The sequence below is a fragment of the Sebastes umbrosus genome, chromosome 5, assembly GCF_015220745.1.
Source record: "Sebastes umbrosus isolate fSebUmb1 chromosome 5, fSebUmb1.pri, whole genome shotgun sequence".
Taxonomy (NCBI): domain Eukaryota; kingdom Metazoa; phylum Chordata; class Actinopteri; order Perciformes; family Sebastidae; genus Sebastes; species Sebastes umbrosus.
The window spans coordinates 22413304-22532223 of record NC_051273.1 but is presented as its reverse complement, the minus strand read 5'-3'; the positions used below and the strand labels follow the sequence as shown (position 1 = coordinate 22532223).

General features: G+C 38.8%; 6 protein-coding genes across 12 annotated transcripts; 2 read left to right on the top strand and 4 right to left on the bottom strand.

The window, feature by feature from the left end:
* The first annotated feature begins 521 nt into the window (after positions 1–521).
* Positions 522–4781, top strand: LOC119488204 (ras-related protein Rab-11B). The gene is made up of 5 exons (XM_037769636.1): positions 522–677; positions 3069–3264; positions 3374–3567; positions 3656–3736; positions 4027–4781. The coding sequence occupies exons 1-5, from the start codon at positions 638–640 to the stop codon at positions 4170–4172; spliced, it is 657 nt and encodes a 218-aa protein (XP_037625564.1). The 5' UTR covers positions 522–637; the 3' UTR covers positions 4173–4781.
* Positions 4782–10277: 5496 nt separating this feature from the next.
* march2 (membrane-associated ring finger (C3HC4) 2) lies at positions 10278–44045 on the bottom strand. Of its 6 annotated transcripts, XM_037769300.1 has the most exons (7): positions 44036–44045; positions 35398–35418; positions 18863–19048; positions 12510–12811; positions 11690–11894; positions 11065–11274; positions 10278–10791 (listed from the first exon to the last, which is right to left on the bottom strand). In XM_037769300.1, the coding sequence occupies exons 4-7, from the start codon at positions 12689–12691 to the stop codon at positions 10633–10635; spliced, it is 756 nt and encodes a 251-aa protein (XP_037625228.1). In that variant the 5' UTR covers positions 12692–12811; positions 18863–19048; positions 35398–35418; positions 44036–44045; the 3' UTR covers positions 10278–10632. The 6 variants fall into 6 exon arrangements, with proteins under 6 accessions (XP_037625228.1, XP_037625230.1, XP_037625231.1 ...); XM_037769302.1 differs by lacking the exon at positions 44036–44045 and having other exon boundaries at positions 35400–35418; XM_037769303.1 differs by lacking the exon at positions 44036–44045 and having other exon boundaries at positions 35404–35418.
* On the bottom strand, positions 23401–31610 carry LOC119488081 (ras-related protein Rab-11B-like). The gene is made up of 5 exons (XM_037769305.1): positions 31464–31610; positions 25819–26014; positions 24339–24532; positions 24094–24174; positions 23401–23675 (listed from the first exon to the last, which is right to left on the bottom strand). Exons 1-5 carry the CDS (start codon positions 31501–31503, stop codon positions 23530–23532), a joined length of 657 nt encoding a protein of 218 aa, XP_037625233.1. The 5' UTR covers positions 31504–31610; the 3' UTR covers positions 23401–23529.
* mpnd (MPN domain containing) lies at positions 35923–43889 on the top strand. Its single transcript, XM_037769298.1, has 13 exons — positions 35923–36485; positions 37571–37773; positions 39415–39636; positions 39838–39937; positions 40700–40778; positions 40861–40957; positions 41039–41111; positions 41208–41284; positions 41532–41700; positions 41963–42033; positions 42143–42232; positions 42347–42439; positions 43199–43889. Exons 1-13 carry the CDS (start codon positions 36338–36340, stop codon positions 43283–43285), a joined length of 1509 nt encoding a protein of 502 aa, XP_037625226.1. The 5' UTR covers positions 35923–36337; the 3' UTR covers positions 43286–43889.
* A 6557-nt stretch (positions 44046–50602) lies between the features above and the next one.
* On the bottom strand, positions 50603–68672 carry sh3gl1b (SH3-domain GRB2-like 1b). 2 transcript variants are annotated; one of them, XM_037770595.1, is made up of 10 exons: positions 68299–68672; positions 60589–60657; positions 59106–59178; positions 58876–59019; positions 58381–58514; positions 58124–58282; positions 56597–56700; positions 56105–56238; positions 54407–54454; positions 50603–51278 (listed from the first exon to the last, which is right to left on the bottom strand). In XM_037770595.1, the coding sequence occupies exons 1-10, from the start codon at positions 68341–68343 to the stop codon at positions 51085–51087; spliced, it is 1104 nt and encodes a 367-aa protein (XP_037626523.1). In that variant the 5' UTR covers positions 68344–68672; the 3' UTR covers positions 50603–51084. The 2 variants fall into 2 exon arrangements, with proteins under 2 accessions (XP_037626523.1, XP_037626524.1); XM_037770596.1 differs by lacking the exon at positions 54407–54454 and having other exon boundaries at positions 51085–51278; positions 68299–68669.
* A 3789-nt stretch (positions 68673–72461) lies between these two features.
* Positions 72462–88723, bottom strand: rorca (RAR-related orphan receptor C a). The gene is made up of 10 exons (XM_037770264.1): positions 88421–88723; positions 81116–81201; positions 80861–81002; positions 80282–80722; positions 80062–80183; positions 79448–79580; positions 77880–77987; positions 77635–77745; positions 76086–76198; positions 72462–75879 (listed from the first exon to the last, which is right to left on the bottom strand). The coding sequence occupies exons 1-10, from the start codon at positions 88425–88427 to the stop codon at positions 75718–75720; spliced, it is 1425 nt and encodes a 474-aa protein (XP_037626192.1). The 5' UTR covers positions 88428–88723; the 3' UTR covers positions 72462–75717.
* Positions 88724–118920: the final 30197 nt, after the last annotated feature.

Genomic DNA, 118920 nt, shown 5'->3' with positions numbered 1-118920 from the left:
CATTTCGGTTCCTTCTCTTATTTTCGTGAAATAAGAGAAGAAAGTTTCCAAACGAGCCTCGATAATGTTTCCGGTTTGAAAGCTGGGAGCAGCAGCCAACGGCGGGAAAGCATTCGTCCAATCAGGTGGGGACAGCCTTGTGTCTAGGACGGCACACCAAGCGTCCAATGTTGGGAAGTGTTGCGTACCCTCGCGATAAAAAACGCTCCTGTGGACACGTACCAGGAGAGGAGGAGAGAAAGAGTGTGGTGTGCGAATGCAGACAAAATGAATGGCAGTCAGAAACAAAGCAACATGTAAAATTACAATATTTTGGAAATTATAAGGTTCAGTATAATTATATTGAACAATTTAAGTGATATATGTGCACACATACTAATCAAAGGTCAAAACTGCGCTACATTTGGCTGAATTATAAAAGGCAGAAGTGGTAAAAATGAAGAGCCGTTTGGGAGCCGGCTCTTCTTGGTGAGCTGAGCCAAATGATCCGGCTCACTAAAAAGAGCCGGACTTCCCATCACGACTCTCTCCATCTCGGCTCAGCAGCAGCAGCCTGGTTGTTTAGCTAGTTAGCTTTAGAGGAGGAATACTATCTGTCATCACCGCCTCAATCTCTGCGAGGTGATCTCATCCAACCATGGGGAACAGAGACGACGAGTACGACTTCTTGTTCAAAGGCAAGCTGAGCTGAAACTACTCCTATATATATAACATTATGTGATGTTGTTTAGTGAAGGAAACAGCTAAAGGTTAGCATCATGCTAACTGTGTCACTTTAACATCAGCTGCTGCTGGCAGCTAGCTGCTAACTGTAGCTTAGCATGTTTTCACATTTATAATTAACCTCGTGTTTTACTTCTACCTAAGATGTTTTACTGCTTCTATCTGTTGTAAATGATTTGTTTTGCTTCATGGATTTGACAGAGTGAGGTTATCCCTGCTAGCTGGTCCAAAGGGTGGAGCTATTTACTATAACAATAACTAAACTTCATGTCATGGAAGAGAAGTTGTCTTTAGGTATATAAACACTCACATCCCCTATGTTCTTAAGACTGTCTCATGTAATTAGATGCGTTCAAGTGAAAGGTAAACAGGAGCTCCCTTTGTGGTGTGAACTTGTCGCCTGAGGGAGGACTCTTTGATGTCACTGTTAAATACCTGCTTCAGGTGTGCACATTCTTTCCCATCCACCACCTTGGGAGTGATGGCTAACCTCCATACCAAGCAATTATAGATTTGACCTGACTGAGTCACTAGTAACATGGTTCTTTTACACATTGGAGTTTAGTTTCAACATGTTGCTCTCTGACCTCATTTTTTTTTGTTGTAAACAAATGTAGCTATGAAATCAATAAACATATGATGTTATGCATACATGTAATACTCTCCCTGGTTAGACGAGAACCTGAGAACTGTCCTGTGGAAGACAGAACCTGCCAAAAATATATCAAAAATAAATGCAAAAATAAATAAATAAATAAACAAAAAAATAAATGCAACAAATAAATGAATAAAAATAATATGTAAGAGCTCTCCCTGATTAGACGAGAACCTGAGAACTGTTCTATTGAAGACAGAACCTACCAAAATAAAAAATAAATGCATAAATAAAAAAATGTAAAGAGTAAAAATAAATGAAAAACATCCAATAAATAAATAAAAAAATAAAAATAAATGCAAATAACAAATACAAAAATAATTAAATAAATTAAAAATAAATGCAGAAATAAATACACACATTTAAGAATTAATAAAAATAAATAAATGAAAGGGAAAATTAAACAGAAGAGTAAATAAATAAGGGAATTGATACAAAGATAAAGAAGCAAATTTAAACAAAAATATCAATTTATGTCACATGGCTACGTTTAGGGCTGACCCGAATGCTTCAAAGCTTTGACCGTTGCCATGGTAATCGACCTCCAAATCGATATTCGAATGCTTCATTCTTTTTTGTTAAATATAAGTATGTAATAATAAAGTATAAATCTCAAAATAGCCCATGAAATCAGGTATAATCCCACAACATTATTCATAATAAACATTGATTATTAGTTATTCTCAGACGGATATCGCTGTTTGTTGTGTGTAGAGGTGCGTGTGTATGTACAGTAGTGCGTCCGTGGCACTGAAACGGGGGAGATGGAGACGGAAGAACATTGCGCTGTACCACACCGCAATGAAGCTTTGAATACCTTCAAATATTTCTCATCAAAGCTTCGAAGCCAAAACAAAAATGGTATTCGGGACAGCCCTTAGCTACATTCATTTTTAATATTATTTTTTGCTACATTTAATGACATTTATGTAGTTATGATTTTTATTCATTTTGATTTTGACAGGTTCTGTCCTCCATACTGTCCCTTTCAGCTTGCAGAGGTCACTAACTATCAGATAGACCAGTTAATATGAAGGGACAAGGAACCTGCTTTAAGATGAAGATTCACAAGCAAGCTTTAGTGACATAGTGCTGTAGTTAACAGGAGAGAGTGGTTTACAAGATTTAGATACTTAAGGAGTTTACTGAAGAGGAAACAGAAACTCATAGACTTTATCACATCTATCTAGTGAGTAAAGTATTAAAGTACAGTTAAAAAAAGAGGCCCAGGCCGGTGTGGCAGCTGTAAACTGATTTGATATAGTGATGACTCGTTGCAAAATACACAGGAACAGAGGCCTTGAGAAACTGTTGAGTCAGTTTTCCCATAGAGCAGGTTTTTTGTCAGCTTCTTCCTGCATGACTCCCAGCAGGTCAAAGTCTGTTTTCTCAGTACAAAAAGGAAAAGCAGCAAAACTAAGTCAGCACTTTCGCTTTGCCTGAAAATGGCCATAATTGAATGATAACCTGACGCTAGTGCAACCTTTTAATGATAGTTGTTTTGTACAGTTTGTACCTATTAGCATTCATGTTTATAATTCTTTAGTTGGAAATGATGGTGTGGCACATTTCTCAGTTAATGTGCATTGTCATTTATAAATTAAGACTACTGCAGTAGCAGTAGGTGTGGCAGTTTGACGTTAAGCTGGGTACAGTGAAATGTTGTCACGCCCAATTGTTTTGTTTACAGTCGTACTAATCGGAGACTCTGGCGTGGGGAAGAGTAACCTGCTCTCCCGTTTCACAAGAAATGAGTTCAACCTGGAGAGCAAGAGCACCATTGGGGTGGAGTTCGCCACCCGCAGCATCCAGGTGGACGGCAAGACGATAAAGGCTCAAATTTGGGATACAGCAGGACAGGAACGCTACAGAGCAATCACCTCAGCGTGAGTGTTTTTCTCTTTGTGTAAACTAATCATGTATATTGATGTAAATATTGCACTGGATATAAAGATGGTATAGTTGTTGTATTCATCTAGTTTATGCTGTCACCAGGTATTACCGGGGTGCAGTTGGAGCTCTCCTGGTTTACGACATCGCCAAGCACCTGACATACGAGAACATTGAACGCTGGCTGAAGGAGCTGAGGGACCACGCTGACAACAACATCGTCATCATGCAGGTTGGAAACAAGAGCGACCTCCGCCACCTCAGGGCGGTGCCCACTGATGAGGCTCGAGCCTTCGCAGGTAAATCACCAAGCGCTGTGGCAATAAAGCAACAGTCTTATAATCTAGATCTAATCTAATCTGTATCTTTCTTCTCCTCCCACATTAGAAAAGAACACTCTCTCATTTATTGAGACATCAGCATTGGACTCCACAAATGTAGAAGAAGCATTCAAGAACATTTTAACAGGTAGGAAGAGCAAGACTCAGTGCTGTATCTCATGTGTCAAGGATTCATTTGACATTTAATTAATTGGTGAAAACATCTGTCACTCTCTGAAAATTAGATATTTTAAGCTGCACAGTTAACTTAATGTTTTACCCTTTTGATATGGGACTGCACAGTTTTATTTTCCTACAAATGGGGATATACAAACACCAGTGCCATCGCTCATATACAGATAAATTAAACCATTTGTGAAGAGTTTAAAGAAATCCAGAGCATCATTGTGTTTTTCTTTCTGGAATGTCCCTCTGCAGAAATCTACCGCATCGTGTCACAGAAGCAGATAGCGGACAGATCTGCACATGATGAGTCTCCGGGCAACAATGTAGTGGACATAAGTGTCCCCCCAACCACTGACGGGCAGAAGGGCAACAAACTCCAGTGCTGCCAGAGCCTGTGACACTAAACCCCATAACACTCCGCCTCCACCTCTCCACATCCACCTCGACATCACATCGCCTGTGCACTTTTTGTTCCCGTTGCTCTGCTCACGGCCAACTCCCTCGTCACTCTATCCTTTTTATCTTTCTTTCTACCTATCATTCTGTTTTTATATAGGACTTTTGAATTCACTAGTGCTCTTCTCTTCTGCCATGAAAGAAATCTTCAAGAAGCCTTTATGTCACTTGGTCAGTCGAGTTGTTCATGGAGCCAATGTGAAGGTTCCTGCAATGCAGGAACAGGGCAGTCGTTGCTGTCTTAATGAACCCTGTGAATTTGTTAAGTTGTTTGAACTGAAACTGTCGTGTACAGGTAGGATGTGAAATACATTTCAATGGTTACCACTAGATGGTGCTGTGTAAATAAACTACAGGCAGTTACTCCAACCTGGTGAAGCAGTATTATGCGTTTGACAGCGTGGTTCCTCTAACTTCTTACATCAGATAAGTTATCATGCCAAAATCCTCATTATGTATTTATCGAAGAACATTTGGCTTCAGTTGTCATTGTTTTACTTTAAATTTAAAAAACTGTATGAATTTAGAATAAAATTCTTGACAAAAGGAAAGTGTTGAACGGATGTGTTTTTACTGAAAATTGTGTTTTCTCTGATTTTTAAAAAGAGAACAGTCTTGTTTCATCAAGTTGCTGCAAAGTATCCAAATACATTTACTCAAGTACTGTACCTGAGTTCAACTAGTATTTTACTGAAGGGCACCTATTGTATAGCAGTTTATATTTCTACTAAAACATTTCAGAGAGAAATATTGTACTTGTCACTCCACTACATTTATCTGACAGCTATAGTTACTAGTAACTTTTCAGAACAAGATTTTACCTGATATCAGTTCAATTGTTTCGGACTAAACTACGCAATATTATTTAATGTGTCTAACTACAACCTGGAGCTGCAAATATGTGAAGCTTGCATTGTGCTGCACTCAGCCCTGATAAAAAAAGACATAGTATAGTATGTCATAAAGTAATATAGTATGACAATAAGTCATAAAAAAGTCAGTGTAATATGTCGAAAGATTTCATGAAAAACATCATAGTAAAGTCTTTTCAAAGATTTTGTGAAAGTCATATAATATGTTGAATAATTTCATGGCAAAAAAGTCATAGTATAGTATGTCGAAAAATTTAACGAAAAAATAGTCATAGTTTAGTATGTCTAAAAATTAATTTAAAAAGTCATAGTATAGTATGTCGAAAATTTAATGAAGAAAACTCATAGTATAGTATGTCGAAAAATTTCACAAAAAAATCACAGTATAGTATGTTGAAACCTTTTATGAAAAAAAGTCATAGTATAGTTTATCGAAATATTTCACGAAAAAAGTCATAGTATAATATGTCGAACATTTTCATGGAAAAAAAGTCATAGTATTGTTTGTCTAAATTTCATGGAAAAAAAAGTCATAGTATAGTATGTCGAAAACTTTCATTTAAAAAGTCATAGTATAGTATGTCGAAAATTTAGTGAAAAAAAGTCATATTGTTTGTCTAAATATTTCATGGGAAAAAAAAGTCATAGTATAGTATGTAGAAAAATTTAGTGAAAAAAAAGTCATGGTATAGTATGTCGAAAATTTCATGGATAAAAAAAAGTCATTGTATAGTATGTTGAAAATTTAGTGAAAAAAAGTCATTGTATTGTTTGTCTAAATATTTCGTGGAAAAAAAAGTCATAGTAGTATGTCGAAAGTTTTCATTTAAAAAGTCATAGTATAGTATGTTGGAAAATACCATTAAAAAAATTCATAATAGTATGTCGAAAGATTATGTTAAAAAAGTCATAGTAGTATGTCGGAAAAAAAAGGTCATAGTATAATGTTAAAAAAAAGAAGTCATATAGTATGTCAAAAAAGTCAGAGTATGTAAAAGTTTTAAAAAAAGGTTGTAGTATAGTATGCTGGAAAAAGTAAAAAAAAAAGGCATAGTATATTGAAAAATGCCATGAAAGAAGAATGTTTATCTGGAACACGACTAATTCCAGTGGCAATATCAGGGTACCAATAAATAACAAATTTTGCTCACTAATTTTCACTTACATTCAAACATTTTTAGTATTTTATTTTTATCAGAGACGGACTGTTTGTTCACCAGCATATGGAATATTTTGAACTAGTGTTTTTTTTATAACTAAGCTGCTTATATATTTTCCAAATGCAGTAGCGAGTTTCCAGGGAAGCAAAACTTGACATCAGCAGTTGTTTTTCATCAGGATTAATGGCTACATTTATACAGCTGGGGTCAAAAACAGACTTATAGTAATGACATCTCATCCTTTCTAGACTAAGAGGATTATCTGTAAACAGCCATATCATAGCCTCTATACTGACATGTTGAACTAGAACATATACATGTCTTCTTCACATGAGCAGAGAACAGACAGTGAATATCATCAACACAACCATCATTTATCATCATGTTTTATTTGCTTTGCAAATAATTCTTGGCTGATTGCAGGTACCAGTATTTTGGTGAAGACAACTTTCTTTTTTTTTCACAGCACACCATAAACATTGTAGTATTTAAAAATGTGAATACTTAAGAATTGCAACATAAATTACAAATGATACATATCAACATACCCACGCTTTCGAAAAAAAATAAAGTTTACAAAAATGTTAAGACAACATAACACAACGGAAGAAACATTAACATTTACAAAGAAAACAATGATTTAAAATTCCTTTCTGGATTTGAATTGTGAAGCTATATAAAGTAAAGTATTACCTTATAATTAACTGCAATACACTCAAAAACTCTTTGGAGATATGAGGATCTGCGGGGAGTCAAAGACGGAGCAGTGTTGCATACTTTGTACTACAAACTTCCAATAACAAATACAGTTGTTTGTTGACTGCACCTCCGCTTTTTACATTTCTTCAAATCAGTTTCCCAACAGATCCCAATACTTAGAGTAAAGCCTCGTTCATGACAAACAGTAAACACATGGATGATCAAATGACTCATAAGCTTATAAGGTCCCCCCGGGTGCATCGCAGGATTTAATCCTTTGTTCGGAGATTAGTTAAAAACACAAACAAATGAACCGGGGCAGTATGTGGGACAACCCACCAGGAGCTAAAAGTGCATTATGTCGTACAGTATGTCGAAAAAAGTCAGTCATAGTATAGTATGTCCAAAAAAAAAGGTCATGGTATAGTATGTGGAAAAATATGAAAAAGTCATTATAGTATGTCGGAAAAATTAAAAAAAATAAAGTCAAAGTTTAGTATGTCGAAAAAAGGGGAAGAAAAATTTAAAAAAGTCATAGTATAGTATGTCAGAAAATATCTTTAAAAAAGTTATAGCATAGTATGTCGAAAAATAAAAAAAAAAAATCACAGCACAGTTTGTCGAAAAAAGTAAAAAAAAAAAGTTATAGTATGTCTAAGAAAACAAACAAAACAAAGTCATCGTATAGTATGTCGAATCAAACAAACGATTACCTGGGGCAGTATGTGGGACTTCCCACCAGGAACTAAAAGTGTAATGTTGGTGTAAACAAAAGGCCAGAGCAAGGAAATAATGTTTATGCTCATTGCTCACTGGTTCCTGGTAATGCCACACTGTCAGCAGTCATACAGATATAAAGTTGGTTGCTCAACACGACACTATGGTGTCAGTTTCCCACCAAACGGCACTACGGAGATGCACCCTGTTCTCCTACGACTACTGTTTTACAACAACCCCAGGGAGCCACTGAACTTGTAGAGTCATTTCAGATCACAAGGTTTCTGTAGCATGAAAATGTAACATATTGTTTGGTCAAGCCTGATTGTTACAAAGTAAATATATATGTATTTTTAATTAAAAAGCATTAATAAAACAATTGTGCATAATATCCAGACTTTTGGCCTCTGCACACCGTAGGTGATGTACTGCATGTGTTTACAATGTGTCAATACTGAATGCAAAATTGACTTTAACAACTAGGGAAAAGTTAACGAAAAGCACATAGGAAGAACAAATCATGATCAGTATGTTAATCAGCATTAATAAGTACAATAATCAAAAATTATGATCACTCCTTAATAAAAATTAGGACTCAAAGTTAACGCGATTATAACGCAAATTAGTTTTAATGCCACTAATTTCTTTAACGCAAATCGACCTTTCAGCGGTTGTAGCGGTGTCTCAGTTTTAAAGCTAGAGTTAAGATACTGCTTGTCGGGAAGGAGGTTAAATAACGCTCCAAACTTGCGCTCAATTTTTGGTGAGGAAAAACTGGCATGGCCATTTTCAAAAGGTTCCCTTGACCTCTGACCTCAAGATATCTGAATAAAATGGCTTCTGTGTGTACCCACGAGTCTCCCCTTTACAGACACCCACTTTATGATAATCCCATGAAGTTTTGGGTAAGTCAGTCAAGTTTGAACTGATAAAAAATGTGATTAATTATGGACAATCATGAGATTAATTGCGATTAAATATTTTAATCGATTGACAGCCCTAATAAATATATAAATGTAATTTCACTGAATAGAGAAAAGCCAATAATTGTGATCTTGGAACTAAAGTTTACTCATAAAATGAATAATCAGTCTAGCTTTAGACAAATTTTAATCTTGCCTCATTGCTTTCAATGCTAAGGTTTCTTTTATTGCACCCCACAGAACTGCACAGTTATAAATGAAACACAAATAGTAGGATTGTGCAGTATAACCATCGGCTTTGACACCTGCATCACTCCAAAGAGGACAACAGTGTTGCGTTCTTAAAACCCTGTTGGTTTTAACAACGGACCACAGTGTGTTCACGTCAATTTAACCTGCTTTCCATAACCTAAATTAAATGATAAACTATGTTCAAAACTGCACCATGTTATGACACGGAAATCGGGAAACCAGGCAGACACTGTGGTTTGTGTTTTCTGACAGCCGCTATAAGTGACTTGATTATAAACTGCACCAAACTATATACACACCAGAGAGAGAGAGAAGCAAATTTTCTCTACTCACCCAAACAATCAACACAGGCCCAAAAAAGTCTGCTCAGTAACATCAAAACATGGTGAGGGCAAGTTTGCACTCCAAAAAAAACATCGATATCCATCAAATGGATTTAGAAAAGCACGTAAGCATCGAGTGGCTTCCTTGAAAAAAAGGACAAAACAAAGCTAAAATCAGATTAAGCCTTAGTGGTGCTTGCATAATGTACCCACCCCCATCATCAGATCAGAGACAATTCAATGATAAATGCTCGCAGGAAGTTTGTGTTTCCCTGACTCTTTGTGTGATTATTATGGAAACTACACATATACAGCGATGTGTATAGTTTTAAAAAAATAAACAGAAGGAAATAGCAGTAATTAAGTACTTTAACAGGCAGGCAAAAAGATGCTTTTGTACACTGCATCAGCCACCCAACAACACTTTTCTATCGATCTATACAAGACCTGCTGGCTAAGTGCTGATAATACAAGAACCTCTATGAGGACACTGTTGAGTTTAGTGGTTTAAGAAATGTTTTTTTTTTTAAACCACAAAACAATTTTACAATACACTTAACACTACAAAATAAAAAAAAATATCCCCCAAAAAGTATTAACAGTGCTTACATGCATAACTGTGCATGTTTGCAGAGGTCTCTTCATGTACTTTTGATGAAGACCTCGATGTCCACAGTGTTTTATTGCACAATCTCTGCTTTACTAATGCTGTGCTGCAATCCATTCTTGGATGAAATGTAAAAACAGATGTGTGATAAAAAAAAGCAAAAAAAACTTGAAAGAAGTCCAACAAGCTTGTGCGAAAATTAAAGTTTCATCTCAGACAGCATAATGGCATCTGGATTGTGAATAAATCAATAATCTTCTTTTTCCTTTACAGATTAATATGGGATAATTTCTTGAAAGAGCTCCTCAACGGGCGACGTTGTGCAGAGACTGCAAGGCCTATACAGGTAAGGACATGCCCAGATATGACATGTATCTAGCAGTTTACTCACTTTCATCTTTGCAGCACAACAATGAACAGAAGCTGCTACACTCAGCAGCCATCTATAGACCATCAGTGTGTTGTTGAAACCAAGCAGAACAATAATTATAACATTTCACAGTCCACTAAACAAGTTAGTTTGGTCATTTTTTATTCTAGGTTCATTGTTATTTAAAGTTATCATCGTATCCATGATGAGACTGTTCCGTGTCTCTGTAAATGTCTCTGCACATCTCCACGTGCTGTTCCGTTCCTCTGTGCCTTTGCATAAGCTTGGTCAACACCCAGACTCCATTTGAATGTGCTCATCAGACCGATTTCTTTTTAGAAAGTAATGTGAATTTAAGTACTGACGGGGCAAAGATGTTTTTGTTTGTAAAAAGCAACCACAAGTGCTTCTTTAAAGGCTAGCTGGTATTCAACAATCAGCCCCCTGCATATAAAAGACACCATTATCACCATTTGGTCTCATACTATACTCTCATTGGCAGACTTCTTCATCAGTTTGGTCGAGAGCAAGGAATGCTGGGAAGAGTTTGACTCCTTGGCTTCAGGAATGAGCAGACGTACTTTCTGGTTTGTTCTTCTCCACTCAGAGTACAGCTGACAGTGGTAGCGGAAAGATACCTGCACAGACAACCAGGTAAGAGATCAATTATATACATGAACTTTTAGCTGGTAGAGAGAGAGAGAGAGATATAGATAGGGTAGAGAGAGAGTTGTAGAAAGAGAGGGAAGGAGGTAGAGGTATAGATAGGGTGGAGAGGGAGAGGGAGGTAGAGAGAGGGAGGTAGAGAGGTAGGGAGAGAAAGAGGGGGAGGTAGAAAGAGGTAGAGAGGCAATTTTAAATGTGCATTCCAGTAGTGCTACAGTCTAACATGTGTGTGGATTAATTGTTACCAGGGTCCAGAGGACGTAGATGGTGAAGAGGGCGATGGTGAGGGCGATGAGGCCGATGGCCTGCAGCCAGCTGCTCAGCTGAAGATGGTCCTGAGCGCCCCGCAGGCACAGCCAGCCGGAAATGGCTGCCAGAGGCGTGATAAACAGGAAGCACACCATGTCACAGAACAGCGTCCTCTTCTCATTACGAGGGCCGGGGTCTCGCAGCCACTGTGGAAGAAGAAGAGGGAGATTATATACGAGAGAGGGAGAGGTAGATAGACAAATGGAAGAGAGATATTAAGTCAATCAAGAATGGAAAGCAAGCAGAAAGATGAGAAAGAAAATATATCTTCATGGTGCATTCAGGTATAGTAGTACCTTCCTGCCATCAAGTTGATCTTCTTTTTGTTGTTTAAAAGTTTGTTCTCAGTTGACTGGTGAAATGTTGTTGCTATTGCATATTAAATAAATTATTTAAATTTGACGATATGGCCTCAGTGTGGTACATTCCAAAAAATCATACTTAATACCGTGTAGCCTCTCTATTTAAACAAGAATTTTCATTCACAAACAGCAGCCCGACCCAAGAGGAATAAAAAAGACGAGCAGAAAGATTGATGCAGACAAAGCAAAGGGCATTGACCTTTGTTACCTCTGTGAGAGGCCTCGGTCGGCGCTCGATGCTGAACTCGGTGTGGCAGAGCTCACAGTAGCTGGTGTTGGAAGAGGAGAGCCACTTCTCCAGGCAGCTCTTGTGCACCGTGCCCAGGGTGCCTGTGCAGTCGCACGGAGACAAGAGACACTCACTGCTGCCTCCTTCGTGGCAAATACGGCAGATAGGACCATCACTGAGGTGAAAATAAAATACATTACAAAAAAGAACTGTTAGACTAAAATGCAATGACACTCAACTGTGGACCAGCTCAGAATAAATAGATGCATTTAAAGGCTCTGCGTTCTTTTACGTTTTTTGTTAATTGGAAACTCCCACTTAGCTGTTAGAAGAAGAAGAAAAAAAGCAGTGACGTAGGTTACCAAAGTAAGCTAATCATGAAGCTATGCTAAGTTTGGATATAACTGAAATGGTTAGCTGGATTTTTTGAAGTGGAGTTGTATGTATACTCCTGTTCTGCTAGGCAAAATTATTATTTTTGCGAATGGAGTCTGGTGGCTTTGAAGAGAGCGATAGAATGGCTCAAGCTCACCGTCGGAAAGGGCTGTCTGGTAGCGAGTGTACGGGAGCAGCAGAAAAAGTGTACTTCACAAATACAATTCAATAAATACATATATGATATAAGCACTAGGCCTTTTCACAGAAGACTTTTTGATATGTCACTGTAGGAAAAATAATAATAAAATGAACGATGGCTCCACTGTGGTGTGCTTGTCCTGCATATTTCTGTTAATGTAAATTCACCCCAGAGGACTTCTTCCCTGACATCATGAGTGTGAGTAGGTCTTACCTTTGTGTGCTCATGGGTTTGAGCACAGAGGAGAGCAATCGTCCGTCTATGGCGGTGACCTGGGTGACGTAGAGCGCCTGACATCCGTCACCACCCGCTTCCTCCACGCTCTTCCACACGCCAGGGCTGCTCGCGCAGTCACACAGAGAGCCAGGCAGGTGGCAACAACCCCCCGTCGTCATGGTTACGGTGGCCAAACACTGGCCGTATAGATGGTGAGGGCGTAAAGGTCAAAGGCGAAGGTTGACTTGGAGAGCAGGAAGCACAAACTCTGCTCGCCACAGGTTGGGAATGGTTCGATTCTAAAAGCAGAAACGGAGAAAGATTGAGAATTAATGGCTTTAGTACTTTTACTTAAAAAGATCCAGCGTGTAGCATTTCAGGAGATCTATTAGCAGAAAAGGAACATGTGCTACTGTAGAAACATGATAAAGGACTTGGACTTGAGTTATTCCATTTTACGCTACTTTATGCTTCTACTTCACAACATTTCAGAGCCATATATACTTTTTACTCCACTACATTTATTTCACAGCTTTAGCTATTGGATACTTTGCAGATTCAGAATATCAATACAAAATATAATCAACAAATAAACTATGATGTGTTATTATAGCTCAAACTACCCAGCAGTATAAAGTAGTTCAAATTAACCATGTTTTTAGCAACATTAAAGTGATCCTTACAGTGATGCATCAATACATTTGATTTATTTTTTACTTTTTATAGCATACTATATAATGGCTTTTTATATTTTAATGACATACGATACTATGACGTTTTTATGACATTTTAGTACTACTTTGTATAGCATACTACGATTTTTTATGACATACTATAATATGACTTTTTCATGACATTTTATGACATATGACTTTTTATATCAGTCCATAACGATCAGCACAGCAGCTGATCCATCCCTAATAGCTTTAAATACATTTTTATACCAATACTAATGTAATTCAACTTAATACAATTATGAATGCAGGAGTTTTACATGTGACAGTATTTTTACACTGGTATTCCCACTTTTACTTAAAAAATCTATTACAGGACAATTGTATAAAATTACATACATATTACAGTATAATATAATTTAGAAGCTTGTATACATTTGCATGTATACAAATATAATAGAATAAAGAGATCAAAATTGTGAAATGACACTAAATCATGGGGTCATCACAAGAGTTAGATATCATCCTCCAGACCATGGCCAAAGTTTTCTATGAGAAGTCATCCATTTACATTGCAAAGACTGGCTTCAACCATTAACCACTCTATGAAAATGTAATAAAAGAAAGCAAAACTATTATATAAGGACAAATTAGAACAGGACTTTAGCAGCATGAATACCAGGCAAGCTTTTCAGAAGGTGAAACCACCCATCTGTTCCACCTAAGAAAACAGCACTCCCACACCACTAATCCCATCTCGTGGGGTCATGGTGTTCTTCTGAGTCCCTTTCTATACACACTCTGGACCAATGACTGTCTTTAAACTTTAAATATTCTGATGACAGCCATACTGCCACCTCAACGACAGGGACTCAGCCACATCCTGCCAACAATCTGTGTCACCTCCTCCTCAACGTCACCGAGATGAAGGAGCTCATCTTCTGACATCCGCAAAAAACTCACCACTTCTGCATCTTCCTGAACAATGAACTGAGTTTTGATCACCACACCAGAGACATCCATAAACGCTGCCAACAAAGACTCTACCATCCGTAAACTAAAGGTTCTCTCAGTCAAACCCCACCTCCCGCTCCTTCTGTATCGTAGCATTATTGAACTCATCCTCCTGTACTGCGCCACCTTTCTATTTCACCATGCTCACCCTCATCAATAGAAACAACCTTCTGAAAATCACCAACATATCCTCTAAAATAATTGGCCTCCCCACTCCCAACCTGCCAGCACACCACTTGCAGAGCACTGACAACAGCACACGACCACTGCCCTCCTTCCCTCTGGTCGCAAATACAGACAGCTCCTCTGCAAAAACAATGGCTTTGGGAGGAGTTTTGTGTCCTCAGCCATTGCTGCCTTAAAGCTGAAGTAGGCGAGATTGGAACAAATATGATTGAAAAAGGGTTATTTTTATAAAACGGTCGCTATATCATGACAGTAGTACATGAAACAGGTAACCTGAAAAAAATCATGTGCCTCTGTGTCCTCCGGTGCTCCTAACGGCATCTGCAAGATTTCACATACCGGAGGAAAACAAGCAGTAAGAGCTGATCTGAGGTTCGCTGTCCAGCTGCCGTCTATGAGAGCCGGCTGTCAATCACTCGCGAACTCCGACCAAACGGTCAAACTAGGCAGCGCTGATCAAATATGAATCAATATTATGTTACATTAATGCCTGTTTCTCGCCTCAAATGTTTTCAGAATCATCTTGTAGTTCACGGTTTAGCTGTAAAATGAGAAAGTTTGTGACGCTGCATTACAGCTAAATATAACAATATCCTGTTTAGCTGTTCAAGATTAGTGAAATCAAATATCGTATGAAAGCAATAATAGTCGTATCCAACAGTCATATTATCAACAGTATAACAGTACTGTGAAAATATTAGGATTCTGTCAATACAGTCTGACTCTAGGTAACTTAGTTTTATGTGATGACAGTGCTCATCTGAAAATGTGCTTCTAATTAATTTCCTGCCATGTGAGATTAACTAAAAACATTGTGTCATTTACAAGAAAGCTGTCAGTTTGGAGACGGGCCAATTTGCCCAAAGCAGCTGCTGATCCATTATAAAAGCGAAAGTGATTGTCAGAGGCAGTGAGTATGATGTGCAGCAGACTGATAAACAGCTGTCTCCCCTCAGATAACCCTTCACTAAAGATAAGCGACAGACTGCTGAATTTGCTAGACTGCAGTGCATTCGTCTCGCTGTTTGAAAATGATCCCACAGTAACATACCAAATATAAAACGGATATTTCTGCATGAAATGTTTTCATTTTGACGAGACAAATAGAGTTATGAGTTATTACATGACACGTGTGTACTTTAGGTACTGAAGTAGCTTCTTTTCTTTCATTACACTCAAGTGTGTAAATTTAGCACACAAACATGTTGTTTATGACACAAGACAGTGTTCAGTCTACATTTGATCTGCTTCATACCAGACTAGAAGGCCTGTGGCTGTATACACCATCACTATTAAACCATAACATTACACCCCAACTAACATGATAAATATATAATCCTATGTACTGTACACTGTTGTTGTGTTGTTTCCAAACAGCAGGTTTAACATGGCAGATGGTGCAGAAATTCTTGTGTTAATTTATGGGATTTTGCTTCGTTATTCTACCTCTTTATGAATAATTCATACAAGAATTTACACTCTACAATTATTTTAACATATTATCTAATTAAATCCACAAAAAACAGACCTGCAATACTTGTGAAGGAAATAATATTCTGTCATTGTATACACTGTGCCAGAGAAGAGATGTTTCAACTACATAAAAATTCCCACACCTGATTGATTATTGTAACATTTGTACTTCTGATTATAATTCTAGTCATATGCTTATTTTCTACAACCTTTACAATCAACTACAAGAATCTAGTATCCCCACGGTGAACAGTTCTTGTCTGATCTTGTCTGTTACATCAAATATTAGGGCTGTCCTCGCCCAAAGAAATTCTTAGTCTACTAACACTCATACTATTTCGTCGACGAATCAATTAGTTGATTTAAACGACAGATCTGTGAAACTGAGTTTCTCCAAAAAGAATCAAGTAAACGAAAGCGATTACCAGATATGTGCTCATAAGTTTCTTGGAAATGAGTCATTCAGCACGAAAAAAGCATTGGAAAATGACTAATCTACTAAAGAAATCTTAGTTAACTAAGAGGAAGCAGCCCTATTAAATATCAGCCCATAAAACTGTAGATGTTACATTAGCTGCTTGTTAAAAATCCCAAATATCATATAATCTCGCTCACACTTGGATTATTAAATCTAAAATGAGCAGAACCTTGCAAATGTTTGATGAAGCCTGAAGGCCTGAAATTTAGCTTCATTATACAGGTCCCTGGTCAGATGACCTCTTAACCCGTACAAAGCAATGGCACTGGGAATGTGACAGTGACTGTGTCAGTATCACTGCTTGGTGTTATTATTTATGCTTACTGATACAGCATGGGGGGCACGATTAAGAGGCACAATCCCTGACCCAGATAAACAAAAGGTAAGCCCCAAAACTAAGACAACAACAACATATTATTATTTCTGAGTGGTGTATTGTATGTAAACACCGGAATAAAACAGACTGTATACTGCATTCATCAGTTAATACATTATGCCATGATACATTTACTACTAACAAACTAAAGTCATTTCAATTTTCACTGTTTCATAAGGCGGCTGCCAACGTGGCTGTTATCACTGCATCCAGCTGTTAAAGCTGTGATCCAGACTATTGTCTGGAACAGGATTGTTTCAAGTTCACGTTCTTTATTTATCATATACACAACGATTACAGAGAAGCTGCAGTCGTTGGCAATGAAAATCCTAAGTTTCAGGCTCCCTTTCAACAATGCTAATTAAATATGTATGAAAAACAAAAAGAAAATCACGCGAGAAAAAACAAAATGATAATCTAAACATAAAATAGCGCAAGTTACAACAAGGGATAAAATTGAACAAACAAAATATAAAATAAAGTAAAATAAATGAGACAGTAATTGCAAATGAATGAACTGAATGTAAACAGGAATTTAGTATATGTATATGCAAAATGACAAGTATGAACAGCGGTGGAAGAAGTACTAATACAAGTAGCAATACCACGGTGTATAAAATACTCTGTTACAAGTCCTGCATTCAAAATCTTACTTGAATAAAAGTAAAAAAAGTATTAGCGTCAAAATATACTTAAAAGTACCAAAAGTGAAAGTACTCATTTTGTAGAATGGCCCATTTTAGAATAATATACATTATATTATTGGATTATAATTATTGATGCATTAAGGTGTTCATCACTTTAAAAGGTCCCATATCGTGCTCATTTTCAGGTTCATACATGTATTTTGTGTTTCTACTAGAACATGTTTACATGCTGTAATGTTCAAAAAAAACTTTATTTTGTAATACTGTCGGCCTGACTATGCCTGTATTTACACTCTGTCTTAAACACAAATTTCAACGGAATTGCAAATGAATTACCACAGAATTGCACAATATCTTTGGTGTACTTCCTGTCAGCTGATGTCATTCACATACACTGCAACCAGAAATAAACTGGGACACATTTAGAATGTTTACTTTTAAAACTGGGTAAAGGGTCTAAATATTGTATATTGGTGACATCACAAATGGACAGAAATCCTAACGGCTTGTTTCAAATGCAGAGTTTCTGATTACGGGCTGTGTGTATTTCCCTGTGGATTGAGCGCTTCAATACTTTCACGGTATTTATAAAGCACTTAAACCTGCTTTATAATATAAAAGACATGAAAATCTTACTTGTTTTCAATATGGGACCTTTAATGTTGCAGCTGGTGAAGGTGGAGCTTATTTTAATTACTTTGTATACTGCTGGGATAGTGTAATCTATTATAATAATAATAAACATTTATTTGTTGATTATATTTTGGATTAATAATCAAAATCTGCAAGTAACTAGTAACTCAAGTTCAGAGATATTTAGTGCAGTAAAAAGTACAATATTTCCCTCTGAGATGAAGTTAGAAGTATAAAGCAGCATAATATTGGAAATACTCAAGTAAAGTACAAGTAAGAACTTGGGTTACATCCCAACACTGTGTATAGCTATAAATACATAAATACATACACACAGAGATGTAAAACAGTTAGTATATAAAGTATATAAAAAGGTAAAAAGTCAAGTGTTGAGCTCAAGAGATCATCACTATTATCACTAATATATATTGACGTTCAGAGATATTTATTGCAGTAAAAAGTATAATATTTCCCTCTTTTAGAAGTATAAAGTAACATAATACTCAAGTAAAGTACAAGTACCTTGGGTAGATGTACTTGGTTACATCCCACAACTCAGATAGAGTATACATATATACACACAAAGATGTTAATAGTTGTAAAACATTAAGTAAATGTATATAAAAGGTAATGTCAAGAGATTATTATCACTAATATATTGACGTGGCAGCAAACATTAGCTGTGTTTAACATTAACTATGTGACATTGACATATTTAAGACATTAGAAGATATTAACTAAGTTGTTTGCATTGTTATTTCTTTACATTAATATGAAGCTGATCAGTCAGTTACAGCTGTGTGGTGATGCTAGCTGCTAGCTAACCTAGCTTGGTGTAAAAGAAATGAGACTTTAAAAGGTTAACTCACCCGGTGTCTTCTCCTTTAAAGTGTGTTATCAGAGCAGGTATCACCGCCCCAGTGACCTCGGGTTTCCTTTTCGTTTCATGTTGAGCTGTTTGTGTGAATTAAAGGGCCCCTCGCTGGCTAACGGTCTGCTAGCAGCGCTGTGCTAACTGAGCTAGCAGCTGATACTGATGATAACACACAGCAGGACTTCCGCTTCCGCTTCAACCACAGCTGCTTTAAATAAACACCACAGGCTCATCAGCAGCTATCTGACTGACTGACTACCCCTCTCTCTCTCTTCTGCTGCTGCTGCTGCTGCTGCTGCTGCTGGGAGACAACAACAAGGAGGAGGAAGAGGAGGAGGAAGAGGAGGAGGAAGAGGAGGAGTAGGAGGAGGAGTAGGAGGAAGAGGAGGGCAAATGAGTGCAAAACACTAACCAGACAGAGTTCAGATGTGTTTGTGAATAACAACAGCTTGTTGCCTGAGGGATGGAGGGAGGGAGGTCATATATATGGCAAAAACAGTAGGTACAAACAAGACATATATATATATATATACATATATATATATATACATACATATATAAATGTACAAATATATGTAATATATAAACATATACATGTACATATATAAACACATATATGTAATATATATACATATATACTGTATATATATGATATCCTAATCTGTAGTACTAATTATTTTGTAATGTACCATGAGACAGATTTTTGCAAAATACCAATTATATATGTATACATAAATGTGTGTGTAAACCTGTATATAAGTATGTGTATATATATATATATACACATGTATACAATATTATCTATACACATATATACAATATAGATACATACATATATATGTAATATATATACAGTACATACATATATATGATATACTAATCTGTAGTACTAATTATTTTGTAATGTACCATGAGACAGATTTTTGCAAAATAAAAATTGTATATGTACTGTATATAAATCTGTGTATACCTGTATATAAGTAAAGGTATATATACATATACATACATATATATATACACTGTACATACAAATATACACATGTATACAATATATATATACACACATATATACAATATTCATACATATATATATATATACATATATATGATATACGTATCTGTAGTACTAACAATTAACAAATCATAGGCACCAAGAAACACAAATAAGAAAAAAAGATCTCTACCTGTATTCCTTTTTCAATTTGTGTTTCCTGTTTTTATTCTTTTTTAAATGTAAACCAATTTGAGCTCAATGTCTTGTACAAAAGGTGCTATACAAATAAAGTTTATTATTATAATTATTAAAAGGAAACATAATAAAAACCAACCAACAGCCAGCTTCACTGAGGCACACACTGGAACTGCAATGGTCGAAGAGGGGTTGCCATACTTTTGAAAAATGTAACTGTAGATCCAAGCAGTGTGTATTTAATCTTTTCTAATTTACTAAAATGAATAAAATCTCTGATGCAAGCCTCATGGGATGAAAGAGAGGATGACTTCCTAGGAAGTAATATCAGTCATCTAGCCAACAGGGTCAAGAAGGCCACAAGGTCTGCTTTCATTTTTGGCAGCAGGACCACCGTATCAGGTGTTACCCCCCCAAAGAGTGTTGTTGATGCAACCGGATAAAAAGGAAACCTGAAGAACCCGTGATAACATTTAAAAAATACAGGAGCTTGTCGACACCTGTCACAAACAGGGTTAATATTAGTATCAATTTTAGAAAGTTTTGTATGCATTTAAAATGGAAAACAAATACTGCAAATGTCACCAGAACTCTTTCAAAGACAGACTACGTTTAACAGCACAAATAGTGAATATCAATTCTTAAGTATGGAGACCTACTTATTTTACCGTTTTCAGAAATGCCGACCATGTTGGATTGAACAAGCAACATACATTTTGTTTTTGACAATTCTTTACATAATAAAAATATATATTTTTTTAAATATTAAGTATTGCTAAATTGCATTCACATTGACAAGATTTGTTTGAATATGGATGAAGAATTCTAAAACCAAGAATCCAATATTTTTTGGGAGCACAAGGGCATTGATTAGATGCTGTAAAACTACGATTTCCCCCTGTGCATGAGCACCTAGCCATCATATGGATAGTCTGTCAAACAGACTTTAATGCAGCTAGGACCTGTATGCTCTTTGTACAAACATTTCCTCCGACAGGACGACCACCCATCACTATACACCTTAAGTTGCTAAACAACAGTGTGGTGGACACAGCATTAAGTTATGAGTACACTGAGTGATGTAATGTATCCAAAAATAAGTCCATCTCCTACAGTATATGGTCACGTGGATTCAGTTTATTTAACCTGCAGTATTTTCTGTGTAATGCGAAAGCTGCAAAACAAGTTTATGTTTGCTGCCTTTTACATGTTTTTGAAGAAATAAAGAAAATATCACAAGACGTTAATGCATCAAATCAATCACACATGAAAAAGCATTTCAGCCCACCAGATAAACAATTTGCATTTCTGGTTTTCAGTTCCACTTTCCCAACCAGCTGGAGTGATGATCAAGTGTTACATGAATACATTTTTGATTAGTTCATTTTCTCAGGTTACACACATCTTTATCCATTTCCCTTTCACAGAGATCAAATGACAGCAAAGGGTGATGGAGTACATGAGAAGGAAAAGCTGTTTTAAGATAATAAAAAAACAACAACACCACCACATTTAGTGCTTTTTTTCCTTTACAGCCAACAGGGAAATGTTACTCAATAAAGAGTGTATTTTAAAAATATACCGTGATTTGTTCCACTGAAATGATTTGACATAAGTGCAAAAGAGATTTTTCATTTCCAAACAAAAAGAGATTTTGACCTCAGTCACCTCGGGAGTGGAGCACAAGGCTTGATCCAGGCTGATACTATTATTACACAAATCACAATTTATAACATCACTTTTGCTATGTAGCATTACATGTCTTTAGCAAATAGCGCGGATTCCAAATACAGCAATGAAATGCAACCTTAGCAGCCTTGAACACGCTTAAATGAGAAAACCCCAAAACTGATAACGATTGCATCCTTTGGTATCTCTGTGCACTGAGATTAACACACTCACTCACACACAAATAAAAACACTTCATTTGTTTCACACCTGCCCGTATTAAATCAGACAGTCACAGCCAGTCTGGTCCCTGGCTCATGCTAATTTCATGCCGCAGCGGGCTCAAAGAGGAACATTAAAGAGGCAAATAGAAACTCCAGACAGAGCAGAGGACACATCAATACTCCAGTGGTACCTTCTTCTCATCTCCCCTTCTACACCCGTATAGTATGATGGGCAGAACCAGGTCAACCAGGCATGAAATTGGGATTCTAGTGTAGCAGATCATGAAAAAGTTTGTATCATTGGCCCTGTTCAGACGTGGTGTTAATATGCCTCGTCAGTGATCCAATCACAAGTGGACAGCTCTAAGTACAGGTGTGATTGCACTCAAGATGCATTGAGATCCGATCGCTCAGACCACATTCAGAGGTGGTTTGGGCCACATTTGGCCTCATTCTCTTAGCAGTGTGTACGCAAATATGTCCCGGGCCACACTGAAGGACCGCCTACTCAACTGATGTCCCGCTTGCGGCGTGAGCTTGTCTGCCTCGCGCCATGGAAACGGCTTCTGTGCACTTGGTGTAGGATATTACTACTGACTTTCTGTGCTCTTCTGTATCCTGTTGGTACAACTGTATTTTATTAATTTTATCTATAGGCTACATAATATAAAGACCATCAGACTAGGCAACACAAAGTGCATTGTTATCATACTGTCGGAGATGCTTCAGTGTTTTTGTTCCGGTGCTCTGCACGCAGCTGACACCCGCCTGCCTGCTCACTCGCTCTCATTTCCGGCTCTCCGACGCCCTGTACCCCGCTGTGGCATAGGCACCAGTGTCGGTGACACGGAGGTCCCCGGGGACCGTTACAATAACCTTTTATTTTTATGTTAATAAAATGTGCCCAAATTCCCGAATATGTAGGATATTACTACTGACATTCATGTAATATTACGTCACAACGTCTGCTGTATATTCTGCAGTGTTTACTACGTGTTTATTTGCATATAGAGCAGGGGAAGTGAGATCCGATCACAAGTGGTCACTGGAGACGCATAGAGACGCATTCTAATGCCAGGTGTCAACTGACTGTACTTAGAGCTGTCCACTTGTGATCGGATCACTCAGGACGCATGTTAATGCCAGGTTTGAACAGGGCCATTGCAAGCTGAGAAAAGGAGGCAAGTAGAAGCCACTTGAAGCACTGATACACAGGTCTACTGATCCCTCACCATTCCTTCAACAGGAGCGGGTCAATAGGACCATAAAGGCTAGTTTTAATTAAAATGAAATTGTAGTTTACTACAGCTTCAAGATCAACCTGAGCTTTACTCTCTCTTCTCCAGGCTATAACGAGGCCGTACGACAGGTTTTTTTTTTTAAATCAGGGGAAGACAAATAAACAAAGAAAAAAAACAGAAACCAGCAAAAAAGGAATGTCAAATACCAGAATCTTGATGTCACAGACTTTTTGAACCCATGACGGCGTCATGATGACAGTAGCATGACAACTGAAGTAAACCAGAGGTGAAGAGAGGAAAAGACAGACAGAGAGTCAAACAGGAAAAGAAGACGTGAGCGTCACAGGGCTTGGCAACAAGGGAGTTTGTTGCCCCTCTGCCCGTCCGTGGTAGGGGGGAGGCTTATGTCCACTACATTGTTGCCTGGAGACTCATCATGTGCAGATCTGTCCGATATTTGCTTCTGAGACACAATACGGTAGATTTCTGAAAAAGAAAACAGTGACTGTAAAATTTAATATTTGTGATCTATTTATTTAACTTTTCTTGTACACAACATAACATTGGGCAGTGAGATATGACAAGGATTGAAGTAGTTAGAGAAAAAAAAACATCATAACAATATATGCATTCTAACAAAATATAGTCTACACAGTCAAAAGTCCAAATAAAAAATAATATAACAAATAAAATTAAGTACTTTCAAAAAACAAAACATTATTAAGAAAACAAGAACAAAATAAATAACAATAATAATACTTAAAAGACAGTAAGTTGCTTGTTATATTTAACAGTTTATTAATAATAATAATAATAATAATAATAATAATAATAATAAATTTTATATATAGACCGCTTTTTATAGTACTCAAAGAAAATAATCACATATTATCACTTTTCTTACCTGTGAGGATGTTCTTAAAGGCCTCTTCTACATTAGTGGAGTCCAAGGCGGAGGTTTCAATAAATGAAATAGCGTTCTTTTCTGAGCAGAAAAAGAGGAACCAAAGTATGTTTTGAACATTAAAGCAATTTAAAAACAACGGACAGTTTGGATAACAACCTGTATATTCTTCAAATAAGTGGTAATTTGATGACTCTATTTTAAATGCAAAGCTGTTTCCCTTATGGCAACACTTAATAATTTACCTGCAAAGGCTCGAGCCTCATCAGTGGGCACCGCCCTGAGGTGGCGGAGGTCGCTCTTGTTTCCAACCTGCATGATGACGATGTTGTTGTCAGCGTGGTCCCTCAGCTCCTTCAGCCAGCGTTCAATGTTCTTGTATGTCAGGTGCTTGGCGATGTCGTAAACCAGGAGAGCTCCAACTGCACCCCGATAATACCTGGTGACAGCGGAGCAAAGAAGAGAAATTGATGAATCAAGAATTGCCGCGAGCATGAAAACACTCATAATGGAAATAATTTCATGCAGAAACAATTAAGATGACATTTTTTTTAAGTAAATAAACTTAATCAGCATGTTTACTGCTATAGTAATTGTGCAAACCAGTAGTCGTATAGCCTCATATATAATATATACAGTATAGTACAGAAATTGTAAAATGACAAAAGTGCTTTGTGATCGGTATTTATAGATGATTCAATACATGTTAAAGGGATAGTTTGGGTGTTTTGAAGTGGGGTTGTATGAGTGGTCAGCACGCCCCAAGTACCAGCACAGGAGCAAAGCAATGTACTGCTGTGGATGGGGGCAGCAGCAAAATATATTTGAGACACTTAAAAGAAAGGCCCACCAAAAAAAAATCATTATCAGTTTAAGTGTACACTATACTTAGAACATTTAACTGAAGCCGTTATCTATGACCTCTCGCCAAAGCCACCAGACTCCATTGAAAAAACTGTAATTTTACCTCACAGGACACGGGAGTTTCTAGTCTACCGCTGCCTCGATTGGTTAGTTTGTTTGCGTTTGTGTCACTTCAGTGAATCCTAACTAACCAAAGTCACACAATAACACAAATAAACCAACCAATCAAGGCAGCGGTAGACCAGCAACTTCCGTGTTCTGCGAGCAACAATTACTGTTTTTGTCAATAGTCTGGTGGCTTTCAAGAGAGTATAGATAATAGCTTCAGTTCCCCTTATGAAACATAGCCTGTATAGCTGTCTGACGGCAATGTAAATCGGTGAAAATATTCTAAATATAGCGTACACTGATATTGTTTTCTTTAGGTGGGCCTTTCTTTTAGGTGTCTAAAATATGTTTTGCTGCTGCCTTCGTCCACAGCTGTACATTGCTTTGCTTCCGTGCCGTAACTCTTGTCTGTTTCTCTAAACTGGGGGCAGGCGGACTACCATCTACTGTAGGTAATACACTGACTGTGGATAAGTACCTCATACAAGCCCACTTCAAAACACCAGAACTATCCCTTTAACTATGTGACAGATACACCATACTGTATGTATAGATTACATAAAGAAATTAGGAAAAAGCCTTTGCATTGAAAATTTAAGGCAGGATTGAAAAGAGGATACTGACTCTGTGAGCATGAGATCCTTAGGCATGAAATTCAACATCCTAATGGACTCAAATACCCTTTTTTTAACCAAACTATCACAAATCTAGTAAATACCGCTGACAAATTTATAATAATAAAAACAAACTGACGCTGAGGTAATTGCTCTGTAGCGTTCCTGTCCTGCTGTGTCCCAAATTTGGGCCTTTATCGTCTTGCCGTCCACCTGGATGCTGCGGGTGGCGAACTCCACCCCAATGGTGCTCTTGCTCTCCAGGTTGAACTCATTTCTTGTGAAACGGGACAGCAGGTTACTCTTCCCCACTCCAGAGTCTCCGATTAGTACGACTAGAACCAAAATACACACAGAACAAAACATTAAAACAGCAGCCCTGCAGTGTTAGTCTAGACAAACTGTAAGTAGTGCTTTTCACCTTCAATCAATATTTTATTACAGCACTGATAGATAGCAATCATGCTGGGGCTTAGCATGTCTTCTTCCTACCCATGTTACATTGCACAGTCCGTGAGTGCAACACTTTTAAGCTTCGGTCCACCATGTGAAGAATTTCAGTCATTAAAGCTAACATTTAACGATTACAACCCCCCGTAATATATAGTTTATTCTATTTTATATACATACTCAATCCAGCACCTTGCTGTACTACGACAGCGTATTAGGGCCATTGTAGGTAAGAATAGTAATTACGGAGCTGAGGGAGGGGGTAATATTCCGAGAAAAACTCTGAATTTCCAAGATTAAAGTAATAAATTTACAAAAAAAACACGGATATTCTCTGAGATTAAAGTGGCAAATTTACGAGAAAAAAACGGGGAAAAAAGTGGAGTAGGCTAATGAAAAATAGGTATTTTTATTTAGGATCCACATCGCTTCACTTTGCAAGGTTGGATCAACCTCATCACACTTATGCCACCGTTAAACACTGCAGTAACCTGAGCCACACAGTGCAAAATATATTATTATTATTATATATGCATTTTATATTGTAGCAGACTCTCCATTCATCTATTCTTATACGCCATTGTACCACACAGTACACAATTCAGCTCCTAGTTTGACTTTTATTCTGGTTGACTGTTGACTAGGGCTGTCCTTGATCAAAGAAATTCTTAGTCGATCAACACTCATACGATTTTGCCGACTAATTGATTAGTTGATTTAATCGTCAAATCTATAAAACTTAGTTTCTCCACAAAGAATCACACAAAAGCACCACTTTAAATCTCGTGTTCACCAGAGATGTGCTCAAAAGTTTCTTGGAAATAAGTCATTCAGCATGAAAAAACATTAAAAAAATGACTTCTAAAGAAATCACAGTCAAGCAAAACCACTGTTTGGTTGACTATTCGGCTAAGAGAGGTCAGCCCTAACTGCTGACTTCTTTATGGCTTTCATTGGGCGTTGTGTCATACTCACGTCGTTGGGTGCCCTTGTGTCTTTTTTTTGTGATTTATGGGACTTCAATTTCCCATAGAGATTAATAAAGTAACTATAGACTAATCCCCGCTCGGCACAACACAAAGCGTCTGGGTCAGTCTTTCTTGCTGGTAGCCATCAGCCTCCACAACCAAGGCTGACTCCCACATGAAAACTGCACTATCTGGACTACCTTAAACTTAAAACACGCACTATCTAGACTATCTGCATCTATCTGCACTATCTGCAACCACCTCTCCTAACCACTGGTGCACTTTAAACTTACTTTACACTACATCCCATATACCATTTTTTAGACTGCACATATTACATCTATTTATTGTACACTACATTTTGTATTGACGAACGGTACACGCTATGTCCATTCACTATGTCCATTCACTATGTTCATTCACTATGTCCACTCACTATGTCCACTCACTATGTCCACTCACTATGTCTATTCTGTATTTCTATTTATAGTTTTATAATCTTTTTGTACACCTGTACCTCTTTATCTGCGCTTTGCTGCTTTGACACCTGAATTAATAATAAAAGGTACATCTTATCTTATCTTATATATCATCTCCTAAACACAAATATGTAGCTCTATTTTTTTTTTTACTATGTTCATTCTTCAATTAGCTGTGTTAATCTTTAATATACCCATTGGTAACTGCAGAGGTCAAGTACTCCCAGGAGTACATGTACCCTTGGTTGGGAATCACTGAAGTACAGGACATTAATAATGTGATCAGGAGAAATAAGACAGAGAGATATGTCCAGCAGCATGTTCGTTATGTGACTATGTCAGCAAGTTAGCTTAGTCATAGCTTTAACTGTTGGATGACTCGAAAAAAAGTGAACCAGTTTTGAAAAACATAAAAAAATGACTTCTAAAGAAATCACAGTCAAGCAAAACCATTGTTTGGTTGACTATTCGGCTAAGAGAGGTCAGCCCTAACTGCTGACTTCTTTATGGCTTTCATTGGGCGTTGTGTCATACTCACGTCGTTGGGTGCCCTTGTGTCTTTATTTTGTGATTTATGGGACTTCAATTTCCCATAGAGATTAATAAAGTAACTATAGACTAATCCCCCCTCGGCACAACACAAAGCGTCTGGGTCAGTCTTTCTTGCTGGTAGCCATCAGCCTCCACAACCAAGGCTGACTCCCACATGAAAACTGCACTATCTGGACTACCTTAAACTTAAAACACGCACTATCTAGACTATCTGCATCTATCTGCACTATCTGCAACCACCTCTCCTAACCACTGGTGCACTTTAAACTTACTTTACACTACATCCCATATACCATTTTTTAGACTGCACATATTACATCTATTTATTGTACACTACATTTTGTATTGACGAACGGTACACGCTATGTCCATTCACTATGTCCATTCACTATGTTCATTCACTATGTCCACTCACTATGTCCACTCACTATGTCCACTCACTATGTCTATTCTGTATTTCTATTTATAGTTTTATAATCTTTTTGTACACCTGTACCTCTTTATCTGCGCTTTGCTGCTTTGACACCTGAATTAATAATAAAAGGTACATCTTATCTTATCTTATATATCATCTCCTAAACACAAATATGTAGCTCTATTTTTTTTTTTACTATGTTCATTCTTCAATTAGCTGTGTTAATCTTTAATATACCCATTGGTAACTGCAGAGGTCAAGTACTCCCAGGAGTACATGTACCCTTGGTTGGGAATCACTGAAGTACAGGACATTAATAATGTGATCAGGAGAAATAAGACAGAGAGATATGTCCAGCAGCATGTTCGTTATGTGACTATGTCAGCAAGTTAGCTTAGTCATAGCTTTAACTGTTGGATGACTCGAAAAAAAGTGAACCAGTTTTGAAAAACATAAAAAAATGACTTCTAAAGAAATCACAGTCAAGCAAAACCACTGTTTGGTTGACTATTCGGCTAAGAGAGGTCAGCCCTAACTGCTGACTTCTTTATGGCTTTCATTGGGCGTTGTGTCATACTCACGTCGTTGGGTGCCCTTGTGTCTTTATTTTGTGATTTATGGGACTTCAATTTCCCATAGAGATTAATAAAGTAACTATAGACTAATCCCCCCTCGGCACAACACAAAGCGTCTGGGTCAGTCTTTCTTGCTGGTAGCCATCAGGCTCCACAACCAAGGCTGACTCCCACATGAAAACTGCACTATCTGGACTACCTTAAACTTAAAACATGCACTATCTGGACTATCTGCATTATCTGCACCCACTTCTCCTAACCACTGGTGCACTTTAAACTTACTTTACACTACATCCCATATACCATTTTATAGACTGCACATATTACATCTATTTATTGTACACTACATTTTTTATTGACGGACGGTACACGCTATGTCCATTCACCATGTCCATTCACTATGTTCATTCACTATGTCTATTCACTATGTCCATTCACTATGTCCATTCACTATGTCTATTCTGTATTTCTATTTATAGTTTTATAATCTTTTTGTACACCTGTACCTCTTTATCTGCGCTTTGCTGCTTTGACACCTGAATTAATAATAAAAGGTACATCTTATCTTATCTTATATATCATCTCCTAAACACAAATATGTAGCTCTATTTTATTTTTTACCATGTTCATTCTTCAATTAGCTGTGTTAATCTTTAATATACCCCATGGTAACTGCAGAGGTCAAGTACTCCCAGGAGTACATGCACCCTTGGTTGGGAATCACTGAAGTACAGGACATTAATAATGTGATCAGGAGAAATAAGACAGAGAAATATGTCAAGCAGCATGTTCGTTATGTGACTATGTCAGCAAGTTAGCTTAGTCATAGCTTTAACTGTTGGATGACTCGAAAAAAAGTGAACCAGTTTTGAAAAACATAAAAAAAATGACTTCTAAAGAAATCACAGTCAAGCAAAACCACTGTTTGGTTGACTATTCGGCTAAGAGAGGTCAGCCCTAACTGCTGACTTCTTTATGGCTTTCATTGGGCGTTGTGTCATACTCACCTTGTTGGGTGCCCTTGTGTCTTTATTTTGTGATTTATGGGACTTCAATTTCCCATAGAGATTAATAAAGTAACTATAGACTAATCCCCCCTCGGCACAACACAAAGCGTCTGGGTCAGTCTTTCTTGCTGGTAGCCATCAGGCTCCACAACCAAGGCTGACTCCCACATGAAAACTGCACTATCTGGACTACCTTAAACTTAAAACACGCACTATCTGGACTATCTGCATCTATCTGCACTATCTGCAACCACTGGTGCACTTTAAACTTACTTTACACTACATCCCATATACCATTTTATAGACTGCACATATTACATCTATTTATTGTACACTACATTTTGTATTGACGGACGGTGTACGCTATGTCCATTCACTATGTCCACTCACTATGTCCATTCACTATGTCCATTCACTATGTCCACTCACTATGTCCACTCACTATGTCCACTCACTATGTCCACTCACTATGTTCATTCACTATGTCCACTCACTATGTCCACTCACTATGTCCATTCTGTATTTCTATTTATAGTTTTATAATCTTTTTGTACACCTGTACCTCTTTATCTGCGCTTTGCTGCTTTGACACCTGAATTAATAATAAAAGGTACATCTTATCTTATCTTATATATCATCTCCTAAACACAAATATGTAGCTCTATTTTTTTTTTTACTATGTTCATTCTTCAATTAGCTGTGTTAATCTTTAATATACCCCATGGTAACTGCAGAGGTCAAGTACTCCCAGGAGTACATGTACCCTTGGTTGGGAATCACTGAAGTACAGGACATTAATAATGTGATCAGGAGAAATAAGACAGAGAGATATGTCCAGCAGCATGTTCGTTATGTGACTATGTCAGCAAGTTAGCTTAGTCATAGCTTTAACTGTTGGATGACTCATATAAAGTGAACCAGCTAACCATCATAAAGTGAAATAACGCTTCCGTCTTGTGAGGTCAGAGGAAGGCTGTTAAACAGTGTTCAGCTGTAGATAAACTTCAGGGTCGCGTGTCTGAAGTGTTTATAACGAGGCCGAGTGACGGTAGCTACCATGCTAGCTAACAAGCTAGCTAGCTACTTATTAGCCTGCTAGCATTAACTGCCAACTGAATGTCTACAGCTCCTACAGACGAGGTGTTTCAGCATTAACCTCTGCTAGGTGAACTTATAATAGTAGTTACAGGTTGTGAACACGTTAATAAATGCTACTAGTAGAGCTAACATGCTAACAAGATTTAGCATGTTAGCATTAGCTCAGTTGACTTCCTCATCGAACTTCTACAAAGAAGGACTAACATGACGTCATTTATCCACCTTTAAAGAAGAAATTACCTTTGAACAAGTAGTCGTATTCATCATCTCGGGTTCCCATGGTTTTAGCAGACTAGTTTTTTACTTTTTAAGTAGTTTTTTAACCCAAAAACAACAAAACAACAACAACCACCTTTCCTCCACCGGCAGCTAGTAGCTAGGTACCGCCCTCACAGGAAGAGCACAATCACGTGAATAGAGGAAGCTCGTTTTTGACCAATGGGAGACGAGATCCCTTTGACTGACACATGCGTTAACCAATCACCTGCTTTCTTTGACAAGGCTGACCAATCAGCACTGAAAGTCCTCTGCAGGAACCTCATATGAGCCATAGAAATATGTTTTTCATCTTATAACTGTCAAGATAAGATTGAAAATAACACCCTGTATATCATACAATTATTTATTATTATTTATCACATATTATTATTTTTGGGAAATTCCATATTCACACAGTGCACTTTCATAGACTAAGCTACTGGAGTTACCCTGCACTATACTCATTTTTAACAGTCTCTTCTGCACTATATTCACTTTTTTTTAATAGTCATTTATCACAGCTGTTACTCTGCACTATATTCAGTTTTAACAGTTTTCTTCACATCCTTGTATTTTTATATCTGGTATATTCTTTTGTACTTTGTACTTTGCACTACTAACTTTTTTACTGCCTTTTTACTAACATGTTTTGCACTATGGAACTGTGATGCTGGAAACTTGAATTTCCCTCGGGATCAATAAAGTTACTATCGATCTATCTATCTATCTATCTATCTATCTATCTATATTCATAAGAAAAATGGTTAGAAACCAAGCAAACTTTCCTGCACTTTTTTAATGAATTCAAACAATATAGCACAATCTTACCCAATGTTAATAACCAAAAAAAGCCATTAAGACCTTTAAGTTATTAAATAAATATAATATGATGTATATAAACTAAACTCCTGCATTATGAAATGTATATGTAATTATTTTTTCTTCTTTTTTCCGTTGTTTATTTATCTGTTTGTACCTCGGTAAGCAAGCATGTGTTCAATAAAGAAAGCATTGTTTTATAAAAAAGAGAGAATAATCTTATAACAATTTAAAAACTGATCTCGTTAAAACATCTTGATCTATAAAACTGAGTTTCTCCACAAAGAATCACACAAAAGCACCACTTTAAATCGTGTGTTCATCAGAGATGTGCTCATAAGTTTCTTGGAAATAAGTCATTCAGCATGAAAAAACATTAAAAAAATGACTTCTAAAGAAATCACAGTCAAGCAAAACCGCTGTTTGGTTGACTAATCGGCTAAGAGAGGTCAGCCCTAACTGCAGTGAAATGTATATGTAATTATTTTTTCTTCTTTTTTCCGTTGTTTATTTATCTGTTTGTACCTCGGTAAACAAGCATGTGTTCAATAAAGAAAGCATTGTTTTATAAAAAAGAGAGAATAATCTTATAACAATTTAAAAACTGATCTCGTTAAAACATCTTGATGGCATTTTGTATTTAATTCCCAGTGATGGAACCATGATACCACAATAATCCCTTAAAGTGGCAACACAGGGGTGATGCTTTGACAATAAGGCACATGTGAATGAGAAGACATGTATTAACGCACAAAATACCATCAAGATTCCTGTTTAACTGTGTTGAAGGAGCTGAGGGCGACCTGTCTGCTGCAAGCTGATCATAATCTGATAATCGCAATTTTTTCATCTGTTCAATATGCTTGCTTTATGCAAATGCATGTACTGTATATATCAAAACAAATCAATTAACAACACAAAACAATGACAGATATTGTCCAGAAACCCTCACAGGTACTACATTTAGCATAAAAAATATGCTCCAATCATAACATGGCAAACTGCAGCCCAACAGGCAACAACAGCTGTCAGTGTGTCAGTGTGCTGACTTGACTATGACTTGCCCCAAACTGCATGTGATTATCATATAAGTGGACATGTCTGTGAGGGGAGACTCGTGGGTACCCATAGAACCCATTTTCATTCACATATCTGGAGGTCAGAGGTCAAGGGGACCCTTTGAAAATGACCTTGACAGTTTTTCCTCGCCAAAATTTAGCATAAGTTTGGAGCGTTATTTAACCCCCTTTGCAACCCCGTCGCAAAGCTTCAAAATCTGCAGGAGAGTCAACATGTTGATCTCATTTATTCAGGCTACACACGAGCAGATGTGGACACTCACTCACTCCTGCTGTCACTTCTCTATGAAACAAATTCAATGACTTCAACTGCCCTTCACATTCTCTAAAACCCAGTAAAAGAAAAGATAGTTTTTAAACCATTAAAAGGGGAAACTTGAACTCAAAATCACTGAAATCCTGTAATGTGACACAGGGAAACTATACCAGTGTCTCTACACAGCAGAAGTACATTTATACTTGAAAGGGAAGTATACTGCAAACGCATGCTCTCTGTCCTCTCCTGATGCTGCAGGTATACTGCTAACCTCAGTTACACAGCAGGGCTTCACACACACATGCTGTGTAAACAAAATAAAAGCCCTTTTTCACTCCTGTGGACACAACAACTTCCTGCAGAGTGAGCCAATGTGCATTTTCTGTCTGTGTTTGTGTGTCAGCGTCCTTCAAACACACACTGTGAACCACGTATGTCTGGTGGATGTGGGAGAAGATGTGAACCACCTGCAAACAGCCAAACAGTGATCCATCAGAAGGTTGTCACACAGCAGCAGAAAGAGTTTATTTGCACATAAAAGTGTATATGATAGATAGGTGGTAATATCAAGCTGACCTCTCCCACATACTGGAGGAGGCTTTCTGTCAGATAGGCTCCCAGTATCCAGCTGATCTGAGCACGCAGCGCCCTCTTCTGTTTCATCTCAGAGCTCTCAGATACTGGCCAGGAAACTCTTTTGAGTAATCTTGTTTCCTGCTCTGAACACCAAAATTATGTTTCTTCTAATCTGTACGACTGGAGAGTCTTGAACCACTCACATTAAGAATGCATGAAGGTTGAAGTGACCCTTAAAAAAACGGGGCAAGGAGAATAGTTTTAGGGAGGACAAGTGTTGTTGCTAGCCTGACACATTGTGTGTCAGATTAGAAGAATGCTATAAAGTTCCATCTGACTCCTGTGGTATTCTGTTCAGTTATTTAACAGAAGAGGAGTGAACATTATTATTATTGCCTGAACTAATACTAGTTCAGTTCCTCATCCTCAGGATGGCAGAAAGAGGAAAGCCCATAATGCACTTAACATTTAACTATGTTACATAAGCACAAGTCAGTTTGACTGGAAATAAGGATTTGACTATGTAAATACAATGATAAAGCATGATTATAGCAATTAGCCAATGTGCCATTGGAACATTAATTCAACCCAAGCATTTACTTTCAGCATAGGTTCACACCCAATTATCTGGTCACTGATGAGCTATTAGTTTGTTTTAGAGTTTGTAACGGTAATTTGGCAATGGTGGAAGAAGTACTGAGACCTTTTACTTAAGTAAAAGCAGCAATACCATAGTCTAGAAATACTCTGTTACAAGTAAAAGTCCTGAATGCAAAATTTGACTGAAGTAAAAGTACAAAAGTGTTTGCATCAAAATATATTTACAGACTTACAGTACCAGAAATTAATGTACTCATTATGCAGAATGGCCCATTTCAGAGTGTGTATACATATATACATATACATATATATATGTATATGTATATATATATATATATACATATACATATATATACATGTATATATATATATACATACATATATATATATATATATATGTATATATATATATACATATATACATACATACATATATATGAATATATATACACATGTATTTATATACGTATATATACTGTATATATATATACAGTATATATACACACATATATATATATATATATACATACATATACATATATATATATATATATATATATATATATATATATGTATACACACACACACACACACACACACACACACTCTCTCTGAAATGGGCCATTCTGCATAATGAGTACATTAACTTACAGTATATATATATATACAGTATATATAAATTTCAATATAGTTATATAAAACATACAGTACATGTTCAGATTTTTCAATTCAGAAAATATATTTCACAGCATAAAAATAATTTTAAAATAAAATAATTTATATAAAAAATAAAATGTAAGGAAAAGAAAAGAAGATGAATAAAAACAACATCGGGTCTGTTAAACAATTAGAATGAATTTTAAATTTCTAAATAATCTAATCATTTTTGCCAATTTATAATTTTTGAGTTTGTTGATGTTTTAAATCAGTATATTTAAACAGAGATGGTGTATTGGTGCTGTGGTGTGACCAGCAGGTGGAGGTAAACAGGAACTGAACCAGGAGCTTTCTGCTGCCCTCCTCCGGCTGCTTCCCGGTAAATGAGCTTCTCTCTCGGGGAGATAAAAGCAGGAACATCTCGGTGTTAGTGAAGAAAAACCAGAGTAACACAGTAAAGTAGGTCTTATTATCACACCACAGAAATATCACCAGCACCACCCACCGTGTGCTGTTTCTTATACATATACATATATATATATATATATATATAAATAAAGACACTATAATAATCTGCAGGATGCACTTTTATAACGACACTTCATTAATCGCTTCATTGTTTACATTTCAATAACATTTAAACGCATTTCCTAGGATTATTTTGCATTATTAATGACAGATTGGTATTATTAGTGTTATTAAATGAGTGAATAATGGCAGATAAAGACAACAAATGCATGCACAACGACAGACAAGAGGAGTGACAAGGACGCTGTGAGAGAGAGAGAGAAAGAAAGGGGAGGGGAACTGACATTAAAGCAACACAACAAGGAAACTACACTGCAGAGCCACACAGACGCCTTCATTTTATGCTTTTGAATAATAGCCGGAGCGACTGTGGAGAAGTGTATCTTGTGAAATCCTCCAGGAGCAAAAACAAACCACCCAAAGCACCGCAGAAAGGAGCAGCTTCTAGGACCGATTTAAAGGCGCTCTCCGTCGCTTTCACAGACATGGGTGAGAATAATACAATATTTTAATTGTAATTCAGAGGGAAATTAACAGAGAGAGGAGGGGAGAAGAAGAGAAGAGGCCTCTTCTTCTTCCTGCAGAGACAGACAGCCATGCTCTCTAATGGGAGCTGGAAACAAAAGGCCAACATATTTAGCTTTAGCCTGTACAGTAATTAATGCCAATTTACATTATTATCTTTTATTCTATTTGTGTTTCCCCTTGAGATTCCTTCCTTCATTTTAGCATGCTGCAATTATGAAAGGCTGCCATTACACTGGAGCTTTCATTATAAAGTCATTAAAATATAATGGCCATTGGCTTTGTTCCTGATGACTTTAAACATGCACTATCTGCCTTTAAACATGCACCATCTACCATTAAACATGCACTAACTGCCTTTAAACATGCACTATTTACCTTTAAACATGCACTAACTGCCTTTAAACATGCACTATTTACCTTTAAACATGCACTAACTGCCTTTAAAATTGCACTAACTACCTTTTAACATGCACCATCTACCTTTTAACATGCACTATCTACCTTTAAACGTGCACTATCTGCAACCATCTTGGACTCTAACCACTGGCACACTTTACACTATACATCCTATATACACTTACTTTACACTATACATCCTATATACTACTTTATAGACAGCACATATGCACATATTACATTTATTTATTGTACATACTACATTTATTTATTGACGGACTGCACACACTACGTTCACCCATTCACTCTGAATCTTTTATATCTCTATTTATTGTTTTTATAATTTGTGTATACCTTTACCTCTCCTGTGTTTCACTCTGTTTGCTGATGTTGCTGCTTTGACACCTGAATTTCCCTCCGGGGATTAATAAAGGTTCATCTTATCTTATCTTAACTTTGATATGCAGATGTTTAGCCAGGTGCTTCAAATGGCTAATTATGAGTGATATGACCTTTTCCACAACATTATGTAAATGCATCATGACATGTAATGCTTTTTCCAACATTACACCCCCACAAACATATCACCTGAGCACATTATAGGATCCATCGCTTTATGTGTTTGTTTGTTTGTGTGTGTGTCCTAACAGACTCAGAGCCACCCAGCTCTCCACAGGTGGTGGAGGATGGAGGAGAGGAGGATGAGGAGGAGCTGAGCGGAGGGGAGGAGGCAGACCTGAGGTCCAGCTCCGGCCGGGGCTCCCTGCTGACCCGGAGAGGCATCACCCTGAGGGTGCTTCTCAAGGACGGCCTGGTGGAGCCGGGGGACGGTGTGCTCGCCATCCACTACCTGGTAATAATAATAATAACACACATCACAGCTGGGTACAGACGGCGTGCTCGCCATCCACTACCTGGTAATAATAATAATAATAATAACACACATCACAGCTGGGTACAGGGAGAATGTTGTTGTTCATTATTTATGCAGGTGTTGGGTCACGTGAGGTTGCATCTGACATGATACACTGGCAATTAAAGAGACTGGATGTAAGTTCTTACATGTATAATCGTTTTTTATTGCCAGTGTGTGATCAGGTTGTAACCTAACCTAAAAAATGAGACCTTCCGCGACTTTCTGGGTTTCCTCTATCAGCCTGCAGACTGCTTTTAATGTGAACAATGCGGCCCAGTTTTTCTGGGAAAATCCAACGGATGTGACGTCATGTACGCTTGCAAGTGCCTTTACTCTCTTCAGCTCCGCCACAGGGTTAATGGTGCGTGTTCACAGGCCACTAGGCACCTCATTGGACGAACGTTTTCCCTCGTGGGCTGCTGCTCCCAGCTTTCAAACTGGAACCAACATGGCGGCTCGTTTGGAAACTTTCTTCTCTTATATCACGAAAACAGTTCACCGAAATGTGTTTCTGAAAACATTTTATGTGAGAAATAAGCCATGCAGGTGCTGAATCTGTCTTTATTTTAGATCGACAACAGTTAATTTAAAAGTTCCTCGGCAGTTTGCAGAGGCGGCGAGTCGCACCGGACGCCCCTGATTCGCATAAAGTAGACTAGACCTCAACTTTATGCAAATGAGGAGCGGGCGACACGACGGGCCGGCTCTGGAATCGTGCCGCCACGCTACCAGAATGCATTGACAATGAATGGGAAGCGTGGAAAGGACGGAGACTGTGGACATGTGCCATTACAGTGTGCAAACGTTCGGTTAGAAATGGAGTCCGCTAACGCCAACAAACGACCAGCCTCCACCAAAACTCAGACTTCAACACAAACTCCACGGAAGCACAAAAAAAACAAAGTTATATCTAGTGAAACACGTCAAACATGCAAAACAGGAATATGACCGACGTCAGGCTAAAACTAGGATCAACATCGGCCAGGTCTTCGATTCATGGAGGGAATAGTTAAGCTACATAGTTAAGTTAATATTACTGACAAGCATGTATAAAAAAAGTGATATTGTGGTTTTAGCTGTCAATCACGTTTAGTCTTGTGTGCGTCGCCTCTAGGGCTGTCACCAATACCATTTTTTTGGGCTTCGAAGCTTCGGTGAGAAATATTCGAAGGTATTCAAAGCCTTGCGGAGCAGCAGGTTGACATGTTCCTCTGTTTGTTTGTTTGGGATTTATACATTATTATAACATACTTATATAAAAAACAACAAAAAGAAGCATTCAAATACTGATTTGGAGGTCGATTACCATGGCAATGGTCAAAGCTTCGAAGCATTCGAGTCAGCCCTAGTCGCCTCACTGTTTTGACCGATGCTCGCTCGCATCTATGTAGAGCAAATGCGACCAACAGGACACTGACTGTCGTTGACTTTAAGGACACAGATGTCACTATTAACATTTCTGATTCTTACATAGAGCCCCTTTAAATGCAGTAATCAGTGGCTTTTAAAGGGAGCAAACTCACATACATGTCTTGTTTCTTTGGTTCAAAATGTCTCTCTTCTCTCCGCTCCCTTCAGGGTAAGAACTTTGTAGGAGACCTGTTGAATGATGGGAAAATCCGGTGGGTGGAGACGGGCCAGATCTTCAACTCCCCCAGCGCCTGGGCGACGCACTGCAAACGTCTGGTTAACCCGGCCAAGAAGTCCGGCTGTGGCTGGGCGTCTGTACGCTACCGGGGACAGAAGCTGGTCCAGTACAAAACCACCTGGCTGCACAAGTACCAACCCAGCGCAGACATGGTGAGAGTAGTTTTATTGCTATGGTCAGTATATAGCCTCAAATATATTAGACAACATACTACCCTAAGCATCAATATTTTGTTAAAGCACTAATAATCAACTTTACAATATCGTCTCAATATCGATATCGAGGTATTCGTCCTCATCACTGTATCTACACTACTTTATGTCATACATCGTGTTTATTACTTGTGATGCCAGAGCCTGGTGAGTGAGGAGGATGATGACGAGGATGAAGAGGAAGGGAAGACGGCTGTGCAGGCAGATGAGAAGAACAAGAACAACAAACCTGGATTAAATGGTATAGTTATCTTCTAACTTTGTCAAATATACAAGTTTCATGATTTTTTTTTGTTTCAACCAGGGCTGTCAATCGATTCAAAAAGTTAATCCTGATTAATCGCAAATTAATCAAACTTTTTATCTGTTCAAAATGTACCTTAAAGGGAGATTTGTCAAGTATTTAATACTCTTTTCAACATGGGAGTGGGTTAATATGCTGCTTTATGCATATATATGTATATATTTATGATTGGAAATCAATTAACAACACAAAACAATGACAAATATTGTCCAGAAACCCTCACAGGTACTGCATTCAGCATAAAAAATATGCTCAAATCATAACATGTCAAACTGCAGCCCAACAGGCAACAACAGCTGTCAGTGTGTCAGTGTGCTGACTTGACTATGACTTGCCCCAAACTGCATGTGATTATCATAAAGTGGGCATGTCTGTAAAGGGGAGACTCGTGGGTACTCATAGAACCCATTTACATTCACATATCTTGAGGTCAGAGGTCAAGGGACCCCTTTGAAAATGGCCATGACAGTTTTTCCTCGACAAAATGTAGCGCATGTTTTGAAGCGTTATTTAACCTCCTTCACAACAAGCTAGTATGACATGGTTGGTACCGATGGATTCCTTACATTTTTGTAGTTTCATATGATGCCAGCATCTTCATTCTAGCTTTAAAACTGAGCCCTCTACAACCTCCAAAACATCGCTGTTACTTTGACAGCCCTACTTTCAACAAACTGATGTCCATCTTTACTGTTACAGACTTGATGGTTTCACGGAGGACCGACAGAGAGAGAATTCCTGTCAGATATTGCACCTTGGGCACCAGAGACGCCACCAGGTACTTTTAGCCTTTTATTCTGAAGGATCGATGTAGTTTTATGTGACCATGAAGTGTGATAGACTCTAACCTGCTTCCTCAGAGATCCACACACACTGGTGGAGCTGTCAGCCTTCTCAGCCATCAACAGATTCCAGCCTTTCAACGTAGCCGTGTCCAGTAACGTTCTGCTGCTAATGGTGAGTAACAACCAGATGATCTAAAACAGGTAAACAGAGTACTGATGAACAGTTAAGTTACCTGCTTTTTATCCTCATCAGGACTTCCACTGTCACCTGACCTCCAGTGAGGTAGTAGGATACCTCGGAGGACGATGGGATACAAACACACAACGTGAGTAATATAACGGCGAGAAACGTACATTAGAAGAAGATGCAGCCGTCTTTAACTCCAGCGTCTTTGTCTCTCTTTGTGGTCGATGTGTTTCAGTGCTGACAGTCTTGAGGGCGTTCCCCTGTCGGACCCGGCTGGCAGACAGAGACTCGGCTTCTGCTGTTGAGGAGGAGGTAACACACAATGGACAGTGAATCAGTAGTCTGCTCTAACAGCATGTTTGACCGAACTGTCCTGGGATGAAGACCTTAATGTGAGATCTCAGAATAGTGTCCTTCTCTTTAGATTCTGTGAACTAATATCAGCAAATATATAGCAACACAAAATTTAGTTGAAATTTAGCTAGAATCTTGACTACAAAACCAATAAAAAAAGCGTTTTAGCAAATAATCACGGTCTATCTTGTGGCCTCTGCTCCAGATCTGTCAGAACCTGTTCATGCGCGGGTTGTCGTTGGTGGGCTGGTACCACAGTCACCCGCGAGGTCCGGCTCTGCCGTCGCTGCAGGACATCGACTCCCAGATGGACCATCAGCTGAGGCTGCAGGGCTCAAACAATGGCTTCCAGCCCTGTCTGGGCATCATCTGTGGTACGTCCCTGCCATTATACACAGTATATAGATGTGATAGATTAGGGAAACTCTCTGTGAATTCCTCCTCCACATGGAGCTACTGTGCTATCGCTTTGCAAGAAAATAATGAATAAAGCCAGTAAGAAAGGTCACTGTGACCTCACAGACCATAACTCAAGAATTAATTATGCTAATTATGACTATTTCACACAAATGTCTAAACTGGTTTGCGGAGGCGTACAACCGTGAGGCCGTAATTCTAGTTCTCTTTCTCTTTCAGGACCGTATTATCACGGCAATCAAGGTGTGGCGTCCACAATAACCCCGTTCTGGGTCGTACCACCGCCTGAGGTGAGGACACAGGCAGCACTAAACTACTCACCTTCTTATTTCATAGCGTCGTTACTCAGTTAAGTCTTTCATGATACTGTTGTTCTAAACTTCATCTGCCTTCCTGCAGCAACGGCCCAACGACCACGGTATCCCCGTGGCTGTAGAGGTCACCTACGTACAGGACAACTTCCTCACCAGTGATGTTCTTAATGAGATGGTACAGATACTGCAGCCTCCGTCCGACGAAAAATAATACAGAAAATTAGTGTGATGCCTTTTTTATAAATACACTGTAAATGATTATAAAAAGGTGTGTTTATTTCCTCCACAGATGCTGCTGGTTGACTACTACAGGTCAGCTCCCGACCTCGTCCACTTCAGCCAGTATTGGTGTCCTGATACGAGCATGTTGGACAAGATCAAGGTAGGGGGGGATTTTTAGGGCTGTCAAGTTAACACGATAATAATGTGTTAATGCAAATTCGGGCTCAGTTTTAAAACTAGAGTGAAGATACTGGTATCATATGAAACTAGAAAACCTAAAGAATCCATTGGTACCAACCATGTCATACTAGCTTGTCATGAAGGAGGTTAAATAACGCTCCAAACTTTGACCTCTGACCTCCAGATATGTGAATGTAAATGGGTCCTATGGGTACCCACGAGTCTCCCCTTTACAGACATGCCCACTTTATGATAATCACATGCAGTTTGGGGCAAGTCATAGTCAAGTCAGCACACTGACACACTGACAGCTGTTGTTGCCTGTTGGGCTGCAGTTTGCCATGTTATGACTTGAGCATATTTTAATGCTAAATGCAATACCTGTACGACAATATTTGTCATTGTTTTGTGTTGTTAATTGATTTCCAATAATGAATATATCCATATATTTGCATAAAGCAGCATATTTACCCACTCCCATGTTGATAAGAGTATTAAATACTTGACAAATCTCTCTTTAAGGTACATTTTGAACAGATAAACAATTTACGATTAATCGTGATTCAACATTTTTGTCAATTGACAGCCCTTGTGATTTTACAGAAGACCTGAAATCACTAAATAGATTTTACCTGGACAGATATTTGGTGATGATCATCTTGACACTCTTTCAGGACTCCATCCACCCTCCTGTAGTGTGAGCCAGCTAACTTGTCCAACTTCCTCTCTTCTTCCCCAGGGCTCTCTGAGCTGCCACGCTCCCAAAGATCAGGCCTACTCTCAGATCTTGGAGCACGTCTACAGTCAGCTGAGCAACACACACTGAGTGGATTAGCTGTGCATGTGGTGCCGCTCTGCATCTCAAGAGCTCAGAAAATCCTTTTGTGCAGAGCTGACAGGACGGGAGCGACGGATGTAAAAAAACCTGCTTGAAAAACATATAGATGCCTTGAATTCTCTCACGCTTGAGTGATACTTAAATGTACAATTGACACACAAAACCAAACAGCACCGGATCAGAGAACAACAACACCAACATTTCACAGGAGGACCCTAAACAGAAGCATTTCATGGACCAGAAATCAGCCTGACTTACCTTTTCCATATGGACCTATGTGCCTATCTGTGCCAGTATCTGGTGGTATGAGCAGATATTGCCAGATATGTGTACAATGTAAACGTTTAATGTGTTGTAATTGCCTTTATAGACTAAAACCGATGGAGCAGTGGGGGGGGGGGTTGGGGGGGGGGAAGTGAAAATGAGTTGTGCAAAATATAACAGCCAAGTCGCACAGCAGCTCGTAAAATAGTCATGAAATGTAATGTATTGATTCGTGTACATAGAATTTCAAATTGTTCTTCGTGATGGTCAGCACGAAATCAATTTGTATGTAATCCACATAATTGTGAACCAGAAAGTATAAAGAGCAACAAACACAATATAGGGAGGTCGTTGGGGTGGATGGATGGGTAAAAAAAAACAGGACTTTCGCCCAGGAGACCGCTGCGCGTGTCCCGTGTGAAACCAGAAGTCAACGTTGATTTAATTGTCATGTAACTTACGTACTTAAGTTACAGCACTTCCGGAGTTATTTTAACCCAAACCGCGATCTTTTCCTAAACCTAACTTAGTAGTTTTTGTCACGTTATCTTCCGTACTTATGGTGCCTTCAAATGACATTCGTGAGCTTGTGTTTACAACATGGGTAGTTGTGTACACGATATGTGTGGCGTTAAGTGGTTAAGTCAGCGTCTAGAAGCCAGAGAGGCTAACAATTTAGCAGGCTAACAAGCGGGTATTATAATGCAGTAAATGCAAACGCATAATGACAGAGGAAAAAGATGAGGTCTTTGGGAATATCAACATTTTCCTCAGACATATTATTACGAAGAAAAACAATCTACAACTAAAATTAGAACATATTAACTTATTATGCACTGAATAATGAACTTCCGTGGCCTCCGCCATTCCTGACAACGTCAACAAACACGTCACAACTCGTGAACTCGGAGCTTTCAAAAACATTCCACTTACGAGGTCGTGAATACGACAAGAGGGGGGCATTCATATGGACTCATCTCGCGAACACGGTGAACACGTCCCCATTTGAAGGCACCATATAATCCACGTAATTGTAAACCGGGAAGTATAGAGAACGACGAACACTGTGTAGGGAGGTCGGGGTGGATGAGTGGGTCAAAAATTACCGGACGACTTTTGCCCAGGAGCCCTCTTATCGTCAATGTTGATTTATTTGTCATGTAACTTCTGGCACTTCCGTAGTTATTTTAACCCAAACTATGATCTTATAGGAATAACTAACTATTTAGAAAACACTGGAGCGGAAATTGACATGTGCATAAAGTTGCTGGACATTCGTAGGAAAACGCATGAAAAATAGGTTGTTTAAAGTCGTGCCGATCGTCACGAAAAAAAGGGAAATTCGTGTCTACGTACACGAATCAAATAGATTACATTTCGTGACTATTTCACAAACTGCCGTGAGACTGTGGTTCAGCAGCATACTACATTAGCACAGTATGAAAGTGTGTCGTGGTTTGACCTAAACTGTTCTCTGCAATAGGTTTTGTGAATGTTTGTGTTCCTCAAGTCAAATTGGACAATTGCAATGTGGTGCAAGTAATACTGTGCCGAGCAAATTGTTTTTTAATGAACCTGTATGTGTGTGTGTGTGTGTGTGTGTGTGTGTGTGTGTGACCCTCTACTGTCTCCAGTCAGGTTATGTGAGACATGAGTCCTGTTGGTTAGGACAGATATTTGCTTCCTCTTTACCCGTACTGTATTTATTACTAACTGTGGATTGTGTGATGTACATGTATGAAGACAGAGCAATGCCTTAAGCCTGCTGATGATCCACAAAGCATTAAAATATACACACTGGAACTATTTAAACACGACTGCTAGTTTGTTTGTTGACTTTATCATAAAACAACATTAAAAGTCAGACATGATGAACAGTGATTTAAAGGAACAGTGTGTAACATTTCAGGGGGATCTATTAGCAGAACTGGAATATAACATTCCAGTTCTGCTAATAGATAATATAATATATGAGTCCTCAAGCCCGCCATGTTGCCCCGCCATGTTTCTACAGTAGCCCAGAACGGACAAACCGAACACTGGCTCTAGAGAGAGACTTTCATGTTTTTACGTTACCTGAAGGCCACCGTAGTTCTCCGACACGCTTGTGAAACTGCGGTAACGTGAGCCGCAGAGTGTAAAACCGTGGTACCGCCAGCCGCCGCCTGGCTTCTGTTGCTCCTAAAGTAGTGTTATTATAAGCCCTTTTCACAGATCACAGGATAAACACAGGTGTAATTGATTAAACTAATTACGGTCCCGTTATATTTAGTTTCATAGCCATTCCAGTGAGCCAGCATTCACAACACCAGGGCTCTGGATCACCTAAATGGATCAGGGCCATAATTAGTGTTATTAATTACACCTGTGTTTAGCCTGCAATGACATGTCGAGATGGCGGCTGTGCATGTATGCAGACAGGCAGGCCAATAGCCCGTCGTCCAATCATTACATTCAGTCCGAATTAAATGATTGGACGGGATTATTACACTCCTGCGACAGCCACAGATATTGGATTTTATTTCTTTTTTTTGTTAGAGCGTTTGATTTATTGATTGCTGTCGGGATGTAATGAGCATTTAAACTAATATAACAAAAAATGTTTCTAAAATCTTTACCAACGCTAGCTTTAACTTTTAAAAGTGGCTAAAATTATAACTAAAACTCAAAACAACCACAGGCCTCTGGATGTTTGCAGAACAAATTAGTTGCAACTGGTTGCTTTTAACGGAAAATATTGATATTGGCCTTCAAAACTTGAAAAATAGATCAGTACGGTACTTTACTTCACTCTTACTGGTTCTTTTTTATTAGTAAAAAAATAAATAAAATAATATATTTATATATATAGATATATATATATATCTATATATATAAATTATTTTTAAAAGAATAAATTCAGAACATGATTAGAATTAATTTATATTTTAGATATAAAAAATATTGCTTCTAGAGCAGCAGCAATGTTTACAACAGCAAAGTCACTATATAAACTCAATAATATCTTCTTGTAAACAAATATTACTAAAATAAATAATAATCCTGAATTTAAAACACTGAGTGAAGTTTAAAAATAATGTTTAACACTGAAATCAGTCACTATCAATCATTCCTCTCAGTCAACCGGTGCGTCGAAATAATTTTCCACATTCCTACTCTAGTGTTGTCACAATAGATAGGATTTGTCAACTTTGATAAAGTACTTTGAAAAATATTGATATACATTACCATGTTCTATACCACAGGGAAAAATTGACATTGAGGGCATAAAAAGTTAGATTTTTATTAAAAGATAAATAACGGTGTGTGTGTCGGGTACCTGTGTGTCGATTCTGTGGAAAATGAGTATTGAAACTGTTTCAAATATTCAGTATCGATATTTTTGACAGCAATTGTACACTAATTTTTAGCTGCCAGCTGCTAGCATGGCTAAAAATATTGTACTCTACTATGGAAGTTACTGGTTTAGAGTGTTTTATGCATGAAGCCAGAGGAATATTTCCTTATTTTTGCGTAAGTTCAAATGTCTTAAATATTCAAAGCCAGCCATAATGATGTCAGAAGACCTCGCCATTGAGACGCAACAATAGCACATTTTTCTTTTTTCTTTATTGTAAGAAGGGGGGGACGGGACAGGAAAGAAGCACGTACAAATACTTTGATAATAAAAGACAAAATATTGCGGTTAAATTTCTGTACTCATACCAAAAGTAAAAAGGCATCTTAAATCTAAAGACAAACATTTACAAGGTGTAATATAGGACTACATGCAAAGATTAATTTAAATGTTTTTAAGGTCTTGTATATAAAAAATAATACTATAGAGAGCCAGAATGATTTAATGCTGTTCAAAAGAGCATTTAAGACTGATTAAACAAATACATAGCCCTTTAAAAAAAAAAAGAAATCAGTGGGACATTTTTTTTTTCAAACATGGATTAAAATCTACATAAAAAAACAGTTTCCGTTGGTGGTCTGCTGATAAAACCTCACATTAAGTCCAGGAAACTGCCTGTAGTGTCAGAACTGTGCAGAAATGTGCACACATGCATTTCATCTTTACACAGGAAAAGTGCCAACGGCTAGGAAATAAAAAGTAGAAAAGAAATTCTTGACCATATTCTGAAGTAGCTAGGTTAGGTTTTGATTGCTGGATTAGTTGCGCTACTTTCCCTCCCTTCTTTTCCACTAAAGGCACTAAATCAAAGCTAGCAAGGACTTTTATTTTTGATAACAGTGTGATCCAGACAGCACCTCCTACAGTCCTTTAACTTTGCCCTGAACTTGATACAAGCATTGAAATGTAGTAAGATCAGAGATGTAAACATATTAGACAAGGACAAAACTCAGGAGTGGGGGAAGTGTTTGGCAGCGTGGAGTGACGGACAAACACAGATAATAAGAGGGGAAATGTAGCAGGAAGATAAGAGCACACATTTGTCATTCACAATTAAAACTTTTTATCCACCCAGACAATTAAAAAATAAGCTGGACTGACGATACGTTTGGTAAGGATTCATGTTTGGTAACAAAAGTTCTCCAAATTAGTCAAAGTGGACGACAGCTTAGTTATTTTTCCCTTGATGTTTTCCCTTTCACTCCAGGTCTTTCCCTCATACTGAACAGTGTATGTTGGATCAGACTCCATCTGCATGTGTGGACTGTGGCTAAATCCAGAACAAGGAACCAGCCTTGTCTTAATAGATTAACTAAGCAGGAACGACACCTGTCTACAGCCCAACGTACTAACAAATAAATCAAATCAGAGCCATCGTGAATCATCTGAATAGAGAGGTGAAGTCCCCACATTGACCAAGAAATTAGACCAACACGGGACCTTATTTCGGAAAAAAATATAAACGTAGTCAACGGCGGGACACAAATCATTTTTTGATCCAGTTTGAATTGCGCCATGAATCAGACATGATATTTGTCAAGTTCAAGATAATTTTGCAAGTCCTGAAAGTCACATTTTGTTGTAAAACTGTTGAAGTATAAGACTGTGAAAATACGTAATTAGAAAGACTCCACCATGGATGTATAAAGAGAACTGGAGAGTGACGCGTGAAGCCAAAATGGCTCGACTGCTGAGTGATAAAGGACCCGGATCATCCGGCGACCTTCCGCATCTATTGGGCCCATAGAGCAGGCGCAGTAGCGTTTCCTTTATCTCCTTCTCCCAGCCTCGGTTCAGCCTCGGTTCAGCCTCGGTCTGGGGCTCACTCACATGAACGGAGGAATGGAAATAACTTTGGATTCAGCTATTAGTGCATTTACAACTTTTAGGACCGAATGATTTAAGTAAGGGTTATTCAAGTGTTCATACTGGGAAGTTCATTTACCTCAAAAAAAAAATATCCGCTGAGTTACAGACGTCTCTTTCTCTAAGTCTATGGGAAAAAGTATTTTTGGGCCCAATGGCATCACGTGACGGACACGGAAGTTGTAATTCCACCGTTTGGCTGCTACGAAAATTTGCTTCAAAGCCCGGTGCTCTTCCTGGAGGCTTTCACTACACAGCCAGAGGTCACGTAGTGACGTCTCTCTCTCTCTGAAGCTACGATGTCTGTGTGTTTCGTACTGGGATGAACTCACACCCGGCTGACAAAAAGACCAGGAGTCGCTGGATAAAAGTTCACTGAGCGGTTTCACACAAAAATAAATGATACTACAACAAACTGAGATTTTCTTGATTTGCAAAATGATATTTTAAATTGACAAACATCATATGTGTTATTCATGCTGCAATTCAAACGGAATCAAAAAAATATTTGTCTCTCGCTGTTGACTACCGTTCATATTTTTTACGAAATAAGGTCCCATGATGGTCCACCGGAAGGGGCGGGACTTCACCTCTCTATCACAGGTTCACAATCAGTTTCAAAGCACAAAGTTTCACATTCTCAAAGACACGAGGGCAGACAGAAATAGTGGGACACTTAGTGATGACTATGAAAGACTGACCAGCAGCGTCATCTATTCAGGCACTGCACGGAGTTAACAGGCGCCTAAAACGGGTCCAAAAGACCAAATAAAGGAAAAGGCTAGGACCAAAACTACATGAATATATGGCTATGTTACAGAATACTTAGCAGTTTAACAAACAGGCGCACAGAGCGATATGTTTCTATTGCATTTTATAAAAGACTTTTTGGCTCTGTCTCCTCTATCGAACAGACTAGCAGACGACCGCTAAACAACTTCTGCATCTCTAGACGACAAACACACGCCGGCCTCGAGTGGCAAAAAGGTGCAACGTCTGCATTTAACTTTGGGGTCGGTGTGTAATGGTGGAGTTACGTCTGTCACACACGCATCAATCTCATTTGAGGACCAAGGTGCAATTACAACATTTTCAGGGATAATATACAGCGAGCCGGACATTATTGTGAAATAAACCCCGACAGGGTGATGTTATTTTCACAACAATGACTCTCTAGCTGTACATTATCCCGCTTATTACACGGCTACTTACTTAAGAAATCATTTGATACAAAAACGGTCCGCCAGAGTCCGACATCAGAACTGCGCCCATAGCAACGGTCTGTTATACATAGCAACGGTCTGCTATAAAGAAATAACAGACCGTAGAACGCCATGATTGAGCAATCAGAACCGAGTATTCAATAAAGCCGTGTAATAAGCAGTTTAAAAAACTACTGTAGTAGGTTGAGACGAACATAAATCAAATACTGAAACAATATAAGGACACCACAGTATCGGGCCGGTTGTCTTCTGAAGCTGTCACCAGTGCACAGCTTAGACAGAGATCTTTAAAAAGAGCACTATAAATAGACCCAAACCTCAAAACGGTCTAAATCACAAACTAATTTCGTCTCGTTTCTCATAAAAAAATGTGAATGCAGGTTTTTTTCTTTTTAGATAAAATTAGTTAAACTACATTTCTAGTCGTGTGTGGTTCCATTTTAGTTTAGGTAAAGGTAATTCTCAGTCTCGCCAGCAGGTGGCATCAAGAGATGAGCTCCAGTCCTTAAGGGGCACAAACGAAGGTTTCAGTTTTGAAATGAGGATAATATTCAGTCCAGTTACACACCATGTTTACTGTGAGGTTTGAGTTGGCCTCTTCAGACTGAAAACTGACTGTTAAACAGACTGCAGTCACACCAAAAGGATGATTTGAACGTGCCATCCCATTATAACCACCAGGTTTAACATAAATTATCTTTACGATATCAGTAATTTGTGATTAAAGACAAATATTGCTTATAAATGTGTCAACAGTTAGTCCTCAGGAAATGTTTCAGACTGCCAAATAACGGATGATGACGTTTTGTGTCCAACCTTTTACCTTTGGCTGGAGGTGGAACAGGTTCTGGTCTGGACTTTGAAATATGACCATCTTCTCCAAGTGCTCGTCTGTGATGGTGACGCCGGAGCTGAAGGTGAACATGAATATTCTGTGGACCATCCCTTGGCTTCGCTTTCCTCCCTCTCTACTAATCCTACTTGCTCTCACCTCCTCCTCCTCCTCTCCATCAGTCTCCTCCTCAGCTCTCTTTACATTAGTGTGGCAACGGAACGAGGACCTCAACGTAGTTGAGAGGGAAGAATCCCGACTGGCTGTTCAGCATGCCCTCGTACCAGTTCTCGTCGATCTGATTGGTCAGGGTGATGATGTCGCCCTCGCGGAAGCCCAGCTCTCCCTCGTTCTCTGGATCAAAGTCGTACAGCGCCTTACAGCTTGGCTGCTCCGGGGCTGAGAAAATACAAGTAACGAGAGAAAGAATGAGGAAGATGAGGACAAAATGAGGAAAACTCCAAAAATTCAGGATGCTCTCAGACACAGTGAGGGGGCCATAGTAGTGCCATTTTCAGGAAAAACCGTCACACAATTTCACCACCTTCTACGTGGATATGTCCAATCAGTGTTGACGGTAAGTGTAGTTGACTGAAACAATAAATTCCTCAGTGCTGCTATATTGACCAAGAAAGCTGCAGTTCTACAGCTGCAAAATCTGTAGCTCTCCCATATACCAGTGACGTGACAGTGATGTACTTGGTATACGGAAAAACTATAAAGTGCTACTTCAGCTTTGGTAGCTGTTTGGCTTGCTGCGGTAGTCGGTGTTGCTGGTGTTACACGGTGTTACGGCACACACTGATCACATTACGTACCCACCGTCATTAAATATAACCCATTTAGTTCATTTTTGCATATCAGCGCCGTGTTATCAACACATAGTTGGACGACGGACGCAACAAACTGAAAGGGAAAGTGTCTGCTCCGTACGGAGTCTCAGCTCAGAGTAGCAGGAGTCAGATTACACACACACACACACACACACACACACACACACACACACACACACACACACACACACACACAAACACACACGGGACGAGAGAGAGTTGACAACAAGACGTTGGTGGAGGATTTGGTTTCGAAGCGAAAAGCAAAAGTGCCTATTTGGCAATATTTCAGATTTAAACCCAATGCTATCAGGGAACATAACGTCAATGAGGTAATCGCCATGTGGAGGATGGAGCGGTCCCAACCGGTGTGCACGGCGGAGTAGCGTCGGGTGGAAACCTTCAGCCCTGCAGCGAAAGCTCTACTGGAGAGGTGAGACACATGCCACGCGATGTTAAAAATCAAGTAAGTGCGCTACACATATTGAGCGCCATCTTTTCTTGTAAAATGTCCGGTGTTCTCACAAGTTTATTAACCATCACATCCCTACTATGCAGCAGGAGAGATCAGCTTTGTTGGTCAATATAGCAGCACTGGCAAATTGATTTCTTCAGTGGAATACATTTAGCATCAGCACTGACTGGACATCCACATAAAAGGTGGCAAAATTCCCCTTTAAGCATACAATCTACTGCATACTGTAGTTCATACTTGTTTACACGTGTTAGTATAACATTAGCATTTGGTGCAGTCAGACCAACTTCAACACAACATCACAAACAAGCTCAAGAGTGCTGACAAGTTGAAACTACAACATCCTCTGACACCACGTTTGTGTATAACTGTCCTCCTCCCTCCCTGTCCATCGTTTCCTCCGTCTGTCCCTCTCTCTGTGTCGTCACACAGATCAGCAGAGAAGACTGGAGCTCCACACACAAGACAAGCTCGGCTTTTTTGTCTCCAAACAATTTTCTCATTGTATCAAGTTGACCCCACAGACTGCTGGGCAGGCTAGCGACGGGGAAAGCTTCTCTGTGTTTTACTCCGTACTGTATCAGTTTACAGGGGCAAGAAAAAAATAATGTAAACACTTAATCCAATAGAACCAACTCTGAATAACAGTCACAAACATTTCTCTAAAGGTAGGCTGTATTAGAATAAACGCCAAATAGTGGCAGGTTCTCTGTTTGAAAGAATTCTGACGAGCAAATGCTGGTAATTAGTTTGTAAGACTCCCTTTTCCATCAGTGTTTGTGATGTTGATTTAGTTGTTTTGAAGATAATGGCATACTTAATTGTTTGTTATTTTGTCTTCCTTCAGCGATGACCGGTTATGAACACAAAACATAGATGAATAAATATATTCATGAGTAAATATAGATGGTGCTTCTATAAACTGGCAAACTTGTTAGCAAACGATTGTTTACAGCAGTTATGGGGCAACATTATTAGTCATTCTGTCAGCTGTTTGGTGCTGAGCAGGTGGTGTACAGTGGATATTTAGAGCTTTTTCTCTGAAAACGACAGTATGAGAGCGCTGAGAGTGAACCAAAACAATGCAGTTGCGGGTCGGATCGCTAAACAATGAGCTGAAACTCGCTAAAAACCTCCATAGCCGAGGGGAGCTGCAGATTTAGGCGATAATCCTCTATAGGTTCATTAGTGACCCCTTTCACATTGTCATGTGACACATTTTTATTATAAAATATAATAGCACAATAGCAGCTCAAAGTAAATAGGAGATCAATTACAGTGATTTCAATATGAATTTACATCATATGCAGCAAGCTGCTCAAATATAAAATCAGTACTACCCTGTAGGGCTGACCGACAAATCGTATTTTCATCGTTATCGCGATATGAACATGCGCTATAAAGACATTGAAAAAGGCTGCCTGAAACGCGATGAATAAGAAAAATCATTTTATTTGGGGATGGTTACCGAAAACCGGAATTAAACCAGCTCCAGGGCTAAAGACCGTAACGTTAATATTTATTATTACACCGCTGTGTTGAATACTTGATTCTGATTGGTCAATCAAAGCGTTCTGCTCTCTGTAATTTCTGTATAACAGACCGTTGCTATGGGCGCAGCTCTGATGTCGGATTCTGGCGGACCGTTTTTGTGTCAAAATATTGATTTCTTAAGAAAGTAGCCGTGTAATAAGCGGGATAATGTACAGTTCTTTCCCAACAATGACCGGCTCGCTGCTGCAGCCTCTGTGTCGGAGCTCTCCACACACCGACGTCATTGACCAAAGCACTTGCTTCATAACTTAACAATGTAGTAATAATAATACCAATATAGCATTTTGTAACAAAAGGATGTAGTTTGGAAGTTTGTCAATTGTTTCTCGAATGAATTAGATCCTGACTGCTCTTTTAGGATGTGTTAAATAGCCGCACAGTTAAACAAATTGCGGATTGAGTCAGTGGTTGCAGAGGTGTTAAACTCTTTTAGTAAGTCAGACTGCAGTATCTATCTACACTACAGGATGTGGATCTCATACAAAACCACACACATGCAGTTGAAGTAAACGTTCACCATAAACCACCAATAATGTGTCAAACCTGTGAGAAGCGACTTGTATCCTACTTCCTACATTTCACACCAGAAGCTGTGCAAGCACACGGGAACGTTTCAACACCACAAGAAAAAAAAAAAAACGAGCCACACACAATCTGTGACTCACACAATCTGTGTTTCCTAAAGGACAATGTGGCCAAGTGAAAAGACGGCTCTGATGATATCACAGAAAAGAGGAACAAGGTCAGTTGGAGAAAGGCCAGCCAGATGACAGGGCAGGATACACAGTCACACACACTCACACACACATCCCTGCCCCCCATTGCAGAAACAGACATCCATTTTCTCATGGTCAACATTCAATGCATGCCACCATTTACACAGCCTCAATAAGACAACAGAAAAAAGACAATTCATTTCACATGTTTGTGCTGATTGGTTGCAGGTCTTGAGCGATCATGTTGGCAATGTGGAGATTTTTCTTCCAGCTTAGTTTCTGTCAGATTTCTAAGGAATGTGTTCAATGCAGGAACGCTAGTTTGGCTCAGTCCATCTGCTGTGTGTGTGGAAACAGCTGGATGTTTTATTGCTGTAGAAACTCTGGTATGGCAGCTCTTTTACACACATCTTATGCTGCCCTTTTGTGTGAGTGTGGCTTTGAGAGTGATGTAATTGAATACAAAATCATGCCTGAGAGTAGAGCTGCAACGATTTATTGATTAACAATTAAATGAATCTGCAACTATTTTGATAATCGATTAAATAAGTTTGAGTAATTTTCTTAGAAAAAAAGGTGAAATTCTGATTCCAGCTTCTTAAATGTGAATATTTTCTGGTTTCTTTACTCCTCTATGACAGTAAACTGAATATCTTTGCGTTGACAAAACAAGACATTTGAGGATGTCATCTTGGGCTTTGGGAAGCACTGTTCGATATTAGATAGACCGAAAAAACTAATTGATTAATTGAGAAAATAATCGTTAGTTGCAGTCCTAAATTATTAAAAAACGATTTTGTTAATTATTTAGATATTTTTCACGCAAAAACGCCAAACATTCACTGTTTCCAGCTTCTCAAATGTGAGGAGTTTCTCTTTATATCATTGTAAACTGAATCATTTTTGAAATTATTTTTGGTCAGACAAAGCAAGATAGTTGAATATGTCAACTTGGGGTCTGGGAACTGGGCCCATTTCACTATTTTCTGCTGTTGTACACAAACAAAAGGATTTATCCAGACATTAATCAGCAGATAAATTGCTAATAAAGAAATTAATAATAAACAATAGTTGTTAGTTGCAGCCCAAAAAAATGCACAATCATTGCTGGAAGTCAATAAAGAATACTGAAGTGTTGAATAGTAGTGTTGGATGTTTAAAATCAGCATTGATCTCTATTATTACGCCAATTCATATCAATGTTGAGGCATCAAGCAAAATCAAAACTCTACATATTTAGTTCCTGCAATGGCATGTCATGTTTTTTACTAAAGTAGAAGACTCATCTTGTGTAGAAAACCGATAGTGGATTTTTTAATTTTTTATAGTAGACCAAACATCTAATCGATCAATCGAGAATATAACCGACAATGAAAATAATCACTAGTTGCAGCCCTACCTGAGAGTTTATTTTGTTCTTTGTTTTGTCAACATATCATCTATTCTCTGGTGCAAAACTCAAATGGCGGCTCCTGAAGAGGTTAGCGTAGATGCTGCAATAGCATCACTTACATCAGAACTGAACTATTTCTTCATTGGAAGAAGAGCATAGAACAGCACTGAACGTGTAAAGTACGGCGATGTTTGTTGATCCTCACTAACATATATTCAGAAATGTGTTTTTAGAGCCCATCAGCTGTTTCTTACCTGAGTTGCGTGAAGGTGGAGGGGCCATTGAGGTCGAGTAGCAGCCGTTTGAATGGTTGTCGTCTCCGAAGTCAAAGATAGGTTTGGGTTTCGGTGTGTATTCACGTCTTGGTCGATTCTGAGCATCACTCATCCTGTTCAAAAAGAGAAGTTGATTTACATTCCCAAACCTCCACAATAAATACAAAATGATGTTTGAAGTTACTGTGACTGAACCAATATATGTTGTTTGAGGTTTACATTGTTTGTGTTTCTCTATTTACATGTGGATTGCTGTTTGTTTCTATTTATTGATGCTGCTGTGGAGGCAGCTGATGGTGTGCAGCAAAGGAGTCCAAAACAAATTTCCCCAAGGGGACAATGAAGTGTATCGTATCATATCGTATCGTAACCAGACTTGAAAAGCTCTGAGCAGAAAGCTGCACAGTCAGATGCACTGTACAGTATACATAGTATGTTGGTATTTGTGTGTGTCAGGTGTCATTACTGCACCTGTCTCTGAGTTTGTCAGACAGCTCCTCCAACACCTGCACAGCCTGTCTGTGGTACTGCACCTGGGACTCCACCAGGGACGACAGCTGGCTCACCTGCTCTATCTAAACACACACAGATAAAGATACATCATATACAAAAGATAATCAGTGTCACTTTGTTTGAGTTACTGTATTTGTTATTCCAATGGATAAACAGTTCCATATCCTGGATTATAAACACACAGTTCATAAAAGCCCCAGTGAAAACATGTGGGCATATCAAGGGTGCTTCAATCAATCGACCACCGATCATTATCGGATGATTTTTGTTCTAAATAATTTAATTGGAGGTTTCTGTAAAGGCTGATCAGAAGACGTATCGATTCTGAATTGAAATGTTTTCAATACTCATTTGTCTGCTTTCTTGCCTGCTCTTTAATTCGCTCTGAGACTTAACTCATTATCCACTTTTTCTGGAGCATTCAACCTCATCTCAAATGTCTAAAATTATCTTTCACGCTCAAATTTATAGTTATACAGTATTTAAATAGTCAGGGGGAACAACATGAAAAGAGGCTGGAAGTAGAGAAATAACAGTAAATATGGAACAGATAGACTTCCTCCAGGTAGCACTGGTCCTATTCACACTGTCAACTATTCCTCAATATTAAAACTAAACCCTCGACTGCTGTGCTGTAGTATAACAAAACACACAAATCAATTTACATGCACTCAGATATACTGTATGCTCTAAGCTGTTTTGTTCTCCTATGCCTCCTCACCTACAGGAGTGCACACCTGCAGTTATGTACAGGGCAAACAAATACTTTAATTCCTAAACCCAAATAGTGATTAAATGTTAACTACAGCTATTTAAAGACACGTTTATCTCCAGTGTGAGTGTTGGCTAAACACCTTTACAGGTGTAACGATTGGCGTGTGTTTGTCCTGTGGGTGTGTACTGAATACCAGCGAAAGTGAAGCTCAGTCGAGCTCAACAATGAAGCAACTGATGAAATGTTTCCCATGAAACGGTAGAGCTTATACACGCTGCACAGTGCCAGAAACAGGTTGAGATAACAAAAAGGAAAAAAAAAAAAGTGTGAAAAATTGTCATAAATGGGGAGAAATGCGGGAGACTCGTGACTCCGGGAGGAAACCGAGAGAGGGCAATGAAAAATGGGAGTCTCCTGGGAAAATCGAGAGGGTTGGTAAGTATGGCCCCATGTTATGTTGCTTTTTCATACATCAGCGAACTAATTTGCCTGATCTTCGCAGGTCTCTAGACCGTGGTGGAAACGCAAAAAACAATTCCTTTAAAAGTAGGTCCAGAGACTAAAAGTCTTGGGAACTTTAGATGGAAACCAGGCTAAATGCTGTGTTAAGTTTGACTAGCTTTCACAAATCAGAAGCTATGTTTTAGCTGACGAGAGAGGTCAACAGAATGACGGATGGACTGCACAGAAGAAGGATCAGGTTTACAATTATGCTTTCAGAGGTCGGACACTAACAACCACGCACTGAACAGTAATAAATCAGTCCTCACGTCAGTCTCCAGCAGGTTGTACATGCTCGTCTCGGCCACTTCCTTTGACTCGTGAAACTTCTCCAGGGCCTGTCTAAGCTCCTCATCTGGGATCTTGCCCTGACGCTTTTTCTTGTAATCGTAGTCCAAACGACGACCTTCCAGCTTCTTCAGGTGATGCTGAGGGGGTGAGAGCCAGAGTCAGTTTAAGAGGATGTGATCACCATCTTGGCTTAAATTCAATTTGACAATTTGAAGAGACGATGTTGTCAATGTACCTGTATCTCTCTGAGGTCCTTGTCACAGAGCCCTTGCAATGGATCAATGAAGTTCTGCTTGACATCGATATCTAGAGAGTCTTTGACTTCCGCCAATCTCTTCATGGATTCTCCAACATCTACTAGTGCTCCACCTGAGCCAAGCAGAGAGAGATTAATATCTTAGTGACAGTAGATTTATAGTGTAGAACCACAGTTTCATATCGCAATCAGACCACACATTAAGTAACAGATAGTAATAAAATAAAACCACACACAGACACAAACAGACGGAAATACAATACTAAACATAGTCAAAAAGCGTTTCAAAGCACTGTAAACAGTTTGTGTGCACACTATCAGTCAGAATACACACACACAAGCACAACCATATACAGTAAACCACTAACCCATAATAACAAGCCCCAACATTCCTGTGCCAGGAATTTACAATCTAAAACTACAATACACACACACACACACACACACACACACACACACACACACAGATCTTACCGAAGTTAGTGTCCTCTCCGAGGTCCCGTCCGTACTTGCCCATACATTCCCCCAGCAGTCCCTCGGCCTGAGGGTAGCCGGGGTTCTTCACCTGGCCGCGGATCTTAGACATGGTGTTCAACATGGACAGTTTGGCCCGCGATGCTGCAGAAGTAAAAACATAAAAATACATTTCATCACAGAGTTCAAACAGTTCAAATAAATGCATGAAAACAGGTTTTTCTTCTCACCTGGGTTGGGCTGAAGGTACTCTGATGTTTTGGAGATTACCTCCACTACCGCTTTACTGGTCACATCTACTTTCTACAAAACACAGCAAGCGCACACACATCACAAGTGTACCACAGAGCTACTGCAATCACACAACTAATATAAAGTAGTGACAGGCAAAGGTGGCATGCTGTTAATACCTTTTGTTAACCATAGCTTGCTCATAGGTTCAGAATCAGAATTGGTTTTAATCGCCAAGTACATACAAGTACAAGGAATTTTACTCTGGCTTTTATGCATCTCTCTAAGTGTACTTGCACAGAAATAGAAATAACAGCCAGGGACAAGGACAAATAAAGGTGAGGAATAGACAGTGGCAGCTTGCCGTAGGCCGCGGGCCGCACTTGGCCGCTGCTCTGGTGTGAATTTGGCATAAAAGTTGATTTATAGTCGGTACGTAGGCTCTACGCAGAGCAAGTGGCCTACGTTGTCGTGAGCATTTACACTTGTGCACTGGTGTGTCTGCGAAACCAAAACGCTAGTTGGGCGGTGGGGTTTCTATGCCACTGTGTTGAGTTTCTTTGTGTACTTCAAACGATGGTGAGTGAAACTGAGCGGAACATGTTGGAGTTGAAACTAGTAAATGTTGAACGACAGTTACTTTTTACTGCAATTACTGCAACGCAGAAAAGAGAGAAGACGTTAGAAGAGATGGTGTGTACGGACATGTGAATGAGGAAATGTGTAATGATACATCAATCTGGATGGATGTATCGATTCAGTAATCAACGATCCAATATCATCGATGCGAAGTGAAAAACATCGATACATATCATCATCTTCAAGATACGCCTTTATTTTGAAATTTCTGTCCAAGTGTACCTCCTTCCTAGAGAGCCCAGTAATAAAATAGTGAAATCCTAATTTAGCTGCTTTTAGTGAGTTGATAAAAATGTAACTGATTGTGTTAAATGGGGCATATGATATCGTCTCATATCGATCGCAGGCCCCTGATTTGAACTGAATCAAAATTGTGTTGTGGCAGACTTTGTGACATCAGCAGATATCGTATTGTTGTTGTAAGAATCAATATAATATTGTATCGTGATGACATTTGTGATTTACAACCCTACCAAGCGGACCAATTACAGTTGTTGTGGTCTGCGTTGAATACTTAAGCCATAGATTCAATGCAGAAGTATAAACCGGCTTCAAGAAAACTAGCAAATATTCACATTTGAGAAGCTGTAAACAGTACATTTTGGCATTTCTGGCAAAATTGTTGCTAATTGATTTGTTGTTTTCGACGTCTTCCACACAATTTTAAAGGGTTTCCTAAACCAACAGAGGGGAATGTATTGCTTTAAATGGGGCGATAACATCAAGAACGGAAGTCCCACAGAAACAGCAGTGAGTTTGTTTACTGTGTGTAAAATCAACCAGGCCGACAGCGTTGGCCAAAGATGTTGCTCTTTTAAGACGCCACAAAGATGCCTCTCTTACCCGTTCCAAGTCTCTGAAGTCATCATCTAGTTTTGTTCCTTCAGCACCTCCGACTTTCTCACTTACCATCTAGAGGGAGAGAGAGAGAGAGACAGAAGGGGGGAGGAAAGACAGAAAGAGTGCTAATTAATTAAGGCTGTTCATAAGGTTTTCATTTGCGTGGGGAAACAAACTCATCTCCAATTCACACATTCACACGCCTGCTCTGTGTAGAGAATGAACATTTCTTTTAGCGTTTGTTTACACTTTGCAGTATGAGAAAAATGTTGGACCAGCTAACTCACAATAAAAAAACGAACAAAACGCTGCTACAACATAAAACATGTTGATTGAAAGCACATGTATTTCAAAGTGAGATCTCTCAGCACGCTTTTAGGCCACAGACAAAAGTCTAAGGAATGGAAAACAGTCTGTTTCTGTGCATGTACAGTACAGTAAGTGTTTTTGTACACCCTTCTTGGCTAATTAATTAAACTGGGAGCCGTATTTGTGCTTTTTCACACACAAAAGTTAGTCACAGAGAACTGGAAAATGTATTAAACTGTTATTCTGGCTTTGTAATGCGTCTGTACTGTTGTGACTTCAAGATACTTAAAACCTTGACTGCTGCGTCCATGAGCTACACGTTTTCATATCTGAGTTTCTCTAAGTGGAATGGGCAGACAAACAACCCCCATCCCCACCAGTAAGATAATAAAAATGGCACGCAACAACAGTCCTTGGTTGCAGAGCAACTTGCAGACCTTTTCTGCAAAGACAAAAGAAAACCACAATGACTTCTTTTACTTAGCTTTATGCCGTGATTCCAGTTAAAATGCTTTTGTAGTATTAAAACTTGTGTCACACCAGGACATAAAGAATCTGTTTTGATCTTGTGCATTTAAGGTTTGAGGGAGGTCGTAACCACCCTGATGTTAATGTTTAATTATTTCTCCAGGGGGATTAACAGGGGGAGCATTTCAAACTGTCTGGACCGTTAAAACACTCCAAAAGAGGTCCTGAAAGAGGGATAAATAATTTATTTCTAAGTTTTAATTTGATTCTCTTTAACACTATGGTAGACGTTGCTGAAGGTGAGGTTATTACTTTCCTAAAAAACAATATGCATATGAACAATATGAGGGATTCTTTTCACAGTTTTAACTTGATCAGTTTTAAGACAAGTGTATATCTGTAGGACCTGGCCTATTCTATATTAGGGCTGTCACGGTGAAGGAATTTCCCGTGCGGTGATAATGATTGTCTCAACAGCACAATATGCTGTATTATTGCAACTTCTTTTTTGCAAATTATTTATTTATCCTGATTTTAGTGCTATATAAATAACATTTATTGTTAGGCTATTATTATTAGGTATATCTGTTGCTTTGTAAATGAAAAAGATGACAGTTTAAAAAAAATTAAATACCTGTTTATTGTTAAATGCAGAACAAAGAAGGGCAATGAGGCGCAGCGTCTGGTTGCTATGATCAGAAATATCAAAATGTCGGCACAAAGTAGAGTACTTGCTCTGGATGGTCTATGTGTATTAATTTCTCCTCAATGTTGTTGTTGTCCAGCACTTGTTAGCCTACATGTAGGATGTTACGGTTGATCTTTGTGGAGTTTTACCCAAAGTTGAACATTTTTCAACTCTTGACGACCATAAAAAACACCATACGTGCAGCGCTCAGCGCAGAATAGACGCTTATCACCTCATCACGCAGCTGCCGTTTGTAGCAAAGTGTAAAAATGTGCCGCTTCCATTGCAAAGAATTAAAAAAAGTGAACTTGTCAATATTGGGGTATTACAATATTGCGGTTATTGCGACAGGCAGCCCTATATTATATAGGCACGCATAATTTAGCACAATCCTCCTGACACCTTTACAGATTGACCATATGATCTTTCTTGGTGGTGTAGCACTCTGAAGTGGTTTATTAGACGTATTCAGTCCTTTGGTTAAAAGATGAAGACGCTCGTCTGTGATAGAGAAACAGCAGTGTGACTCATTTCCTACATGACTAAAAACTGCTGTTCGTGATTTACCAAGGAATTACCCAGACATCCTGGGTACTGAGGGAAATGCCCATTTAACGGGTATTATGATGGGGGGATTGAACAGAAGAGTTAAGTAGTCACAAAGGTTTACATGAAATTAATGGAATTAATAACTAAGGTTTGTTTATCTATTACCTGTTCTAACAACCAAAAAAAATAAAATACATAATGGTTACTGTTTCCCCTGCAGCAGCAACTGATGGACTGAACTGTCTTCAAGTTATACTGGTGAATCTCTGCTGTATGCGGGAAGCACATGACTTGGAGGCCTTGAGGGGATTCAGGTCACAAGTAAAGATACAGCCTCAACTCTCTGTCTACTTAGCATTTGACTCCTAACCTCAGAGTTAACATTGCAGTCTGCGGTCCTACATGTTTGCTATCTTATCTTTTCCCGACACTTAAGTCTGCCTTACAAGACTTTTAAGGATTATTATTTTTTGTAGTAAACCACTAAACTTGAGATCTTCTGATTTAGGGATTAAGTAGCAAAGTGACTTTTTAGCCACTAAGTAATGTTGCATTTTTCTCTTCTGCTAATGAAAACATCAAGTTCTCATGTCAGTGTAACATCATTATTTACATGCACACAGGCTCAAAGGAATGAAGACCAAAAACATCCACAAAAAGGTTACAATCTGGAAGTTTTGGTATAAACACGCATAGAGCGACACAGCGAGATCAGTCTACAACAGATATCCTTTTCATCATAATGACATTATTTTAAGCTACTATTAGTCATTTAAATGCTACTGCATTATAACAAGGCTTAGTTCAAGAGCTTATTAAGCTATTAAGTTGACTCATACAGAGGCCTAGACACCAAATGAGTTGTAAGCTAAAGAGGTAAAGTGGCAGCCTAATATTGTTTATTAACATATGAAAAATCAGCTGATAAACATCAGATGGTGGGAAAAAACATTACTTTCAGGAGGTTATTTCAGCCACACAACAAACTTGTCTATTTGTTGTAGCATATGCTATTATCAAAACTATTATTTGCATATTATTGCGTATATGTCTGGACCGTGTATGATCAGTCTGTGAATTTGTGGCAAAATTGTTAAACAAATAGTCAGTGGTCATGTCTATAATGTTAAATCCAGCGGTACATGTCTACCAGGTCCGGCTAGGACACTAAGGGACACGCTGAGGGACACGCTTCATTCTTTTTGAAAATCTTTTCCTTCATTGTTACTTCACTAAGTGATGCCTCTGGGCGCTTGTGCTTTTAAATAGTTTCCCACCTCCCTGCATTTAAAATTCAAAATGCAACTCACTCCTGGTTATTTCCAGTAAATCATTAAGCCTACAACTACCATTTCCTCCTTTATATGCTCAGGAGCTGCAGTCTCTCACCAGCACCTGTATAGAGTGCTCCAGGGATGACGTATTTTTTCTAGCGAAGTTAGCATCGCCCTGGTTCCTTCGACAAAAAGCCAATGGGGTTTTTCCATTGGGTTTTGGATTATTGCAGAAAATAAGCTCTGTGGTAAACACACATTTATGATAATTACACGTTTTGGTCAGCAAGATAATCTTCACAAATGAACACCACTTTTATGACTTTTGAAGTGTGAATGCAATCGACAGAAGTAAAAGGCTAACGTTACGCTATAAACGAACTACACCACGGTCACATGAGCGCGAATATACACAACGAGGCTGTGAAGGCGGGCGAGTCGGCGTTATGACGCCCTGTAGTCTCATTGTTAGCAACCGCCTTTTTCAAGACACGTAAAAGCTTCAAAACTCAGGACTGGGGTATTAAACTCAAGGCAAGGGCAGCAACAGTGACGCTTATCAACAGAGCTCTGTGTGTTATTTATGTAATTAACAAAAAAAGAGAGATAAATATAATTTAAAATGTGTTTGATATTTGCTTCGCATCAGCTGGTCCTTTGCATCTCTTTGCATCTGTGTCATCCATTAGAAACATGAAACATAACTTAATGGGTATCATCTCTTACTAACTGTAACCTTTTGATGTCCTCCATGTGCGCATAACTTTACATTTATTTTCAGCTGTAAATTTATGCATTTGAGAACCAGAAGATTTATAATTATCAGTGCATAAATAAACTTGATAAACTGCACAAATATAGTTAAAAGTAGGGGTGGGGAAAAAAATCATTACAGCATAGTGTCGTGATATTTTATATGGCAATATTGTATCGATACATGGACGTCAAGTATTGATCATTTATTAGCTATTAGCTAAACTATTAACCTCTTAACAATCCCACGGGCCCGGCCGTTATTCTGTCTTTCAGAAGTTAGTGAAGATACTGGAATCATATAAAACTAGAAAACCTAAGGAATCAATTGGTACCAAACATGTCACACTAGCTTGTTGGGAAGAATGCTAAATAACCCTCCAACGTTACGCGAAATTTTGGAGAGGAAAAACTTGCATTGCCATTTTCAAAGGGTGTCACTTGACCTATCAACACATGTGAACGAAAACTCTGAGATGAACAGAGCAAAACTACTATCTTATTAGATAAAACAGATGTTGACAAACTGCATAATCTGCAGTTGAAAAAAGGCAATAAATCACAATATATCTTATCGCAATAATATATTGCATATCGCAAAATGTTTAAAATCGTAATAAGATTGTATCGTGAATTACGTGGAATATATAATATAATAATATAATTCCAATTCACATAAGACAACTAAAAAACCTATAGCTCTTTCAGTACCCAATTAAGACAATGGATGATCAAGACAATGGATGATTAATACATACGCGTCAGCACTAAACGCTCTATTTGTTGCTTCTATCTATATGTCCTGCTTGTCTGCAATGTTGTTTTATATTATGTATAAATGTCTTTACTGTTTTCTACTGCTTTTACCAACTGTGTCTCCTTTTCCAACATTTGGCTAACATGGCTAATTCTGGCATTTTTTATACCATGTCCATGTACTGTATATTTGTGTAGTGTGCAAATTTTCCCACAGTGGGACTAATAAAGGAATATCTTATCTTATCTTATTTATTAATTTGTACTGTCCCTTCACAAATAAACTAAACCAAACTGCACTAAACTAAGTATCGTGAATATTGTATCGTGGGCCCTCTGGTGATTCCCTTCCCTGTCTAAATCTGTTATTTCCATTCAGGACTAACAATCACTCCCACTGTCACACCTAGAGCTTCTCTAGGAGTGGGATGATAATTGTGATCTAACTGCCTTTTCTAGTCTGACATTTCAGGTTTTACGATTCTGTGTCAGGAGTAATTCTTTGAAAAAACAGATAACAGGGAAGGAAAGACAGTAAAAAGAGAAAAACAAGGATGTGTGTATAAACTACAGGACACAGATATAATTTCCACGGCCAACTTCCTGCAGCAGAAAATCTGAGCTATGTCAAGTGTTTTTGGCTCTTGTGGAGTTTTGGCAAGAAAATCAGCTGCATTGCAGTCAAATAAAGAAGAACTCTCTTTACACCTCCTTCTCTGCATCATTCCTTTGGTCACTTTCTCATGCACTAATCCACCTGAAAACACCTTTACTATTCATTCTCATTATACAGTCAGTACTAACATGACAGCTTCTAAAAAATAATGTTATTTTTGCTCACAACCAAACCAGCAGGGATCTGAGTCTGTTCCTGACAGGAAACCAAATGTCTTTCCTGCTTAGATCAGCAGGGGTAGGAAGAAAAAAAATGTTTTTAACCGTCCCCGCCCATGTTTAAGAGAGCTGGGCAAAATTAAAAACATTCAAGGTTCAGACCCTAAAAGACTTGTTTTATGTGTGTCCATGGCAGGCAGTGGTATTTTCTAACGAGATGTCTCCCTTCAGCTGCACTGTATTGATCTGTCTCACTAAACAAAAGACTAGCTGGATAATAGGTAGCTGTGGCCTTGCTATTTAACCTAATGTTGAGGTTACACTGTTGCACAGATGGCTGAATAAACGACACTGTTAACTTAAAATGTGTCAAGACTTACTGACTTTTTCCCCTGTATTGTTTTTTTTTACTCTAATGACTCACCCGGAGAGTCTATATAATATGATATATATATATATATACACTTACTACAGCTTGTTTACACCTCTGTGTACACATAATACTTCAGTCCTTCTCATTATTACATACTACATTAATATTTACACATATGTATATGTATTTCTAGTACTTCTCATTATTACATATTACATTCCTGTTTACACGTCTGTGTACATAGATTACTTCTGTGTCAAAATGTGTCAATACTTACTGGGTTTATATTGCATGACTTTTTCCTGTATTGTTTTTTTTACTCTAATGACTCACCCTCAGCTGCACTGTATTGATCTGTCTCACTAAACAAAAGACTAAAACACAGCTGGAAAACAGGTCACTGTGTCTTCACTGCAAGGAAGCATTGCTATTCAATTCAATTCAATTCAATTTATTTTTGTATAGCGTCAAATCACAACAGAAGTTATCTCAAGACGCTTTATATATAGAGCAGGTCTATGACCGTACACCATAGTTTAGAGACCCAACAGTATCCACCTATACTCCATGCTATATAACCTGCTGCACAGATGGCTGATTAAAAACAACACTGTTAACTTAAAATGTGTCAATACTTACTGAATTTTTCCTGTATTTTTTTTCTTTTACTCTAATGACTCACCCGGAGAGTCTATATAATATATATATATATATATATATGTATAATATATATATATATATTATACATATATATGTATGTATGTGTGTATGTCTATATTGCATGTTGTTTTGCATGTGCATATTGTATATTATAAATAACAATTTGCACATATAAGAAAAGATAACAAATAGTCAATATGATTAAGTTAAATATGTGAGTAATGAATTTGTATTGTGATTAAGTTATATTATAAGTAATTAATTGGTATTCTGAATTGATAACAAATTTATATTTTGATAAGGATAATTATATCAGTAATTAATTTATATTTCTGTATGACACAGATTAAAGGTAATAATTATAGTTAGAATAATAATAAATAATAATAATTATAGTTAGAAAAATTTAATTAGAGTATATGTATGGCTCATATACATAATACATCAGTTTTACATTCAGTTTTCCCATCTGAAATACAAATTAATTAATAGGTAACTGTCTTCACTGCAAAGAAAGCATCATTATAACCTAATGTTGAGGTTACACTGAATAAACAACACTGTTAATTTAAAATGTGTCAATACTTACTGACTTTTCCCTGTATTGTTTTTTTTTTACTCTAATAATGAGTCACTGGGAGAGTCCCCAGGCAAACAGAGCTAATGTTTACCACAGGCAGGATGTGTGTATTTAATCTGAATTGGTGCAATGCAGTTTAAAAACACAGTTTACCTGTAAACACACTAGTTATAAGTTAGCATCATAAAGAGCATTAACTAAAGTTAGTAGTTCAACTCCAGTTAATGTAAAACATGTCCGATTAGATGCTCTTTAACTTTACACGCTAGTTAGCTGTTAAAGAACACAAAGTAATTACTAAAAACAACATTTAATACACCGACACAAACTGTTTTCTGACGTTAGCTTCATGCTACATTAACCGTTATAAACATTAGCACCACTAGCTAACGATGCTAACGGATGCTAACAATGCTACATGACAGTTTTTAGCTAAACTAAGAAAACATAAAAAAGTTTTTGCACAAACCTGGCTGGCTTTATAAAACTGCTTCTTGAAGCCCGCTACCGACATCTTTGAAGTGTTCTTCAAACTTCCAACGAAAGGTTGTTAGATAGGTTAAAGTTAAAGTTAAAGTTAGTTATAAAAGGGGCAAAGTGTAGAGATGTTTAGGAGGATTCATAGGACCGAACAGCCGTCACTCCGAGTCACGACACGACTACTGACCACGTCAACGTCGAGGCTTGATTGTTCACCGCGGAGAGAAACGGGATAAATACAACTAAATATTAGCGCCGAATTTAAAAAGAAAGCATTAATTAAATCTAGAGCAAATTTGTTCGGTATACGGAGCACCAAATCTGCGCCAGCCACTGTGATTAAATCAGTTTCCTGAGTTTTGTTGATGGACTCTGGTGCTGGTGTTGTGTTGGTGCGCAGTGCCCTCTGCTGGATGGAGCTGGTGACACATCTGTCTGTCTGCTGCAGGAGCTACAGGCCAGATGTTCACATCTTCAGACAATATTATACTAATACAGTCTATCTTAAGACACAAATAAATAACTTAGTTGTCCGAATGTGTGTGTCGTTTTTCTGTAAAGAATAATGCAAATTTGTGGATATTTGATTTTGGGTATAAGTATGCATGGTCGGATGCTGTGTATTGTATATATATACTGTATATACATATATATATGTATATACTGTATATATGTGTATGTATGTATGTATATATGTGTATACATATATGCACATATATATATGTATGTATATATGTGTATATATGTGTAAATATATGTTTATGTATACAGTATATGTATATATGTATATATATATATATATATGTGTGTATGTGGTATGCAGTGTGCGCATGTAATGCAATGTGCAGTGTATGTATGTGTATATGTGTATATATATATAAATATATATGTATATATATATATATATATATATATATGTACGTGTATGTGTATGTATGTGTATGTATATATTGCATGTTGTATTGCATGTTCATATTGTATATTATAAATTGCATATTATAAATAATAATTTGCGCATATAAGAAAAGATAATGAATAGTCAATATGATAAAGTTAAATATGTGAGTAATGAATTGGTATTGTGATTTAGTTATATTATAAGTAATGAATTGGTATTCTGGATTGATAACACATTTATATTTTGACAAGGATAATTATATCAGTAATTAATATATATTTCTGTATGACAGAGATAAAAGGTAATAATTATAGTTAGAATAATTAGAAATAATAATAATTATAGTTAGACAAATTTAGGAAAATTTAATTAGAGTATATGTATGGCTCAATAAGGAAGCTGGTTAATAATTAATAATTGATTTATGGATAAGGGTTGGGATTAAATAAGTTTGTACTTCTTCTCACTCCTTTTCAAATATGTAAATCAAGGCATCAAGTGTTGACAATTTATTTCTCTTATGCTTTTCATTGTAGTATGTAAATACTACTTGTTTATGACTGTCCACTTGTTGGTATGATCATTCTTTTTCTTTATTTTTTCTTTTCTTTTTTTTGTATTCTACATGTTCGAAATACATTTTGAAATTAAATTAATTGGTAAAGATAAATTAAATTAGATTATTATATGATTAACTTGATTAATGATTAAGCAGCTGGGCCCCTCCTTCCTCCCACTCTCTATGCAGCATGTTTTTCTATACTACTGGGACCCTGCCAGAGATTTTCTGTGTAGCAATTTGTCATGTATCATGAATTTAAGAAAATTAAACACATAAAAACAAACTTGAAATAATGCTCCACTCCTCAACATAGGGTTTTAGGTAATAAACAAGGAGCCATTTTAAGGCCCTTATCAGGGCCGGCTCTAGCCCTTTTGGTGCCCAAGGTGAAATTTGGATTTGTAGAAGTCCCCCACCACCCCAAGGGTTAGGGTTAAGGCTGACCTGAATGCCTCGATATATATATATATATATATAGTATGTAAGTATGTAATAATAAAGTATAAATCTCAAAATAGCCCATGAAATAAGAAATAATCCCACAACATTATTCATTATTCACATTTAACATGAATTATTATTAGTTATTTTCAGATGGATATCTGTTTGTTGTGTGTAGAAGTGGGTTTGTGTGCAGTAGTGCGTCAGCGGCACTATCCTGGGCACTGAAACGGTGGAGACTGACAGACAGAAGAACATGTCACCCTGGAGCGCCCTGCCACGCCACGCCAGGCCGCGCCATGCCACGCCACGCCACGCCACGCCACGCCACGCCACCTCACGCCACAAAGCTTTGAATACTTTCGAATATTCCTCACCGAAGCTTTGAAGCCCAAAAAATGGTATTTGGGACAGCCCTAGTTAGGGTTAAAACCCCCAGAACCCTAATCCAAGCCCCGTATAAACTGTATTTATTATAATATAAATAAACAATCAGCCCCTGATATTGCTGGCTTAAAAGTGTTTAATCAGTTTCAATACAATTTATACTTTTAACAATAGGTGCGGCCAGAGGCAGATCAAAAAGTGTGAGAAAGAAAGTTACAGGGATGAAAAGTGTATTTATTTATTTATTTATTTGTTGCCTCAATGCAGAAAATGAGAAAGGGCGCCCAACTGTATTTTATTATGATTATTATTATTTATTTATTTGTATTTTTTTCATTTATTATTTTTAATGAATATATTATTATATTATATTATATTATTATATTATTTTTATTTTTAATTTGATTAATCAACCAGCACCCCCCAGAAGATGGCGCCCTAGACGGCCACCTACATGGCCTATGCCTTGAGCCGTCCCTGGCCCTTATCATGTCAGGTTATATTGTGTTTTAGTCATTCATATCCTCAAACTAATTTTTAATTAAATCAGCGCAAACCACTTGACACACAGTGAGCCTGGAGCCTCTGGGGGCAGCTGGCCGCCTTATCTGACAACATCAGACTGACAGTGAGGTCCATTAATTATACCGGAGTGGCAGCAGAAGTCTCAGAGGTGGATACTTCAAAAGCTCAAAAATTATGTGACTTGATATGATGATATGGAGTAAAAATGTGTGTTTTTTTGTGATTGGGGAGGATGTCACACACTGTAACTACAGAGAGGGGAGAATGATTGTTTCACAGCCTCCCATCGACTGTGAATACATTAAATTATGTTACTGGGAATAAAAACTTAGTCAAGCACACGGTTGAGTCTCTGAACATCTATTATCTACCACTAGGTGGTAATAATGCACTACATGTTCACAACACAGGGTGTCCTTCACTCTGCTTTATGTAACAAACTGTTATATAATATATATATATATATATATATAGTTACTACAGCTTGTTTACACCTAATACATAATACTTAAGTCCTTCTCATTATTACATACTACATTAATGTTTACACATATGTATATATATTTATAGTACTTCTCATTATTCTATATTCCATAACTGTTTACACATTTATATATATATATATATATATATTTAGTACTTCTCATTATTACATACTACATTCCTGTTTACACCTCTGTGTACATATAATACTTCTCATCATGCATATACATAATACATCCCGTTAACATTCAGTTTTCCCATCTGAAATACAAATTAATTACAAATTTACATTACTGTTTTATCTTTACTTATGTTTATATTTATTTTAACTGCACTATTTTATGTCTTAGCTTATCATTTTGCTTTTACTTTTACTTGTGTGATTTATCCTTTTATATATATACATATTTTATGAGCATTGTTGAAGGAACCTGAGACCAAAGATTTTCATTGCCAATGTCTACTTTGCTGGAATTGACTGACAAATGACAAATATAGAGCCTTGAACCTTGACTTAGTCAGAAAATACTATTTTATATTTATCTTTTTTTAATCATCTTTTTTATTTAGTTGTAAAATTGCCCTTTCATGTCAATTTAATTTAATTGTTAATTATTTGAATTCATTTTTTCCTTGTCTGTATGTATTATCTGACAAAATAAGAAGCCTGAAAGGTAGTAAATAAATAAACCAATACTAATATAATGTATTTAAAGAAAAGAAACATGTGTCAAATGAAATTGTGATGAAGGTATTATTTCACGTGGGTATTTAATTTAAATGGTTCATGTGTGCAGATCATTTTGGGTGCAATCACTGTTACGAAACATAAAGTAAATCCACAACACGTTTTTCATTTAATTGTAAAAAGACTTTTATTACATTCTTAAATCCACATATTGTATCACCATTGTGCAATAACACTTTACTGTGTTAAAACCTCTTAGGCTTTATATCCATAACATATCATAAATTATTTCTTATTAAAATCTATATTGATTTAATAATAATAATAATAATCTTAAAATAGAGTGAACATATAAACAGAAGGATCATGACAAAAGAGAAACTTGTAGGGAGACATCTTTAAAAACGCTCTTTAAAAAAATAGAATTACATCTCTCCAAGACAAAAAGGACACTAGACTGATGAGAAAAATAAACACGCAGGGATAAAAATTAAGAAACAGAAGATCACAACAAAACCAACACAAAATTCAGAGATTATATTCCATCTTTTATATTTATTTTACTATATTTTTAATATCCTATTTCATCTATGACTCAAACTCAAAAAAATAAAAATAAAAATTGCAATAATGATATTAGACAGGGGTAAAATCTTTGATACTTCTGAAATAAAACATTCACAAGAACATGTACTGTACACAGTGATCAAGGTTTTAAGGTCTTCTATGTTGGTGCAAGGTGTCTTGCTAGCTAGACTAACTGCAGACACTGTAGGACAGAGAGCCCAGCTATCTCCCTGAGTAACTCTAAAACGGAAAATGCAAGTGCAAGATCTTCAGCGCTGCCCCCCTGGACAGCTTTCAGACCTGCGAATAACTACACTGAATCCTCTCAAAGAAGCAGCACATTCTCCACACACAAAGTATTACAATCTGTACGTGTCAGCTGATCTGTGTAGTGGTTGGTATTTGGTACATTTATATTCTTAAACAACATTTGTCGTGCTGCGAGGTCAACTGTGCTGGAGTGCGATTACAATGGGAAAGACATTATTGCACAATCCCACCATGCCACTGTCTTACAGTACGTACCCAGAAAAAGGGTAATACCCCCTTTCATGCTATGTGAGATAACGTATGGCGAACAGCACTGTCCCAGCAGTGCAAAAGCAAACCAGGCTATTAAATAGACATCCAACATGTGTCGTGTGATTGTCGTCGTAAAATAAAAACAGCATCGATTACAGCTTTTCTTTTCTAGTAGCTTCTTTAGGTAGAATGGCGCGTATACAGAAATCCAATATGTCCCCCTACTCTGAAGGAAAAAAAGGTTTCTAGTGGACGCACCCTGGTGTCTCCAGAGACTTTGCTTCGGATAGATCTGTATCCTAAGTAGGGCTTCCTGGACCTGAAGGCATGAACTGCTCTCAAATGACAGAGAAGCAGTCAGTATACGTAGATCCAGTAGTTTTAGTCTTCTGATTAAGGCTGTCAAACGATTCAAATATCCTGTAAAGGGGAGACTCGTGGGTACCCATATAACCCATTTTCATTCACATATCTTGAGGTCAGATGTCAATGGCCATGCCAGTTTTTCCTCGCCAAAATTTAGCGTGAATTCGTAGCGTTATTTAGCCTCCTTCACGACAAGCTGGTATGACATGGTTGGTACATTCAGAAGATTGTGTTAAAGAATTAAAGATTAAAACAAATTTGTTTGTGTTAACTTTGACAGCCCTACTTCTGATACAAGATGTTTTAGGAAAGTTTAGTCAATGGCCTTCAAATTGCACCACTAATTGTTGTATTTTTTGAAGAAGCTCTCTATCCTGTACGCAGAAATATTAACTCAGGGGGGTAGCTGACGGCTCTGTCAACCCTTTGCTGTGCCATGTAGTGTTTGAAGAGGGTGAGGTAGTAAGGGAGTGGGGGAGGGGAAGGAACAGAGGATCTCCAAATCAGAACACCTTGGCTTCCTGCGACAGCGCAGTCGGCCATCAAACCCCGAAGCAGCGAGAGGTGCCGCAGACAGTAAAATCTCCTCCAACTGACGTCCGAGGAGCTTAAATAACACCATCACCCACAAGTCCACTCTCCAGTCTTCGACCCTTCGTCCAACCACGTCTCATTTTCTTTTTCTCCCAAAGTCTTTTGCATGTGCTGGTTGAGACGGCGCTGGAGGTTTTTGGGCGATGGCACTCTTCTGCGGAGGAGGAGGTTCAACGTACGGAGAGCACATGACCCCGCAGCAGTTGGCTGGCCCGCCACCTTGTTCATACAGCTTATCGACAGCGGGGAGGGCGTATCTCGTACTTCTGACTGGTTTCAACAGAAGCTTCACAGATGGCAGTCTGAGTGCGAACCCGTAAAGTCTTGTGCCAAGAGTTCAGATTCTAACAATAAGTGCTAATCATCCGTTTTCAGCAAAAGTCTTTCCATCCCAGAAACCCAAAGTTTGGGCAGGCAGTATCTGTTCGAGAGTCCTGAGCACATCACCCTCCTCCTCCTCCTCACTCGGGATGAACTGCTCTTATCTTACATGATAATATAAGTGTTATTATTTATATATATATATATATATATATATATATATATATAAAAGGAGCATCTGAAAATACTTTCAAAATACCTTTCTCACTCTCTCTCTAAGTGGCATTTTCAAAGGGGAAAAGGTATTAGGGCTGAGGTCAGCGATTGCATAAAAAAAAGAGCTCACTTACATCAGTGTCTGTGGGTGTGCTAGTAAAAATACCTACAAAGATAAGTGCTTGTTTTGTGCTCCGCATGCTCAGAGGTTACCCTCGAGTCACATGGTTTAAAAACCCTGTCTGTTTGTGAGTTTGATCATGGTCCCTTTAAACAGTTTGTTCGTACGTTACAAAACTGCAAAATACGGGCGCTACCGAAAATGAATGAGATAATAAACTTAACTAGAAAGTGAAACAGGCATAATTACTGCAAACCTCCACAACGTGTGCGAGTATGTACATTCTATAGATCGAGCCGAAGGGCTGTGCAGAAACGGTAAAAGGGGGAAAAAGGGGAATACATTCAACAATAGCTTACTTTGAGAATGGTGAAAGTCAAATTCAGCTTGATGAGAGGTCTTCTCATAGAAAAATATTTTTGAGAATACAAATGATTCTTTAATAAGTCCCTAAAAAAAGAGGTAACATGCACTGAGTAGCCAGCAGCAGTTCCTGTAGTGTTACGATGAAGCTGAGTGGACTGGCTTGCAGGGCAGTGTGAGCTACTCCACAGGGTCGGGAGCTCATAGGCGAGAGGAGTGTGTCCTAACGTGTAGCATGCAGGATTGTCATTGAGCTGCTGGTTAGTTTTGCCACATTTCTTGTGTTTTATCTCCCCCCCCCCCCACACCTCAATGTCCTCCATTTAAATCCCGCTATTTAGCTGAGCGGCGGTGTTAGCCCTCCGTGGAGTCGGGGAAGCTGAGTTCACTTCCGAACACCTCCCTGTACAGAGGAGGGAAGGTGTACGCCGTCTCAGGGTGGACCAGGCGGAAAAACTCCAGTTTGTCAATGTGAAGGTTGCAAATGGACTTCATTGTGGGAAGCTTAGACACCATCTAGAAGGGGAAATACAGAAGAGCAAGAAAACGTTAAAATCAGAAAGTTGTTTTCATTAATTTAAACTGTACTATTAACTAATTGGGTCAAGAACAGGTCTTGGTCTGTAATAAGGTAACGTTAGCTCTCATTTGGTGGTTGCCTGGTAACTTGTCAAATAAAAAGCGCTCTGTGTGATCAGGGCTGAATGCAGCAGGCTTTGTACCTTTGCTAGCTTCTCTTCTGACGCTCCCTCTTTTTGTAGGCAGCGCTGCAGAGCCACGTAGACTTTCTCTTGCAACTTCTGGATCTTCTGAACATCTGTCAGCCAGGGTCGGTCTGAGGGAAATTAGAGTGACAAGACGGTTTCATTAGTGGTGTTGTTGTTGTTGTACACCTGGTGAGGTTTACAGTGCACAAAGAAGAATACAAAATGTACTGAGCATTATATGTGCAGATTATCATCTGACTCTTTACATAACTGCAGCTGTTGGCTTCACAACACAATGGAAATGAGTTTGCAGGGACATGAAACTTGTCTGAGATAAGTGATTTATCATAATGCCGTTTTTTGTCATGTCAACGTTATATTAACATTGCACGGTAATGCAGTCGTCAGCAGGGACTCTTACGACTCTGCGACATCAAAGATTTAACAGCTGGCTGCCACTGCAGTGACAAGCTAGTTCTTTCAACTCTGCGTGAGTTGCTTTTCATTCTTTACTGTGATGAACTGAAATTAATGGCAGGCTGTAAAGCCATCAGTCAAGCCAATTACACAAACATTGCAGCTTTAATGTGCAAAAGCATGGGAGCGATCAATTAGGGAGTTTCACTCTGGCATTAAGTCATTATCATGTTGGCGCCGGTATTTAAGTGTCACTATAGGCGCAGCATTGCTGATGTAGGTGTGTTATGAATTTAAAAAATGTAAGTGCATTAAAAATCTGTCACAGCAGAAGAAAACAGAAGGAGAAGAAATCTCTTTTATGTTTAGGATGTCTCGATAGGACTTTTTATTTATGACATTTTGCTTCTCAAAAGATGTTTTTTTGACATAAATGGATGGATAATGCAATCTGAATGAGGCCACTAAGAAAATAGGTTGAAAGTAAAACCACATTGTCTTTTTATTAGCATCCTAAAAAAGCTTTTATTTGGAGGTCTTCAAGTTATAATTAAATCACATCGCATAATTATCCTGTCATTTCCTGCCTATAGTATTTTGACGCTGTAAATCTGAAAATGAAGGAATGATGTTTTGTCATTTTTAAAGACGTCATGCTCTGGTATTTTGTTTACCTGTAATACAGGTTTATCATTAACTACGTCTGTAGCCGGTAAACAACTCACATCATCTAATTAATGGTAATTAGCATTCTTTTGTAGTCAATTGGCAAATGCCACGTCTATTGAGTCAGCCGCTAAGCGTCAAACTTGTGCAGCAACTTTTAGCAGCGCTGGCAAACGTTTCTGTTTTTCTCATCAAACTGCAACACAAGCCACGAGCTTTTAATAGACTAAATGTATGACAGTGGGTATGAATCCATTTAGTTCAAGAAATATAATCTCGATTTATTTGTTATTTTTTTTATTATATATTTACTTTTATTTTTTAGTTTGGCCAATCCAAACCTGTTTTGTTTTATTTATCTTTTTTTTTGTCTTGCGTTGTTTAGAGATTGTGTTGTTGGGTTTTCTATGATGTTTGGTGTTGTTGAAAACTTGAAATACAAAAAACTTTAATTTCATAAAAGAAATATCTAATATCTCACCCGGTGAGAGAAGCACAGCAGCACTGAAGAGAGCCATCTCTTCCTCTGACATCTGGGTACGGCTCAGGCTTTTAGCCAAGTCAAACACGGAGTTGACAAGGTCGTCACATCCTAGAAGGAAGGAGGAAAGTTAGCATCATCATCATCATCATCATCATCATCATGACACATTAAAAAATATCGACCTAAAATCCCCTGCTCCTCCATTCATCCCGTAAAAGAGAGAAAGAGAAGTGTTGACTCACCGAGAGCTTTGAAAAGATGAGCAGTGGCAAACTTTCCGTCAAAGAGCAACGTGTTGTTGATGGGGTTATAGGCCCGACACATACGGATCAGAAGGACATCCATGCAGCCTGTAGACACACAAAAGAAACAAAATACAGAAAAAAACATTAAATTCAATCCAAAATTCAATCATGAAAAATACCTTCCACAAAAAGGAAACAAACTCCTCTGACAATAACAGAGTGTGCTTCTTTCAATATTCAACACTTGGAAAATAAATTACATTAATCATATAATACATCCATAATTTCTAAGTTGTAAGAAGAAGGCCTCATATTTCTTAAACAAATGTTGGTTAAATCTGCCCTGTCATGGTTATACAAATCTTTAGTGTCACAGAGGAGGAAATAAACCAGGAAATATTCACATTTAAGAAGCTGGAATCAGAGAATTTTGACTTGTATTTCTTAAAAACGTACTCAAACCGATTATTCGATTATCAAAATAGTTGGAGATTAATTTAATAGTTGACAACTGAATGAGTAATCATTGCAGCTGTAATGTGAAACCTTCTTTACTGACCCAGATATTTTATTATTTCCTGGGAAAGCTATGAATGAGGTAAACCTCACGTGCGCAATGAAGGAGGTGATTAACATCATCAAGGCAGAAAAATGCACATGGTCAATTAAGTCACTGAGTCACACATCACAAAGAAAAAGCCATGGTATGTGACCCACTTATGGTAATGATACTGTTTAATTACAAGTTATTTATAACTTCTAATTGTTAACCTACATTTGCAATCACGTTGCCCATCCACCCATCACGTGCTACTCAGATCATGTTTGGTTGTGGACACGTTGCATCTTTTAAAAATTTTCAACATTTCTGATTGACGCATAATTAAACGCCTTGTGTGCGTGCATCTTCCTCATACTTTAGCTACCGTTCACAGCCAATTAAGCTATTAGCCGGAATGATTTGCTGTTTGAGTTGTCACTGAAAATCTTTTTAAAAATTTCCAACACCTGAAGATGACACAGAAGGCCTCCCATAAATTACTGGCGTAGCGTGGAAGAAGCAACGTGATCGAAAACAAGGTCAGCCGTTCTTCAGAAGCACCTTTTTCTAAGTCACTCTGCTCGCATGTGATGTTTGAACTCCGCTACCGCTGTTCATACGACAACAGCTGACTTTGTCTCGGCTAAAAGTTTGCAAAGTAATAAACAAACAGACTGCAGGCTAGCCGTCTTGCTGGGGGGCACATATGATGTAAAAACCAACCCGTTCTCACTCCTAACTCGTCAAATACCGCCGTTTGGTAAGAGCCCGTCGGCATCGGAGACAGACGCGCCGAGACACCCATTAGTATGTGACGAACCGGGTTTTCAACTAACTCCAATGTAAACCCGACCGTGGCGTTACAGTCAAAAAAATAAATACATTTCCCTCACAAATTAGTGGTATTTTCTTTTTAATTTATAAGGGACATATCATGTTTTATACTTGTGTGTGTGTGTGTGTGTGTGTGTGTGTGTGTGTGTGTGTGTGTGTGTGTGTGTGTGTACTGGTGTCATGCACTGACCTGCTTTGAGGAGGATGATCTGGTCGTTCTGACAGAGGTCCATGAAGCCAGTGATGCGCTTGGCAAACTCTACCACGTACTGGATTGCGTTGGTGATGTGAATGGCACATTGTTGCCACATCACCTCAGCTGACTGGAAGAGAGAGCAGAGAGAAAGGGATTCATTAATGAGGATTGCAATACTCCATTTCACTGTTGACTCTGTGCTTATCTAGACTGTGGTTGAGTGGATTCCCCATAAAGACGCCCTGACCTGCAGTATGTTTGATAATATTTGTTTGAAAGGCTAAAACCTTGACAAGTGAGACAAAAAGCCCAGTAGGAGATGTGTGATAATAAATGTTTGGATTTACAAACCCCGACAGTAAGAATCAACTACGGTGATAAGAAGGGAACACTTCTATTTGTTTTAGGAAACATCCTTCTAGAAGTTTTACAGTTGGTCTTTGTGCAAGATTAGAAAACACAGCATGATGAGCCAAACTACAGCGATATGAAATCATGTTTTATGGGCAACTTTAGATTCAGTCTGATTAATCTGTCGGCTTTTGTTTCATCCTTGATAATGCAGACATTTAGAGAAAACATGTGTAATACATGTGTCATATATCTACCTTGGTCTGGTATGAGCGTGTCTCTTCTGGGCTGTACATGGTCCACGCCATTCGCTTCAGCTCGTCTGTGCTGTACTGGCTCGTCTCGATGTGGGACTTCAGCACACTCTGAGTTATACGATCTGAACAGAGGGAACGTTTTTTTGCAATGAGATTATTGTTGTCTTTAAGAAAGATTTAAGGTTCAAACACACAACAGCATTACAGGATTTCTACTGACCTATGTCAAGCAGGGAGCAGCCCTCGGGCAGCGGGTTGAGGATCGCGTGTGAGAAGAGTCCGGAGTCGTGCAACAGCTGGTACTCGTGCTTGATGCTGTGGTTGCCGTCTAGAAAGTCCAAGTTGGTCTGTTCTGGTGAGCTCTGAGAGGACGAGCTGCTGCCCGCGCTGCCGCCCAGCATGTCCAGGTTACAGTAGTCTCCGCCTCCGTCCTCCGGGGTCAGCGGCAGGTCGAAGAGCAGGCCCTCTGGCAGCATGCTGATGTCGTCCAGGTCGCTGAGCGCGACTGTGGAGCCTCTTCTGTAGTTGCGGCTGTGGTCGACCATGTTGCTGTTGTCCTCGCGGATGCCGAGCGCCGCGCACTCCTGGGACTGCTGGTGCTTCTGGACCTCTGCATACAGGCTGTCGCGCTGCTTTTTGGACATTCGCCCGAACTTGACCGCTGCAACAGGAAGACAAAAAATTAAACATTCAGGAAGGTATGGGCTAAGTGAAATACGACTCATTCAACGTGATAAGCAAAAAAGTGGAAGGTGGAAACTTGGAGTTAATTAAATATAGATCGAGCAGCTGAACTCACCATCGCGGCTCATGCCCAGGGCGAGACACTTCTGCAGCCTGCAGTGCTGACAACGGTTACGGTTGGTCCGGTCTATTAAACAGTTCCTCTGTCGTGAGCAGGAGTACATAGCGTTGTTCTGCTGGCTGCGTCTGAAGAAACCCTACACACAAAAAGACACACAAAATGTGAATAAACATTGTGAGCATCTGAATGCTTGAATAGTGATAACAACACATTAAAGCTACTTTTGAGGGAGATGGTATGATAGCTCACCTTGCAGCCTTCACAGGTAATGACACCATAGTGAATCCCTGATGATTTGTCCCCACAGATTTTACACGGAATCACCTCTATTTGAGCTGTAGAGAGATGAAGAAGGAAAAAACATCAGTGAAATGGTAAAAAATTAGGGCTATCAATCGATTGAAAAAGTTAATCGCGATTAATTGCATGTTCAAAAAGTACCTTAAAGGGAGATTTGTCAAGTATTTAATACTATTATCAACATGAAAGTGGGCAAATATGTTTGCTTTTTGCAAATGTATGTATATATGAATTATTGGAACTCAATTAACAACACAAATCAATGACAAATATTGTCCAGAAAGGTACTGCAGTTAGCATAAAATAATATGCTCAAATCATAACATGGCAAACTCAAGCCCAACAGGCAACAACAGCTGTTTTTATTGAGAAAAAATATGCTTAAATACTAGTTGCAGTTATTGCATAATGACATGTCATGACACTGTTGCAGCCCTACGTGAGGTGATCTTCTACATTTCAGCTGTTGCATAGTTGGCATCTCCACAAACATATATAGAAAACCCAGCCAACAGTTACGCAAACAAGTAAACACATCTTTGGTCACCGTCCAATAGCGCTGAGATATAGTGGACATTCAACATTTTTTTATACTTTTTTCCAAGGAACTTAATGAGCACATCTCTGGTAAACACAAGATTTAAAGTGGTGCTTTTGTGTGATTCTTTGTGGAGAAACTTCACAGATCTGTTGATTAAACCAACTAATCGATTAGTCGACAAAGGATTTCTTTGTTTGATGACACTAACGATAACCCTACTAATAAAGATGTTATCACAGGACTGTGAAGAAACAAGAGAAGACCAGAGTGTATCTGCCTATACATTATATACACCTTGAGTTCATTGTGGGAGCCTGAGCCTTCTTACTCAGGAACAGCCTGTTCTTTTCATTATGTTGTTTATCTAAGTAGCTGGGCCTCCTCAAGCCCAGAATAGCAGGTCAATTGCATTAGCTGAGGCCCGAGGTTATAAAGTTTCACGTCTCTCTCACTCTCTCGCTCTCTCTCTCTACGTCGCTCCTCCTCCAGGATGTACAAAATGTCAGCAGGTTAACAAAGGCATACTGCTGTTCTGAACCCTCCGAGGCGTACAATTGTAACCCACAAAACAACTGCGACCGACTGGTACGGTGCAGATTGAGTGCAAGATTTGATTTGGCTCGGGCGGCAGGGTGTGCCAAACAATCCCTAAACCACTTTTGCTGGATCACAGGGGGTATTAGGTAACCTGTAAATCGCAGCCACGGCTTTAACCGGCCATCACAGCTCTCCAGAAAATTGCTGTTTTCTAAAAGGCTCTTTGATAAACTGCTCACGACCGACCAATCACATGAGTCACTCTGTGTGGGGAGAGATATGCGTCACACAAATAAAGAGGCAAAGCAAAAGCGGTTAGTGAAAACCTGAAAGTCAGAATTTAGGAAACATTTGCCCTCCACAGAGAGTTTCTGTGCAGTGCAGGTGACATATTTGAGTGTTTCCTGCTGGCCAGTGCAACTGAGGGATATAAATAAATAAAGCGAATGGAAAAAAAATCCCTTTCTACTGCTCCCTTTAGCGCTCCCCCCTCCAGAGCCTCACCCCCGCCCTTCAGTCTGTTATATAACCGCCGTCTGGCTGCATTCCACGAACACACTCATTCAAAGGTGGTTGTCGTGGCAACGGAGTGACGATCCTCCCCGGCCCTCCCGCGCTAACCATTGGCCGCTGAGTGAGCGGCTTTGCCCGCGACTCGCCGCCTCACCTGCCAGTCAGCTGAGCTGCACCGTCAGGCCCGGAGAGCAGGAGCTGCTCCACTGACACAGTTTCTCATTCAGCAGAAAAGGGGGGTGGGGGGTGGCGCTTGTTGGTGGCAGCCGCACAAGGAAGAAACACAATCTGGGTTCCTTGCGGGTTTCAAGGTGGAAAGCTGACTCAGGTTTGAGCTAAGGGAGGGTGCTTTAGAAGGAAAACAATGCAAGGTTTGATAACCGAGAGGTGGATGACCAGTTGCCCCTTTTACAACTTACGCAACATCTGGAAATATTTCCTAACACATCCAGTACAGTACGCTGCAGCAGGGGCAGCTAATAGTAGCTCTCAACTTGTTGCAGCATGTCAAGTATTTGAGTGAAATTTCAGCTGTGTTTGAGCTACACCATAAATCTATTTTTACTCCGGTGCAGTTGGCTGCCCAGAGATTCCTTCTGCCGTATTGGCAAATAAAATGTTGCACAAATCACGGCTCGGCGCAGAAGTGTACACGGTTTAGTGTAAATAAGAGTGTGCAGATTATTAGACGGGTCTCTGACAACTAAAACACTCCGTGACCATCAATATTTTATGTTGTGTAGCAGCACAGGCTTGAACAAGAGTTTCTTTATTCTCATCAGAGTTCGTTTACAGCATTTCCTTGTTTCTAAGACGGCACGTACTCACAAAAACCTAGAAAAACACCCGTACGGTTAGAGATGTTCCGATCCGATACCAGTGTGATAGATACAATAACTTCGTCGCTTCTTGGTTATCTTTTTCTGGAATTTATCTTGTTGTTGGAATGCGACGTTTGCTGGTGCGGTTCGTCCTTCTCTGTCCTTTCCCGTGATGCATCTTCAAATGTTTTATAAGAGTGCTGGTGTTGAAATTGGCAACACCCCACATGCGACACATATCGCCGTTTTACTAGTTGGATTTTCCACTGTGAAATACTGTCAAAGGGTTGACATTTTTCTCGCTCTGACTACCGTTAACAAAGAAAGTATGGCGGCAGCGACTGTCTCTTTGCTTCTAAACTCTTTGCCGTTACCGTTACACTCTCCATTAGCACCGCACTGTTGTTGTTTGCTATCGTCGCGTGACAAACTACCTGCAATCAGTTCTTCTTCTCTGCTCTGAAACAGTAGTTGCCAGTTGCAATCATGATATATTCAGTATGACAGCACAGTTATGGCTTTCGGAGCAGCGAAGGGTTAGTAAATTATGGCATCGAATCGGTGAATAGGCTGGTGTAATCGGTGATACCCGATCCCGAATTTTGGGCGGTATCGGACGCATTTCTGATACTGGTATCGGAACAACTCTAGCTGGAATGCTGTTTCCAACATTTGATGGTGCGGATCGTCCTTTTTTTTCTCCACGTTTGCCTTGGTGAAGTCGCCGTCCTCTTTGGCATGATGCATGATGATGAATTATATAATTCAACTGCATAGCTTTGAAGTTTAAAAGGAGCTTAAAGAACATCTAGTATACTGTATATGTTAATTTAATTACACCTCATAGGAGCTTTGGTGTGCAGTACCTGTTACTCCAACGCTTGAAAATCCCTCCTATCATAATTAGTATTTTCTAGAACCTCGTTGCAGAAAAGCATCTTTCCACATATGGATGTGTTGATTTAAAAGTCCTTTCTGAGTCAGTGTGTCTGTTGGTCAGCACTTCTTCTTCTTCATCGGTGCTGTAATACCTCTGCTATGGAGACTTTGCTCTCTCATCCCAGCTAATCAAACAGGGTCCAAGGCCCTATTTACCTTGCGCTTTACATTTACATGCCATACTGTATACTTGACCTACACTCAGAAAAGGGGGCTGCCGGGGCCTCTATGGGGAAGAAAGAGCATATATGCTGTATTGTGTAACACACTGTAAAGTTAGATAACCACCCAGAGAGGGTTTGCACAGTCAAAGTTGGAAGTTCTCTCTTTCTACATGTCTCCCAATACAGGGCCTCAACCACCACGTGTTTTCTATACTGTAAGTGACCAGTAATGAGTCTTCTTCTTCTCCTCCCTATGACCTATCTAGAGAACGCAGATAGTATAATATGGCCTGACACTAACCCCAAACTCTTTAAAAATGCACTGCATGTCTTAGGTAATTACTCAGCAGATGCAACAGTAGTGGAAAGGAGAGGTATTAGTGTACACAGAGACACATCGCTCGTCTTAACTGTGCATCTTCCTGATGGGTTTTTAGAGCTGTAGAGTAACAAGTGTTTTATAAAAATGTGTGCATTATAAGTGCAAATATTTCCTTTCATCTTCTGTGACACACTTGGCATCATTTAAGAAGTATAATTACTTTCCCGACAGTCTTGAGGAAGAGAATATTAATTGTATTTCTATGTGCACACATCCTAAAAATTAGGTCAGTAGTACAGCTGTTGGCCCTAATTAAATGTAATTAAACAGCGGCTAACAACACAACATTTAGCTGGCACAAAATGAATGCAACACAACACATAAACATCGGGGGATGTCATCTTATTTGCAGTCAACGAGGCGCAAATCGTCCGATAACGATGTTCAGCCGACAAGTCGTTGCATCCCTACTTTGGTAAACATTCACATGGTGAACAACAACGCTAAGCCTGCCAAGGTACACCCGGCTTCACACTCTGTGCCTCTGTAATCCCTCACCATTGATCAGAGGAGATAAAGTGCATTCACTTGATCCAGCAGCTCCAAGCTAAAACAACCCAAGTGGGCCTCTGCAACACAAGCAAAACCAGACTGAGGAATTCGGTTCACAGCGTGTAATTTTGCACTCTGCTCTAAAACCGCAGGGACAAATTTAGGACGATGCTGCAGCAATCACAGTCTCCTTGAATTATAATCTCATGTTTAGATGTCACTTATCCTCCAAAAGGACTTAAGATACTGCAAAGAAAAATATTATTTCTATGTAATCATGCTGCAAAATGAACTGTCTCCCTTGTAGTCAAAATATGCAAAAAATAAAAAAAGGCACCGAGCTAATGTTACCTAACATGTTCCTTGCACACTAACATGCAGTCGGGGTGAAGAGTTAAAGCTTTAGATAGAGGGGGACAGGAATCTTTAGCGTGCAGTTGTCAGAGAGAAAGGGCACCTTGACACATACTGTAGCTCGCTGTGAACTTCCCTAAGGCTGCAACAGATAGTGGCTTTGAGGCTGAGCTCAGCACAGCGGTGGAGTTGGGAGAGCAGAGAGCGCCCTTTCCTCTTTACTGCCGTCGTACCTTTGATCCTGAGCTAACGGTATTATACGACTCTGCACAACGTTAATCCACTGAGGCATAAAATGCTTCATTGAAGTTTGTCTGTTTCATCGTGTGACATCATACCTGCCTAACCTGTTTGTGGGACAGTTTACGAGAATCACTCTCAGCATTGTTTGCAATCCGTCAGGCGACTCACGGGATCTTGAGATTCACACTCTTACGTAACTTGTTTTCTCAATTCAATTGGGCATGATGAATAATGTTGCGTTTTTTTTTTTTTTTTTTTTTACAAAATCAGATTGACAAGCCGTGCTTGACTGGAGTGACACACTCTGGTTGATGTAAGTAACCGTAGCCGGCAGAGGAAACTGAGCTTAACTGAACCCTGCTGTGCTCCGTGGTTACATGTTGGCTTGCTGTGCTCATATCCTGCTTGTTGCATCGGTGCATTGCCTTGACTGGACATCACAGTTCCACAGAACTGTAAAAATCTTAGCATAAGTTATAAACAGATGTTTGTTTTTAGATTTCATATATAAGATCATTGTCACAAAAATGATGTTTTTCCATTATCATAGATTTTTTCAGTTCCGATACCGATACAGATACCTGGGCTTTGGATATCGGCCGATACCAGTGTTTAATTAATAATCTGTATGCCTCACTGTGTGGAAGTGACTGGGGTCATTATTTTATGTGTAAGGCAACATCAGCCTCGACTTAAACATCACTTTCCTGGGTGCCCTGGTAGTTCACCTGGTGGAGCGGGCGCCCATATGCCAAGGCTGAGTAAACCCTTTTAATTCAGGGGCAAATTGGTCAACAGGAATTAAAATGTCAGTATATAATGTATATAGTATATAAACATAGAATTGAATTGAATAGATCCAGCTATTTGAGTCAGTATCGTGCCGATATCCGGTATCGGTGCATCGCTAAACCTGTTAAATCTTAATATAAGTATATTTTTAGATATCATATATAAAATCTTTGTCACAGAACCACAAAAACTATGTTTTTTTTTGTAAGAAAAACTAGTAAAAGGCGGGATGCATCTTGCAAGGTGCGTTAAAACCAGTCTCCTCCAGTGCAGCTCGTATCTACGATATTTTAAAGAGGAACATTGTGTCATGATAAGTGATTTACATTATCAACATTGTCTCATTAGTAATGACGACAGACTGTGGCCCTCCACCCTCAGGCGTGTGCACACACACACACACACACACTGTAATCCTCAATGACAGAAATAGGTCAATGGAGCACCTTTCTCTCCCCTCTCACCTCCTCTCACTGGCCACCATACTGCTGAGGCTGAAAACAAAAACATGCCGGCTGATGGACTATAAAATAACTGTAAAACACACTCCAACACCATCAGTGCTTTAAGGCACATTCAAACATGATGCACATTAAAAAATGTTCAACCAAAACAGTGACGAAGACGGCAGGAAGGACAACTGATTGAGTTGGAAATGACATAAGAATGTATGGAATAATGGAAGTGTAACTCCCAAACATGAGTGGTATGTACTGTTCCCTTTGTTTGTGGGTCTGACTGTGCCCATATGTTGTTAATATGTGTATAACCTTGAAAAATGCATAAAAACTAAAGTGGAAAAAAATAAATAAAAAAATGTCAACATGAAAATTGCAAAAGTAATAGTGGGATCATGCAAAAGTGATACTAAAAGTGTAATGAAATACAGCAAATAGGGAAAAGGGAGAAAAAATAGAAAAGTGGGACTATTTAATCACCATGAACAACCCTTTGCCAGCAGATTTTCTCTCGGTTTGACAGCCTCTGAATCACTCCGCTCACTCCCTCCCTTCACTCTCTCTCTCTTCTTACATAACTGGAGTCACCGGTGAAATAAAGTAACATAGCTGCAACGCATTCATCTCGTCAAATGCAAAAATGCATAAATGCGCAAAACCCATTTACAGCTCAAATAAGCTCTTTAGACATGTGCGTAAATTCGCAAAAAAATAAATATTTGTGCTATAATAATAATAAAAAATACACTTTTTGAAAAGAAATGTGCATAATAAGCTTGTGTCAACAACTTTCAAGCTGACAATTCTATAAAAACAACCTGTAATTATTTTTTATTATTTCCCTCTTGTGATGTAATGGGCTTATTCTAGTGCGCGCCTGCAGCCTATAACAGCCTACGCACTTTGGACTCAAAGCCTTTCATGACGCTAAAAAAAAAGTTATTTACAAACACACCAGACAGACTGTTATTATAAGAAGAGATATTACAATAGATGCAAACATTTTCTACAAACTCACCTCTCATGATGGCGGTGAAGAAGTCAACTCTTCCAAGTCATGCAACTCCAGGTAGAAGAAGCCAAGATGCGCACTTATTCGCTCCAAAAAACTGTCACAAAAAACAAATCCTCACATGGATTTACTACCTTTTTGTTAAGAAAAACATGCACTGAGCATATATTAGATAAAAGCAATGTTGAGTTTTGAAGTTATAGTTGTTGTTGGCTGCAGTCTGGAGAGTTTATGTTGTGATGCTCGTCGGCTCTAAGCTGCTCTGCTCTGCTCTGCTCTGCTCTGCGGCGCACTGACGGTAACCAACATTCGGCGCGTGGACTAGTACACATGATCCTCACCTCGCGGACCGCCCGCCTCGTGCCCCGTGATCTGACGCGCGCGCACACACTCCTCACTCCTCCTCCCATCACTCCTCCTCCTTCACGCGCATTAAGGAGGTTCTTTCTCGCGTGCGTGGGAAAGTGTGGCAGTGTGTCAGCTCGAGAGCAGCAGACATCATGCATCATGCCAGCGTGGGAAACTGGTTAATAACAAAAGGCATTTTTATTTCCTGGTAGATGATTTAGTTCAATAGTTGACCTAATTCTTCTTCACCATGATTTCCTCAATGAAAACTAGCTACTAGATTGTTGATAAACAAAAAGTCGTCATGACAACTCTCAATTTATATTTTTTAACAGATTTAATGGGTGTTTTTGCATGTTTTCATACACTATAAACAGCAATTTTGCAATTTTTCATTATTCTTTCCTGCTATTACCCAATGAAAAGGAACTATGATACATTTTAGATTATAAATAAGAGGTCTTCATGACAACTCTCAATATATAGGCTATAAATTCTTGGCTTGGAGATTTTTAAACAGACTTAAAGGGCCATACAGGTGTTACTCCTCCCCACTATTCCCCCATTGAAAAGGAACTATGATACACTTAAGATTATTAATAAACAAGAGGTATTCATGTCAACCCTCAATATATAGGAGATTTTTTTAACAGATTTAAAGAGCCATACGGGCGTTTTTGCACGTTTTCATACACTATAAATAGCAATTTTTCATTATTCTTCCCCACTATTACCCAATGAAAAGGAACTATGATACACTTAAGATTATAGATAAATAAGGGGTATCCATGTCAACCCTCAATATATAGGCTATAAATTCTTGGATTGGAGATTTTTAAACAGACTTAAAGGTCCCATATTGTAAAAAGTGACATTTTCATGGCTTTTCATTTTCATGGTTTTTCATTTTGAATGCCGTTCATTTTCATGGCTGTTCAAACACAGAGAGAGAAACTGAAGTCTCATCTGACACTGGATTTAAATGAATGCCTCTGACTGCAGTAAAATGCAGAAAAAATAAAATAGTGTCCAGGTCCTAACATCTGTCATTAAAGGAATGTATAAAAATAAGACGCGTCTTCTGATTAATATAAAAAAATCAGACTTTTACAGAGAAATTTGTAGCTTTCTGTAGTACAACTTATTGTGGGGTTTCTCGCCTTTTAAAAATGCTCAAAATTTCAAATAACTTTAACCTAAAAGCTAAAAACAGTGCTGCTTTATGATACCTAAGAAAATACTACAATACATTTTAGAATATAAAAATGTAAAACTTTCATTAGCCCCCCCAAAAAAGGTCTAAAAATAATGCTTAAATATGAAATTAAGAGTAAACAGGATGCACCACCTCTATCTTTAAGAAATCAACATCTAGGTTTAAGTTATATATAAATACTGCAAAAGTATTGGAACACTTAATCCACAGAGAAATACACACACAGCCCGTATTCAGAAACTGAGCTTTTGAAACAAGCCGTCAGGATTTCTGTCCATTTGTGATGTCGCAAATCTACAATATTTAGACCATTTCACAGTTTTAAACATAAACATTCTAAATGTGTCCTAGTTTATTACTGGTTGCAGTGTATGTGAATGACATCAGCTGACAGGAAGTAAACATGGACCCAAGCTGTTGCCTAGCAACCCATTTCTGTTGCAATTCCATTGAAATGTACTAAAACCGAGCGTTTCAGACAGAGGATAAATACAGCTATATCCAAGCAGACAGTATGAGGAAAATAAAGGTTTTTTTAAACATTAAAGCATGTAAACATGTTCTAGTAGAAACCCAAAATACAAGTAAGAACCTGAAAATGAGCATAATATGTCCCCTTTAAAGGGCCATACGGGTGTTTCATTATTCTTCCCTGCTATTACCCAATGAAAAGGAACTGTGATACATTTTAGATTATAAATAAGAGGTCTTCATGTCAACCCTCAATATATAGACTATAAATTCTTGGACTGGAGATTTTTAAACAGACTTAAAGGGCCATATGTGTGTTTTTTTCAGGTTTTCATAGGGCTGTAAAATATTTTATTTAATTTATTTTATTTTAAATCGTGATTAATCTTGATTGTCCACAGTTACATTCAAAATACATTTTATCTGTTCATAATGTACCTAAAAGGGAGATTTGTCAAGTATTTAATACTCTTATCAACATAGTGGACAATTATGCTTGCTTTATGCAAATGTATGTATATATTTATTATTGGAAATCAATTAACAACACAAAACAATGACAAATATTGTCCAGAAACTGCAGCCCAACAGGCAACAACAGCTGTCAGTGTGTCAGTGTGCTGACTTGACTATGACTTGACCAAAACGGCATGTGATTATCATAAATTATATGAAATATTTAATCGTGATTAATCACATTATTGTCCATAGTTAATCGTGATCAATCGCAAATTTAAGGCAAATCTTTTATGTTCAAAATGTACCTTAATGGTAGATTTGCTGCTCTCTTTATTATTGATATGTTACCAGAAAACAACCAAATTAGAGCTAACATTACCTTATTACAAACCACAACCTGAACTTGACCCAATTAGTTAATAGTACAGTTTAAATTAATGAAAACAACTTGTCGAAATCTCAAGTACCGTAATAATTTGCTTCCTGCTGGTTTCTGTTTAGCTCTTGGTAACTACAGTAGTTAAAGTCATAAAGCCCCAGGCATCCAGCAAGCATCACCACAATGAGAAGAAACTAGGTCAGTCAATCAATTAAAATATTTAGTCACGATTTACCGCAAGTTAATTACACCTTTTGTATCTGTTCGAAAAGTACCTTAAAGGGAGATTTGTCAAGTATTTAATACTCTTATCAACATGGGAGTGGAAAAATATTCTGCATTATGCAAATGTATGTACATATTTATTATTGGAAATCAATTAACAACACAAACAATGACAAATACTTTCCAGAAACCCTCCCCGGTACTGCATTTAGAATAAAAAATATGCTCATATCATAACATGGCAAACTCAAGCCCATCAGGCAACAACAGCTGTTTTTATTGAGAAAGAATATGCTTAAATACTAGTTGCAGTTATTGCATAATGACATGTCATGACACTGTTGCAGCCCTACGTGAGGTGATCTTCTACATTTCAGCTGTTGCATAGTTGGCATCCACATAAACATATATAGAAAACCCAGCCAACAGTTATGCAAACAAGTAAACACATCTTTGGTCACCGTCCAATAGCGCTGCGATATAGTGAACATTCAACATTTTCCTTTTAGACGTATCATGCTGACTGCAGTCATTGTCAATATAACACCTCAGTCATGTCAAATGTAATTATAACATGGCAAACTGAAGCCCAACAGGCAACAACAGCTGTCAGTGTGTCAGTGTGCTGACTTGACTATGACTTGCCCCAAACTGCATGTGATTATCATAAAGTGGGCATGTCTGTAAAGGGGAGACTCGTGGGTACCCATAGAACACAACATAAAGACAGAAACCTCCATACAACAGTGGAATAAGAGAAGCTATTATGTCTTCTGTTTTGTCCTAATGCAAAAATTATCACAAAGTGACTCAAAACAACTAACATGAAATGACCCCAAAGAGATGCAAAATAACCATGAAGAGAAACAAAACAACTACAAAGAGACACAGAACAACCACAAAAAGATGCAAAACAACCATGAAGAGACACAAAACAACTACAGAGAGACACAAAACAATAACAAAGAGACAAAAAACAACCACAAAAACATGCAAAACAACCATGAAGAGACACAAAACGACCACTAAGAGATGCAAAACGACTAGAGAGATCTAAAATGACCACAAAAAGATGCAAAACGACCACGAAGAGACGCAAAACCACTACAGAGATGCAAAACAACCATGAAGAGATGCATATTTATTATGAGAGAAGCTTTAATGTCCTCAGTTTTCCTTTGGCATGATGCAACATTGGAGAACTCTGCATTATATCACCGGATTAACAAACACTAATCTTGGTGGAGGAATTAAGTGACCACAGGTTGTCGTGCTGCATGCGCTGTTTTGTTTTGTTTTCCTTCTTCCTGAAATGTTGCAATCCAGGGTACATTTGTAACTTCTAAAGCAGCTTTGAAATGCAACGCTTAATTAAACATAATATTAAATGTATTTAAAATCTGATGAGCTTTATACACAGATCTCATGATGCAAAATGCTTCATGTTAAAACAATAAAATAGAAATGTATGCATGCATGCAGCTTCTACATGCATGCATGTGCACATGTTTTTAATTAATAAGAGTTCAACTGGTGCATTTTCATTCTTGTCTCTCCCCTTCGAAATGTGGGTGTGTGATTGAACGCAAACAGAAACACGCTCTGACTCGGCCATATATCAAAACAGCCGATGACACAAACAGAAGCCATTAATGACAGCGCCGATGAAAATAATTGATTGGCGAGCGTGGGTAAGATGACGAGTGTATCATGTAACTCAGGCACAGTTATGAAATCAGGAGAAGAGAGAGATTATGGTAAGTAGGTTAGTGGAGCAACACAGAGCTTTCACACCCCTCCCTCTCCCGTTGATCTGGCGAGCATGCGTGGTGAGTCTCCGCCTTTTTCCACTGTGAACGCTTTTCTCCTGAATCATAAATCCAACTCATACTTTTCTTTGTCTTTCAGCACCACCTATGCGTGCATTTTTGTATAATCATACCTCTCTTTATTGCTCCTACATACTTGTGTTTTCTACAACCCCTCCGTCTCAAACACTGCTCAAATAAAAAAAAACATTAAATGCAAAACTGCTTCTTCCTGAATGCTAAAAATACAATGCTGGGAAAAATGCAATAAGATTGTTTATTATATTCCCTGCATGTAAACTTCCTCTTCCTCCCATTTACGTGGTTTTGTCAGTCTGATGGTTTCCTTCCTGATCCTCATCTGCCGTCTTTCACGGGTTATATTATGTCCCTCTGTCGCCACGAAGCAGCCACACATCCATCCGGTGTTCGCCTGCAACGTCACTGACCCCCTGACCCCGAATCTTATGTAACCATGGCAATACCCAAATTAGAACAGGGAGCATGGAAAGAAGGAGGCGCTTAGAGCTTCGAATACAGTCATGTAGCTCCCGACCGGCTTTCCAGATTAAGGCAGATTGAATAAACGCGCCTGTTGCAGTGTGTGTGTGTGTTCGGCCAGAGAGATAGAAACTAAAGGAGAAATCAAACACCTCCTCATGTACAGCAGCGGTGGTGGCGGTGATTACACATTCGGAAGTGTTTTCTGCACGTTCAAAACAGCGGCACACAAACGCAATGACAATTTAATAGCTCAACCTGGCCTCTGCCCCACGGCGCATAAAGCCCAGTATACTGAGAGGATTATTTTAGGATCCAGGCTCTGGCTTCCATAATCCTCTCTCCTCTCCTCTCCCTCATCCTGCTAAATCCTCTCCCTTCTCTCCTTTCAAATGCTCACTAATCTGTCTCCCTGCGACTCTCTGTGTGGCTGTAATCTGGTTTGTACCTATCTTTCACCTGCACCGGGTTCACATCAATAGGTCAGTGTGCCAAACGAAAGGATGCTTCTTCGTTCACTTCTCCTTCTCCACAGCCTGAAGGATGTCCTGACTGGTGTTTGACTGATATTAATAAGTATGTTTTCTTAAGTGTATAATCACCTGAAAAAATAAGAATCGTAGTGTTTCCGTTACATTAGAATGAGCCGTTTATATCTACATAGGGAGCGGGTCCAACCTTGAGACAGTAAGGAGGATAGGATTTAGAAACCAAAGCAGTTTCAGAGACTTTGTTTCCTGCATTCTGGTGACTTTTAAAGAATGAAAATAACAAAATAATAAGTACACTGCAACAGCATTTAGGGATGCTGGATACTGGATCAGATATCGGGTCAATGCTGACTCCAATAGCTGGATCGGGTATCAGTGACAATGGGGCCGATCTATTAATTTCAATTCTATGTTTATGTACTATACATATACTCCTGTTTAAGTTTTGACCAATTTTTTGCTGCATTAAAGAGGTTTACACCTGAGTTGTAATTTCTGTTAAATATGAAGATTTTTTTTGCCACGTTTCTGTAAATGTATATCTATGTATTTATTTGTTACATTTTGTTTTACAAAGTTAGGAAAACAATGTTTAAGTCAAGCCTGATGTTGCCTTACACATAAAAGAATGATCCCAGTCACTTCCACACAGTGAGGCATCCAGATTATTAATTAAACACTGGTATTGGATCAGTATCGGCCAATACTCAAAGCCAAGGTATCGCTATTTAGACTGAAAAAGTCGGATCAGTGCATCCCTAACAGCATTTCTATGTTAAATAGGCCTACTTTTGATTTTACTTTTAATTCTCAGGAAAGAAAACCGAATAAATCCCCTCTCTGGTGTGAACTTGTGTGAATCTCTGGTATAAACTAGGCTAGTATTCATCAGTTTTCATTTATTCATTCATTAGTACTCTACATTTTCTCTCTCCTTCTCTCACTCACTGAAGGTCCTTTCAGAGACAATGCGACAGCGGCGCTCTGGAACCTGTTATTTCCAATGGCTTCCAGTACTTCTAATAGTTCAAACCACACTGCGGTGTCTCAATCAGCTCAACTCCGCCAGGAAAGACATTTGGTGTAGCTGTATTGTCGTCTGGGTGGAACCAGTATAGGGCTTATACACGCTGTACACTGCCAGAAACATGTTGAGATAACTAAAAGGAAAAAAAGGTTTGAAAAATTGCCATAAAATAGGAGAAATACGGGAGAATTGTGACCTCGGGAGGAAACTGGGAAAGGGCAATGAAAGACGGGATTCTCTTGGGAATATCGTGAGGGTTGGCAAGTGTGAGTGGGTCCTTACGAAGCCGGCCGTCATGTTTCTACAGTAGCCCAGAACGGACAAACCACTCTGTTAACTTTTCCTGCTGGGGCCGGAGTCGATAATGTTAAATTGAGCTACGCTCTCACAACAACTGGCTCTAGAGAGGGCCATTCATGTTTTCACGCCGGCCACCGTAGTTCTCCTACACGCTTGGCACTCGGGAGAAGCTTCAGTTGGTTGCAATCTGCATCCTCACTGCTAGATGCCACCAGATCCCCACGCTGCACCTTTAAGTTGTAATACACTTTGAACTGAAACTGCACTATTGCCGCTGCTTCTGCGGCTCAGCTAAAAACCTCATCAACTATGGCGTTATGCTTGTGGCAAGGTGAACTAGATGTGACATGGGTAGCATGAGCTAATGAGCTAAACAAACAGACAAGGAGCAAGCTGGAGTGCCCTTCAGTTCACTTCTGACTCGGTATTTGTCCTCCCTCAGCAGCTGCTGATACTAGAGATGGCTGAATTTATTACCCCCAGGTACACAGTGAGCTTCACATCCTGTCATCGGCAGTCACGCTGTTTATTTGGTCTTGACGGGCGATATCTAAACGATAGGCATCCAATTAAAGGTGACATTTACCATGGTGGGCCTGTCCGTGCTGCTTCTGCACACAGCGTTTGTCCTGTTGTCTGTCGATAGTGCTCTGGCTCCATCTAGATAATATCGCATCTGACAGTCATGACAGGAGGAAGCGACCACAGGCATTTGCAGAGTCGTGACAGGGGTTTGATAAAAGGGATAGAGGAATAAACATCAATTTAGACAGCCTAATAGATAATACAGAGACCAAGAAGAGATTATGGCAGAGATTATGTCTGTGAGATAAAAACTGAGTCTTAGAGGAATATTAAATAAGAATGGATCTAGACTGAGGATAGCGGCCTACTGGGACTGGAATATTTATCTTCTCAGGATGATATTACTCATCCAGGCTCAGATGAGATCATGTATTCACTGCAATACACAGGTGAAACTAAAACCAAATCAGTGTTTTCTGCCTTTAAACACAAGTTTCTTCATTTCCACAGTTGTCTTTGAATAACCAGTCAACCAGATCCGAAGGCATGTGTGTGGCTTCTGTCTGTCAGGCCTGAAAAGTCCATTACCTCATATACCATTCCTCCCATCTGCTGTTATTTCTCCCACCCTCCCCTTCATTGCTAATTAAGTGCAAATCCTGTCCTCATTTCTATGGTTACAAGTTACAACACATGTCGTTAGAGCGATGTCATCATTCATTCTTGCACTCATGTCAATGGGCGATGAAATATGTTACTGTAACTGAACAGAAAAGCTGGGCTTTGTCAACATCACTTAATGTCTGGACATGTCTGCACATGCCGTGATGTATGTCCACCGTCTGAGGACGCCGCATACAGGAGCAACAAGGCCAGAGGGGGACGTCCCCCCTACCACAGTCAGAGCCTGACAGGAAGTTGGCTTTTTAGTTTGTTGGAAAGTCAATTGAATAACTACAAAAAGATGCAAAACGACTACAGAGATGCAAAATGATTAGAGATGCAAAACGACTGCAGAGATGCAAAATAACTACAGAGATGCAAAACGACTAGAGATGCAAAATGACTAAAGATGTAGAACGAGTAGAGATTCAAAACAACTAGAGATGCAAAACGACTACAGAGATGCAAAACAATTGGAGATGTAAAATGACAAGATACAAAATGACTACAGAGAGATGCACAACATCCACAATTACATCAAAATGACCACAAAGAGATGCAAAACAACTACAAAGAGACACAAAACAACCACAAAGAGATGCAAAACAACTATAGAGAGATGCAAAAATATGGAGGACGGAATCTGCCGAAACCACAAAGAGACATATTTATTATGAGAGAAGCTTTTATGTCCTCAATTTTCCTTTAGCTGGATGCAACATTGTAGAACTCTGCATTATATCACCGGATTAGCAAACACTAATCTTGGTAGAGGAATCGAGTGTGACAACACGTTGTCGTGCTGTGCTGTTTTGTTTTGTTTTCCATTTCGTGAAATATTGCAATCCAGGGTACATTTGTAACTTTTAAAACAGCGAGAAGGAAATCTTTTTACCCCAAAGTGTATTTAAATAAATTAAATGCAATGCTCAATTTAACTTAATATTCAGTGTATTTTAAAACAATCGGATCAGATGTTTTATACAAATCTCTTGATGCAAAATGATAAAAAAATAACAAACAATAAAACAGTAATAAGACAGGCAGTATGCACGTATGTATGTATTTATGTATCTCTATCTCTATCTTTAATTAATCAGAGTTCACTGGGTACATTTCCATTCCTGTCGCTTGCCTTTGAAATGTGGGTGTGTAAGAGAAAGAAAACTGCACCCTCAACACGCAAACATAAGCCATCAATTAGCATTGTCAATGAAAATATTTGATTGGCACGCTTGGGTGAAACGCAACTCATTTACAAAGAAATGAAAATGAACCATGAAGAGATGCAAAACATCCAGAAAGAGACACAAAACGACCACAAAGAGATGCAAAACAAGCACAAAGAGACACAAAACGACCACAAAGAGATGCAAAACAAGCACAAGGAGACACAAAACGACCGCAAAGAGATGCAAAACAACCATGAAGATACACATATTTATTATAAGATAAGCTATTATGTCCTCAGTTTTCCTTTAGCTGGATGCAACATTGTAGAACTCTGCATTATATAACCGGATTAACAAACATTAATCTTGCTAGAGGAATCAAGTGTGACCACAGGTTGTCGGGTTGTGCTGTGTTGTGTTGTGTTGTGTTGTGTTGTGATGTGTTGTGTTGTGTTGTGTTGTTTCAATCCAGGGTACATTTATAACTTTTAAAGCAGCAAAGGAGGGAAAGCTTTTAAATGCAATGTTTAATATTAAATGTTTTTAAAATCTGATCAGATTTTTATACAAATCTCTTGATGCAAAATGCTTCAATTAAAAAACAATAAAATAGACAGTAATTATGTGTATGCATGTATGTAGGTATGTATGTGAATGGGTGCGTGTCTATCTTTAATTTATTCGAGTTCACTGGTTATGTTTCTATTCCTGTCACTTGCCTTTGAAATGTGGGTGTGTAAGAGAAAGAAAACTGCACCCTCAACACACAAACATAAGCCATTAATTAGCATTGTCAATGAAAATAATTGATTGGCACGCTTGCGTGAGACGCAAAACATTCACAGAGATGAAAATCAACCATGAAGACATGCAAAACAAGCACAGAGAGACGTAAAATAAGCACAAAGAGACACAAAACAACCACAAAGAGACGTAAAATAAGAACAAAGAGACGCAAAACAAGCACAAAGAAACGCAAAACAACCACAAAGAGATGCAAAACATCCACAAAGAGACGCACAACATCCACAAAGAGACGCAAAACAACCACAAAGAGATGCAAAACATCCACAAAGAGACGCACAACATCCACAAAGAGACGCAAAACAACCACAAAGAGATGCAAAACATCCACAACGAGACGCACAACATCCACAAAGAGACGCAAAACAACCACAAAGAGATGCAAAACATCCACAAAGAGACACAAAACATCCACAAAGAGACGTAAAATAACAACAAAGAGACACAAAACAACTAGACACACAAAACAACTACAAAGAGACGCAAAACAACAACAAAGAGACACAAAACAACTAGACACACAAAACAACCACAAAGAAATGCAAACAACCAAAGAGAAGCAAAGAATCTAAAGAGCAAAACAACCACAAAGACGCGCAAAATGACTACAAAGATGCAAATGTCTTTAAAACTGTGCCTCAGTCTGCCACCCCCCCAACCCCCCATTCAAACGTTTCTAAACCTGCCCCTGGTCACATACCATCTATAGTATTTAGTGATGAAAAGTCTCAATAGTGTTCCACATTGGTAGTCAAATATAAGAAAAACCCAATCAGTCACACAGGCGTCTCTGTTGCTTTACACATTTTCTTCACACCCACCTCCTCTGAATTCCCTCCAGAAAGCAGTTAGCCAAAGTCAGCCTCGATTTCACCATCGATGAGGAGAAAAGAGAGATCGATCAAAAATGTATGTACTGTATGGCAGCCATACATACAGCAGGGTCTCAGTGAGTGTATATAGAGTGTGTGAGTGTGCGTGCATGCTTCAGTGTGGAAATTACTGTAATTGCAAATTCTCTGCGAAAAAGACGACATGAGCATGACCTGATGTGTGTCTGCCAGGGACCCATTTTAACAGTTGTGCTGCTTCTTGCTCCGGAATATAGAAAAAATGCTACATTGCACGTATCCGGCACATATTTTAGCACAGCAGAAGCAGCAGTCTGAACATAGACGACCACAAAGACACACTAAATCCTTATGAATTGTTTTATATTAGGGCTGTCAAAGTTAACGTGATAATAACCCGTTAACGCAAATTTGTTTCAACGCCAATTTCTGTAACACATTAACGCAATCGATCTTTTGTTGGTGGTAGTGGCCTCAGGTTTTAAGCTAGAGAGAAGATACTTGCATCATATGAAACTAAAAAACCTGAGGAATCCATTGGTCCCAATCATGTCATGCTAGCTTGTTGCAAAAGAGGCTAAATAACGCTCCATTTTTCCTCTGACCTCAAGATATGTGAATGAAAATGGGTTCTATGGGTACCCACGAGTCTCCTCTTTAGAGACATGCCCACTTTATGATAATCACATGCAGTTTGAGGCAAGTCATAGTCAAGTCAACACACTGACACACTGACAGCTGTTGTTGCCTGTTGGGCTGCAGTTTGCCACATTATGATTTGAGCAAATGTTTTAATGCTTAATGCCATACCTGTGAGGGTTTCTGGACAATATTTGTCATTGTTTTGTGTTGTTTATTGATTTCCAATAGTAAATATATACATACATTTGCATAAAACAAGCATATTTGTCAACTCCCATGTTGATAAAAGCATTAAATACTTGACAAATCTCCCTTTAAGGTACATTTTGAACAGATAAAAAAATCTGCGATTAATCGTGAATAAATATTTGAATCAATTGACAGCCCTACTTTACATCCATAAAGAATGAAAACTAAGAAAAACAAGGAATCATCCCAGAGAAGCAAGAGAGAAAAGCTGGAGAGACACAGCGGTAGAGAGAGACAATGAGAGTGAAACAGAGAGAGAGAGAAAGCCAAGTCGATGTCCCAACAATCTGAAGATGATACTGAAAGGAGATCTGCTGTTTCCAACACTTGCTCCCATGACAACAGCCGCTGACAGGGCCCCCGACCCCATGGCTGGTCTGGTAATGAATCATCGGCCCTGAAGCTGTGGTTAACACCCACAAATGCACACATATGTGCATGCAAGGACTCACACACACACACAGGCACATGGCAAGACACACCGATATGCACACACATGCACACACACGCAGCCGTGTTCTCCTCTTTTACCAGATTGGCTTTCAGAGGACACCCGCTTACCACCGACAGGAACAAAAAACACACATACTTGTTTACATCAAGAGGATTGTTTTTCAACTGCGGCCTGTTGACCAAAGAGAGAAGTGGATTGTACGTTCAACCACGTGAGCAGATAACACACCCCTGCTGATTAATGGCTTTGAATGACTCTGAGCCACACCTGGAATCTATATGTGCATACATGTATGTGTGTCTTTGCATGCATGTCAAGCTATAATCCTGGCATGCTTGTATGTGCCTGTGAAAGAAATGCTCCTCGACAGCTGCTCCGGTGAAAGAGATTGAGCATGTATGAGGATAGTCAGTCACACCTTTAAAGAAGCAGCACCTACAATCCTCCGCTTGTGTTACATTTGGAAAAATGTTGGCCTTTGAATTTATAATGGCAGGCATGTGTTTTAGTCCGAGCCATCGAATGAAAGAAAGTTTCAAGTTTCACACACACTTGAAAGATCTTAAATCATACCGGCGGCTACTTTGCGTTCTTGGCCTGTGGCAATCAGAGTGTTTGACGAACCATCTATCACTCAAGTGCTGTTAAGAGGCCCCATCTTCATCTTTTTCTCCATTCCTCTCGCACACCTTCAATCTTTCTACCTCTGAGCAGAGAGAGATTGAGAGATAAAGTCCATCCCAAGAGGCTATTTTCCTTCCTTTCGGCTAAATATGAATACAATCGCACTTTGCTGATAATTCAATGCACTTCCAAAATTAAAAGGTACACTATAGGAACCAGATGTCCAGGTAAGAGTTCATATGAAATCTGTAAAAATCTGTACGCCTTGATGTGATGAATTGAGTGAATAATACAACTTTGTCTTTTTGCTCTGTGGGTATCATCAAATATTGTATATTTATCTTTATTTTACAGCAAGTGTGGTTTAATACCACAGCAAACACTCCTTGAGCACCTGCTTTGTCAGAAATCTAATTGGAGGGAGTCTATGCCTGTCTGTCCTACGATTTTCTCGATAACCGTCATCCGACATAACATAACATGTTCAATGTGTGAGCCCCGTAATAAAATGTTCATCAGCGTCAACACCCAGACTAATGAACCAAGACACTTTTTATTGCTTTTCAGTCTTAGTCTTAGCTGACGGTCGGATGTCGGTCAATTTCGGGCCATCGGTGAGCGTCTGTCGGCCTAGTTTTTGCGGTGTGTCCCGCACCGTCGGCTCTAGTCTGTCCGTGTTGGCATGTTGAATTGGCGATGGAGCTCGTTGGTGAGAGAAATCACTCTGATTGGCTGTTCAGTTTAAGCAAAAGGCTCAAAAATAGAAACGGAAGTGAGGAAAGCAAGCCAAAAAGTAAGGTCAAGAGGCCACATGTTTCATGTACGTATCATATCAACGGCTTGTATATTTGCAGTCTTCAGTCTGCCGGTGTCCCTTTATGAATGACAAATACAGACTACCAACGCCTGCTGGTGTGGAGAGGTTATTTAATCCCACGCAGGCGCAGAATGTACATGCTAGTTGGTGGTTGGCTCTAGTTTTTGCGGTGTTTTCGATCCCAACTTTTTGGCCAAGACATGCAGACACGCAACAGTTGGCCTTCGTCGCCACTGGTTCTTTAATGTCGGTTTGGTGTGTCTGGGTCTTTAAATGATTACCACAACCAGGCTAAAGTAACCCAAATGGCATTTATAACATAAACAAAAACAAATTAAACAATATGTGCACTTTTCGACATTACAAATAATCTTTTGACCGCACAGACTTGAATCACGCAGTCATTGGGACAGAAGGCTGTGTCCCAAATTTCTATTGTATGGTTAAAAGGTGAATTAAGACGGGCCACTGCCATGCTGTTGAGGATTTGCTTATCCCTGATGAATCAGCATGATATGCCATGTGTTTCTGACCTACTTACCAAAGCATGACCCATGTACACATGAACCCACATGAGCTGCATGCACACGCTTAACAGAGACCACGTTTAACCAGAACACTGTCACACGCCACGGCCGTACAACAACGTCACACACGTCTAAAACCACTGCCCACCTTTAGTCGTTCACATGTTTCTCTCTCCCACCTCCCTCCTTTTTTTTTTTCCATCCGCCTTTCTCCTGCTCTGACACAAACATTTAACCACCAATGCCTGACATAAGAAATCTAGTTTAAATGAGAATTCTATTCTGCTTTTGTTGAATCCCCCGGCTTTTCTTTGTCTAGTTTTGCAGTGTCCACTCTGTTTTCCTCCGGCCTGGTGGCCTACTTCTTCTTCTCCTTCTAACCCCACCATCTCCGTCCACCAGTCCCTCACTTCTCCCCCATCCTCCAGCATGTCAGATAAACTGCGGTCATCCACGTATCCTCATGCCTTCCACTTGTCTTTATTAGAAATCACTCTCTATTGTTGCGCTTATGCCTACCATACACAAGAAGACTTTGAAAAGACTTTTAAAAGACTGAAGTCTGACACCCTCTCACATCTCAAGACAATGTGTCTTAAGTCACAGAGTTTTTGGTCACAGAATATAATATTTTGCAAAGACTGGGGATCTAGCACGATCACTATTTACAAGACTACAACTAGATTCCTTTTGAGATTATGTCACATCCTGCTGAGAAACTGTTTACAAAGAAGTGGACAGAAATTACTGCAGCCCTCCCCGGCACTAGCTAGCACCAAGCCCCCGGTCGTTGATGCCAATTTTCGTATTGACCAAATGGTGATACGTGATGCCATTGGGCTCAAAAATACTTTTTCCTATTGACTTACTTTGGGAAAGAGACGTCTGTAACTCAGCAAATGTTTTCTTTTGAGGTAAATGAACTACCCAGTATGAACACTTAAATAGCCCTTACTTAAATCATTAGGTCCAGAGTTACTTTCCTTCCTCCGTTTATGTGAATGAGACCCAGACCGAGGCTAGAGCGAGGGCTGGCAGGCGGAGCTAAAGGAAACGCTACCGCGCCTGCTCTATGGGCCCAATGGATGGGGAAGATCGCCGGATGATTTGGGTACTTTATCGGTCGGCAGTCGAGCCATTTTGGCTTCATGCTCCACTGAGCAACTCTCACGGGAATGAACAGGAGCCCGCCTCCAATGCTGTATCCAGTTCTCTTCATACATCCATGGCTAGCACCCACTGTCCCGAATGGGGCAACTTGAAAGCTAACGTTAGCTACTGAAATATTTTGGTGCCTTCAAATGAAACTCGTGAGCTTGTGTTTACAACGTGGGAAGTCTTGTACACAATATGCTTGGCGTTCAAGTGGTTAAGTTGTGAGAACACCGCTGCTAAGCCACGGCAATATTAACGTTACTGTCGGCGTCAAGAAGCCACAGAGGCTAACAGTTTAACAAGCTAAAAAGTGGGTAACATAATGCAGTAAATGCAAAGGCATAATTAAAGAGGACATAACGAGCTTGTTGGGAATATCAACATTTTCCTTAGACATATTATAAAATGATGCGCGCCGCAACTCTAGCAAAACTCTCGTGATTTTATTGCGACATTGGAAAAATGTTAGTGAAATCGCTTGAAAAGTTGTTGGGTGTAAGGTCGACATGTAGTTAAAAAAGCAAAGAAAACAATAGTGTAGTAGTAGTTGTAGTATTAGTAGTAGTAGCAATAGTGTTTCAATAACACAGTTCCTCTTTACTGGCCTGTGTGCAAGACCTCCATGGATATTTCAGTAAACAAACTAATTAGTCTTAATGACTGTGTTTAAATCAAAATGACCTAATTTTTCTACAACTTCTATATTACGTAAGTGTGTTTGCATATGTTTTTTGTAATTTCTACAATAAACTGCATTGTTTAAACCACAATACCCTCTCTTTTGTGCCTCAATGCTTTTCCTCTCTCCTCCAGAATAAAAACAAACATGTTGTCTCACCAGGGTACAGTAGATTGTTAGATTATTTTGCTTGGTTACTCCAGTTTAAAACAGTCTTTTCTCTCAGCAGGAGAGACATGTCTTTGTTTATGTATGCCCCCCTCCCCTCCCTCTCTGGTTTTATTAGAGTCATGTGGTGAGGATTGTTTTGAATAATAACCCACTGCAACGAAACTACGGCCCCTGGTGATAAGAAGTGTGGAGGCACTTTGGGCTCCTTACATAATAGACATCAGCACTAGCTCTTTTTTTGGCACAGCTGTGCTCTGCATCAGATGTGAATGAGAGCTCAATGATTATAATGAGAGCATTATGATTCTGTTCATGTGTGTTTGGGAACTCGGGCATTAATATTCTCACTAAGCCAGATTAATCAGTTGAACACACACAATTAAAGTAGCTCCTATTATGCAACTGCTCTAGTGGAGAAGGTTCTGTGCAGGGCTTTACAGGGTGTTTTTGTGCCCCGGGGCATCTTTGTCATGCAATCTTAGCGTTTAGTTTTGATACTTTCCCGACTCCAAACAGGTTTTGTAAGCACAGTTTGATGGGTGACATTTATTAGTGACATTTATTATTGCCGAACCTCCAGTATGCATAACAAGTTAATTGGTACGTCTAGCAGCTCTGTGCTGTCACCTGTCCTTAAGACTATAAAGGAGACAAACCTTAAAGGCGCAATGAGTATATTAAATAACTTTAAATGATTACATCATCAGTTTTCAGATAGATTTAATTTATTTTTTATTTTTAGTTTATAAGACTCTGCATGGTCTGTTTATCTGATATGCCTGTGAAGAAAAGATCCAGTTTTTAATTTCTTTGCACTGATCTTAAATAGCCCTCCTGAGGACCTACGAGTCGCTGGAAGTGCTGATAAACTAGGGCTGTCAATCGATTAAGATATTTAATCGCGATTATTTGCATGATTGTCCATAGTTACAACTAAGGACAGATGTATTCTTGACTAAGTGGTCCCAAATAACTTCATTCTTCTTAATTGATGTGAACTAAATGAATATGTAACAACTTGGGGATTTTTATTCTTCTATTAATTTTTGTTGGTATTTATTTATTTATTTTTTCGTTGTGATTTATTATCACAATTTACTTTGTTTCTCTTTATTTTATTTCTTTCCCTACTTATTTTTTTATTTATATTTGTTTATTATTATTCTATTCTATTTTTTTACTCTTTTATTTCTATTTTCTAACTTTACCTCTCATTTTTTTTTATTTATCTTTAAATTTATTATTTTTCAATTCCTTCTCTATATTTATCTTCTCTTCTCTCCTAATATAAGTATAAACAAACATGTTATTCTTCCTGCCTGTACATTTTTGTTTTCTCTGGGCCTATGGACGATAAATATTATTCATCCCTACTTAATGGAACAATGTATGGACGTTGAGGTGATGCCGAAGCTCACGAACTGCCTCAATTATGGACATATTACTGGACAATTATGACCCTGTCGTGTCTTAAAACATGTGACTGAGCTGTACGACTGTACCTGTTAAAAGGAGTCCAGAAAAAAATGATTGTCCATAGTTAATCACGATTAATTGCAATTTTTTTATCTGTTCAAAATGTACCATAAAGGGAGATTTTAAGATACATTTGCATAAATCAAGCATATAATCTCCCTTTAAGGTACATTTTTAACAGATAAAAAATGCGTGATTAATTTGTGATTAACTACTATGGACAATCATGCAATTAATTGCAATTAAATATTGTAATAGATTGACTGGCCTAACTTATATACATGTAATTTATTGGTTAATATACATACAGTATTAATATGACGGGCGTTCCTGTTTGCACAAGGACGAAACATTGTTGTAGTCCTATACAGTAAACACGGTATCATATTTGATCACTGACAGGTAACACATACCAAAGAGACTAAGAAATCATATGTGGGAGAAAAAGAAGAACAAAGGAGACAGGAGGTGAAAGATGTGGAAAGAGGAGAAGGGAACAGAGGTGGGAGGGGGAGGTAAAAAGAGAGGGACAGCAGGGAGGGACGGGACCTACTTACAGCTCGGAGCTGGGAGGAAAATTACTGCAGAGAACCCCCCCTCCACCCTTCACATTTTATATTTACAGTGTGTACATATACACAAAGCCATCATCATCAGCTATTCTTTTGAATTACCTGCAGCCTCAATATCTTTTTCTAAGTGTCAGTTGGAGAGCAGCATCTGTGTGCAGTTCATTAGTTTCGAGAGATGATTCCAAGCATTTGGAGCTGACTGGTGTGTGACGAATCTGTGGTTAAAACTGTTATTATATAAGTGATACCATCCTTCTTTCAATACAATTGTGAGTAAAGCAATGAACACATCATTTTGTGGGGGAAACAAAAACAAGATATAGCATGAGGAATTTTTTAAATATATACTGACAATTGCACAAATTGGATTGCAGGAGGAATTTAGCCATGGATTTATTATTTCCTGCTCATAAACCCCTCAGTAATATTCAGAGACATCCCCAGGAGCTTAAATCTAATCTCTGGCCAGATTCAATATAGAGAGACATTAGGTGATCAGAGCGAAACTTTATTGTTTTTCTCATGAGAGTTTCTGGGTTACCTGAGAAAACAGAAAGGTATTTTAAAGCCATTGCCTGCACACAACTACCATGTAAAGTATTCACAGATTATAAAACACAAACCACTGGTTTCTTAAACTGTGGTTTGCACTCAAAAACAGCAGCTCACGGTGCTTTTAGTGGGAAGTAAAGCTGGAATAGTTTAGTTTTAATGATTTTAAAGGCTATCTAAATTGAAAAATAATCAAGTTCACATTTAAAGGTCTCATTGATAACATTGTTATTAGGGCTGTCAATCAATTAAAATAGTTAATCGCAAATAATCGCAAATTAATCACACGTTTTATCTGTTCAAAATGTACCTTAAAGGGAGATTTGTCAAAAATGTAATACTCTTATCAACATGGGAGTGGACAAATATGCGGCTTTATGCAAATGTATGCATATAATTATTACTGGAAATCAATTAACAACACAAAACAATGACAGACATTGTCCAGAAACCCTCACAGGTACTGCATTTAGCATAAAAAAATATGCTCAAATCATAACCTGGCAAACTGCAGCCCAACAGGCAACAACAGCTGTCAGTGTGTCAGTGTGCTGACTTGACTATGACTTGCCCCAAACTGCATGTGATTATCATAAAGTGGGCATGTCTGTAAAGGGGAGACTCGTGGGTACCATAGAACCCGTTTTCATTCACATATATTGAGGTCAGAGGTCAAGGAACTCCTTTGAAAATGGCCATGACAGTTTTTCCTCAACAAAATTTTGCGTAAATTCGGAGCGTTATTTATCCTCCTTCCCGACAGGCTATGACGTGGTTGGTACCGATGGATTCCTTAGGTTTTCTAGTTTTAATATGATGCCAGTATCTTCACTAGCTAGCTAAAAATTGCGTTAAAGAAATTAGTGGCGTTAAAACAAATTTGCATTAACGCGTTATTGTTGCGTTAACTTTGACAAACCTAATTATTATGATTGTAAATTAATCATTGATCAAAATTTTGGTGGGTCCAAAATTAATGTTTTCTTTATCTCTGTGGGAGATATCTGATATTTGGTTCTCACTTCTAACAAGGCTTGTCAGCCAATAGTATAACAACGTTAGTATGACGTTATATCTCTGGGTCGTCAGTTAGTCAGGAAAAAACGGATAAATAGCTGAGATTGACAGTAGGATATTTTAATGCTGTGTAAAGTTTCCACGTATTATAAAACACTAACCACTGGCTTCTTTGGAGTCTAAACAGCCGCTCATGGAATAGTAATAATAGAAACACTATTGGGAAATAAAGTTAAAACAGTTTAGTTTTAAGGACTATAAAGACTATCTAAATTGAAAAATAATCAAGTTCACATATAAATGCTTGAAAAGTTCTAAATAAATTGAGTTGATAAGTGAGTCTCTTGTTGAAACAAAGCTATTTGAAACAAATGATTAAACTGAATTACTCTATAAATTGCTGCCCGCTATAACTTAACTGTGAAAAGAGCCAGGCTATTTATGAGCAGTACTGTGCCTCAGTAATAGCAGCGTCTGTTATTAGTTGGCACACATAATGTGATGGAGGCATTACTTACTCCTCGTAGTGTGTAGGATTTCTCATTGCATAACACAGTATCAGTAAACAATCCCTAATTAGCCTGACCTGATGCTAATAGCACCAGAAGTTGTGAATAATAGATCAAACTCTGTCCCAGGACAGTTCAACTGGCCCAAATTGGGATTTTTCTTAATTTATTAATTGAACACGTCTTTTTTGTTTGTTTGTTTGAATGTTTTAGAGACCTGCACGCAGCACGGACATTTAATCCGACTGTTTCTGAGAATAAATTGAATTTGTAAAAATGTGCCGCAGCATGTCGGTCTCAGAAATGAGGACACAGACAGGACAACAACAAAGATATTCCTGTTTTCCCGTCCTGTTTCACAGACACTGTGATTGTTCCACATCTTGTGATTGCAACTTGTGATCAGTTGTGCAATCTGTGGATAAAAGAAGTAAATGGATTAAGGACAATCAGAGAACGAGAAAAACAGAGAGAGAAACAGAGAGAGAGGTCTTTTGAGGCTTATAATCTTATACATTATATGTCAAAAATCACTTTTTTTACCTACTTCACGTTTACAAATAAGAAGAAAAGAAAGAACTTACTTTTACTGCTTTAAATTTTTATGTATCTATTCTCATACATGGCAGTTGGATGGGAGGACGATTGGTATTTAGCGTCACACTTTTAAATGAATTATAAATGGCATGTTGGGTAACTCTCAGTTACTCGATGACCTTCACAGCGATGATGAAAAGCTTAATTTCTGGTTAGAGAATAGAAAGTCTTATATCGTTGAACACAACGTTCTCGGCAGAAACATCCGCACACAAACGCACGTAGCTGCTAATCTATTGTCATGGAGACCGATTATTCTCATACAGTGCAATGTGGGTGTGGTTACGAGGAAAACTGGGTCTTTTCCAGCGTATCTGAACAAAAGCCGCTGAAATGAGGTGATGTTTTGGTTACTCATCTGCTCAAACTGAATGTGCAGGAATAGAAGCAATTAAGGGGAAAATTGTAAAATTACACTTGGAGATAATAAAAATATCCCAGTGGCTGTAATCAAGTCATTTAATCTCTTTAAATAAGCATATTAACAGAGCTCTCTGACTCTAAATCTGCAGTAATAATATCCTTAATATTATGAAGGGAGCTGAATTTGAAGCTTTATGGATTTGGAGAAGGTGGCTATTAACGATGTTCATCACCATTATCTGATCACAACCAATGAGCGAATAAAAAGTTGTCTTTTTACTATAGACTGTATATAAGAAGCAGGGCTGTCAATCGATTAAAATGATTAATCGCGATTAATCACAAATTAATCACACATTTTTTTATCTCTTCAAAATGTACCTTAAAGGGAGATTTCTCAAGTATTTAATACTCTTATCAACATGGGAGTGGGCAAATATGAGCATTATTTAACTTCCTTCCTGACAAGCTAGTATGACATGGTTGGTACCAATGGATTCCTTAGGTTTTGTAGTTTCATATGATGCTAGTATCTTGACTCTAACGTTGAGCCCGCTTCAACCTCCGAAAGATCGATAACGTGTTAAGAAATTAGTGGCCTTAAAACCTGCTGGCCGTTAGAAAGAATGCAAGTTTAAGGCACTTCTGCATTGGCTTCACTTCTCAGACCCGCAGGTAGCCCACTGGGTTTTACATAACCTCTCACCATTACAGCATGTGAGACGAGAAGAATACATTGGTATAAGGACAAGACATGATGCAGGATGTAAACAAAGAGAGGGGAAGTTGAACCTGCTTTCTATCAGTCTGAAACTTACATACTGTGCAAGGCCGTGATCTTCCTCATCCTGTTATTTGTGTAACACAGAACAGTGATGAATGGAGGCGTGAATAGGACGGTGATGACACATGATAATGGAGACGCAACAATTTCAACCTATTGTGCACATGCACAACCAAGGAACTACACACTGAAAGAAAGTGCAAAAATGGGTGTAAACGAAGAAGGACACACAAACATGTTTGTATTACCACACTTTTGAGAACACTGTGTTCCCTAACTCAGTGGTTCTCAACCTTTTTGGCTTGTGGTCCCTTTAAATGAAGCAATGTGTACTTGTAACCCCTAACCCTTAACACCTCATGGCCTGAGAGTGGCCTCTCAGATTGTTCATTTGAAGATATTTCATAAGATTTCTTTTTTTTTGGGAACCACACTTATTTGCTTTCTTGCCGAGAGTTAAGGCCTTTTCAACCAAGGGTCGTGTCTAGAAGGGAGCCTGCAAACGGCAATCTCAAACTCAATACCTAACCTTAACTATTCGAGATCAATGCCAACCTTAACTATTCAAGATCAATACCTAACCTTAACTATTCCAGATCAATACCTAACCTCAACTATTCGAGATCAATACCTAACCTTTACTATTCCAGATCAATACCTAACCTTAATTATTCCAGATCAATACCTAACCTCTACTATTCCAGATCAATACCTAACCTCTACTATTCCAGATCAATACCTAACCTTAACTATTCCAGATCAATACCTAACCTTAATTATTCCAGATCAATACCTATCCTTAACTATTTGAGGTCAATACCTAACCTTAACTATTCCAGATCAATACCTAACCTCTACTATTCCAGATCAATACCTAACCTTAACTATTCCAGATCAATACCTAACCTTAACTATTCCAGATCAATACCTAACCTTAATTATTCCAGATCAATACCTATCCTTAACTATTCGAGGTCAATACCTAACCTTAACTATTCGAGATCAATACCTATCCTTAACTATTCGAGGTCAATACCTAACCTTAACTATTCGAGATCAATACCTATCCTTAACTATTCGAGGTCAATACCTAACCTTAACTATTCGAGATCAATACCTATCCTTAACTATTCGAGGTCAATACCTAACCTTAACTATTCCAGATCAATACCTATCCTTAACTATTCGAGGTCAATACCTAACCTTTACTATTCGAGATCAATACCTAACCTTAACTATTCGAGGTCAATACCTAACCTTAACTATTCGAGATCAATACCTATCCTTAACTATTCGAGGTCAATACCTAACCTTTACTATCCGAGATCAATGCCTAAACTTAACAATCTCGCAAGAGTTTACCTAGTTTGCAGGCTCCCTTCTAGCCACTGCCGATACCAAGTCCGTATTTTTCGTCCGAAATTGTTGCACGTCTAAAAATAAATACGACCTCACGTTATGTCAATCAAGTTTAAACACCGACTCCGAAACTTTTGTTTTGCTTCATTTAAGTTCTCGCATCCGTGAAAAGGCAAAAGAGGGTTGTTTGACCACTGAGGGCCACCGTCCATGCAAATGTCCTCATCCGATATGACATCTGATAAACATTCGCTCCGTCTCCCGACAAAGAAATAAAAGAAAACACAGATGCAGAATTTAAACGTAGATTGTGACAGGTGATTGCAGAACATCTTTGTCGCGTGGTGAGTTTACCAAGTTGACCCAATCGCAGAGTAACAGGCAGGACAGGTAGTTTTTTTTAAATAAAAGCGAGCTTTAATAAAGCTGAAAAGATCCAAAACCACAAAACAGGGAGGGGAACAAAGTACAAAGAAACCACAAAGTACAAATGAAAACACCAAAAAACCAAACTGAGAACAAAACGAAGCTACAAACCAGAAGATACGAGAAACACGGGCAGGAGGAACACTAGGACCAGAGCAGGAGGAAACAAGGAACACGGAGGACAAGGTAGACGGGGCTGGGGAGACAAACGAACCGACAAGGACAGAGGGGAACACACAGGCTTAAATACAAGACATGATTACACACAGGTGAAACAAATCAGGGCGGGGCAGACAATCAACAAAAGGCGGGAAAACAAACAAAGGAGGGAAGTAAAACCAGACAAGACACAGGAGGAGTGAACTACAAAATAAAACAGGAAACAGGAATGAGAATATAAAAGAAACCAAAACACAAACCAAAATCACATAAACATAACTAATAAAGACTGGCACAGCCAGAACATGACAATCTTAGAATCGGAGATGGTCGCAAAACAAAGGATGTAGGAAAGATTAGACAGTAGTGGTTGTGCTCATTCAATCATTAGTCCTGTTTGGGACTAGCGCTATCCATTGCGCCAATGTAATTAATTCAATCTTGTCTCCTATTGCGAATTTTTGCAACAAATAGAATAATAAAAGGCTTTTACGCGTAATGTTTTTTTATTGGGTGACGGATTAAAAACATATACGAAAAATACGGACTTGGTGTGCAAAGACCTTTACATGAGAACATTGATAGTACTCACTATGTCAAGAGTGGTATCAATTTTCTCATTTAATTCTTGCAAGAAAGCGAATAAGTGTACTTCCTATAAAACCCAAGTCCAGAACAAACAGCTCTTAAAGAGTGTCCTCACTCCACACTGTGAAAATGTCCTCACTCTCAAGGTCTCTGTGTCTAAAACACACAGATACAAACATGACCTTATACCCACTCAAATGTCTGTACAGAGTCCTTAACCAATCATATCATATCATTTTCATAATAATTTCTCTGCATCCAAATCCAAGCTGTCACATGATGTAATTTAGCATGATGTAATTTCCTCTACTACTGCTGTGACACCACATCTCGTGTGTTATTCATTAAAGCCTGAACTAGAGCAGCGCTCTCTGTGTATCTGTCCTCCTACAAATGGTGATCTAGAAACGATTCTCTGACTTTCAGCTGAGCGAATGGAGCCGAGCTGACCGGGTCAGAGACAGAGAGCGCTGTGTATCAGTCCCGGCGGTCTCGCTTTCAGTCGGCGGACTGTGGTGAGACGGAGCACAAGATAAGACGTATCACGGCGCATGATCTATAATGGCTCGGAGGAGGCTCGGCTTTCAATTAATCCAGCCGGCATTGTGTTACAGCACATCAGTACCACAGCTAATCACCGGGACCGGGCCTGACACACTGACACAAATATATAGCCACAACACACACACACACAGAAACAAACAGGGGAATACACGAGACACACGGGAAAGGGAAAACTCAAGAAACACAAGGAGTAACTGGAGGTACACGGCCGTGGCAGGTTTTAAACTGCCCGCGGGATGAATGAACAAGTATGAATCTGCCAATTCTTTATTAAAAGCTATTTTCGCTGTCTACTTTTCTCTTTTTAGAGCATGCCATGTGAAATTACTTTTCTCTGACTCAATTATTTCTCAGATTATTGCCTCGTCTCTCCCCCTTGTGAGTGTTTATCTCACTCACTGACTCAAGCATGGATGTTTTATAAGGTTGTGTCTAGAAGGTAACCCACTAATTGCGAAATCTGTCAAAAACTTGTAAAATCTCTCGCGAGACTCGCTGCCTGTAACACTTTATTGCACCCAAAAACAAGTATAACAACAAAATAACATTTACACATGAAATTGAATGCAATAAAATCACAGATACACAAAGTCAAGAACAATTTAATAAAATGTAACTCTAGAACCAATTATTTTTAAGAAAAGACAGTCAAATAAATAAATGCTTTTCATTCTCCGAGTAGGTTTCAGGGACATGAAATCGTTGCACTTTGTTTGATTTGCAAACAGGAAAAGTAGGTTTCAGGGAGCTGGATATATGGACAAACACCAATATTTATGTTTTAACATGAAAAGGAAACAGCACAGCATGAACACCCAGGATTCACTCAAAGTCCAGTCACGGTGCTTCAATTTACTGCATTTTTTACATCTTGTTTGGCAAAGTGCATCTGCAATATACTGACCCCTGAACCGGGTTTCCATGGAGACGCCTGGTTGCCTCACCAACACGCACAGCTGGACAATAGCAGAGGTAATCTCAGCATCACATAAAGCAGTAAACACCTTTGTGTGCAGGAGCAAAGAAAAAATGAGGACAGTTTACCGGAAAATTGGGAAAGAGATTGAGGCAGAAATGAAGGTTGCATTGAAGAAGTACAGAGGGAGCCGAAACGGGACAAAAGACCCCATCAATGAAGCCCTACTGCCCCGATACACTCTTACATCTACAAGTTTAAATGCATGTGTTCAGCAGACTTGTCACACAGGCATATAACAAAGAAAATCCAGACTTCATTCATTTAAAAAACACTGCCCTACATATAGAAGTTTGGTCATCACTGGGAAGGAATGAATGAATTATAGCACTCTTGCTACAAACTAGAAAATACCAAGAGTGTGCTAGATTTTAAAAATTGGGGGCCATACACAAGCCGCATCTTTTGCACGCTCAAATCGATTATTGTCAATGCGTGCTATAACGTGAGAGTTGCACCGACGCGGCACTCACGTGTTCCCAAGCCCCTATTTTTCAGGCTGCGACGGCTGCGCCCCGAGATGGAAATAGTTCAACTTTTGGAACATGCACCGCATGTCATGTGACGAGGAACAACCAATCACAGCCGTCAGATATCTTTTCTTTCTTCCGTAAATATGAGTCTATGGTAAATATATGGAGAAGAAGTTAATCATTTTAGTGCCGGACTACCCAGAGCGTTACGATCTGTCCCACGGACTATTTTACTGGCTTAATCCTTTCTGTCCAAGGACAACAAATGACCTTTCACAGGTTGAAAGGCCAGCCAAATTGACACATGAAAATCTATACTGTGAGGGATTTTTATTTTATTTTTTAGTCAGTGAGGCTTCCTGCTAAATTACCGCAACTTCGTCATCATCGTCATCGCAGCACGCAGGATTTAGTCGCTCAGTAATGGCGAGCGCGACAGGAGCACAACCTCTCAAGCACACTGGAAAGAAAAAAAGTGGCACAGCTGGCGTTTTTCCACGCGATTTAGACGCGGCATGTGTATGGCTCCTCATCCAACCAAAAAAACAGCTTCTGGTGTTCAATTTTGCAGATAGTGAGAAGAGCCAGTGGCTAGCTTGTCGCAAAGGAGGTTAAATAACGCTCCAATCTTGTGCTAAATTTTGGGGAGGAAAAACAGGCATGGCCATTTTCAAAGGGGTCCCTTGACCTCTGACCTCAAGATATGTGAATGAAAATAGGTTCTATGGGTACCCACAAGTCTCCCCTTTACAGATATGCCCACTTTATGATTATCACATGCAGTTTGGAGGCAAGTCATAGTCAAGTCAGCACACTGACACACTGACAGCTGTTGTTTGGCATGTTATGATCCAAGCATATTTGTTATGCTAGATGCAGTACCTGTGAGGGTTTCTGGACAATATTTGTCATTGTTTTGTGTTGTTAATTGATTTCCAATAATAAATGTATACATACATTTGCATAAAGCAGCATATTTGAGTATTAAATACTTGACAAAATCTCCCTTTAAGGTACATTTTGAAGGGATATAAAATGTGTAATTTGCGATTAATCGGGACTAACTATTTAAATTGATTGACAGCCCTAGTTTTGATGCTACTTGGTACAGGGTTATTTCGGGCCATACCTTAAAGGTATTAAGTACTAAATCCCAGCCCTACCCACAATACAAACATAGCTATTGTTAGTACTCACAGCTGTCACGCTATCAGCTAGTAGATGAAATGATTAGAGGGGTTTATTACAGTACTGTGACAACCACAGATACTGGATCTTTTTTGTTTTTTGTCAGAGCGTTTGATTTATTGATTGCTGCCGGGATGTAACGAGTATTTCAACTAATATAACAAAAAATGTTTTTGAAGATTACCAACTCTTGCTATAATGACATTTTGAATATATATAATATGTATTTCCTTTTAATCTCAGTGACTACAAAACTATATAAAGTCTCATTCTGTGTATCCTGAACATTAACAAGATCTCTTTTCACCACAACAGGATAGAGCTTATTATTTAGAAAAATAAATAGTGAAACTCAAGAAAAACACCAAGACTTGTTTGTTACAAAACCCCTTTTTTTTTTTCCTTTTTCCCTGAACACTGCGGTGCACTAATGATTTGATATCACACTGTAGGATAATTGGCCAATTTTGCACTATGCAGTATTGTCTGTCAAATTGTAGTCTGCGGGACCGTGTTACTGCCACAGACACTTTGATATGCAAAACCTTCTGTTCTGTCAGAAGCTGCTCATTTTACTCTGCTGTCTGGGCGAGAAAAATGATCAAACTACTGTAAATAGTATCACAATGTTGGAAACAAAGAAGGTGCAGACAATTTGCAGCTGCATTTAGAAAGAAAATCGTTATGTCATCATCATCAACTTAAATATCTGTATTTATTCTGATTTGAATCTTTGCAAAAAAAAAAAAAAAAAAGAAGCTTTGAGTGATAGTGGATGGTTTAGAGGTGACAGGAAACAAGGGGAAACCGAGAGGGGGAATGACGTGCAAAAAACATCCCCTGCTTGAGGTAAAGTGGGGACATTACATCACAGTATGTGGTAAATTTGTGGTGGTGTGATGGACGACAAAAGCTGCCCAAAGAATTACATACCATTATGCGCTGCTAGAATAAAAATGTTTAATTAAAGCTTCCATACTGTACCCTGCAGAGATGAAAAATCTGCTTTTCATGCATGTCTTTGTGGTGTTGTGACTGCAGAGACAAAAACACAAGCTCCGTGGTGTTTGTGTTGGTGAAGATGTTTGTCGTGTCCTTCCCACACTGTTTGCACAGGGTGCAGCTGCACACCCTGCTGACTTGCCAATTAGGCCTACACACTTACTCACGCAGCCTGTTGATTTTCCAATTACACCTACCCAGCTTCACACACTGCTGACTGTAATTAGGCCTACGCGCTCTCTCTCTGAGACTCACAGATGTGCATATTATCATGTACGACTGCCGGGGTTATTGCTCATAATGTAAAGCTATCAAACTCCACTTAGAAATCAGACAAAATAAAGGAGGAAAGATGTGTTTGGATGAAAAATGATGAGACGGAGAGGTTTAGCTTGCTAAGCACTCCAGGACAGCTGCACTGCAGAGCTTCCAGTCCTCCGAGCAGGCAGTGGGTTTTTCTGTCTTCATACATAGCTGAGTAGTTTCAATAAAGTGAATTAAATATGTGGTAACTACAGAGCTTATGTTACTGCAGTGAACTGAACTGGCTGACCTCTTGTATATCTAAATACAACATTGTTGCACAGAACGTAAACAAAAATGCTGTTGGCATTAAATCAATACATAAAGAAATAAGACGTTAAAGGGGACATATCATGGAAAAACTCACTTTGTCAGTGCTTGTGCTCATACATTTGGGTATCTGGAGTGCCTACCAACCCCACAAACTGTGAAATAAGACAACCCAGTCAGTTTTTTTGTGGGCTGTCTAGATCAGAAAAGATGTGATTCAACAAGCCATTAAGATTTGGCTCCTCTTCCTATGTCACACGCAGGCTCATTAGAATAGGCTCGTTCGAGATGAGCCAGGTCTGCGCAGAATCGATCATCAGCGATCGAGCACAATGCCGGTTAGATTTGTGTCTGACTTGCTCTGACGTCATGCACACAAGGGCAACGATAACCTCACGAGATCGAGGTGGCCGCAGTTTTTAGAGCCAGTCGCCACAGTTGCTCTCCACCGACTGCAAGACCCAGGGCATGATGGGAAATGCCTGGCAGTCACCTGATCAAAGAGCTGATTGGCTCTTAGATTACAAGGCAGACTTAAAAAGAATAAAGGATAGAATACAATACCAGATACACGCACATTTCCACATATATTTACAAACAAATCTAAATAAATCTGAACGTGTTCTGCAAACTATTGGATCTAACACTATCTGTCACTATTTCTGTGACTTCCTGTTAAGTTATGTCAACTGTATGTATGTAAGCTATTATATGGCTATTTAAAAACATATATGTCTGGTAGTTTGTCTGTATGGCCGGCATTCTGTAAT

Excerpts from the sequence above, each read along its gene's own strand:
- march2 (XM_037769300.1), bottom strand. The coding sequence starts at position 12,691 with ATGACGACGGGGGGTTGTTGCCACCTGCCTGGCTCTCTGTGTGACTGC. Across the intron at positions 11,275-11,689 it reads CTCTCACAGAGGTAACAAAG|TGGCTGCGAGACCCCGGCCC; the intron begins GTCAATGCCCTT and ends CTTCTTCCACAG. Across the intron at positions 10,792-11,064 it reads TCTACGTCCTCTGGACCCTG|GTATCTTTCCGCTACCACTG; the intron begins GTAACAATTAAT and ends TTGTCTGTGCAG.
- rorca (XM_037770264.1), bottom strand. Across the intron at positions 80,184-80,281 it reads CTGCTCCCTGCTTGACATAG|ATCGTATAACTCAGAGTGTG; the intron begins GTCAGTAGAAAT and ends CCCTCTGTTCAG. Across the intron at positions 79,581-80,061 it reads CACGCTCATACCAGACCAAG|TCAGCTGAGGTGATGTGGCA; the intron begins GTAGATATATGA and ends TCTCTCTTCCAG.
- mpnd (XM_037769298.1), top strand. The coding sequence starts at position 36,338 with ATGCTTTTGAATAATAGCCGGAGCGACTGTGGAGAAGTGTATCTTGTG. Across the intron at positions 41,112-41,207 it reads ATGGGATACAAACACACAAC|TGCTGACAGTCTTGAGGGCG; the intron begins GTGAGTAATATA and ends GATGTGTTTCAG. Across the intron at positions 42,233-42,346 it reads GTGATGTTCTTAATGAGATG|ATGCTGCTGGTTGACTACTA; the intron begins GTACAGATACTG and ends TTTCCTCCACAG.
- LOC119488081 (XM_037769305.1), bottom strand. The coding sequence starts at position 31,503 with ATGGGAACCCGAGATGATGAATACGACTACTTGTTCAAAG. Across the intron at positions 26,015-31,463 it reads ATACGACTACTTGTTCAAAG|TCGTACTAATCGGAGACTCT; the intron begins GTAATTTCTTCT and ends TTTTGGTTCTAG. Across the intron at positions 24,175-24,338 it reads TGAGGCTCGAGCCTTTGCAG|AAAAGAACGCTATTTCATTT; the intron begins GTAAATTATTAA and ends TTTTCTGCTCAG.
- LOC119488204 (XM_037769636.1), top strand. The coding sequence starts at position 638 with ATGGGGAACAGAGACGACGAGTACGACTTCTTGTTCAAAG. Across the intron at positions 678-3,068 it reads GTACGACTTCTTGTTCAAAG|TCGTACTAATCGGAGACTCT; the intron begins GCAAGCTGAGCT and ends TTTTGTTTACAG. Across the intron at positions 3,737-4,026 it reads ATTCAAGAACATTTTAACAG|AAATCTACCGCATCGTGTCA; the intron begins GTAGGAAGAGCA and ends GTCCCTCTGCAG.
- sh3gl1b (XM_037770595.1), bottom strand. The coding sequence starts at position 68,343 with ATGTCGGTAGCGGGCTTCAAGAAGCAGTTTTATAAAGCCAGCCAG. Across the intron at positions 59,179-60,588 it reads ACTTCAGAGACTTGGAACGG|AAAGTAGATGTGACCAGTAA; the intron begins GTAAGAGAGGCA and ends TGTGTTTTGTAG. Across the intron at positions 58,515-58,875 it reads CGGAGAGGACACTAACTTCG|GTGGAGCACTAGTAGATGTT; the intron begins GTAAGATCTGTG and ends TGCTTGGCTCAG.